The following is a 128,895-nucleotide window of genomic DNA, read 5'->3' as shown; positions in this document are numbered from 1 at the left end:
ATAGTTTTTTACATAGAGCTAATTGTAAGGTGTGTGGAATTCCACACCTTGCTTCACAAATGCCTCATTGAGTTTTCCATGTTGCCACACAGACTTTGAGAAGCCTACTTTCACATGAGTGTAAGTTAGTCCATTGAGTTTGCTTTCCATGATTTCCTTGACCATTTCTCCTATTGTTGGGCACGTAGGATTTTTCTAATGTTTGGTTTTTAGACTTAAAATGATTGAGTTAAAGGAAGTGGAATTTCTGTGGCTTTTGCTATGTGTTACTAAATTCCTCTTCAAAAGGTTATACCAATTTACATTGCTAATGGAGGGTTTCACAAGTGTTCTTTTTCAACTATGGGAGGATTGCTTTACAGTCTATTTCCACACCTTTGTATACCTCCCCTCCAGCCAGCAGAAAAGAGTGTTTCAAGGTAAGGGAGGACATACATACATACATACATACATGTATGTTTACTGTGAGTGAGTAAGCTTCACATACAGAATTCTACAGTAGTACCTCCCTGAGAAATACAGAAACAACCCACTTCGCTCCAGGCCTCAAATCAAGCCTTAGTTCCTTTTTGATAACCCCATTCTGCTAAGTTTTTGTCACAAACCCTGTGGAGTTAAGTGGAAACTTTGACTTTCTGTTTCTGACTGTGATTGCAGGTGTCTGTCTAGAACGAGGGAGTTGAGGGAAATTGTTCACACCAGTCTCATTACCCAACATGGAGTCAGCAAGGAGAGTGGGCCTGTGAGGCCATCGCATGTAGAAAAAACAGTTTCATTTCACATTGCTGATGAGGGCAAAAAAGTGCGCACACCATTTGCTTTTCATGAAACAAAATTCTGCCTGTAGCCCTGGGAGTTGTTCTGAAGGTTGCATATCATAAGCTTCCCAAGAGTTTCCTTGAACATTGTTTGTGTGACCACTACTCAACATGGTATAGAGCATAAACAGGTGTTTTTAATCCTCCATTTTATTTTAGATGGGAGAAATGACTCAGTCAGCATCACATAGGAGCAGAACCAGAACCAAGGATAAGTCTGCTTTCAAATCCAGTGTCATTTTAGTAGGTTTTATTTCCATTTTGGGCCACTGGACTCTTTAGCTAAATTAATTTATTTATATTATTTATTTGAGAGAGAGAGAAAGCAAGCGAGCAGGGGGAGAGGCAGAAGGAGAGGGAGAAGCAGGCTCCCCGCTGAGCAGGAAGCCCGATGCGCGGGCTTGATCCCAGGACTCTGAGATCATGACCTGAGCCGAAGTCAGACATCCAACTAACTGAGCCACCCAGGTGCCCCAAGCCACTTGACTATTTTAAAACATGCCATTTGAGGTTAGACATCTCTCAGCATCCACAGCATGGATGAAGGGAAGACTAGATCAGTTGCCTTGGCGATTTTGTCCAGTGTTGACATTCAAACCAGGATACTTAGGGATTTCTAGATTTAATTTATGCTTTCTTCTGACTATATTGTTTATATAATCTGGATAATCTTCTAATCTTGCTCTTGGATTCTGTTGGTGTATTCTCAACATCTGTGTGGGTGAGCACATGTTTTAGGTGGTAAGCTCCTACAGGTCTGTGGAGGCCTGGCACAAGGTGCATATGTCAGGGGAGTCATAGGTTAATCTGCACTGTGGTCCCAGTCTCTGGCAGAGTGTGATCTTAATTTCTCTTTGGCCAGTCATCTTACTTAGGGCAGTACCTCTTCATATGCCTTTTCATTTGGTGAAACTTTAACAGTGTTCTCAAATGAATTTTGCCAGGCCTCTTTTCATATTAAAGTGGCTATTTTCACATTGTGGATACCAAATAAGATTCCAAGAAAGAATCTTAAAAATTCTTCATATTGTCATGTGGAAATCATAGCATTTTAGATCTGGAAGGGAGCTTCTCTGTCACTCAGTGCAACCCCTTCATCTTACAGACTGGGAGACTGAGGCCTGGTGACATGCTCAAGATTGTTAGCAAGGTGATGACCTAGGAGGGACTCCAGTCCACTGCTTTTAAAGACTGCATAGCAAGCATCAGATGCTTGCTCTTCTACAAAAGGGGAGCAGACAAAAGGAAAAATGCTCTAGGTCAGAAATCAGAGGCAAATAATAACTACAGAGCCCCCTATAATTGTAAAGTCCTTTGTAGTTTATAAAGCTCTTGTAGATACAGAAGTAGGAATATATAAAATGAAATTTAGTTGATATTTTATGAAATAGATTCTTAATTTGCCAACAGTTTGCCCCTTTATCATACCTTAGTAACTTGTTGTGAGTTTCTGAAGTGACTTCTGAATTATTAAAGACAGAAAGTTGCTAAAGAAAGGAAACCAGATCTACTGGTTTTATTCTACTCTAGCCATAATCTTGTAAAATCTGTTCAATTTATTTTAATTAGAATAACCCATTCCCTAAGTGGGACAGTTAACAGGGAATTTTCTGAGGTCGCTTAACAAATTTTAGCTATTTCCCTAGCCGTGGGTACTTTTATTTTATCTTTTGCTAAAGAAATACAGTTTGTGGATTTTGATAACTGCACACAACAGATTTTAAATCATCAGGTAGTGATAGAGCAAGGTGGTCTGATGACATGATTTAAACTAAAACTCACAGAATCCTTTGCACTTGAATGGCAGGTTCTTGGGAAGAGGGGGGTACTAGAGAGTGGCCTGTGTATCATCAGTGGGGCCCCAAGGACAGGAATGATTGCTCATGTTCTGAAATGAAGAACTGGCAATGAAGGGTTTTGAAAAATTAGTTAAAGCAATGCTTGCATATAGGTTGATAAAAATAACAAGAGTAGTTACCTTTACTTAGGCACTTAGCTAGTGCTTTCATGTTGTCACGGTCCTTACAATAACCTCCAGAGAGGTGCACTGTTATCTGAAAATTACAGATGAAGACACTGAGGTTTTGATAGTGTTAGTCTCAAGGCCAGTCAACCAAATTAGTGGCAGAGGTGGATTCAAAGTCATGTCTGCTTAGCTCTGAAGTCCATAATCTTTCCTTTGTAGTTTTATTATATTCAAGAAACCATGATTAATTTTTTTCTGCTTTTCTTGTCAATTGATTTCAGATTGAATGATTTTCTTTTTTTGGACGTGCTGAGTAGGGAGTGTGGGCTTTTAACTCTTCTGCCTCTAACCTATGGCTGGATTGGACGTTCTCTTCTTTCCCATTCCTCCTGCTTAATCAGCACACGGGGGGAGGTGGGGGACTTCATGTGAGTCAGAGTATTAAACATTCCCTATCACCAACTTTGCCTTATTTTTCCCCTCGGTAGTATGGGGACAGCTCTGTAGTAATTGAACTGGGAATCTTAGGAGAGGCCCCCACCTCTATGGGGTACACATCAGCAACATTTGGATCCTCCACTGTGGCTGAAGCAACCTGTGACGTGGACCCTAATGCCAGCCCCGTAGTGAGAAAACCCTGTTTTCATTTCTTCTTTTGCCAAGCCCATCTGGATAGAGCAGGTGCAGGGGTGGGTTCTTAAAATAGAAGCCTTTGTTCCATGTGACGTGGCACTATGGAAGCCCCCTTGCTTCTTCACCTGTTGTTCAGATTAATGACAGGATGAAGATCTGTCCCCTCATCATGGCATCTTCCTGACTTCTGTGGGACCTTTCATTTGTCAGTTGACCCCTCTAGTTTCTTCACTTGTAAAATATAGGACTTGTTCTTGGTAACCTCAACTAGTGTCCTTCCTAGCTTTGATATTCTGTATTCATGTTTCTGATTAGGGCTCGGGTCTTTGAATGCACCACTTCTGTCTTGTTTTGTTCTCCCAACAATATTATTCTAGCGGAGTAGCTGGGCCTAAAAATGATTCTTGATGGTTAAAATACATCATCTCACCATCTTGACAATCCCTTTGCTTTCTATCAGCAACCCTTTCTAAAGCAGGTGCCACATACCACTTAACAGCTTGAATAAGTTTCCATATATGTGTTTGGGATCACAGGAAACAGTGGGTGATTTAATTTAACATCAGGGAAGTTTATTTCCATGGTAGCTGTTCTTCCTTAAGAATTAAATATTCCTCTCAAAATTCTAAATCTTAAGAGACTAGATTTTAAGAAATTGATATTTATAAAACTCCTCTGTTTTTTTTCTGAAGGTCAAACCAATCCTTGAGTCTCAGTCTTTTTTTTTTTTTTTTGTAAAGTAGGAATAATACCTCCTTCATGGGGTTGTGAGAATTAGCTGACCAAAGGATGCGGCACTGCTTGGCAAGCGTCTGACACATACTAGGCACTCAGAAAATGTTTGTTCACCCAGTATCATATAAGTTCATTTTTTTTTTCTGTTCATGAGTGCTAGCTATTGGTTAGCCTTGAAGCTGAAAAATCGGCCCTCTGATCTCAAGGAGCTAGCAGTGTTTTAATGAGACAAAACAAATACATAGGAAACAATTAAAGAACAGCTCGAGTCAGGACATGACCAATTGCTGCTGCCTGGGGACAAGGTACCAAGGGACTAGGTGTCCCTAGCAGTGCAGGCACATTCTCACAGTGATGGCCTGTGAGTCCAGTTTTCAAGGAGAGTGGTGTGCCAGCATAGCTGACCATCCTAAGAAAGAGTCGAGACCAAGGGTTATGGGGTCCAACAATGGGGAAAAGGCTAAGTAAAATTATGTACCAACAATAAGAGAGAATGATGCATATCATTCAAAATGATCAATATGACCAGTATTGCACTGTATGTTAACTAAAATTTGAATTAAAAAAAAAAGAAAGTCATAAGGAAGAGAAAACACATTTATAGTACTATACTGTATTTATATTAAAAAATTCACATATATGTGGACCTGCACAGTTCAAACCTGTATTGGTCAAGGGTCAACTGTACTTCTGGTGAGAATGTATATCAGAAGAACCATGTTAGAGAATGATTTGGCAATATCTAGTGAACAATACACATACTTTATGACTTAGCAATCCTACTCAGTCATATTCCATAAGAAACTCATAAGAATGTTCAAAATTATGAAATACTAGAAATATGGAGGGGTGCCTGGCTGTCTCAGTTGGCAGAGCATGTGACTCTTGATCTCAGAGTTGTTGAGTTCAAGCCCCACATTGGGAATAGAGCCTACTTTTAAAAATTATGGAAATAACCCAAATGTCTGTTGACAGGAGAATGGTGTGGCAGAGATTGCAAGTTGCCCTCCACTCCCAGGGTTCACTTCCTATCCTTTTTAAGACCTCTGATTTTTAATGGATGCATAGCCACTCTGAATAAAAACTGTATTTCTCAGCCTCCTTTTCAGCTACATGTGGCTGACTAAGTTTTGTCCTGTTAGTTATAAGCAGAAGTCATGTGTATAATATCTCCTTCCCCTTTGTCTCTTCTCTGGAAAATGGAGTTGATGGTGGAGACTGGAACAGCCATCTTGGCCTGTGAGATGACTTGAGGAGAGAAAATCATTCATAGCTGAACAGTAAGAAAAAGAGCCTGGATTCCTGTCACTGTGGAGTGCTGTCCCAGCTCTGGACCACTCATCTCTGGGCTTTTACGTGAGAGAGAAATAAACTATCATATTAAAAAAACAAAACAACAAAAAACAACCCCAAAGTAATCAATATGACATCTGAGTAGAAAAGAGAAGTGCTGTGAAATAGTGAGAGAGAGAAGTTGAACACAAAATTGTTATAACAACGTGGATTACTCAATAGCTTTGTATTAAGATACATAAATATTAGACAAGAATATAATGTGAGGAATCAAAATAATGGATGTGTTAGGATTATGGATTTATGGATGAATTTCAAAAACATTCTTTTTAGTAGGCTTTCACTTTTAACAGTGGACATAGACCAACTATTTTGAATAATTTCATTCTGAATAATGACGTGGATTGAATATTATACCAGTCCCTGGGTGAAGTTTCCATCCTTCTCTGGGGCAGGACTTCCTCTGTGATACTCATTGTGAATATGGCTTGAATGACTTGATTTTTTTTAAAGAGTAAAAAGTACAACAAATCCAGTAGATTATGGAGTCCTTTTCCATTTACATTTCTGTAGATCTTCCTTCTCAAATTTCCTACAACCAGATATTGAATCCAAAGGAAGGGAAAGGACTTGGGATCTCTGATTTTGAGCTTCAGGGATTTGGCCTGTTATTTCTCTACAAAATGCCTAGTTTCCCCAAGCATCAGTCAGCCTTATTAGAGGCACATGTCCCTTCAAGAAAAACGAGTATACCAACAGTCAACTTGGCAAATGGATCATCCAGGTGGGGATTTACATTTTACTTTGGCAGATGGACCCTTCATTTTCAAAAGAATTCTACATGAATGTCCCTCAAAAAGGTATTGACTTTTCAGGAACACATTGATTTCCTGCAGTGACTTACCCTGTGGATAGTATGTATACTTAGGCTGGCTCTTCCATAGCATGAGTGAGTGGGTTCTTCTTGTTAAGGGGAAGAATCTGAGGAGATACAACACAGCTCTGACCCTCAGTGGTCTTCCCACTTTCAATTTGACTGAAGTTACATCATCTCAACCCTGTGCAAGCCAACCAGTGCAAACTAGTCCAGTCTAACTGGTCCAGAAAGCATGTTGGTGTTTGTGTCAGTGAATCTAAGGATCAACGTCTCCCTCCCCCACCTCCCGGAATTAGAAGTTAACAAAGTGACATGGCTTGGGTGTCCTTGCCACCACAGGGAAGCCTGGGACCCTTTTCCACTCACTTTGTTTATCAACTTCTCAAGGCCCCCTTGCCTATGTTTGTTTGAGAATGTAGACTGGAGGAAGGACAACTGGACAGAGAGCCTCAACATCTGTCTTCTAGTTTGTCTCAACTTCAACTACTAATAGCATTGAGTAAGTCAGTCAACCTCTCATAGCCTTAATCTCCTAATTTATTAAAATAGAGAGGATAGTCTGATTTTTCTGGGCACTTCCCTCTAGTCCTGGTAGTCTATGGATTCACCTTCAGCTCTTTTATCCAAACTTCTTGATTAATCCAAACCAAATTACATCCACTCTGATATTTTTAGTTGGCTGTTCTCAGAACATCAGTGTCCAATGTGGTGCTATTCTAATTTTTCCTTATTTGTACCCATTTTGGGGGGCAAGGATTACGTTTTTTTCTACAGACTTCTTGAGGACAGGGCTTGTGATATATAAATCTCCTCATGGTGACTCAAACTCTTGGAACCATTGTCAAAACGTCTTGGTGATTCTATCCTTTTAGGGTCTTTCTCATGTCTGTAACACATTCCTACTCAAAAGTAAGAAGTTATCAAAATTTTAAATACATTCTGGAAGTTTTATAGATCCAACATTTCTTTTTAGAGTTAATGTTGGAAATAAATTCACACACACATTTCTTTAAAAGATTTATTCTTTTAACTAAAGAAGGTTGTTTTATAAATGTGTCTGGACAGAAACACAGAATAATCCTTTACTGTTATGGAAGAGCAATCATTGTGAGTCATTCAGTCCAAATAAGCAGTTCTTTTCTGTCAGCTCAATGTCTTCTTGCCTCTGGACAAAGCACTGTACCCAAAAGTGGACTTACCCTTTCCACTCTGAGTGGAAGTGCCCATTGTGATCAGCCATGACAGAAGTGTAAAGAGCTGTGGTGCTGGGTAGGGAGTGGTGTTGGTGGAATTGGATTGGATTATCTGGGGTCATAAGAAGTGAAACTTCATTTGTAGCTGGCTGTCTCCAGAAGGTGCAATATCCTATACTTACATGCAACATTCTTTGGGACTGAAGGCAGCATAGAGCAGGCATGCTGTACAAGGACAGCAAAGGAATAAGAAGACCATTCTTGAAAGCCATGGTTGGGAAGTGGACTATAAGTACAGCAGGACTTTCAGGAAGACCTGGGTCATCAGATCCAGTGGTGTGGTTCCAGGCAGATGGTTGTGTGGAGCAAAAAGAACAATGGGTTTGAAATCAGAGGGCAGATACCAAAGAGTTGGCTTTTCCACTTGGGCAAGTTTCTCAGTCTTTCTGGTCCTGTTTTTTCCTCTGTAATTGGGGTAGTAATGTCACACTCTGTGAGTTGGCGTATCCAAATAACAAACAAAAACAACCAGACACACAGGAAAACAACCCCTATAATAGTTCTATAGACATATATCAACCATCAACAATTCATTATTCATTCGCTCATTTGCTTTTTCAACAAATGCTTGAATAACCACGGCACGGTGCTTTGTGCTAAACACTGCAACAAGTAAGCAATTGGATAAAGATCAAGGTGTAAAAATTGTAGTTCAGGTCCTCAGTAAATAGTAGATGAATCATGAACTGAAGCATGGAAATAAAGAGTGACTTTCTGTAGGTCCTCCAGCTACTATTATGATTCTCAAATGTTGTTTTGATGCACAGTTTCCAAGTAAAACGTTGTGGGTTTCTTTATAATGGACAAAAGGCCCTGCCTCTTAGGAGCTTAACTTTTGATAGGAAATAAAGACAGAGATACTTGGGGCTTACACAAATCAAACACATAAGTGATAGATGGCACATAGTGAATTCAGTAACATGGGACATCAAGAGAGAGTAGACTCTGGGTGAAATCATCAGATTACCTCATTATTCACAGATGATCTTTTAGAGGAGGTGGAATTTCTTTAGATCAGCTGGAAATTGAACCAGTTTCATTAATTTTCAGACATACCTTCAGATAAGTAGCGAACAAGAGTTATGAAGTTAATAAATTTGATGGTCTTACATTTAACATGTGACTCATTATCTTGGAGTATGTCATGAATCTGACAACATGGGTGAAAAGGTTATTTGCAGCTGTCATATCAGGTAGGCTTGGTGAAAACATAAGCTTTAGGAACTCATTAAATTTTACTTATAAACTCTTACTACAGAATACAGTAATTGAGAAAAGTATGTTCCTCTTTCTTACATAATTATTAGGGGTTACTGTATTTCTGGGCAGTGATGCATATTAAAAACCAAGTTGAGGTTAAGGGTGGAGAGAACCAGTGGCAGGGGTGAGAGACACTATAGACTGAAGAATATATCTGGGGGTAGGTGTGTGTTGGGGCGAGGGCAATGAGGTTTGGGTTGTGTCATTTTCCACAAATGTCTATTTAGCTTCTCTTGTTCCGAGAAGTTTGTCTTTTTTTACCATCAGTTTAGGAGACACTGTCTGTATCTTCAGGCATTTACAGTCTTAGAAGGGCAGGGAGAGTGTAGGAAGGAGAAGACAAGCTAACCTGAGGGCAGGAGGCTTCAGACCCATCCAGTCCCATGGCTGATGAGGCTCTCTTCACTAGTGTTGCAATCCGAGGAAAGCATTCCATCTCTAGGTGGCTGCTCTAGTTAGTATACTCAGTGGGAACTCACTGGAATGATATCATCTAGCAATGGGAGCTTGTGTAGTGAGTACAGACCAACTGATCAATCTCTCAATACACAGCAGTTCTCAGGAGCCCATGGCCACAGCCCTAACGGGCAAGACCTCTGATTAGATCTCTACAGAGCCTACCCCATTTCTCTATTTCTGTCTTTTCTCTCTTCTTCGTTACTTCCATCTCTATTATCTTTTGTCTTTCTTCCAGCTCTCTTTATTATCTCTTTCCCTCTAATCCTTTTGTAAGTGTACTTTAATTAAACACACTATGGAATTAAATCATAAACATTGGTTTGCTAAATAAAGTGTTCTGCATGCACACGCACACACACATACACTATTTTCTATTTCTTGAAAAAGAAGAGAGAATTAAAAAAACTCTCCAAAATGTAGAAGTCCAGAACAGATTACAGTTGACCTTTGAACAACATGGGTTCGAACTGTGTGGGTCCACCTATATGCAGATTTTTAGAGATGAATACAGTACAGTACTGTAAATGTATTTTAGCTTATGCTTTTCTTAATATTTTCTTTTCATTAGCTTTATTATAAGAATACAGCATATAATACATGTAGCATACAAAATATGTGTTAATAAGCTGTTTATGTTATCAGTAAGTCTTCTGGTCAACCATAGGCTATTAGTAGTTCAATTTTCCAGGAGTTAAAAGTTAGGCTTTTTTGAGTAGATTTTTGACTGTATGGGGGTTGGCACCCTTTGTTTGGATCAGTGATCCTCAATCCAGAATTTCCTCATGTCTGGATTATTGTCTTTGGTGGACAATGAAAGAAAATATATATTGGAAATCCATATGTGAAGTTTTAAGTCCGTGGAGAGCACAGTGAAAATTGAATGGAGGTAGATAGGAGGTTCTTCTCATATTATCCAGGCTCAGGGAACAGATCTGAGCATCTGTTGGGGGAATTGAGGATCTTGAAGTTCTCAAGGTGAGTGTTTGTAGGTCATGCTGCTGCCAGGGGACAGGGACTTCTGTGTTCTTCTCTTCCCTGTGCACCTTCCACCATCTACCTCCAGCCCCCAGCACACAGACCAGGTGCTCACAGATGTCTACAGAATGAAAGAATCCAGGAATACCTGTGGGATCAGAAGTTGTAAGAGACTGGGTTGAATATATTCTGATTCCCAGGTTATTTATCTATGTATGTTCGTATTCTCCTCTATCTTTAGTTTTTTCTTTGATATTTGTCTTTTTGCACAGTAAAGGGCAACAAACCAGTTACAGGGAGTAGAGGATTTCAATAAATGAGCTGTCACCCACCTGCTCTTGAACCAAGTGGGTAGGAAGGCAGGTCTCAGTTGGCATGTAGTCTGAGAAGAGTTTATGATGTCTCAGATTCCAGAGCCTTCTTTTCCACAAGGATATGAGACACTCAGCTCACTCTCCTTCCAGCTGGGAAGACTACTGAATGGTTGGACTCCTTGAAATCACATGCTGATGACTGGGGAGCACATTTCCTTTCTTTCAGTATGGAATATTGGTCTTTGGGAAATGCGCCTCCCACCTTAATCCTGCAAAACTTTAGCATTCCATTGTGGTGTCAGGCAAGCTTAGGGGAAATACACTGAACTTAACCTTATCCTTAGGCCTGTGGGTGAGATAGTGTATCAACAAATAGTTCCTTCACTTTGTGCCTTAGTTCCTCCATTTTCAGATTGAGAGAGTTTCTTGCCTTGAAATGTCAAATAGGTAAAGAGGAACAGAATTGTGATATATTATTGCAAAATTGGAGGAAATGAAGGTTTCAGGCCAAATTGAAAAAGGCTCCTTGTGGAATGACTGCAGGGAGAATATCCATTGAGCTCAGCCATGTACTCCAAGAATCTGTTAATAATTGAGAATAAGAAGAGGTCAGACTGAGCACATACTCTGTGGCATGCTTTGTACTAAGTGGATTATGGACAGTGTTTCATTTAATGTTCACAGTGATGCTGAGACAGAGGTTTTACTACTATTACTTTATTATAGACAAAGAACCAGAGACCAAGAGGGTCTTACTTCCAACATAAGTTATAAGTGATGAGTCCCCATGTCAGAGCTCATAAATGCAAGCTATGACTTCCCGGGTAGAGAGTGGGAACACTGGAGTGCTCACTGGAGTGATTTATGACACCCTTGGTGTCAGAAAGTCCCAGGTTGGCTAATGTTTGGGCACGGGTTGAAGGTATGTACCTTCCCTGACCTCCAGCATGTGTTATGTGTGCTTGCTGTGTGGTTCCATAGAGCTCCGAGACACCCCACAGTCCATCCATTGCTCTGTGTTGCAATTTCTGCTAACTTGTTTCCACATTAGGCTGGGAGCTCCTTGATGCTGAGGGCTCTCTCTTGTTCACTGTATTGTCTGCAGAACATAGTACAGAGCCAGGTACATGAAGATGCTAATCAGTGTCTGTGAATGAATGAAGGTGGGCATCCATATATCTAATCAGATGAACAAGTTTTGTTTGTAGTAGTTAGGGTTGCATGGTGTAGAAGGGCAAACAACTAACACTGTCACTTGGGTAAGGCCCAGTGGATGGGTAAATAGACATGTGGATGGGTACATGCATGGGTGGAAGGGGGATATGGTAGAAGAGAATGCTTCTGTCATGGGTGCCAGGAAATTTACTAAAATGTGTTCTGAAATGTTGCTATGACTCATCCCTATTTTTCCCAGCCCCCTATCTCTGAGATGCCCAAACTATTCAACATGAATTGTTTCTTGCTGCCCTCAAATACTTCCAGGACCTTTGTGGGCCTCATAACGAACCTGTTTGCTCACAATGTCTTTCTTACATGCAACTTGTATGGGTCCTGTCACCATATCAGACCTCTGAGAGGGTGCTGCCTATTCTGGGCTGAGGTTTTCCAGGGGGAGAACCCTAGGACTGGAGATGGGGCAGTGAGTTTAGGTGGAAAGGTATCAAGCACAGTTAGGGTCATTGTTACTTCCAGCCCAGTGCTGGACACAGGCTTGGCCAGGTGCTGTGAGGACCTGGGTGCAGGGGGCCGTAGGAACTACTGGAAGGGTGTGGTGGGCACCACCCAGCCTGTTGGAGGAGGATGGGAGTGAAACCAACAGATGTGCTCAAGGTTCTATTTTCACTTCCCCAAAAGGTCTTCTCCTTGACCAAAGCAGTGTGACCGTTGCCATGACAGTTGCTATCTTGGTCCCTGGGACTCTCCCTCAAAAGGTGGCATTACTTTTTTAATCTTGGGCCGGTCACCGTGAAACTCGATACTAACCCACCTGGGGTGGGGATGGGCAGGGCATGGCTGGGGCCTGAGCACTGTGATGGTGGAAGATGTTGGGGTACTAAGAGGGACCTTTGGTTAATGAGTTATTTTTCCAAACTAGACCAATACTCCTAGTTGTCTTAGGCTTAGCTGATGCTCCATTTTTGCTGAGCGTCATGGATTTCTCTCCTGAAATGTCCATAATTAGCTCGTTGTTGCAAATGATAACAGATGGGAAGAACTCTGGCCCTGAATCTCAGTCTGTCTCCAGGTGACCAGGCCACGCCAACCAGTCTCTGCTCTTCAGTCTCCTGACTGGACTTCCAAGTTCTTTCCTCACTTGGAGACTCTATGCCCCTGAGAACGGCAGTTTTGAAGGGACCACACTGTGTTGTACAGGGTTCTTGATCAGGCTGCTTGAGTTTGAGGCCTGATTTTTGGTATATACTGATTGTGTGACCTTGGACACAGTATTTACACTTAGTCTTAGTTTCCTTATAATACAGACTACCTGCGGGGTTGTTGGAGGATTCAGTGACATGATCTCTGTCAGCGTAGAGACATTATATGCATTGCTATTATTATAGAGTAAAAACCGGATACAAACTGGCATGTGTTGAGCCAAAAGGAGTATTCCAGAAGGTCTTCTCTATGTAGTTACTGTTTCCTGTCTTGACCATCCTCATTTTATTATGGTGTCATAGGTTGGAGGCTGTTCCTTATTTGTTCTTTGAGCCCATAGTGAAATAAAAGCTTGTAGATTTTCTTGAGAAAGACTCACAGAGAGGGAAGACCTTCATTCACCATCCAGTCCAATCTTTTTGTTAGTTTTAGAGTTGATTGAGGCTTAACTATTACTATGACAAACCAATATTATTGGCTACACAGAATCTGCCATGTGTAAACTATGAGAAAGACTTGGTGGCTTGGGCTTGATAGCCCTGGTTGAAGTTACAGTTCTACCTCTTACGAGCTCTGTAATTTTAAGCACACTGCATAACCTTTCTTAGCCTGTTTTCTCATCTATGTGGCAAGGTTAATAAATACTTCAGTGTGTGGGGTGAGAATCAAGGTCGTCATACAGGTGATGGTACTAGCAAATGGCAGTACCCTCCTCTCCTCTGCTTCCCCTGCTCCATTGCCCCTGTCCTCACCATCATCCCTTTTCTTCCTCTATGCAGTGAATCTTGCTGACTTCAGGGATACAGAAGGTTCCAAAGTTAGGAGGTAGAATCTTCTCTTAAGAGATAAGTAACCACACAGTAGGGATAGTAAGAGCTATTCAAATCCTGAGAAGAGATTGGTAGGTAAATGGAGGGGTAAAAAGGCTGAGAAGAGCTAAGGGGAGAGACAGGAGGTTTCTTTGGGGGTCTTTCCCATGCCAATGGTCTCTACGAATTTGGGGAATGAGTTGGCATGTGGAGCCTAGGGGAGCGGAAGTGGCAGATGGTAAGGGGACTGACTCCCTTGTGAACTTCACTCTTCTCCTTCTTCTCTTAGCTTCCCCTGCCCAGAGACTTTACTTGTGTACTCCAGTCTACAAAGTCTTCCTGAATTGCTAAACCTCCACGATCTAAATTCTACACATTTATTGGAGAAGTCATGAACACTTCCCAGCATGTTTGAGGACCTCTCTGTGTTAGTGCGCATGGGCACTCCCTTCTCCTCTGTCCCTGGGTGAACCATCCATGTTCCCAGCAAGAGGTGCACCTCCCCTGTGCTCCACCCACCCTGTCTCACCTACACAAGGACATCACTCCAGCATTTTTCTCTTGTCTCTCCTGTAGCACCATATTTTCCTCTGTACTGGATTATTCACATTAGCATTCAGAAAGGCTGTCATTTCTCTTCTCCTTCCAGATGCTGCCTTTTCCCAGTTCTTCCCTCCAAAGAATTAGCCATGCACACTTCTCCAATTTCTTTCCTCCCATTTTCTCTTGAACCCATCCTGATCAGAATTTTGCCTCTCCCGTTCTATAGACGCTGCTTTTATCAAGTTCACTAGCAACCCCCATATCTCTAAATCCAGAGGTCCATTTTTGTTCCAATTGACACAGTTGACAACTGATCAATTTCTCCTCCTTGTAACATTTCCTCTCTTGGATTCCAGGACAACACCACTCTGCTGATTTTCCTCCTTCTCTGGCCAGTCCTTTTCAGTCTTCTTTTCTGGTTCTTCCTCATCTCACCAAGTTCTTAATGTTGGAGTGCCTCCCAGCTCAGTGCTTGAATTTCTCTATCCCTGCTTGCTTGCTAGGTATTGTCTCACAGTCTGTGAGAGACTTTTAACATCATCTGTGTGGTGATGACACTACACTTATGTCTCTAGTACTGACCTCTCTCTTCCACATTACAGGGTCTTATATCCAGTTGTCTACCTATCATCTCTGCTTGGTTGTCTGATATGCATCTCAGACTTAGCACATCCAAAAAGGGAGCTCCTAAAGCTTCTGTAATCAAGGCAGTGTCTACTGGTATAAGGATGGATGGACAGTAAATCATGGAATGGAATCGAGATCTTAGAAATAGACCCAACTTTGTGGTCGGTTGATTTTCAACAAAGGTATTAAAGCATTCCAGTTGGGGAAAGGGAAGTCTTTGGGGTTAAAAGAATTATGACTGGGGAATAAGTTGAAGGAGCCCCTTGAAAGAAATCAAATGGTAGCCAAATGGAGCTACTCTTATGATGGTGACTAATGCTTGCACCTCCCTTGGTATACACCAGCCTGGGTGTTTAGCACTTCCTTTGAATTATTTCATTTAATTTTTACAACAGTCTTACAACTAAGACCTTCAGATGAGAAAACTGAGGCACAAAAGTCAAGAAACTTTCTGTTATGACTTGTGAGCATGTTTTCCCAGGCAATTATAGATGAACAATGCTGTGGGAAAAGAGTATAATAATTTGTCCACTGCATCTGGCCAGACTCATGGTGACGGCTGATTTGAACCGTAGTGCTAAAGAGCACAGAGCCCCTGGCTTCTGTCTCTGAGATTCAGCTTCAGGTCCTCCAGTGGCCACTCTGACCACCCATTTAGTTTACTAAAACATTAGGTCCCACCTTGTTCACTTTTATAACAACCCTCCTCCTCCTACCCCCCAGCACAGGTTCCCTGGCTGAATGGCACCTTCTGGGAAAATGAAAAGAGAAGAGACCTCAGGAAGATGGTGTGTTTGGCCCTTTGTTCTGTGCAGCGCCATGAGCACTGGAAGGCAGAATTGTATAGGTTTCCAGAGAGCAGAGTTGGGCAGGTGGGGATTTGATCCCAGGCCCCACCACTGACCAGCTGTGGGAGCCTGCCTTTAGCCTCTCTTCTCTATAAATTGAGTGTAAGATATTTCTTGATGTGAACTTATTTTGAAGTAATATATATATATATACACATATATATATATACATATACATACACACACACACACACACACACACACATATATATACACACATAGAACAGAGCACAGATTATAATTGTACAGCTTGACAAATTTCCGCAAAGTGGCACACTTTGGTACTTACTTACCAAAACTCCAGAAGCCCCTTCCAATCCAGTCTCCTGGGCACTACCTCACCCCACACTCAAAAGTAATCTCCATCCCAATTTCTAATTGTATTTTTAACTGGTTTTGAACTTTATATAAATGAAAAAATATATAGAATATATCTTTTTAAGACATACAAATGGCTAACAGACACAAAAAATGTTCATCATCATTAGCCATCAGGGAAATTCAAATCAAAACCACATTGAGATACCACCTTACACCAGTTAGAATGGCAAGAATTGACAAGTCAAAAAACAACAAATGTTGGAGAGGTTGTGGAGAAAGGGGAACACTCTTACACTGTTGGGGAATGCAAGTTGGTACAGCCACTCTGGAAAACAGTATGGAGGTCCCTCAAAAAGTTAAAAATAGAGGTACCCTATGACCCAGCAATTGCACTCCTGGGTATTTACCCCAAAGGCACAGATGTAGTGAAAGAAGGGCCACATGTACCCCAATGTTCATAGCAGCAATGTCCGCAATAGCCGAACTGTGGAAAGAGCCGAGATGCCCTTCAACAGATGAATGGATAAAGCAGATGTGGTCCATAGATACAATGGACTATCACTCAGCCATCAGAAAGGATGAATACCCAACTTTTACATCAACATGGGTGGGACTGGAGGAGATTATGCTAAGTGAAATAAGTCAAGCAGAGAAAGTTAATTATCATATGGTTTCACTTATTTGTGGAACATAAGGAACAGCGTGGAGGACATTAGGAGAAGGAAGGGGAAAATGGGGGGGGGAATCGGAGCGGGAGATGAACCATAGTCCCAGAGACTTTGGACTCTGAGAAACAAACAGGGTTTTAGAGGGGAGGGGGGGATGGGTTAGCCCGGTGATGGGTATGAAGGAGGGCACGTACTGCATGGAGCACTGGGTGTTATATGCCAATAATGAATCATGGAACACTACATCAAAAACTAATGATGTACTGTATGGTGACTAACATAACATAATAAAAAAAAAAACCTGAAATTAAAAAAAATATCTTTTTTTTTTAAGATTTAATTTGATAGATTGAGAGAGAGAAAGAGCACAAGCATGGGGAGCGGCAGGCAGAGGGAGAAGCAGGCTCCCTGCTGAGCAGGGAGCCTGATGCAGGACTCCATCCCAGGACCCTGGGATCATGACCTGAGCCGAAGGCAGATGCTTAACTGACTTGAGCCACCCAGACACCCCTAGAATATATCTTTTGTGTTTGGTTTCTTTTGCTTATTGATTGATTGATTGATTTTTTATTGTGTTCAGTTAGCCAGCGTATAGTACATCATAAGTTTTTGTTGTAGTGTTGATTACTTGCGTATAACACCCAGTGCTCATCCCAACATGTGCCCTCCTTAATACCCATCACCTGGTTACCACATCCCCCTCTCCCCCTCCCTTCTGCAACCCTCAGTTTGTTTCCCAGAGTCCAGAGTCTCTCATGGTTTTTCTCCCTCTCTGATTTCTTCCTATTCAGTTTTCCCTCCCTTCCCCTGTGGTCCTCTGCTCTATTCTTTTGCTTATTGTCATGTTTTTGGGATTCATCTATGCCAGTGGGCATGGTAATAATTTTAAAATTCTCCTTCTGTAATAGTATTTCAGTGTGTAAACATACTACAACTTAGTGGCCCATTCTATTATTGGTGGGCATGTGGATTATTTCTTGTATTTGGCTTTTATAAATGAGGCAGCTCTGAAAATTTTTACACAGGTTTTTTGGTGGACAGAGACACAGTCATCTAGGAGTGAGATTGCTAGGTTATACTGTATGAATCTCTCTCAGCTTTCTAGAACTTGCCCAACATTTTAATTAACATTTTTAACTTTGCAGTGTAATGAGACTTAAATTAAGTTTGTGTAAAGTGCTCAGTGTGGTCTTTGGCAGATAGATACATCATACTCCATTAAGTTGAAGGGCCATAATGGACTTTAACATTTCCTTATCCTTTGTTCATTTAGATCATTTTCATGGTCTTGTGATTTTATGTAATGTTACAGTGAATGACTCTTGATAGATGTTTCTTTCTTTTGAAAAATTTGCTTTCGGTAAATTCTCCTGGTAAGTTCAACTGGATCAAAAGATATGTGACTATAAAGACTGTCACCCTTAGAAGGCCACAGAGGGCCAATGGAGGTGGGTAAAATGAGGAAGCAGGCCTTTTATGCCATGGCCCAGGGGTGTGGGATATGAAGACAGGTGGTTTATGGCTTTCACAGAGGAGTGTCTTGTAGAGAGAGGACTGTAGGGTAGGGTAGAATGGGGGATGAGGATTTTTATAAATGATGGTGCATTTCATAGCAGCTCAATATGTAGTTCCTTAGAAGATAAGCTGGGTAATTGGAGAAAAACAATGTATAACAACCATTAATAATCAGGAAGAAGAGGGAAATCATAGGTGCAAAGAGTCACTTTATTTATTCATTTCCCCCCAAATATTATTAGCATGATTAAAGCCAAAGAGGGGGAGGCAGTAAGGTGGGGAGAAGGGCCTGCAAAATGGGTGGGTCTCTGATGGGGAAAGGGCCGGAGGCCTGACGGGGGGAGTCAGGGAGCCTGGGACTGAGGGGCAGGTGGGGGGCCTGCTAGGCCACACTCTGACACTCGCTTCTTTGGAAGCTCTTGACAAGGGTGGAGGACAGGCTCTTGTGAGTGACCTCGCAGGAGTACTTGTCATGACTTTGGTACTCTGTACTGGGCATCGTCAGGGTGCTGCTGAGGCTGTAGGTGCTGTCCTTGCTGTCCTGCTCTGTGACACTTTCCTGGATGCCTGTGTTTTGGATAGCCCCATCCACTTTCCACTGGACTTTGACGTCTTTGGGATAGAAGCTATTCAGCATGCACACGACAGAGGCACTGCCTGTGTGTAACTGGTCCGGAGATGGTTGGAACAAAAAGACGGATGGCTGGGCATCATTCCCTGAGGAAGGAAGCACAGAGAATGGTCTCTAAGTAACAGGGAAGTTCTCCACTTAGGTATATTGTTTGTGGGCAGTCCCAGAGCCCGGAAGGGACAGACAGAGCAGCTTATCCTGTGTAGCAATGAGGGAGATATATCATCTCCACCATCTTGAGTTTTTCTCTAGCTCCTACCTCTTAAGAAAGTTTTAAATTGTTTCGTTTGAATCTTTGCAGCCATTTTAAGAACTTTTTGCTTTTCTGACCTCACCTTACTGCCTCCTGCAGTAAACACGAGTGGTTCACACAAAGATACAAAGGCCATTTCATCTGAGCCCCTCAGAGTTGAGAAGCAAGACCAGGTCTTGGCTCCCCGCCCCTCTTACACAAATCATTTCCCCCATGCCTCTCCTAGAACTGTGTGCAATGATAGCAGGCTGCCTCATCCTTCCTGGGTTTTCTTTGAGTGTCTTAGGGCCAGACCCACCCTATAGAGTGGCTCCAAGCCCTGAGTCTGTGCCTGGGTTGGGGTGCAGCCCTGTCACCCTCTGTGATCAGGCCGGCAACTCTCCCACCTCTCACAAAGGCCTTGAAGGAAGACAGAGCCCTGGGCTGAAGGTTGTCATCATGTGGGATGATAACAGACCAGACCAGGAGGGCCAACTGTAACTTTGGCCACCTGCCTATGAGGAACTGGCTAGCTTCGGTTCTGACCCTGAGCACCTGCCAGATGGCCTCCTGGAAATCCCCGCTGTGGGTATTCAGGCCCGCTGGTCAGAGGGCAAGAGCTACAGTAACACATCAAGAAGCCTTTGCTGGAAGAATGCTGCAGATAAGTGAACAGGTTTTCATAAAGTTAACCTCCATTAACCAAGCAGTTCAACATAAGATACTGAACTTATTATATTTTGATATTTTTTTTCTCTTTGAACCTTCATTACTAATTTTTTTCAAAGAATTTTATAAAATAGCTTTGGCAGCAAAATAATAAGGATTCTAGAAAAAAAGGAGGGACATATTCTATAAAGATACTCCTATCTGGGTAAATCCTTGACACCTTTAAAATATCCATCCTGCATTAAAATATTAAACAGTTAGTACATTTGATATGGAAATTCTTATAAGACATTTTATTAACTTTTAATGGAGTTTAAAATTTGTAAAAGAGTTTTTAAAAGGCTTTAAGATAGTTTTAAAATAGTTTAAAACACTTACATAGTTTAAATAGCTCTAAAAGAGTTTTCAGAGTTTTAAAACAGCCCTAAAATAGTCCTATTTAATTGTTGCAGACCAAAAATAATCGTTCTTACACATCACTTTTGAAATCAGCTGAAGCAAACAACAAAAAATTACTAAACTATTTTAGAAGGTATGGGATTAAAATACCCAGATTAAAAATTTTCTATCACAGAAGGAAGGTATTGGTAAATACGCTGTTATTAAGTTTTTATTAATGGCATTTGTCTATGATGAGATATTTTGTACAACTGAACTATAATCCTCCCCAAGCCATTACATTTTTAAAAATCAAAAACATGTCACAAATTTATCTTTTCTCTAACGGTGTTTAATGTGAACTCAGTAGAAAGTTGATTGATCAAAACCAGAGTGGCCAGATGGCCTTAAATTAGATTTTCACTGGTTGGGACTTTACCCTGAAGGAGTTACATATATTTCTTTCTTTTAGATTGCGCTTTTGTTATTTAAATACATTTGATAAGAGGAGATTGAAATGGTTTCATGTCATTGAAAAAAAAGTAGCTTTAAGTTTTTTATAAAAAAATTTTCAATAAGGGGATATACTAATGAATGTGAATTTTAGTTCTGAAATCTCTGATAAATCAGACTTCTCCCTGTTTTTTTCACATTAGCTCAGCGCCTGCCACATTTCTGTTCTTTTCTGTTAGCGCCGTGACTTGTACCACTGTGTTGGAAAAGCCGCCACAGCAGAGTGGAACAGGCTGTGGCCTCTAGCTGTTAGGCGCACTGCCACATGGACTCTGTGGCCAGGTCACGAAAGTCATTCAGTCATAACGAAAGACTGCCATGAGGCCTACAGACCACGCAAGCCGTGCCGTGGCCTCTTTGGCGGTATAAAAAAATGGCCGAGTAATAACCAGGGAAATACAAGAACACACTCACTAAACTATTTAGTATTTTCCTACAAGTCCGTGGGCATTTAAAACATGCAATTATTTTATTTTGCTTCATTTAAACGAATTTCTTAAAAATGGAGGTTTTGGTGACAACCATCATCTTTTCACCATATATGGTAAGAAATCATTTCACAGTTAGTCTAATGTAGAAATTGGATTTTTAAAAAGGCGGTATCTCTCACGATATAGAATCTCTGTAGAATTTCTGAATATTGACAGTTTATCACTCATTTTAGACTCTAAAGATGACATTGCTGCTGGTTCTCAATTAAACTGTATCTTTTACACAGCAAACAAGTATACTTTTCTAACTTCTTACTTTTCATGCATTCTATTGATTTAAATTGTTATCTTATAAAATAACTTATCAGAGGAGAGAAAGTAGACCAAGAAATTTCTCTTCCGTATCATACATAATGAGCAAAAATCAATATAACATTTGGCAAAACTCAATAAAAATTAGTTTGCTTTTTCTCTTGAGCTCCAAAGTTTCTTTTTCATACTATACTAATTTTTTTCCTTTTGAATCTTGCAATTTAGATTAAATTAATCTTTTTGTCTACAAATCCATTTTTGCAGCTGAGTTTAACTTCGGAAATTGGTGATAAATGTGAAATAGTCTTATGTACTCATCTGCACAAAATTCAACCTTAAGCCTCTAAAAGTCAGTACTGGCATTTAGACCCAGATTTCAACAAGCAATAGAGAAAAATTACTTACGTTTGCTCTCCAGACGTGTCCCTGGGCCAAAGGTGGCCCACTGTATTAGTTTAATTGCTTTCCCCTCAGCAAAAACCTCTATTTGCTGCTAAGCTCATTAGATTGACGGATACAGAGAAAATCTGGCAATTTAGATGCCATGTCAACTAACTAGCTCTTCACTCTTCCTTGAGACAAACTGATTTTCAGTACCTTACTCATTTGATTTTCAGAAGAATCCCATTCTCTTCGGAATTGACCTCAACTCACATCCCACACATGAAAACCCCCAAATTTCACAACTCGACAAGAAGAAGGACTAGAAAAGTGTACTTACGTTTGAGCTCCACCTTGGTCCCCTGGCCGAACGTGAGCCACAGTGAGGGCTCTGACACTTACTCCTTAACAAAAACCTTCTTCTAATGCCAATCATAGAAGAAAGGCCAATTCAGAGAAAAATCCAGCTATTCCTCTCCCATTCCCCCCCACAAAGCCTATTCTCATCACAAACTCAACAACTTGTTTGCTTAGCTGTAAAGTTGGCTGTTTTCTGCTATTTACTTTCGGGTCACCAGGAACGGCTCATTTTACCAAAATGTCACAAACTTGAACAAATGATACAACAGGACAAAAACTTCACAAAGAATTGAGCAAAAATGTACTTACGTTTGATCTCCAGTCTGGTCCCTTGGCCGAAAGTGAACCACAGTGATTTCCCTTAACCTCCATCTCTACAAAAACCCTCCCTGAAAAGGTAGCAAGCCTCTCTCTCCTGTTACCCTGTTTTGATTTGGAAATCTTAAAAATTAGCCCTCAGCTAGCCTCCAGTGGAACAATTTTCCCTTCTCTGTACCTAATCTGGGAATGAAATTTGTTTTATCCCTGGCATGTAACTAATTAGAACACATGAAAAGGCAGGGGGGAGAAAAGCAGCAAACCACTTAGAAACAGTGAAGAATTGGTTGAAAAAAATACTTAAGTTTTATCTCCAGCTTCGTCCCCTGGCCGAACGTGTACACACAGTAATTCCTCCTAACTTCCCTCCTATACAAAAACTGAGTTTCCTTTTCTGACAATCAAGCAAGACTCTCCTTTATGCTTGCCAGTACATTTCTGAAACTATAATTCAGATGAGTTTATCTCACTCATTGACTGAATTTTGTTCTTCATGGAAAATGTGCACCCAATTTTCCAGTTTGCTTACAGATTTTATCTTTGTCCCAGAGGATGTCAGAGCCTGGTTTCAAAACATCTGCTTCTATAGATCCCGTCACAGGCATGGGGACCATAAGACACAGACAACTGAGGAAGGAAGGTTTGGATTTTACTCACGTTTGATTTCCACCTTGGTTCCTGCGCCGAACGTATACCACAGTGGCAGCTCCCCATTGTGTCACTGTACAAAAACCCTTCTCAGTGAAGGGGAACCAAGCCCTGGGTCGGCTGCTGAAGCTTCACTCTTTCCCCAGCAGGTATGCAAAGCCTAGGGCTTCCCTGACAGAGAATGTTTCCTTAGGTGAGATCTAAAATCCTGGAAGAGGATATATTTATTTATGTCTATGGCCTGATGGTCCCTTTCTTCAGCAATCTACCATATCTGGACTGTTTCTTATTGATTGATTGATTGATTGATTGGAAAGTGGGCTGAATGGAAATTACAAAGAAAACAAACAAGTTTTAAAAATTGCACTCTTGGGCGCCTGGGTGGCTCAGTCCTTAAGCGTCTGCCTTTGGCCCAGGTCATGATCCCAGGATCCTGGGATTGAGCCCTGCATCGGGCTCCCTGCTCAGTGGGAATCCTGCTTCTCCGAACTCTTCCACTCCCCCTGCTTGTGTTCCCTCTCTTGCTGTGTCTCTCTCTGTCAAATAAATAAATAAAATCTTTAAAAAAATAAAAATAAAAATTGCACTTTTTTATACTTTCTCCTGGGGGTGGGGGAGCTGTTGCAGATGATAAACCTCATTCAGTGTAATTATGGGATTCTAGTTTCTCTCAGTTAAGAATAATTAAAGAACATTTTCCTATTTGAACCTCTCCTCTGCCATGATGTTTCAAAAAAGGTAGACTAAATGTATATCAGATCAAGGCCCATGTTTTACTTTGAAAGGTATTTTGGCATGAAGCTATAGATGACACAAGAAACTAAAAGATCAATAGAGATTTTATTTATTTAGAAAGACAGCATGAGCCAGGTTGGGGCTGGGGAGAGGGGCAGAAGTGGAGGGGGATGGAGGACTTTGTGCCGAGCTAGGAGTGCAGAGCCTAGCATGGGGCTTGATCCCACAACCTCAAGACTCTGAGACCATGACCTGAGGTGAAATCAAGAGCCAGACACCCAACTGACTGAGCCACCCAGGTGCCCCTAAAACAAAGATCAATAGAGTAGAAAGTAGACTTTACTTAGTTGGTCATCTGTTGCCCACCATGTTCAATGAGCTGAACCAAGTGCATGCTGTCTTTGGAGCTGTCAGGGAATCATGGCATGCCATGGTGTTTCCACAGTAACCCCATCAAGGACACTGAAGATCTCATTTTAAGTGCAGCTCCACTTACTGAAGTCTTGTTTCCCTCTTAACCTTCCATCCCCCTGCTCAGCATACATTCCTCTCACCATCCTCAATTCCTTACAGCTCTTCTGTGGCTTCCAGCTCTTATAAAACTCTCTCTGGGGGCGCCTGGGTGGCTCAGTCGTTAAGCGTCTGCCTTCGGCTCAGGTCATGGTCCCAGGGTCCTGGAATCGAGTCCCACATCGGGCTCCCTACTCAGTAGAAGCCTGCTTCTCCCTCTCCCACTCCCCCTGCTTGTGTTCCCTCTCTCGCTCTGTCTCTCTCTGTCAAATAAATAAATAAAATCTTAAAAAAAAAAAAACCCAAAACTCTCTCGCTGCTCGGAAACACCTTTGCTCACCTGTGTTAGCTTGTGAACAATGAATTCTTTCAAAACTCAACTCCAGAGACCTTTTCTTGGATTATCCCCTAGCCAGTGACTCCACTTTGCAGAGCACAGACGCAGATCTAGAACGCCTAATTGTTCTTACCTGCTCTCAGATTCTTCCTACCCTACTGGATTGTAAATTGATGTTTCATTGTCTTAAGAGTATTTGGAGGATCAGTCCTTATCTTTACTTGGCAAATGTTCAACAAACATTTACAGAATGAAGAAATAAAAAAACACCTAACAATGAATAATTGAAAATCAAAAATGGACCAGAGCTAATAAGTTATAAAAATCAAGGACTAATACTGACCACTGCAATAGTAAGTTTTACAAGAGAAATCGTAGTAGGTGTCCTTGATTCTGTCACTGAGAGCTTTGCTATTGTCTTTAATAGCAAAATCAGCAGTGGATCTCCCCAGATATGAGGAAAGAGAGGAATCTTGGAGGTAGAAAGAAGAGAGAAACTGGCAAGTGGACATTTAGTGTGCAAAATAGTTGACTGAAGACATAGTCAACATAGATCCTGAAGAGGATATAGTGATTTTCTCTGCAGAGATACAAGCAATACCAGTCATTGTACTTGACATTAATTGAGCACTTACAAAGTGTCAGACATTGTACATGAATCATCACATTTAATTATCCCCCTAAATCTAGGAACTAGAAACTGATATTTTCCCTATACTGTAGATGAGGAAAGTTGAATGCTGAGACTTAAGTAACTTCACCACAGCAGTGAGTGACAGAGCTGGGGTTGGAACTCAGAGCTCATGCGCTTCGTTGGCCCTGGGAGTAGAATCACCCAATGGAAGCAGCATGCATGGCAGAAAACTCTGGGGTGGGGGAAGGAAAAAGAAACTCCGTAGATTGTCCTAGGCTTGGAAATGAGTAGATGAGTGTGCTCAAATGTGTATACAAGACTGCTCACTGAAATGTTGTTTAAAAGTTGAAGAAATGGAAAATAACTGAAATCTTCATCAATGGGAATTTGGTTAAACTAATTATGTTAGAGCTTTGCAGTGGAACACTAAGCAACCAATAAGAGGATGAAGTAGGTTTCTATATGGTCACATGGAATGTGATCATGAAAATATAGGCCATGGAATGGTATATTTTGTATGATATTCTGATTCTATTGCAATGGATATATATGGATTGAAATACAGGGTAATTCCTGAAGGAAATACAATGAACTGTACACACTAGTTATCTCCTGGGCTTACAGAGGTGTGTTATTTGGGAAGAGGAGAGCAGTGACACTTTCTCCCCTTTTGTATATTGTAGATTATCTGATTTTTAAAAATTAGGTGAATACATTAATTTTGTGGTTTTCAAGATCAATAAGACTACATCAGTTTTGTTAAAGAGTAAACTCTGGCTTTGCCTGCTAGAATTCTCAGTATTTATGTACCATGTACAAATACAGTTTTAAATGATATACACACATGCATGAGTTTTCTTTGTCAATTAAACATTTTTCTATAATCTTTAGATTGAGAATGCAAAAAAGGTTGTTTTCCTGGTTCTGCGTAGGAGATACTCTTACAATCATAGGAGATATAGAGGTGATGTAGGGGCTGGAAAATGGGAATGATAATGATGACATGGCATTATGTTCTTCATTGAATAATGTGAAATTGGGGTCCAATATGAGGAGTACAGCTGAATGATTGTACTAAGAGAGTATTTGCTACCAATAAAAAGTGCTTATAAGAACCATTGTGGCAATGGGGCGCCTTAAGTGTCTGCTTTTGGCTCAGGTCATGATCCCAGGGTCCTGAGATGGAGCCCTGCATCGGGCTCCCTGCTCAGCGGGAAGCCTGCTTCTCCCTCTTCCACTCCCCCTGCTTGTGGTCCCTCTCTTGCTGTCTCTCTCTCTCTCTCAAATAAATAAATAAAATCTTAAAAAAAAAGAACCATTGTGGCAAAAACTATTTTATTGATCACATACAGTAGTGATCAATAAGAATGTCTGTGTTGATGTAACATAACATGGATCACTGAGAAATGGTTGAGATCCTTAATATGTGTATGGTTTATTATTCGAAGGCAAAGGTTGTCTTTGAAGCATCTGTGAAGTTCTGTTAGGATCTACTATTTACAAAATGTCCATGATGGGCCTTGATAATACTGATTTTACTGAGGAAAGGCAAAGTGCCAATAAACTAGTCTGAGAGGTTCTTGGGTTTGTATATAAGAGTGAAGGAAATAGAAATTTGTGTGAGCATTCCAACAAACTCATAATGAAGCTGTTTCCCATTTGGCCCCCAGCAAAGTTAGAATCTTAGAATAAATTCTAAACTGTGGAAGAGAGAGAGAGAGAGGAGGGAAGGAGAGAGGAGGAAGGAAACTTACCTGGCTCTGGAATATTTGTGTCTGATAATCCATCTTGAAGTCTGTGGTTCACTATTTTTTCTAGCTCATCAATCACAGTAGAGTCCAAGGTAGGTGATTCTCTTTACTTCGGCTTGACTCCTCCATAGGATTGTAATGGCTGTCATTTGTACTTGATTTAAGCTGATATCCCACAAGGTGAAGACAAAATTCTGGAGTCCACATTTAGTGGTGCCTAGAACTTGATCAATTGCCAGTGTTTCAGCTGGAGTGCCACAAACTGATATCTGTCCTGAATTCCTAAGGGGTAAAGCTGGCTGCATAGCTGAGAGGAAGGGAGACAGAGGACGTCACTTGAGAAATTGCTGCTTCCTTGCGGCTTTGGAGCTGTGTCTGTTTCCACTCATCTCCGAAGAAAGAGGTGCTGAGAGAAGCAAAGTCCTTTGCCCAAACATATGCACATGTTTGTGCCATAAACATGACCCAAGATTTTGGACCAGCTCTGGAAAATATAGATGCTTATCATGTTTCCAAGAAGACATTCAGGCTGCAGGTATTCTCTGACTATCTAGAGTGAAAGAGAAAACAGTACTAGTGCTGGGGTTTATTACCCTTGGAGAGGCTTAGCCACCCAGATTTACATATCAAGTGTTACGGTTTCTGGTTGGTTATACACAAGTGATGAGTCCCTTGAATTCTGCTCTGGAGTTCCCTGCCCCCCTTTGTTTGTCCCCTTGGCATCTAACCCTAGCCTCGTGTCCTCTCTCAACCTACCACCGAGAAACGCATCATGGACAACTACTGTGAATGGGCTAGCTCTGGATGCAGTTAGGAAATTAATGAATTCAGGCTTGATGCTTCATACCTTTTTTTATTCTCTGTTGTCAAATCTTCAGGTCCCTCACGGGCACTCTTCTCTTCTCCCTCCTGGCTCAGGACCTAGCCCTGAGTGCCCCTATCCCCCACCTCCCACCCACTCTTGTTCATCCTGGGTAAGGACCTGGGCTCAGATCTCTCCTGCCCACTGTCCAACACTGCCTCATGCCTTCAACATGTATAATCCTGATCCCATCCAGAAGGATTCTGATCTCTGCTTTCTGTTCCCATTAGCTCCTCTGTTCAGCTCCATAGGTCACTTGGTTACCACTTGACCTAATATTGTGCTGCTCCTGCCTCCTGCCCTATTCTTCCTGTGTGTGTTGCTTTCTTTAAAATATTCTTAAAAATCTTATTTGTATTTTAGATTTTTTTTTAACAAGCAGGTATTGTGATGGAATGTATGTGTTTGATCCATCATCTTAACTTGGATCCTCCTTTAATTGGCTCCTTTGAGATCTATAAAGAACTTATCAAACTCAATACCCAAAAAACAAAAAATCTAGTCAAGAAATGGACAGAAGACATGAACAGACATTTCTACAAAGAAGACATACAAATGGCCAACAGACACATGAAAAAATTCTCAACATCACGGCATCAGGGAAATTACAGATCAAAACCACAGTGAGATACCATCTCACACCAGTCAGAATGGCTAAAATTAACAACTCAGGAAACAAAAGATGTTGACCAGGACGCAGAGAAAGGAGAACTCCCTTACACTGTTGGTGGGAATGCAAACGGGTGCAGCCACTCTGGAAAACAGTATGGAGGTTGCGCAAAAGGTTAAAAATAGAGCTACCCTGTGACCCAGCAATTGCACTACTACATATTTATCCAAAGAATACAAACATAGTGATCTGAAGGGGCACCCCAATGTTTATAGCAGCAATGTCTACAATAGCCAAACTATGGAAAGAGCCCAGATGTCCATCAATAGATGAATGGATAAAGATGTGAGACACACACACACACACACACACACACACGCACACGCACGCACACACACAGGAATATTACTGAGCCATCTAAAAGAATGAAATCTTGCCATTTGCAATGACATGGATGGAACTAGAGAGTATTATGCTAAGCGAAATAAGTCAGAGAAAGACAAATACCATATGATTTCACTCATATGTGGAATTTAAGAAACAAAACAGATGAACATAGGGGAAGGGAAGGAAAAATAAAATAAGATGAAAACAGAGAGGGCGGCAACCCAAAAGAGACTCTTAACTACAGGGAACAACTGAGGGTTGCTGGAGGGGAGGGGGTTGGGGGATGGGAGAACTGGGTGATGGACATTAAGGAGGGCACTTGAAGTAATGAGCACTGGGTGTTCTATGCAACTGATGAATCACTCAATTCTGCCTCTGAAACTAATAATACAGTATATGTTAATTAAATTGAATTTAAATAAAAAATTAAAAAATAAATGGGATTAAACTAAGCTGGCTCTTGGCTCTCCCTCCCATCCTAATCAGCATATACATTTAAGGGTTATTAGTCTGGTGCCGGTGAAAGAGGAAGCACAGGGGCGCCTGGGTGGATCAGTTGTTAAGCGTCTGCTTTCGGCTCAGGTCACGGATCGAGCCCCGCATCGGGGTCCCCGCTCAGCAAGGAGCCTGCTTCTCCCTCTGTCTCCTGCTCTCCCTGCTGGTGCTCACTCTCTCTCTGTCAAATAAACAAATAATCTTAAAAAAAAAAGGGGGAAGCACAGATCACTCCCTTCTCCATCGTGCTCCCCTCCCCCTCCTGCCCCCAGCGTCCTGATTATCCTGGCTGATACCTAGAGTTCCAAACAAGACAGAGGGATGGGAAGAGGTCAGGCCTATAGGAAAACAAACACACACAAATATCAATACGGAAACCCAACTGGATGAAATAAAGAATAATGGAACTTTTAAGTTAAATATAATGGATATGTCCATCACTCGCTCGAAATCCCCCTTGCAATGACAGAAGAAATATAAAAATGAGAATAAATTAATTTTGTGGTTGGAGAATCATGAAGGGGCCTATTAGAAAAAAAAAACATTTGCGGAAAACCACAAAGATTTTTTTTTTTTTTAAGATTTAAATTTTGAGACACTGAAATCTAGAATCTTCCATTCCATTGCAAAAATAGGAGGGGTCCTTGACACAGCCAGTACTAGTCTTCCTCACAAAGCCCTGGAAAACACATACTTCCGAGCTATCAGGGACTGGGTCTGGGGGTGGGAAGGGTACGCTGCCCAAGGGGGACTAACCCCCTGGGCGGCCTCCACTGAGCTTGCACCCACCCTTCAGGCCATGGGAATAGTGATGGAAATAAAAAGGGATAAAGTTACAGGCATTCCAAAGCAATGGGATAAAAAATTCTCCCAGGCCGGGCGCCTGGGTGGCTCAGTTGGTTAAGCGACTGCCTTCGGCTCAGGTCATGATCCTGGAGTCCTGGGATCGAGTCCCACATCGGGCTCCCTGCTCAGCAGGGAGTCTGCTTCTCCCTTTGACCCTCTTCCCTCTCGTGCTTTCTATCTCTCATTCTCTCTCTCTCAAATAAATAAATAAAATCTTAAAAAAAAAAAATTCTCCCAGGCCACTAGAAGGAAAAGAAAAATGGACTAAGAAAATTAAACCAATCTAGCAAAATTCAGGAAAAGGAAATAAAAAAATCACAAAGTATTAGATAAATAGAAATATAAAATAAGATGGAAAGACTGAATCCAAATAGAATAGTCACAAACTATAATAAATGCTGTTAAGTTATTCAGAATTTGTAAATGAGGCAAAAAGACGACTATTGATAAAGATTCTCTCCTTGACCGAACTCCACTCGGGCTCCTCTGAACTCTCTTCTCAAGTGGGCTCGGAATTTTGTGTTCATCTTTGCATTGTCCAATTTTAGCAAGAATCCTGCTAAATCAGTTTTACCAGAATCCCCTTTCTTGATATCTGATCGCAGTCAACATCTGATGGGCTTCCTCAGCCTTCACTGTCCCCAGGTGATGTCTGATCACCCTGGCTTGCCTTCAGCAAGAATCCTGTTATGTCAGTTTAACCAGATCCTCCCTTGAACAGGGTGTTTTCTCTTAGTCATTTTCCATCCACTGACCCCCACCTTGCTACCTGGCTATAAATTCCCACTTCTCCTTGTCTTGGAGTGGGGCCCAATCTCTCCCTTCCACTGCAGAACCTCCTTGCAGGGGTCCCTCCACATTATCTTGATGGTCCTAAGTCGGCCTTACTTTTCTTCAATCAGTGTCTTGAGTAATTATTTCTTTAACACTACATATCCTTTTAGGGTTATTTGACTTGCTAGAGAAAGTTTTTTACTTTTCTAAATACAGCTGACTAATTACAACTGATTAAAAACTAGATTTCAAAAGGTTGGATGTTAACCTAGAGAAAACTGATGTCATGAAAATGATATAAATTATGTTTGTCTGAGGAGACAGCTCTAATGCTTATAGGTCTTAAAGACATTAACCAGTTAGATCTTAGTGATCTTATTCTGGCAGTGGCAGTGAAAGGGGTGTGTGTGTGTGTGTGTGTATGTGTGTGTGTGTGTGTGTGTGTAGACATGTAGACATATGTCTTCCTTTGGACCAGCTTTATCATCTGGTTTTGTCATTAATAAGTTAAGTGAATCTTTGACACGTGTTCATAATATATATGCATGATAACTGTGTCTTAACTTTTTAAAAAACTTATACCTTAAAAATATAAATGGAAAAATTTCACAATGGAAGGACAAAGAAGAGTGAATAAAAACACACAAATCCAGCCATACGTATGCCGCTTACATGAGATGCAGCTCAAACAAATACATAAAATGACTGGAAGAACAAATGCAAAGGAGGAAGACGTGTCAGGCAAGTGCTGACAGGAGGAGGAACGATATGTAATGTCAGAAACACTGAATTAGAGGAAAGAGCACTTCCAGGGACAAAATCCAACATGGTAAGTGACACATAACAACAACCAATTGTAAGACTGAAGATCCTAGACTGTGGAAATATACTCATATGAGATTCATTTGTTTTTGTGAATATCTTCTGGGAGCCATGGGATCAAGGCAGTGGGTACGGTGACTGCCAGTTTGCCTCAGCACAGGAGATGGGTAGGTCTTGGGACTCAAGGAGGGGCCTTTCCCTTGGGACTCAGGGATCAGTAGGGGCTGAGAGAGAGGCTGAGAGTGGTGGTGGTAGTCCGAGAGGCGGGGAGGGTCAAATCATATCTGACATCATGAATGTCACTGGCAGGGCAGTGCCTCCAAGCCTCTAATTTATGTTCACACTCATGAGTGTTCGTATAGTAGAAACAGTCTGGTCAGGTTGCTGTTATTAAATGGAATGAAATGCTTTCAGTCTACTGTGTCCATTTCCTCAAGATTCAGCGAGCAGCGAAGCTTGTTAGGCCTCGCTGGAGTCAGGTGCTCACCCCTGGGCTAGGAAAGAGGGCGCCCCACGACATTCTCACCTGACTGTATCCAATCAGAAAGGAGAAATTCCTCAAGAGGTGAGGTCAGTGTGCTCTTAGAAAAGGCAGGGATGCAGTTAAAAGGGAATATCCATTGTTCTCTGTTCCTTCGATGTATTTTGAACCCAAAGCTGGTGAATTATGATATTTTGACTATAGATCAGTTCTTACTCACCGTTGTGCTTTCAGTGACTAACAAATGTCTGGCATCCAGACACGTTTACATATTTATTGAATAAATGGATGAAATGAACAAGGATTGTTCAGGAGTCAGGGGAATCGGTTTTCTCTTTGCTCTGATGCCCTCTAGTCTTTGGTAGTTTCTGAAACCCTGGAAACTGACGGTGGTGCCTTAAACTGGGATTGTCTTCATGACAGCTGACCCTGAAACCCTGTTAGAATGAATAGAAAATAGACTCGGTGCTTCCTTGGAGGGGTTTTGTAGGTCATGGACTGTTGGAACTGGAAGCGACAATCTGTGTCCAGCTCCATTCATAACAAACAGGAGAAAACTGGGTCTCTAAGACAGGAAATGATTCACTCGAGGCTACATAGGTAGGGAAGGACTGGGTTGGCGGAAGCACCAGACGTCTTGCCTCCCAATTAAAGCACCTCCATCACATTTCCTGAGATGCTTGACAAAATACTTGCAGACCAGGAAAATTCTTTGCAGAGTTGCTGTCTGGTCCAAGTCGGAGGGGACTTTTTAATGCATTTTCTGAAATCCAGTGAAAAGACTGCAACACGGACATGTTTCTTTTTTCAGCATGACAACAGCTGTAGGACTCAGTCAGAATACCACACACCATTTTTTAAAGCTGGAAAGAGCTGTTAACTATTTGACTTTTATAACTGAGGAAACCAAGGCACCCTTTTAATGATATTAAGGTTGCAGGCACACAGTCAGGGTCTAAACCTTTGCCTTCCAGGAACCAGTCCAGTGATTTTCACTAAATGGGGCTGATGCAGCCAATCTGCAGAACGCTTCCAGTTGGTGCAAGAATAATCTTTAGGCTGGTGAGTGTATTAATTAAGGGCAATAATAGCTACTCTAATGGATATGCTCCCAAGCTTGAACAATTTAATGTATTAGAAATTTATTTTTCACTTGTATAAACTTCTGACAGCAGAGGGTAGGTTCTCTTTCATGCTGTCCCTGAGACACCCAGGCTGACAGAGACCATCTTCAGCATAAGGCTTCTGTCGTGAATTACAAGACTACTGATTATGAAAGAAAAATCAATCTCAGAATCCCCCACTGCCACTGAATTGGGCTGGACCCAGACTAATGTGGAAGCTTTGGGGATGAGGAGCTTTATACATAATAAAGTTCTCCATTGCTGCCAAGGAGTCCATGGCCATTTAAGGAGAGAGTGAAAATTGCGTGAACACAAACTCTCCAAGTGGGTCACGCAATTCCTTTGGTAATGTGATTTACCATACTTCCCACATCCTGCCTTGTTTCATGGGATTTTGTAATCAGATTCTAATCTTTCTGCTAGAGACTGAACAACTTCAGGCAAGTGACCTCATCCAGGTAGTTCGGTATTCTCCATTGTGTCTTGATACTGAGTATTCAATGATTGCTCTTTTGAATTGAATTTGATAAATATGTGTGCTTGAGAATATATCACATTGAAGCTACTTGGATATATAATTTAATTAGGAAAAAATTAGAATTTTTATGGATTCATCAACAAATGTCTTTCCCTCCCTCCCTTCTTCCCTCCCTTTTTTTTAAAAAAACAAAAACAAAAACAAAAAAAACTCCAGGCTGGTATTGCAGCGGTCCAGTATTATGCAGATGGCAGTAACATAATGTGAGCCCATGAGATATGACAAAAGATATGATGGTATGTATCGATCCCTGAAGAAGATGGAGAACTAGATATCTTATGAAATATTTTCTAGATGGGTTTGGAGTCTCTCCTGCTCCGTGTCACGTGAGCTTCATTCCAAAAGGTGCCACGGCCTATTTATATCTCCCAGAGCAGTAAGACAGTGACTAAGGTGGGAAACAAATTGTAGCATTGAGACTCACATGGAATAATCACACAGAAAGAAGATGATAAATACAGAAAGTCCTTCCTTCTAGACAGGTCTCTTCTGTTCTAGCCTGAGAGATTACTGCTGACTATTATGTCTTCTCACGGGACTTGGGACTTGACTCCTTCTCATAGTGTTGGCATCAGGACAGATGATTGGAGTAAAGGGGGTTGTCCAGCTGGTTTGCAGGTGCTGCTCTGTATGAGCCCATGTGCTCCAGTTAGGTTATCCCTGCTCAAGCAGAGGGAAGAAAGTGCTGGAGATCAACAGGAAGGATAATCTATAGGGAAATAGCAATAGGCACTGGATGCATAGACCAAGAAGAAAAGTGCATATACTCTTGAGTCAGAAACCATATGGAACTGAGAAAGAAATGTTCAGGATCAGATGGATTCACTGGTGAATTCCGCCACATAATTAAAGAAGAATTGATACCCAGTCTTTCCAAACTCTTCCAAAAAATAGAAGAGGAGGGAATATTTTCATACTCATTTTATGAGGCCAGCATTACCCTCATGCCAAAACCAGACAAGGACGTTGCAAGAAGAGAAAATTACAGACCAATATCCCTGATGAACACAGATACAGAAATCCTCAACAACATATTAGTAAACTGAATTCCACAGTGCATTAAAATCATCATGCACCATGGTCAAATGGGATTTATTCCAATTTCCTAATTGGAAAAGAAAAAGTAAAATTGTCTCTATTTGCAAATGACATGGTCTTAGACATAGAAAATCCTAAAGACTCCACCAAAAAACTCTTAGAACTAATAAGCGAACTTGGTAAAGTTGCAGGAAACAAAATCAATATACAAAAATCAGTTGTGTTGCTATACACTCATAATGATCTGTCAGAAAGAGAAATTAAAAAAAACAGTCTCATTTACAGCTGCATCAAAACGAGTAAGTCCAGAACTATGAGAGGAGACATTTCTGTTGTTCCAGTCACCCGTATGTGACGCTTGTTGTGGCGGCCCTGGGACACTCATACAGGTGGAGAGACCATGAAGGGACTGTGGGACCCGAAGAATGACAGGAAACTGCCTGGCTTTTCTTTTTGTCTTGTAAATCACAGACCGGGTGCTGGAGCAGTTTGTAACCCAGCAACACAAAATGGACATAGATGGATGCTGGCTCTCTGGACAGAAGGACTAGAAGGGGAGCCTAGAAGAACAAAACATTTAGATGATGACCACAGAGACAGCCAAATATCACAGAAAGGATTGTGGTCCCACCTTCGCCTATGCCAGTAAAGGCCAAGTGGGGAGCCCAGCTGGCTACCCTTACCAGGCTGTAAGGAGGCGCCCAACCGCCTGTGGGGATGGTGTCTGAGAGGCCTTAGTGGGGAGCCAGGACTCTCATCCCTGCTGCGTGGTGAGGTGACAAGGATGTCCATCCCCCAGTGCTAGTGGAGAGCACACAGGGAGCCTGGAACAGCAGCAAGGCATTCTTCCCCCTTTGTCTTAGTCCGTTCTTCCTTGGGCTGCTCTAACACAACACAGGGCGGGCAGTTTACTTTATTTTTTTTTAAAGATTTTATTTATTTATTTGTCAGAGAGAGAGAGAAAGCGCAAGCAGGGGGGAGCTTCAGGCAGAGGGAGCAGCAGGCTACCTCCTGAGCAGGGAGCCCGACGCGGGGCTCAATCCCAGGACCCTGGAATCATGACCTGAGCCGAAGGCAGACGCTTCACCGACTGGCCAACCAGGCGTCCTGGGGCGGGCAGTTTATCTACAACAGAAATGTAGTTCTCACAGTTCTGGAGGCTTGGAAGTCTAAGGTCAAGGTGCCGGCGGATTCAGTGTCTGATGAGGTCCTACTTCTTCCATGGATGTTGTTTCGCTGTGTCCTCATGTGGTGGAAAAGGGATGGGAGTTCTCTGATTCTTCTCTTATAAGGGCATGAATACCATTCTTGAGGGCTCTGCCCTTATGACCTAAACACACCCAAAGTCCTCACCTCCAGATAGGGTCACCTTGGGCATTAGGTTTTCAACTTCAGAATTTGGAGGGGGTTGGGGAACGGGATGGAGAGGAACCTGAGTCCTGGGGTGGCAGTTCTATCCCTGAACCCCTGCCTCAGGTTCTGTGCGGAAAAAAACACTCCCTCATGTCATCGGGCTTCTCTGGTTAGATTCCTACCATGGGTGGTCAGATGAAATTACAACTGGTACGACTTTCTAACATTTTTCTTGCATTGAGGATTGTAAGTGAGTTTGGTCTCTACCTTTCTTTATGTTGAGTCTTTGATTTTGGTATCAGGATTATCCTAGTCGCATGACATGATTTATATTTCTAAATAATGGTGGTTTGCCCTCCTTTACTATTTCCTGGATAAATTTTTTAAAACAGATTTTTTTTTTGAGGTTTTGCTAAAACTTAATTAACCATACATTTATGTGGACCTTGATTTAAGCAGAGTTACTGTAATGGCAGTGTTTAGAGACAACCAAGGAAGTTTGAATAAAAACTGGGAATCAGATGATATTAGAGACTTACTTTTAATTCTGTACCATAGTATCATAGTTATTTTTAAAAAGTCCTTATCAATTAGCAGTGTACTAAAATTCTTGAGGGATTGGCTTCAAAATACTCCTCTGTGTGTGTGTGTGTGTGTGTGCACGTGCGCGTGGGGGGGTATGCGATCTATCTTTGTATACGGTTGGCCATTTCTATAAACATTAAAAATGAAAATAATATTAGAAAAGAACAGTGTCCCTGCTGACTCACCCCAGTGAAGTCAGGGTGCAGTGGTGAAGTTCTGCCAGTAGACAGAAGTGTTGTATAAGCCAACAAGCCTACATTCATCTATCTAATGGGTCTTGCAGGGATCACTGAGGTTTCTAGGTAACACATTTTTCTAGTGTTACAAGCCAGGTGAGATTGTATTGCTTTTAGACCAAAAGCCATGGTAATATTAGAAGAGCAAAAAAAGCAGGTATAGAGCAATCATAAATGATTTTTAAAATAAGTGATTTATAAGTCCTATAGAGAATTTAGGTAGAACGGTAAAATCAACCCCTGTAAACTTATTACCCCTGTATAAACATTTGATCTCTTTGTCTCTCTCTCTCTTTCCTTTTCTCTACTTCCACCTCTATTTCTCCATCTCATCTGCCTACCTGTATTTTTAACATACATATTTTTTTCTTAGCATACATGTATTATATGTATTTTATATATATATATAATATATAAACATTTTATATATGCGCTTTTACCAATGATTTTGGACTTTGATTTTTTTTAAAGACTTATTTATTTATTTTAACGAGAGAGGGAGAGAGAGAGAGAGCACGAGCAGGAGGGGCAGAGGGAGAGGGAGAGAGAATCTCAAGCAGACTCTGTGCTGAGCATGGAGCTCGACGCGGGGCTCAGTCTCACAACCCTGAGATCATGACCTGAGTCAAAACCAAGAGTCAGATGCTTAACCAACTGCGCCACCCAGATGCCCCTTTTGGACATTGATTAAAGAAATTATATCATAAAGACCATCATTATAGTTGATGTAGTTCCATCTATAGAAAGATTAAGAGATTTTTTTTGTCTATAACAATTAAGCAACATTCTTCAACCAACACCATTGTATTTTAACTTAAATTGACTTAGGTTATCTAAAATCATTTTAGGGAGAGGCTGTGGAATATGATCTATAGAAATAATACCCTGTCACTGGGCCAACTTGGGTTAGAATCATTTCTTGTGTGATTGTGAACAAATTACTTAATTTTGGGGGGGCTCCAATTTTGTTATTTTAAAAAGGCCTGTAATATGAGCATTTTTATGAAGTAACAAAACCTAAAATTAGATGGTCAATGTTAAAGAGCTAGTTTCCTTTCTCAGCAGGTCAAGATGACTCTAGAATTTGTGCACAAGTTAGTCTATTTATCCTTTGCTCCTTCCCCCCAAAGTATTTGGGTTTAGTTAAAAATCTGTAATGACGTTAGAAAAATAAGAATAAAAAGGCAGAAACCACACTGAGATAAAACAACAATGCTAACCATAAAGATTAAAACAGGTGTTTAATGATCCAAAAAGAAAAGAAAAAAACAAGATCACACTTCAGTAAAAGTCCACTTCTGCTCTTCTAAAGACACAGGTACAAAAATGAAAAAGATAAGCTGCCCACTGAGAAACTAGTCATAAACCATGAGTGTGAGAGAAGAACTGAATGCAGAATGTACAAAGAACTCTCACAGTCAATAGTAAGAAAACAAACACGCCAATAAAAACTTGGCCAAAAATTCGAACAGATTCCTCACCAGGGAAGATCGACAGTAAAGTCACAAGACCAGGCTGGAGCAACGGGAATGCTCATACACTGCTGATGGGGACACACTTTGGGAAACTGTTGGGCGGTTCCCTATAAAGTTAGGTATACACCTACCTTATGACTATAGTCCGTTACTGCCTATCTATCTCGTCAAGCAAAACTAGAGCCGTAGTGGAATCTTACTCAGCAGTAAGAGGAATAGACTACTGATGACACACAAGAAGCTGGGGGAATCGCAGTGCTTTCTACTAAGTGAAAGAAGCCAGACTCGAAAGCCTGCACACAAGTACGGTTCTGCTTATATGACATTCTGGAAGAGGTAAACTGGAGGATCAGAAAACAGATCAGTGGTTGACCAGGGCTGGAGAGAGGGGAGGTTGCCTGCAAAGGGACTCAAAGGCACTTTTAAGGGCGATGGATCTGTTCTCTGTCTTGAACATGGTTGTGGTTACATAGCTATGCACTTGCCAAAATTCATAGAACTATACACTAAAAAAAGGTATATGGTTTTACTGTAGTAAACTATATCTCAGTAAACGTCATTAAAAAAATGCTGTGATTGCGCATAAAAGCTGATGCTGAGCTTCTTGGAAGCCAATAAAAAAGAAGTAAATGTGCTAACTTACATACTTCTATCTACAAGAAAAAGTTCCATTTCTCTGTGTGACTAAATGTTTTCCTAGTATCAAAGTTGACAATTTCTCTCTTGGTGACATTGCATAGGAGTTGTGCATGGGATAATATTCTAAATAACAATTTCATAGAAATTACAAAAGTGGAATTCATATGACTATTTCCTATACAAATGTTGACTGTGGATAGAGGACATCAGGTGGTAAGGCTGGTGTGTGGCCTGGGAATCCGGTGGATTATCCACCCAGTGACCTTAGAGGGATTTTTCCTTGGTGAATGCACCAGAGCCGAGGGGCCACCTCTTAGCCTGGCTTGCTTATAACCCCCTGCTGCTGTTTCAGAGCTGGATGCATTCATCCTAATGCCAACCCAAAGGCCAATTTATTCATTTGCAACCAAAAGCCTAACCATCTAGCAAACTGGAGGGTGGCATCCTCTGGCCAATACACTCGTTCCCAGCTTGAGGAGGCATGGTGAATAGTTGCTCGAATATCAACTCAGAGATTTGATTAGAACACCGACTCTGTGTTTTATGAGTTGAATGTGACACTGGGTAAATGACCTAACTTTCCCTAAGCCTCAGATTTCTGAAATGTGGGAACAATAACACCTCTCTTATAAAAGGTGCTGTGAGGAGTAAATAAAATAGTATATATGAATTACTTAGCATAGTGCCTGGGCATGTAATAAGTTCTTAGTACATATTGATTCTAACTGGGTAGCCTCACTCACAGCAAATTTGCAGATAGGTGGTTGATGAGCAATAGGTCTTTTGGATTATTATCCTTTGAAACCAGAGTGATCTTTTTTTTTTTTTAAAAGAAACTAGATGTAATTATTCCCCTGCTTAAAAGTCTTCAAGGATTTTGCATTGCAGTTAGAAACTCCTTATCATATTCTCCTAGGTGGTTCTCATTTTTGGCCACCGTGGTTGGAATCTCCTAGGGAACTTTAAAAACTACTGATGCCTGTTTTTAAACCCCTAGAGATTGTGATGAAACTGGTCTGGGTGGTGACTGGGCATTGGGATTTTCATGAACTCTCCAGGTGATTCCAGTGCGATATGACCTGACCCCTCCCTACTGTCTAACCGCCTGTCTCACCACGGCTTCTCTACCTTCAGCTCCAGCCACCAGGCCTCCTTTCTGATCTGTGTGTTGAGTTCTATCTCCCCTCGGGAGGACCTAGTTCTTCCTCACTACTGAGCCAGATGCTACCAACCCTTCCGTGCCAACCCCACATTCTACCTGTTAGCACCCCGGCCCCTGATCAGAACATGGCGTCCTCCTTCATATTGGGAATCTGGAAGTTTGGAGGGCTGGGAGTTTAACAATTAGAATCTTCTGTCACTGGTTGTACTTGGAAACGTGTGCATCTTTAGATATCAATTACAATATTCACAGGGCTAATCTGGTCTTCACAGTGAAGATGTGTAAGTCTGAGGTATTCAGAAGTCATCCAGGCTCTTTGGAGCCCTTTATGCAGGGTCAGGACCAGAGTGAGGCAGGTGACAAACTGGCTTCAGGCACAAAATTTAAGGAGGTACAAAAAAAAAAAAACCTTCAGTAATTCAGATAAATAATATTTTAATGCAATATTTAAAAATCAAAATTTATGCAAAAATGCACGATGAAAAAGTATCGGAATTGGAAGGAAAGACTGGCTCTATCTTGTGGATAAAGAAATATCAATGGGGACTGTTTTATCTCGTAGCTGTAGTGTACTTGGGAGAAGTTGATTCTGCTTGCTTTCTTGGGTTGTATTTCTCAAACTAGGGTGATAGGGATTTCCAGAAGTATACAATTTGTGACGAAAGTACTTTACAGTAAAACACAAATAGACCAATCATGGGAAAGAATGCAAAATTTCCATGAAGGATTAAAAGAAATCAAACAGAAAACTGAGGAAATGTTTCCTCAGAAAGCTTTAGGGTGAGTCCTCAGAATCCTGGAAGAGACAGGATTTTGTTTATTTGGCCACTGGTGGGATCAGTGAGTGCGAGAGGCAGGGTCATAAAGCTTGTAATTAAAAAACATCAGAGTACAAGACAGTAGAGTTGGAATAATATGCAGATTAGCTTGTGGCTCTACTGGGCTGCAAACTGGGGGGATGGACTTGAAATAATGGGAAGAGCCTCAAGTCTGATGAACTTCATAAATGACCTTACACAAAGCTTTCCTGGCTGAGCACCTGCTCCCTAGTGCAAAATGAAAATGTTGGGACAGAGGAGGTGTAAGGTTCTTTCTAGTTTTAATATTCTGAGATATTTTAGGGGCACCTGGGTGGCTCAGTCAGTTAAGCGCCTGACTCTTGATTTCGGCTCAGGTCGTGATCTCAGGGTCGTGAGATCAAGCCCTGGGTTGGGCTCCCCGTTCAGCCACAGAGCCTGCTTAAGATTCTCTGCCCCTCCCTCGCTGCTCATGCTCTCTCTCTCTTTCTCTCTCAAAAAAAAAAAAAAAAAAAAAATTCTGAGGTATTTTGAAAGACAAAGGCTCCTTAGACATCTTCCTTTAACATGTAAGGCATGAATGTGACCAGCAGAGGGCAGCAAGCGCCCCCAACCCCTCACCCCCACCCCTGCCCTGCCTTGTTTTTAAAGTAATTTTCTAAAATTTCCACCCGCCCAGGGAGGAGTTGTGGTCCTATAAAGGAAACTGTGTTTGAACCATTTGACAAGAGCCAGTGATGAAAGAGATTCTCCTTTTCTGTTTTTAAATTTTGTTTTGTTTTTACATCTGTAAACTAAAAAGACATTCTTAAGACATTTTCTTGGCTCTGGGACTTTACTCTCTCTTGGTTTGGCTCCTGCCTCACTGGCCACTCCTTCTCTGTCTCTTGCTGGTTCCTGCTCATCTCTCTGACCCTTACATATTACCTGACAGGGCCTGGTCCCTGTTCCTGTATTTACGCTCACGGCCTCGTGACCTCATTCTGTATCCGAATTCACATCCATATCCCAGACTGCTTTCCCTGAGCTCCAGACTCACATATCCATCTGCCCAAGGGACATCGCCAATTGGAGTTCTAACAGGACAAAGTCCAGTATGTCCAAATCGAAGTCCTGATTTCTGTCTCCTCCCTCAAAGTTGCTTTCCCTCACTTTTCCCAATCTCAGTAAATGACATTTCAAATTTTCTAGTTGCTCACGTCTTTCATTTTTCTGTCCTAACTCACATCCCATATGTCATCAAAATGTATTTGTTCTACGGTAAAATATGAGCAGAATCTAACCACTCTTCATTGCAGTCACCACAGGGTCTCCTGACTAGACTACCGAGAAGGTGGACATGTTCTGGGCTGGATGGAAGTATAAAAGGATGTTAAAATGGGACTTTTGGGGTATTTGCTTTGTAAGATGCCCCAGAGGTCTATAATAATACAATAAGGATCAAGTGAACAAGCTTCTTACATTACCTGACCCTGAGATGCTTCATACTCCTGCAGGATCTGACTGCTACTGCTGTTCTCACCTCATTTCCCTGACCGTGCTACCTTAGGTACTCAGGTCACAGCTGAAAGGCCCCGTTTATGTGGAGTCTCACGCTTCTCCTCTTGGCAAGCTTGGTCTATGTGCTCATATGTCCCGGATGTGACTGTGGAATTTTGTGGGCTGATGGTACAATTTTCACACTTTTTGTTTTTACCAAATCAACAACGATAATAATGAGTTTCCTAGACTCTAAGATATGTCTTCGATGTAGAATGTTAGTATTACAAGTATGGAAATTTTGATTTAAAATCTGCACTAAAATACATTTATTCATTCTAAAAAAGCCACTTTGCTAGTGCCAGTCATAGTTTGAGTCTATGCCTTCTTTTGTAATCCATGCCAGACTCATTACTTCTGAGGATTAATAAATTATTTGGAAGATTATCAAAGAAATACTCCTAGCTTAATGTATGGAATTGATTGGTGACTGATTTATATCCTGGGACATTGTACAGTATGTGAGCTTCTTCCGCAACCACCCCTCCACTCCCCTCCCGCGATGCCGAAGGGAGACATGAAGTCTCTGCTGAGTGGGAGAGTCATCAGGGACCCAAATCTGCCAGATTATTGACTTGAGATTAAAAGCCTAGTGGATAGGCAATAGGTGGAGAGGATTTCAAGTAATTTTAAAAAGAGACAATTCGATGGGTTGGCCTGATTCCCTGTCCACTAGGGTTAACCATTCCAGTTTTCCTAAGAATGAGGGTTTCTCAGGGGCTGGGATTTCAGTGCTAAAATCGAGAAAGTCCTGTGAAAACTGGGTCGCGTGGTCCCCTATCTATCTGTGCACTACTCTCTGCTCTTGTGAGGAGACCAAGGTTCAGGGAAGGGGAAAGAGATAGAAGTGAAGACAATAAGTGTTTCTGTGAGCCATAGAGAGCTTTGAGAAAGGAAGAGAAGTAATCGGAGTGGGCCATTGAGAGGACAGTGGGGAGACAGAAACGAGTGTAATGCTTGGAATTCTTAGAGGCTTAAGTGGTGGGGCATGAGGTATGTGAAGAGTGTTACCAGTCAGGGTTCTCCAGAGAAACAGAACTAGTAAGATATGCATGGAGAGGGAGATTTTGAGAATTGGGAGTGTGGGGACTGGCAAATCCAAAATCTGTAGAGTCGGCTGGCAGGCTGGAAATTCAGGTTAGTGTTGATATTGTAGCCTTGAGGTCGAAATTTGTAAGCTGGCAACTCGGGCCCAGTTTCTATGTTGCCTCTTACGGAAGAATTGCTTCTCCTTTGGGAAACCTCAGTCTTGGTTCTTAAAGCCTTCAACTGACTGGATGAGCGCCCCGCCCCCCCCCCCTTATGGAGGTGTTCTGTACAGATAAATGTTTCTGTGATTTGTCCCACATAACCAACCACCTGGGCCCGCATGCACATAGGCGGGCTAAAGAATGTTATTTGTGAGACTCGTGCTGTGTGAATAACCTTGGGAGCCTCATTGTTTAAAATATATTGGGTGGCCTCCAGGTCTGGCCCTTCTGTTCTGGATGCCCCTGCTCCAGGCGGGGCTGGCCCCTCAGAAGGGAATCTGGGACGGGAGGCGGACACACATAGCGCAGGCGCCTTGAATATATAGAAACATGATAACGTGGAAATGTAGCTTGCTCCAAACTGCACGTAGGCGAACAAATGTTTAATTTCAAACCCCGTGTTTTCCCCTATAAATATGGCCCTTGTGGGGATGGTCAGCTGGAAGTGTCTCCTAAGGGGAGGACGCTCCGCCCAGGCCTCTCAATCCAGACTCCAGCCTGGCTGTCTCCACGGGGCTTCCCCAGCTGGTGAGGTGGGTTGTTGTTAAGTACCCGATTCGATGTCACTTGGCCTTATTCTCATTTTTTGCCTGCTATTCCCTTCGTCTGTGTGTAGATTCCTTTCCTCTTCTGTTTCTATTAGGTTTCTAATAATAATTCTAATAATAATAATAATAATAATAAAATTTTCTTTCCTTTTCGAAACCGAAACAGGGCTATGGTAAATCTTTTGGGCAGAACGGGTGGGGACTCTGTGTTATGTAAGGGCTACTAATGTAAATGTTAATCACACCCAAAAAATACCTTCGCAGCAACATCTAAACTGGCATTTGACCACACCACTGGGTGCCCTAGCCTCCTTGAGTTGACACATAAAATTAACCGTCATCAGGGGCAAACTGAGGGGTGGGGTGATGGGAGAATTGACCCTTTGTGAGGATGAGGTATGGATCCCCAAGTAGGGTCTACTTGATAACAGGGGCTAGCTGGGTCTTAGGAAATGGCTCATGCCACGAAGCAGTGCAGCGGCCATGCGGACCCCCATAGAACACCCAGTGTGCCACCTGACAGAGGAAGCCTCAGGCACCTGCCCCAGTCAGAGAAAAGATGGCGGAAGTGTCCGTAGCTGGACTTGTGTACCCAAGGCCACAATAACCTCTCCGCTCCTTACTGGGACTGCATGCTCGGTGTCTTAAGGGAATTCCACCCCTGCCCCCTTTCCTCTGCTTGAGAATGAACAGCAGGACGAGGAACGGGAAAAGGAAAGTTTATACGGTACCCAAGCAACCCTGAGCTGACTTCTCAAACCACTGGGTGGAACTGAATTTTCTTGAAGGCACCTAGATTTCATAAATTGGTTAATTTAACACAGAACGGAAATATTGAACTGAAAAGATAGAGTAACTAAAATTCAGGACTCAGACTTCCCCTAGCTCAAATGAGGGTCCCGCATGTCTCCCTGAAGTGAGTAAATTCTGGGCCTGTCTTCCATCTCTCTGGCCCTTCCTTGCACAGCCCGGGAACCCGAGCTCAAGTGTTTGCCACGTCCTTACCCATCTGCGGGAGAAAAATGGCCTTAGAGCTCAACATTTTCTGGTCAGAGGTTTTATAAAAAGTTGGGCCCAAAATTCTCCACTTTCTTTTTGTGCCTTCCTATCCCTTCCCCCCTCCCTCCCATTGTTTGTTTGTTTCCCAGCATATTTTATTATTTTCCCAGGGTTATTGATATGAAGAACCAAGCTCATCATTTCTGGAAACTGAACCCATTTAAAAACATTTTTGAATTTAAAATAGAACCTCTTCATTAGATCTTGTAGCAGTTTGTCATTTTAGAACTTCTAAGTTGTTCTAAGAGATTCTAAGTTGACCTTTGTGTTTTCTTTTCATGCAACTCTCTTTTGGGGATATTTTTAGCTCTTTAGATTTCCACTGGGTACTTTCATAACCCACCGCTCATGTAATTTGCTTCTTTACTCACTGATTACTTTGCATAGGCCCCTCCAGGCCCAGGCCAGCTGCTCAGGTTTTATAAGAGGGGCCTTTGCTACGTGAGCTGAGCTGCATTGGGCAGGCAGGGACAGCAAGATGGTGTCACCGAGGCAGGTCCTCATATCCTTGTTGCTGTGGGTCTCAGGTGAGAAATTGAAAAGTGCCATAATCTTTTTGGAGTAGTGTCATTTTAGAGTTAAAAAAATTTAAGGTATATAATGAGAAATCCTGGCTATTTCCAAAATAGACCCAATTATGTACTGACATGTAGTACCATTAGAAAGCACATTTACAATGACATATTTCGGCGTGTCGGTGATAAAGTGTGTCTGTCTCATCATTATCTATTCTAATTGCAGGTGCCTGTGGGGAGATCACAATGACTCAGTCTCCAGGCTCCCTGGCTGTGTCTCTAGGTCAACGGGTCACCATCAACTGCAGGGCCAGTCAGAGTGTTAGCAGCTACGTAGCCTGGTACCAGCAAAAACCTGGGCAGGTGCCCAGGCTCCTCATCTATCGTGCATCCAACAGGGCCACTGGCATCCCAGACCGGTTCAGCGGCAGTGGGTCTGGGACAGACTTCACCCTCACCATCAGCAGCCTCCAGGCCGAAGATGTGGCGGATTATTACTGCCAGCAGCATTATAGTGGTCTCCCACAGTGCTTCAGCCTCGAACACAAACCTCCTCCCCAGGGCCACGGGTCAGGGAGGCTTTGCTACACCACCTGCTTCCTCCCCACTCAGCCCTGAACATGCGCATTCCCATATCTGCCTGAGAAGTCACGTCTCCTGACTCACTCCTTGGAGGGCTTCTAAGGCCCAGCAGAAAATAAAGGGAGTTGGCTTTTCCTGCATTCCTTTTTGTGGGAGATGAGTGAAGACAAATGCTGGGAAGATGTCTTAGGGATGCCGTCAGGAGTCTTTGTGCCCCAGGAACCTGCACGTTTCCCAGGGACCGACGGCAGGAGTGAGCCAGGAAGGTCTGTCTCTAGCCTCTGACGAAGCTTACCTCCCTTCTCTCTTCTCTCCTCTCCATTTCTCCCAGGCGTGCTCATTCTCACAAAGGCAATTCTCTCATTCTTTTTTTTTTTTTTTAAGATTTTATTTATCTGTTTTTGGGGGGGGGACCGAGGGAGATGGAGAGAATCTCAAGCAGACACCCTGCTGAGTGCAGAGCTGACACCCACTCCATCTCACGACCCCAAGATCAGCACTTGTGCTGAAACCAAGAGGAGATGCTCAACCAACGGAGCCACCCAGGCGCTCTGATTCTCTCAATCTTTAACCCTGTCACTTTAGGAACAAGGGATACTGTTCTTCAGCAACCTTTCTCACCATCTGTCACCTTTTTTCTTTAAAGTCATCCCTTGGGCATTCAGGTCTAATCTTGTGACCGAAGGAAATCAAGGCTCTAAGTGTGCCATAACTTGAGTCGCTTGGAAAACATTTCATTAACATGTCCAATTCCATGTGAAAACAGAACAATTTCAAGCATCTTCGTATTACTTCTTCACCTCCTTCTGAAATACATGGGTTGATGAATTAGCTTTGGGAATGACCGCAGCAAACCTGGTCACTCTTACCTACAAAACAGCTTCTCAAATAATTAGAAATATATTTCAAGGATCGATATTAAGGGACTCATATCATTCATTCAAGGTATGTTTTCTGAGCCCTTCCTCTGTGTCAAGAGCAAAGACATCGGCTTTCGCCCCAGCTGGGAGAGCCAGACACTAAACAACAGCATCAGTAAATATTTACTATGTTATGCTGGAGGAGCTACAAAGGAAAATAAAGGAAGGAAGGGAATAAAAATCTTGCTGGGAATTCAGCTGAATAGGGATCAAACCATTCTGAACACCTACGAACTCAACAGGAGATCGAAGAGGAGAGTAGCAACAACTCTCTGAACAGAGAAGCGACCACTTACTGGAAGGTAGGACGTGCGGAGAAGTGAATCCGAGGCGATATTCGGGAGGAGAGACGGCAGGGGAGGGGCCACCGCCGGCTGCTTCTGGCAAGTGATAGAGCCGCAGAGCACAAAATCGGACCTTTTAGAAGTTGGCTCGGCTGAGGGACGTCGCTGCAGTGGCTAAGCAGGGGGTGGAATCCTCCCGGGACAGTGTGGTCTCAGGACTCTTGGGGTCACAGAAAGACCGGGGGTGCCTGAGTGCGCCAGAGCTCCCAGGTATCAGAGCGGGGAAGCCGGCTGCAGAGACAGAGCCGAGGCGCGGACTCTCAGCTCCGGGTAGCCATAAACTGTGATCCGCGGCCCAGTTGGGCCACTGCTCCTCCAGCAGGGACCCAACAAGCGACAGAGCGGGGGAGACTCCCCTTCCTTCCCGGGGAGGAGCGGCGCGGGAGTGCACCGCAGGGATCTGCTGGGTTTGGAGACTCCACACGGGGTCGGGTGCCAGAGATAGCAACGCTCGGTCACAGGCCGGGTGAGCACGGAGAGCGGCCGGAGACCGGGGACACGGGAGTGACTGCTTTTCTCTGGGGGCGCACTGAGGAGCGGGGCCCCGAGTTCTCAGCTCCTCCGGGTGGAGATTGGGAGGCCACCATTTTCGCCCTTGTCCTCCAAAGCTGTACCGAGAGCTTACAGGGAACAAAACCTCCTGAGAGCAAACCGGAGAAGCTTCCTTACCCCGGACCGACAAGGGCGGGGCAATTCAGCCTCTGGCAAAGACTTTTGGAAACCACAGCAACAGGCCCCTCCCCCAGAAGATCAGCACGAACAGCCAGCAAGCCAAGACCAAGTTTACCGATCAAGGAGAACGGGAGAACTCCAGCGCTAGGGGAAAACTCCAGCGCTAGGGGAATACTGCACATAGAATTCATGGCTTTTTTTTTTTACCATGATTCATTAGTTCATCAAAGTTAATTTTTGTTGACTGTTTTTTTTTTATTTTATTTTTCTTTTTCGCTTTTTCAACCAACATCTTATCAATCCCTTTTTTAAAAAAAAAACATTTTTTATTTTTCATTTTTAGAGTCATATTTAACCCTTCATAGTAGTTACCCTTATTTTTGGCATATATATATAAGTTGTTCTCTCTTTAAAATTTTGAGATACGGTTTCTTCTAACAGATCAAAATATACCCTAAATCACTAGTGTATGGCTTTGTTCTAGTCTCCTGCCTGATCACATTCTCTCCCTTTTTTCTTTTTTTTCTTAAATCTTCTTTCTCTTTTTAAACAACTTCTTATCTTATCAAGTCCTTTTATAAAATCTTTTCTAATTTTCATCTTTACAGTCATCTTCCATCCCTTCATTGTATCAACCCTTATTTTGTACATATATGTCTTTCTTCCTTTAAAATTTTAGGAGGCACTTTTTTCTAACAGACCAAAATACGCCCAAAATCTAGCGTGTGGCACTGATCTATGCACTAGCCTGGTCATATTTGATCATATTCTGCTTTTTCTGTATTGTTCTGTTTTTCTTTTTATCTTTTTTTTTTTTTCTCTTTCTTTTTTCTTTCCTTCCCTTTCTTTTCCCCTGGTTTCAGGTCTTTTCTGATTTGTATACAGTATATTTGCTGGGGACGTTGTAAACCTGTTAGCATTTTGTTCTCTCATTCATCTATTCTCCTCTGGACAAAATGACAAGACGAAAAAAATCACCTCAGCAAAAAGAACAAGAGGTAGTACCGTCAGCCAGGGACCTACTCAATACGGACATTAGTACGAGGTCGGACCTAGAGTTAAGAATCATGACTTTAAAGATACTAGCTGGGCTTGAAAAAAGCATGGAAGTTATTAGAGAAACCCTTTCTGGAGAAATAAAAGAACTAAAATCTAACCAAGTCGAAATCAAAAAGGCTATTGATGAGGTGCAATAAAAAATGGGGGCACTAACTGCTAGGATAAATGAGGCAGAAGAGAGAATCAGTGATATAGAAGACCAAATGATGGAAAATAAAGAGGCTGAGAAAAAGAGAGATAAACAACTACAGGATCACGAGGGCAGAATTCGAGAGATAAGTGATACGATAAGATGAAACAACATTAGAATAATTGGGATCCCAGAAGAAGAAGAGAGAGAGAGGGGGGCAGAAGGTATATTGGAGCAAATAATAGCAGAGAACTTCCCTAATGTGGGGAAGGAAACAGTCATCAAAATCCAGGGGGAACAGAGATCCCCTCTCAAAATCAATAATAATAGGTCACCACCCCAACATCTAATAGTAAAACTTACGAGTCTCAGAGACAAAGAGAAAATCCTGAAAGCAGCTCGGGAGAAGAGATATGTAACCTACAATGGTAGAAACATTAGATTGGCAACAGACCTATCCACAGAGACCTGGCAGGCCAGAAAGGACTGGCAAGATATCTTCAGAGCACTAAACGAGAAAAATATGCAGCCAAGAATACTATATCCAGCTAGGCTGTCATTGAAAATAGAAGGCGAGATAAAAAGCTTCCAGAACAAACAAAAACTAAAGGAATTTGCAAACACGAAACCAGCCCTCCAAGAAATATTGAAAGGGGTCCTCTAAGCAAAGAGAGAGCCTAAAAGCAGCAAAGATCAGAAAGGAACACAGACAACATAGAGTTAACAGTCACCTTACAGGCAATACAATGGCACTAAATTCATACCTTTCAATAGTTACCCTGAATGTAAATGGGCTCAATGCCACAGTCAAAAGACACAGGCTATCAGATTGGATTAAAAAACAAGGCCCATCGATATGCTGTCTGCAAGAGACTCATTTTAGACCCAAAGACACCCCCACATTGAAAGTGAGGGGGTGGAAAACCATTTACCATGCTAATGGACACCAAAAGAAAGCTGGGGTGGCAATCCTTATATCAGACAAACTAGATTTTAAAACAAAGACTGTAATGAGAGATGAGGAAGGACACTATATCCTACTTAAAGGGTCTATCCATCAAGAAGATCTAACAATTGTAAATATCTATGCCCCTAACGTGGGAGCAGCCAATTATATAAGGCAATTAATAACAAAAGCAAAGAAACACATTGACAACAATACAATAATAGTGGGGGACTTTAACATCCCCCTGACTGAAATGGACAGATCATCTAAGCAAAAGATCAACAAGGAAATAAAGACTTCAAATGACACACTGGACCAAACGGACTTCACAGACATATTCAGAACATTCCATCCCAAAGCAACGGAATACACATTCTTCTCTAGTGCCCATGGAACATTCTCCAGAATCGATCACATCCTAGGTCACAAATCAGGTCTCAACCGGTACCAAAAGATTGGGATCATTCCCTGCATATTTTCAGACCACAATGCTTTGAAACTAGAACTCAATCACAAAAGGAAAGTGGGAAAGAACTCAAATACATGGAGGCTAAAGAGCATCCTACTAAAGAATGAATGGGTCAACTGGGAAATTAAAGACGAATTAAAAAAATTCATGGAAACCAATGAAAATGAAAACACAACTGTCCAAAATATTTGGGATACAGCAAAGGCAGTCCTGAGAGGAAAGTATATAGCAATACAAGCCTTTCTCAAGAAACAAGAAAGGTCTCAAATACACAACCTAACCCTCCACCTAAAGGAGCTGGAAAAAGAACTGCAAATAAAGCCTAAACCCAGCAGGAGAAGAGAAATCATAAAGATCAGAGCAGAAATCAATGAACTAGAAACCAAAAGAACAGTAGAACAGATCAACGAAACTAGGAGCTGGTTCTTTGAAAGAATTAACAAGATTGATAAACCCCTGGTCAGACTGATCAAAAAGAAAAGAGAAATGACCCAAATCAACAAAATCATGAATGAAAGAGGAGAGATCACAACAAACACCAAAGAAATACAAACAATTATAAGAACATATTATGAGCAACTCTATGCCAGCAAATTAGATAACCTGGAAGAAATGGGTGCATTCCTAGAGATGTATCAACTACCAAAATTGAACCAGGAAGACAGAAAACCTGAACAGACCTATAACCACTAAGGAAATTGAAGCAGTCATCAAAAATCTCCCAACAAACAAAAGCCCAGGGCCAGATGGCTTCCCAGGGGAATTCTATCAGACATTTAAAGAAGAATTAATACCTATTCTCCTGAAACTGTTCCAAAAACCAGAAATGGAAGGAAAACTTCCAAACTCATTTTATGAGGCCAGCATTACCTTGATCCCAAAACCAGACAAAGACCCCATCAAAAAGGAGAATTACAGACCAATATCCTTGAGGAACATGGATGCAAAAATTCTCACCAAAATACTAGCCGATAGGATCCAACAGTACATTAAAAGGATTATTCACCACGACCAAGTGGGATTTATCCCCGGGCTGCAAGTTTGGTTCAACATCCGCAAATCAATCAACGTGATACAATACATTGACAAAAGAAAGAACAAGAATCATATGATCCTCTCAATAGATGCAGAAAAAGCATTTGACAAAGTACAGCATCCTTTCTTGATCAAAACTCTTCAGAGTTTAGGGTTAGAGGGTACCTACCTCAATATCATAAAAGCCATCTATGAAAAACCTACAGCGAATATCATTCTCAATGGGGAAAGGCTGAGAGCTTTTCCCCTAAGGTCAGGAACGCGGCAGGGATGTCCACTCTCACCACTGCTATTCAACATAGTATTAGAAGTCCTAGCCACAGCAATCAGACAACAAAAAGAAATCAAAGGCATCCAAATCGGCAAAGAGGAAGTCAAACTCTCACTCTTTGCAGATGATATGATACTGTACGTGGAAAACCCAAAAGACTCCACCCCAAAACTGCTAGAACTCCTACAGGAATTCAGTAAAGTAGCAGGATATAAAATCAATGCACAGAAATCAGTGGCATTCCTACACACCAACAACAAGACAGAAGAGAGACAAATCAAGGAGTCGATCCCATTTACAATTGCACCCAAAACCATTAGATATCTAGGAATAAATTGAACCAAAGAGGCAAAGGATCTGTACTCAGAAAACTATAAAATACTCATGAAAGAAACTGAAGAAGACACAAAGAAATGGAAAAACGTTCCATGCTCATGGATTGGGAGAACCAACATTGTGAAGATGTCAATGCTACCTAGGGCAATCTACACATTCAATGCAATCCCCATCAAAATACCATCCACTTTTTTCAAAGAAATGGAACAAATAATCCTAAAATTTGTATGGAACCAGAAGAGAAACCGAATAGCCAGAGGAATATTGAAAAAGAAAAGCAAAGCTGGCGACATCACAATTCCGGACTTCCAGCTCTATTACAAAGCTGCCATCATCAAGACAGTATGGTACTGGCAAAAAAAACAGACACATAGATCAATGGAACAGAATAGAGAGCCCAGAAATTGACCCTCAACTCTATGGTCAACTTATCTTTGACAAAGCGGGAAAAAATGTCCAATGGAAAAAAGACAGTCTCTTCAACAAATGGTGTTGGGAAAATTGGACAGCCACATGCAGAAGAATGAAACTGGACCATTTCCTTACACCACACACAAAAATAGACTCCAAATGGTTGAAAGACCTAAACGTGAGACAGGAGTCCATCAAAATCCTAAAGGAGAACACAGGTAGCAACCTCTTCGACCTCAGCCACAGCAACTTCTTCCTAGAAACATCGCCAAAGGCACGGGAAGCCAGGGCAAAAATGAACTATTGGGATTTCATCAAGATAAAAAGCTTTTGCACAGCAAAAGGAACAGTCCACAAAACCAAAAGACAACCGACAGAATGGGAGAAAATATTTGCAAATGACATATCAGATAAAGGGCTAGTATCCAAAATCTATAAAGAACTTATCAAACTCAACAGCCAAAGAACAAAGAATCCAATCAAGAAATGGGCAGAAGACATGAACAGATATTTTTCCAAAGAAGACGTCCAAATGGCCAACAGGCACATGAAAAAGTGCTCAACATCGCTCGGCGTCAGGGAAATCCAAATCAAAACCTCAATGAGATACCACCTCACACCCGTCAGAATGGCTAAAATTAACAAGTCAGGGAACGACAGATGTTGGCGGGGATGTGGAGAAAGGGGAACCCTCCTACACTGTTGGTGGGAATGCAAGCTGGTGCAGCCACTCTGGAAAACAGTATGGAGGTTCCTCAAACAGTTGAAATTAGAGCTACCATTCAATCCAGCAATTGCACTACTGGGTATTTACCCCAAAGATACAAATGTAGGGACCCGAAGGGGTACGTGCACCCCAATGTTTATAGCAGCAATGTCCACAATAACCAAACTGTGGAAAGAGCCAGGATGTCCATCGACAGATGAATGGATAAAGAAGAGGTGGTATATATACACACTGGAATATTATGCAGCCATCAAAAGGAATGAGATCTTGCCATTTGCAACGACGTGGATGGAACTGGAGGGTGTTATACTGAGTGAAATAAGTCAATCAGAGAAAGACATGTATCATATGACCTCACTGATATGAGGAATTCTTAATCTCAGGAAACAAACTGAGTGTTACTGGAATGGTTGGGGGTGGGAGGGATGGGGTGGCTGGGTGATAGACATTGGGGAAGGTATGTGCTACGGTGAGCGCTGTGAATTGTGCAAGACTGTTGAATCACAGATCTGTACTTCTGAAACAAATAACGCAACATATTTTAAGAAAAAAAAAAAGAAGAAGATAACAGGAGAGGAAGAATGAAGGGGAGTAAGTCAGAGGGGGAGACGAACCATGAGAGATGATGGACTCTGAAAAACAAACTGAGGGTTCTAGAGGGGAGGAGGGTAGGGGGATGGGTTAGCCTGGTGATGGGTATTGAGGAGGGCACGTTCTGCATGGAGCACTGGGTGTTATGAACAAACAATGAATCGTGGAACACTGCATCAAAAACTAATGATGTAATGTATGGTGATTAACATAACAATATAAAAATTAAAAAAAATCTTGCTGGGGTGAGAGTGAGTAGAAATTTAAAATCAGATGATGTATTAGTTAGCTATTGTCATGTCATAAATCACCCACAAAATGCAGTGGCTTAAAATGGTAGCATGTTGGGCGCCTGGGTGGCTCAGATGGTTAAGCGTCTGCCTTCGGCTCAGGTCACGATCCCAGGGTCCTGGAATCGAGTCCCGCATTGGGCTCCCTGCTCCTTGGGAGCCTGCTTCTCCCTCTGCTTCTCTCTCTCTCTCTCCCTCTGTCTCTCATGAATAAATAAATAAAATATTTTAAAAAAAGAATTAAAAAATGGTAGCATGTTTACTGCTGTCATGTTTATTGGTTGGCTGAGTAGTTCTCTTAATATGGGCCAAGTTTGATTGATCTTGATTGATCTTGGCTGGCTTGCTTGTGTGTTTAAGGTTAGCTGACAGGTCAACTGGGTGCTCGTGATATAGAAAGGCTCACATTTCTTCCATATTTTTCACATTTCTGTGGTCGGCTGACCATCAGCTGGTGCCGTCTGGGTGACTGGTCCTCCTGTCTCTCATCATCTGGCAGACTAATCCCAACTTTCTATGACAGTTAGTAGGGTCTCAAGTGAGAAAGTAAAAGCACATAAGGCATCTTGAAGCCTAACCTTAGTACTGACACAATGTCCTCTTTGATGTGTTAATGTATTCTTTTTTTTTAAATTTTATTATGTTATGTTAGTCACCATACAATACATCATTAGTTTTTGATGTGGTGATCCATGATCCATTGTTTTCCTATAACACCCAGTGCTCCATGCAGTACGTGCCCTCCTTAATACCCATCACTGGGCTAACCCATCCTTCCTCCCCTCTTCCCCCTCCCCTCTTAAATCCTGTTTGTTTCTCAGAGTCCATAGTCTCTCATGGTTAATGTATTCTAATGATTGATGCGGTTGATCCCACTGAAGGAGAGGGTAAGTAGGCCCTAGCTCTTGATAGGAGGAACTGCAAAGTTACATTGCAAAAAGCGTTGGTAAAGGGAAGGATCAAGAATAGGGGAGCCGTTTTTGCAATCAGTCTGCTATAGATGGTCATGGAAGGCTGCATTGAGAAGGCTTCACTTAATGTTTTAATGTGGTGAGCAAAGGAACCATAGGAATATTTCCGGACAATAGTGGTGTAGTTGGTTCCAGTTCGAGGAAACAGCGCATTTCTGAGGCTGGAATGTGATCAGCATGTTGGGGAAGTAGAAGGAAGCCAGTGTTGTTACAGTGGAGTGTACTAGGGGGAGGGTAGTGCAAATGAGATTAAAGAAATAACAAGGAGGCCACCTTCTATAGGACTTGGTGGGCTTCTCTAAGGACTTGGCTTTTATTTGGAATGATGTGGTAAGTGGGAGAGTTTTGAATAGAGAAGGACATGATTTGATACGTAGTTTAACAGGATCCCTCTGGGAGGCAAGACTGGAAAGATAGCAGTTGGGAGGCCGTTGCTGTCATCCAGGCTAGAGAGGATGACAGCTTGGGTCTGTGGCGGTGGTGGTGAAGGAGGCGAGGAGTGGTATATTTTGAAGATAGAGATGACCATATGCTGATGGTTTTGACAAGGAGTGTGAGAAAAAGAGAGATCTCAAAGTGACTCCAGAGTTTTTCTCTGAGTATTAGAAGGGTGGAGTTGCCATCTGCTTGGATAGAGAAGACTGTGGGAAGAGTGGATTTGGGGAGGAAGATCAGGAATTTGGTTTTGGGCATTTTAAGTTTGAGATGCGTATTAAACTTCCACGTGCACCTGTCAAGTAGACCATTGGATATATGAGTCTAGAGTTCACGGAAAGAATTGGACTGGGGAGCTTGGAATATGATAACCAATGGAATGAGCATTGACTAGATCAGAGGCCCAAGGGCAGAGTTCTGAGGCAGCGGAGATGAAGAGGAACCAGTGAAGGAGTCTGTGAAGGAGCAGTCGGATGGAAGACCAGCAAGATAGTGGGATGCCCTCGAGTTCAGAGCAAAAGGTATATATTAAGGGGGAGTGTGTTGTCAACATGTCAAATGGTGCTGCTGGGTCTATGAGATGAGGACTGGCATTTGGCCATCAGACTTGGCAATGTGGGGGTCACTAATGACCTTGAGAAGAGCAGTTTCAATGAGATGGCAGAGGTAAACGCTTGAATGTAGAAAGCTCAAGAAAGAATGGGGATAGAAGATCTGGGAATGGTGACTGTAGACAGCTGTTTCAGTGAGCTTTATGGTGAAGGAGAAAAGTGAAACAGACTATAACTGGAGGGAGATGTGATGTCAGGGAGTTTTTTAAAAAGATGTTTGCGTACTGATGGGAATGATGCTTAAGAGAGGAGAACATTGGTAACTCAGGGAAGAGGGAGAAGTGCCAAGCAATACCATTGAGGAGGTAAGAGGTGTGGGATCAGAGGGAGTGGCCTCAGATGGGAGGGCTGGCTACCTCTCTACAGTGCCAGGAAGGAAGGCGGAGTGTGGCGATGATACCCATATCAGTGGATCAGAAGATGGATGGGCAACCCGGGGACGTTCTCTTCTGAGCCCCTCTCTTGACCTAGGAAATAGGAAATGGGGTACTTGGCTTTAAGTTAGGATGGAGGAAGAGCTGTTAGAACTTGAAGAAAGATGGAAAGAGAAAGAGTGAAGACTGACTAGAACAGGGAAATGAAGTATGATTGTGGGGCAGGAAGAAGGGCCCTCAGGAAGTGAGTGGTCATGAATCAAAGTTGGAGAAGTCAGGACTGCTGTGTGTTTTCCACCAGCAGGCATGTGGAGGGTTGGGACTTTGCTACGTGAAATTAATGAAATAATGGAAGGCTGAGGAAGTTCTTGTGTATAAGGGAGTCGTTATAAAGAAGGATCGTGGAATTTAAGCTGAGGAAGAAGGGAAATGAGACCGTGAAGGGCTTAGGGACAGAGAAAATGTAGAAAGGTCAATAGATTTGTTAAAAGCTAATATTCAGAAAACAGTAAAATTATGACTTTCACGGAGATATGGTAATGATGAACACATGTTAAATTATTTTACTCACATGGTATGAAGGAACTAGGAAGATGTAGTAACTGGTTCAAAGGAAAAGTCAAAACACACAGATATATATGGAGTAAAGGAATGAACTGCAGATAGAGGCAAGCTGGTTTTCCAAGGTGAGGTAAGAAGTCAATTTAATCACTACTAGACAGGACAGAATCATCCATCTATCAGTTACCAACAATTTGTAAAGAGTTGCAAGATAGCTCAAAGACAATGACCAGGGGTGGACTCTGATAACCTGGAAAGGTACGCTACAGATATGCCGAATTTTCCACGGAAACACAACATATGTTTTCCTATAGATTTCAGGTCTTACTCTAATGAAAGCTAGAAATTATTGGCTGTGGCATACCCAGTGGAGTGAGCTGCAGAGCTCTTAGAAGTGGACAAGGCTGAGATACTCAACATTTTTTTTTAAAGATCTTTTATTTATTTATTTGAGAGAGAGAGAGAGCGCACTCCCCATGAACAGGGGGGAGCGGCAGAGGGAGAGGGAGAAGCAGACTCTCTGCTGAGCAGGGAGCCCAGTGCCGGACTCCACCCCTGTTAGAGGTGGCATTTGGCCATCAGACTTGGCAATGTGGAGGTCACTAATGACCTTGAGAAGAGCAGTTTCTCTTGGATCGCAGGATCATGACCTGAGCTGAAGGCAGAGGCTCAACCAACTGAGCCACCCAGGCGCCCCTGAGATGCTCAACATTTTAATGATGGAGAACTTGTCCTTATTTTGCGATGACGCATCTAAGGCATGGCCACCAGAGTGAGTGATCAAGATTGGGTGAGGAAGAGACAGTTTGGAGGAGGATCAACCCAACAACTGAGAGAGCAGGATAATGGAAGGATCATATATTGAATATACCGAAACCACCAGGAATTGTGACAGGCATGTGAGAGACTCTAGGAGGTGGGAACTAAAATAGTCCAGAAACAGGGAGACGCTTTGGGGCTGGTGTTTGTCTGCAATAAGGAGTGACACTAGAGGGGCATGGGCTACCTATCTTGATCTCAAACATTGTTCTTCCACTTTCTAGGTAGGTCTAAGAGTCTAGAAGTGGCTGAACGGGGCAACAGAATCTCCATAAGAAGGCTGCATGCAGGGGAAGCACAAAAGCTCAGGGAGCTTTTAGAAGAGACGCAGGCTACTGCACATGTCCATGGTTCAGAGGTTTGTGCTTTGGGGAGAAGGTTTTCAGGTACTGATTCCTTTTTCTCTCGCGTTTTCCATATTTTTGTTTGCCACTCTCTTATAATCTGCTTTGCTGTTCTTTTCAAATTTAAAATATTTTCTATTGACAAAAGGAACCTGCTCTTTGCTCCTGGTTTTGCACTAGAGAACTTTTTTTCCCTTAACGTTAAAAAATGTGTTGGGAAAAGAATAATGTGCATTGATTCCAGCACAAGGATAGACCGAGATCTGGTATTTCTTCTTGGTGAGAGGTTTTCTCTGGAATAAAATTTGAATGGCAAAGTCGGGAAATAGGGATGCTCAGCAGACGGTGACCACAAACTTCCACCTAGGGAGGAGGTCCTGTGTGGGGACAGCAGCTGGAGGGGATGGGAGGGGTGGTTGGGACCTGAGTGGAGAGTGCCAGACTGGGGCTGTCATGACTAGCACAAGGCCCAGAGAGAGGGCTGAAGTCAGATTTAAAGGAAGTGAATGGGAAAACAGAGAAGGAGACTAGAGCTCTTTTGAAGAGGAGTCCCAGCTGCAGATTTTAAAATGACACCATGCCGATCTTCTCCCCCACACCCCGAGCTGAACAAAACAAACAAATGAACTGCATCTGTAGTAGTGGCTAGTAAGTGAGAAGCAGCTGGGACACCTGCCCCCTTGCCCAGTTGTGATGGTTTATATTTGGGGTCATGTCATTGTGACAGTACATCCTGTTGTTGCAAGGCCGTAGTTGGTCATATTGTCTTTAGCTTGCAGGCTGCTGATGGCAAGAGTGAAGTCTGCCCTAGAGCCCCTGCTACTGAACCGGGTGGGCACCCCATTAACTCAGGTGGAAAGGAGGTAAATGAGGGCCTTCAGCCCCTCCAGGTCCGTGCTGGCACAGGTTAAGCAGTGCTTCCTGGCCATGCAGAGGAGGCTCTCACTGGCCCTGTAGCCAATGGAGACTCTCTCCTGGGAAACAGACAGGGACCCAGCAGCTTGGGGGAGTGCCATGTGCCCACTGGAACCTGCCATCAGAGGCACCCTGGACTGATGTGGAGATGCTGTGATTCCATTAGAGCCAGAATGGGCCTCCCAAGTTGAGGCCAGGCCCTAAGCAAGCCTGTGCGGTTAGTGGCATTCACTTCCTGTCCCCTCCCAAGACCACTCTTCTCAGGGAGCATGAGGATCGCCCCTGAGGGAACTTCGCTCAACTTGGGGACATTCTTTCTCCTGGAACACAGACAGGAGCAGGAGCCCGAGGATCTGGGATGGTGGCACCACCTGGCTGCCTCTCACCCTCCCGAGGCTGCTCGGACCCTGTCCCTAGAAAAGACCACGTGATCAGCATGGGGCTATAGGGCTGGGCCTGTGGTGGAGGCAGTAGGGGTGGGAGGATGGTGCAAATCTCTGTGGAGGATGAAGGCAGAGCTGGCAAAGTCCAAGGTTGTGGTGATGCCTGGTGAGGCAGCCTGCCAGCCACTCTCCTGGGCCGCCTGCCCTTGCCTGGCCCTACCCCTGCAAATGACCAACAACTAGAATTACTGGTTAGGAGATGACAAATCCCATGTGCCTTAGCCTGCTCCTGTTTGGGAAGAGTCACTGGGAGCCACTTGGGAGGGCATTTTGCAGAAGACAAAGAATTAGCTCATGAGAGAGGAAGGGTTGAAGTGATAGGTAGAGGGTATGCTCTTGACCTGTGGGCTGGGAGTCACACAGGTTTGTCCTCTGTGCTTTGTCATGGTGCCTGTACATGACACGTCAACGTTAGAGGCAGGGTGAACCCGAAGACGGGCACTGACTATTCTCCACTTTGAGCAGGAGTGACCGCTCCACCTGGGAGGGTGTCCGGGGGGACACGTCCTTGGTTTCCAGGATGGAGCAGATGGAGAGTCCCGGGCTTATCCACACCAAGGCAAGTGCCTTGATTAGTGTCAGTTCCCAGCCTTCGCCAAGGTTCCACCCTCAGCCGTCTCACCCTTTCCAGGTCCTGAGGGCATTTCAGGACTTGGTTTAAAGGCCATCTACTCAGTGGGGCCGACTTCCCCTCCCCATCTGAACCAGGCCACCCTGTTTCACTCTTTATAATCCCATGGCTTTCTCTTCCTGACAATAATCACAACTTGAAATGCATTATTGTGGTAATGTATGAGATTTTAATTCTGAGGATTAAGAGTGTTCCTGAAATAACCTAAATCCTAATGGTAGGACAGCCCCAGGGCACTCCCCGGCATGGCTTCTCAGACTGGCTAGAAGGCAGAGATTCAAGAAACTGGTCCCTTGGGACATGCTTGAGCTACACTTGGAAATTTCTGGTGACCCCAAGTCCCACAGGGTGTTCTGAGAGCAGGTGTCCCCATTGAGCACAACCTCAAGCTCTTCTGAGCTGATTTGCATGTCGTATCATTAGACAGAGCTCCAGGCTGCTCTCAGCATCCTTAAAGGCAGCTGGTCAGGCCCCCTGAGGAGCAGCCTCTAGTCCAGCTCTCAGAGATGGGGTTCAGGGCTCCCCTGCTGTGGATCCTGCTGCTCTGGGCTCTAGGTGAGAGAGGGGGGCATATGGAGAAATGGTGGGCAAACCTCACTGTGGCCACGATGCTTTTGGTGTCTCTGGGTTCCTGGTGGCTGGAATTCAAGCATTTGGTATAGGTTTCCAGTTGCCCAGTTACCTTTTGTCTTCTGGTTCCTCAGAGTGCAGTGCATGACTTTGACTACAAGGGTCCTCAGTGCTGCGGGCCTCCACTGGGATGCTCTCAGCACATCTGTTAAATTTGTTGTGTTTATCATTCCAGGCTCCACTGGGGACATTGTGCTGACCCAGTCTCCAGCCTCTTTGACCATGTCTCCAGGGCAGAGGGCCACCATCTCTTGCAAGGCCTGTCAGAAAGTCAGTGACATTTGGGGCATTACCCACTACATGACCTGGTATCAACAGAAATCAGGACAGCGTCCTAAAGTCCTGATTTATAAAGCATCCAGTCGAGAGTCTGGGGTCCCAGCCAGGTTCACTGGTGGTGGGTCTGGGACTGATTTCAGCCTCACAAGTGATCCCGTGGAGGCCGGCGACGCTGCCAACCATTACTGCCTGCAGAGTAAGGAGGCTTTTCCCATAGTGCTCTGGGTCTAAACAGAAACCTCCCCAGGCGACTGCTCAGTCATTTCTATGAAAAAACAGCCTTCAGCTGCTCGAACTGTTAGCTATAGATCTTTCAGATACAGGCTGATCCTCTCACATTAATTTGGATTTTCAACCTCACCTATTTGCTTGAGCTCACACAAAGATCTCTGTAGTTGTTCAGCAATCTAAGAATTGTGATGTAGTTATTTTTCATTTTTTGATGAAGATTTTTCTATCTTTGTGTCTTTTCCCCCCCAGATAGAGGTCCTCAGTTCTAGGTCTATTTACTTGTCCTTTTCTTCTTGTCCAGTTTTCATGTCCTTTCTCTAAGATACATTCCATAGGCATGGCCAGGGTTTTTCTTGTCTTCTTTTTCTTTTTCTATTGCTTGGTCACTGTACGGAGTGGTCTCCAGAAGCTTGAGTGTGCACGGTGATGAGGATGGAACGGTCAGTTTTCACACCCCTCTCCGCCCCTACCTTGGCCTCCGTTGGGCTTCTCTATCCTCCCCAGGGGGAGCTGGGGAAACTGACAAATAGTGCTCCGTAACATTTCCGTCTGCTCAGAGTCCCCTTAGTTTCTAAGTTTGTAACACTATCTCAGCACATAGGAAACTTTCTTGTTGTATTCATTTCTTACTGTTCCATAACAAATTACTACTAACTTGGTGGCTAAAACAATACACAATGATCATCACACAGTTTTTAGGAGTCAGACGTCTGGGCAGAGTTTAGCTGGGTTCTCTTCTTGGGGTCTCCCAGGATGGAACCAAGGTGTTGGCCAGACTCCATTCTCATCTGGAGGCTTGAAGAATCTGTTTTCAAGGCCATTCAGGTTATGGAAAGAATTCTTTTCTTTGTGACTATCTGACTAACGGTCCTGGCCTTTGGTGGCTACAGGCTTGAGGCCACCCTAAGGTCCCACAGGCCATCCAAAATTCGTGTCGTGTTGGCTGCCTCTTAATCAAACCAGCAAGGGGAATTCATCAACAACAGGGAGGACCCAGTTCCTCTTTAAGGGTTTTGTCCTTATTTAGTGAGGTCCACCCAGGATAATCTTCATTTTGATTAACTCCGAATCAACTGATCTGGGACCTTAACCACATTTGCAAAATCCTTTCACCTCTGGGAGATAGTTTGGGCTAGAAGCAAGGCACAGGCCCTGCCCTCTGTCAAGGGGCATGAACCGTAGGTGTAGGCGTCATGGGGCCACTAGAAGTTGTCTGCTACAACTGTCATGCTACTTAAATTTTTTATTTCCTTTCAATTTCTCCCTCCCAAATTCTCCCAGTGCTAAGGAAAAAGTTATTTTAAACTTCATATGGAAATGTAAATTACCTAGAGTAACCAAAATCACTTTGCACAAGAAATCTGAAGTTTGAAGGCTTCCAAACCCATTTCGAAACATGCTGTATATAAACTATGGGACAATTGCAAATTATAGTTGTCAGGACTGTGTGGTGTGGCATCAGATCAGTGGCATAAGGGGCATATAGTTAATGGGTAGACAGCCTAGAAATAGATCCTTACATTTATGATCAGTTGTATTTTGACAATGATACCTAGGTAATTAGGTGGGGAAAGGACAGACTTTTCTATTTGCACCCACATGCAAGAAGATGAATTTAGTCCCTGACCAAAAAAAAGACACATAAAAAAATAACTCGAATTGGATCAGAGAACTATCTGAGCTGAAATTATAAAAACTTTTAGGAGAAAATAGAGGGGAAAAACATTGTATCCTTGGATTCACTGAAGATTTCTTAGTTATAAAACCAAAAGCTCAACTTATTAAAAAAACAAATTGGACTTCACCAAAATTCAGAGCTTTGGTATTTCAAAACACACCGTATAATAAAAAGACAAACGACAGACTTGGAGGTAATATTTGTGAATAACTTACCTGATAAATATTTAGAATGTATAAAGAACTCCTCTACCTTAGTAAGAACTCTTCTAACTCAGTAAGACAGAACACCTACCAGGACGACAACCCAGCAAAAAAAATGAACAAATAATCTCAGTAGACATTTCACCAAAGAGGATATGTGAAAGGTCATTAATGGCACATGAATAGATGCTCAAGTTTTTCAATCATTAGGGAGATGCAGGTTAAATCCAAAATGTGATACCATTTCATGCCCACCATGATGGCTGTATTAAAAAATAAAAGACAATAACAAGTGTTGGTGAGGTTATGGAGAAGCAGGATCCCTCATCCACTGCTACAATGGATGTCAAATGGTGCAGCCAAGTAGAAAAAAGTTTCTTGAAAATCTGAACATTGATTTATCACAGGGCTTGGCAATTGTACCTTCAAGAATCTGTCCTAGAGAAACCAAAACAAATGGCCACATGAAGGCTTGTAGGCAAATGTACCCAGCAGCCTAATTCATAATCGACCCAAAGCAGGAACAGTACAAATATCCATCAACCTTTAAATGGATAAATGAAACCTGATCTGTCCATTCAGTGAAATACTAACTAGCAGTAAAAGGAATACACTACCATCTTGACTCTCTCTAATCACTTCCTTAGTCTTCTTCACAGCTTTGCCACTGAAGGATGTATCAAAAATATATTTCAGAGGGGGCAGAGCAAGATGGCGGAGGAGTAGGAGACCTGGATTTCGTCTGGTCTCAGGAATTCAGCTGGATAGGGATCAGACCATTCTGAACACCTACGAACTCAGCAGGAGATCGAAGAGGAGAGTAGCAACAACTCTCTGAACAAAGAAGCGACCGCTTACTGGAAGGTAGGACATGCAGAGAAGTGAATCCGAGGTGATATTCGGGAGGAGAGACGGCGGGGGAGGGGGCCTCCGTCGGCCGCTTCTGGCAAGTGATAGAGCCGCGGAGCACAAAATCGGACCTTTTAGAAGTTGGCTCCGCTGAGGGAAGTCGCTCCAGTGGCTAAACGGGGGTGGAACCCTCGTGGGACAGTGTGGTCTCAGGCCCCTTGGGATCACAGAAAAACCAGGGGTGCCCGAGTGTGGAGGAGCTCTCAGGTATTGGAGCAGGGAAGCCGGCTGCAGAGACAGAGCCGAGGCGCGGGCTCTCAGCTCGGGGTGGCCATAAACTGTGATCCGCGGCCCAGTCGGGCTACTGCTCCTCCAGCAGGGACCCAACAAGTGGCAGAGACGGGGAGACTCCCCTTCCTCCCCCGGGAGGAGCGGCGCGGGTGCGCACTGCAGGGATCTGCTGGATTTGGGGACTCCACACGGGGTCGGGTGCCAGAGATAGAAACGCTCGGTGACAGGCTGGGTGAGCACGGAGTGTGGCCGGAGACCGGGGACACGGGAGTGACTGCTTTTCTCTGGGGGCGCACTGAGGAGTGGGGCCCTGAGTCCTCAGCTCCTCTGGGTAGAGATTGGGAGGCTACCATTTTCACCCTGGTCCTCCCAAGCTGTACCGAGAGCTTGCAGGGAACAAAAGCTCCTGAGAGCAAACCCGAGCAGCTTGCTTAGCCCGGACCGACAAAGGCGGGGCAATTCCACCTCTGGCAAAGACATTTGGGAACCACGGCAACAGGCCCCCTCCCCCAGAAGATCAGCACGAACAGCCAGCAAGCCAAGACCAAGTTTACCGATCAAGGAGAATGGGAGAACTCCAGCGCTAGGGGAATACTGCACATAGAATTCATGGCTTTTTTTTACCATGATTCATTTGTTTTTCAAAGTTAATTTTTTTAACTGGTTTTTTTTGAATTTTTCTTTTTCCCTTTTTCAACCAACATCTTATCAATCCCTTTTTTAAAAAAACATTTTTTATTTTTCATTTTTAGAGTCATATTTTATCCCTTCATAGTAGTTACCCTTATTTTTGGCATATATATATAAGTTGTTCTGTCTTTAAAATTTTGAGATACGGTTTCTTCTAACAGATCAAAATATACCCTAAATCACTAGTGTATGGCTTTGTTCTAGTCTCCTGCCTGATCACATTCTCTCCCTTTTTATTTTTAAATCTTCTTCTTTCTTTTTTCAAACAACTTCTAATCTTATCAATTCCTTTTATAAAATCTTTTATAATTTTCATCTTTACATTCATCTTCCATCCCTTCATTGTATCAATCCTTATTTTGTACATATATGTCTTTCTTCCTTTAAAATTTTAGGAGGCACTTTTTCTAACACACCAAAATATACCCCAAATCTAGTGTGTGGCACTGATCTATGCACTACCCTGATCATATTTGATCATATTATGGTTTTTTTTTGTATTGTTCTGCTTTTGTTTTTATCTTTTTCTTTTTGTTTTGTTTTCTTTTTTCCTCTTTCTTTTTTCTTTCTTTCCCTTTCTTTTCCCCTGGTTTCAGGTCTTTTCTGATTTCTATAGAGTATATTTGCTGGGGACATTGTTAACCTGTTAGCATTTTGTTCTCTCATTCATCTATTCTCCTCTGGACAAAATTACAAGACGAAAAAAATCTCCTCAGCAAAAAGAACAAGAGGTAGTAACATCAGCCAGCGACCTACTCAATACTGACATTAGTACAATGTCGGACCTAGAGTTCAGAATCATGACTTTAAAGATACTAGCTGGGCTTGAAAAAAGCATGGAAGTTATTAGAGAAACCATTTCTGGAGAAATAAAAGAACTAAAATCTAACCAAGTCAAAATCAAAAAGGATATTAATGAGGTGCAATCAAAAATGGGGGCACTAACTGCTAGGATAAATGAGGCAGAAGAGAGAATCAGCGATATAGAAGACCAAATGATGGAAAATAAAGAGGCTGAGAAAAAGAGAGAGAAACAACTACTGGATCTTGAGGGGCAGAATTCGAGAGATAAGCGATACGATAAGACGAAACAACATTAGAATAATTGGGATCCCAGAAGAAGAAGAAAGAGAGAGAGGGGCAGAAGGTATATTGGAGCAAATAATAGCAGAGAACTTCCCTAATGTGAGCAAGGAGACAGGCATCAAAATCCAGGAGGCATGGAGAACCCCTCTCAAAAATCAATAAAAATAGGTCACCACCCCAACATCTAATAGTAAAACTTACGAGTCTCAGAGACAAAGAGAAAATCCTGAAAGCAGCTCGGGAGAAGAGATATGTAACCTACAATGGTAGAAATATTAGATTGGCAACAGACTTATCCACAGAGACCTGGCAGGCCAGAAAGGACTGGCATGATATCTTCAGAGCACTAAACAAGAAAAATATACAGCCAAGAATACTATTTCCAGCTAGGCTGTCATTGAAAATAGAAGGCGAGATAAAAAGCTTCCAGGACAAACAAAAACTAAAGGAATTTGTAAACACGAAACTAGCCCTCCAAGAAATATTGAAAGGGGTCCTCTAAGGAAAAAGAGAGCCTAAAAGCAGCATAGATCAGAAAGGAACACAGACAAGATACAGTAACAGTCACCTTACAGACAATACAATGGCACTAAATTCATACCTTTCAATAGTTACCCTGAATGTAAATGGGCTCAAAGCCCCAATCAAAAGACACAGGCTATCAGATTGGATTAAAAAACAAGACCCATCGATATGCTGTCTGCAAGAGATTCATTTTTAGATGCAAAGTCACCCCCAGATTGAAGGTGAGGGGGTGGAAAACCATTTACCATGCTAATGGACACCAAAAGAAAGCTGGGATGGCAATCCTTATCTCAGACAAATTAGATTTTAAACCAAAGACTGTAATAAGAGATGAGGAAGGACACTATATCCTACTTAAAGGGTCTATCCAACAAGAAGATCTAACAATTGTAAATATCTATGACCCTAACGTGGGAGCAGCCAATTATATAAGGCAATTAATAACAAAAGCGAAGACACCATTGACAACAATACAATAATAGCGGGGGACTTTAACACCCCCCTGACTGATATGGACAGATCATCTAAGCAAAAGATCAACAAGGAAATAAAGACTTCAAATGACACACTGGACCAAATGGACTTCACAGATATATTCAGAACATTCCATCCCAAAGCAACGGAATACACATTCTTCTCTAGTGCCCATGGAACGTTCTCCAGAATCGATCACATCCTAGGTCACAAATCAGGTCTCAGCCGGTACCAAAAGATTGGGATTATTCCCTGCATATTTTCAGACCACAATGCTTTGAAACTAGAACTCAATCACAAGAGGAAAGTCGGAAAGAACTCAAATACACGGAGGCTGAAGAGCATCCTACTAAAGAATGAATGGGTCAACCAGGAAGTTAAAGAAGAATTAAAAACATTCATGGAAACCAATGAAAATGAAAACACAACTCTTCAAAATCTTTGGGATACAGCAAAGGCAGTCCTGAAAGGAAAGTATATAGTATTTGAGACCTTTCTCAAGAAACAAGAAAGGTCTCAAACACACAACCTAACCCTACACCTAAAGGAGCTGGGGAAAGAACAGCAAATAAAGCCTAAACCCAGCAGGAGAAGAGAAATCATAAAGATCAGAGCAGAAATCAATGAACTAGAAACCAAAAGAACAGTAGAACAGATCAACGAAACTAGGAGCTGGTTCTTTGAAAGAATTCACAAGATTGATAAACCCCTGGCCAGGCTTATCAAAAAGAAAAGAGAAAGGACCCAAATCAACAAAATCATGAATGAAAGAGGAGAGATCACAACCAACACCAAAGTAATACAAACAATTTTAAGAACATATTATGAGCAACTCTATGCCAGCGAATTAGATAACCTGGAAGAAATGGGTGCATTCCTAGAGATGTATCAACTACCAAAATTGAACCAGGAAGAAACAGAAAACCTGAACAGACCTATAACCACGAAGGAAATTGAAGCAGTCATCAAAAATCTCCCAACAAACAAAAGCCCAGGCCCAGATGGCTTCCCAGGGGAATTCTACCAGACATTTAAAGAAGAATTAATACTTATTCTCCTGGAACTGTTCCAAAAACTAGAAATGGAAGGAAAACTTCCAAACTCATTTTATGAGGCCAGCATTACCTTGATCCCAAAACCAGACAAAGACCCCATCAAAAAGGAGAATTACAGACCAATATCCTTGACGAACATGGATGCAAAAATTCTCACCAAAATACTAGCCGATAGGATCCAACAGTACATTAAAAGGATTATTCACCATGACCAAGTGGGATTTATCCCCGGGCTGCAAGTTTGGTTCAACATCCGCAAATCAATCAACGTGATACAATACATTGACAAAAGAAAGAACAAGAATCATATGATCCTCTCAATAGATGCAGAAAAAGCATTTGACAAAGTACAGCATCCTTTCTTGATCAAAACTCTTCAGGGTATAGGGATAGAGGGTACCTACCTCAATATCATAAAAGCTATCTATGAAAAACCTACAGCGAATATCATTCTCAATGGGGAAAAGCTGAGAGCTTTTCCTCTAAGGTCAGGAACGCGGCAGGGATGTCCACTCTAACCACTGCTATTCAACGTAGTATTAGAAGTCCCAGCCACAGCAATCAGACAACAAAAAGAAATCAAAGGCATCCAGATCGTTAAGGAGGAAGTCAAACTCTCACTCTTTGCAGATGATATGATACTGTATGTGGAAAACCCAAAAACTCCACCCCAAAACTGCTAGAACTCATAGAGGAATTCAGTAAAGTAGCAGGATATAAAATCAATGCACAGAAATCAGTGGCATTCCTATACACCAACAACCAGACAGAAGAGAGACAAATCGAGGATTCGATCCCATTTACAATTGCACCCCAAACCATAAGATACCTAGGAATAAATTGAACCAAAGAGGCAAAGGATCTGTACTCAGAAAACTATAAAATACTCATGAAAGAAATTGAAGAAGACAGAAGGAAATGGAAAAACGTTCCATGCTCATGGATTGGAAGAACAAACATTGTGAAGATGTCAATGCTACCTAGAGCAATCCACACATTCAATGCAATCCCCATCAAAATACCATCCACTTTTTTTAAAGAAATGGAACAAATAATACTAAAATTTGTATGGAACCAGAAGAGAAACCGAATAGCCAGAGGAATCTTGAAAAAGAAAAGCAAAGCTGGCGGCATCACAATTCCGGACTTCCAGCTCTATTACAAAGCTGTCATCATCACGACAGTATGGTACTGGCAAAAAAATAGACACATAGATCAATGGAACAGAATCGAGAGCCCAGAAATGGACCCTCAACTCTATGGTCAACTTATCTTTGACAAAGCAGGAAAGAATGTCCAATGGAAAAAAAACAGTCTCTTCAACAAATGGTGTTGGGAAAATTGGACAGCCACATGCAGAAGACTGAAACTGGACCATTTCCTTACACCACACACAAAAATAGACTCCAAATGGTTGAAAGACCTAAACGTGAGACAGGAGTCCATCAAAATCCTAAAGGAGAACACAGGTAGCAACCTCTTCGACCTCAGCCACAGCCACTTCTTCCTAGAAACATCGCCAAAGGCACGGGAAGCCAGGGCAAAAATGAACTATTGGGATTTCATCAAGATAAAAAGCTTTTGCACGGCAAAAGGAACAGTCCACAAAACCAAAAGACAACCGACAGAATGGGAGAAAATATTTGCAAATGACATATCAGATAAAGGGCTAGTATCCAAAATGTATAAAGAACTTATCAAACTCAACAGCCAAAGAACAAATAATCCAATCAAGAAGTGGGCAGAAGACATGAACAGACATTTTTCCAAAGAAGACATCCAAATGGCCAACAGGCACATGAAAAAGTGCTCAACATCGCTCGGCATCAGGGAAATCCAAATCAAAACCTCGATGAGATACCACCTCACACCCGTCAGAATGGCTAAAATTAACAAGTCAGGAAACGACAGATGTTGGGCGGGATGCGGAGAAAGGGGAACCCTCCTACACTGTTGGTGGGAATGCAAGCTGGTGAAGCCACTCTGGAAAACAGTATGAAGGTTCCTCAAGCATTTGAAAATAGAGCTACCATATGATCCAGCAATTGCAGTACTGGGTATTTACCCCAAAGATACAAATGTAGGGACTCGAAGGGGTACGTGCACCCCAATGTTTATAGCAGCAATGTCCACAATAGCCAAACTCTGGAAAGAGCCAAGACGTCCATCGACAGATGAATGGATAAAGAAGAGGTGGTATATATACACAATGGAATATTATGCAGCCATCAAAAGGAATGAGATCTTGCCATTTGCAACGACGTGGATAGAACTGGAGGGTGTTATGCTGAGTGAAATAAGTCAAGCAGAGAAAGACATGTATCATATGACCTCACTGATTTATGGAATTCTTAATCTCAGGAAACAAACTGAGGGTTGCTGGAGTGGTGGGGGGTGGGAGGGATGGGGTGGCTGGGTGATAGAAATTGGGGAGGGTATGTACTATGGTGAGCGCTGTGAATTGTGCAAGACTGTTGAATCACAGATCTGTACTTCTGAAACAAATAATGCAACGTATGTTAAGAAAAATGAAAAAGAAGAAGATAGGAGGAGGGGAAGAATGAAGGGGAGTAAGTCAGAGGGGGAGAGGAACCATGAGAAACGATGGACTCTGAAAAACAAACTGAAGGTTCTAGAGGGGAGGAGGATGGGGGGATGGGTTAGCCTGGTGATGGGTTTAAAGAGGGCACATTCTGCATGGAGCACTGGGTGTTATGAACAAACAATGAATTATGGAACACTACATCAAAAACTAATGATGTAATGTATGGTGATCAACATAACAATAAAAAATAAAAAAAATATATTTCAATTTTTCCATCACCTGAACCTTAAGTGTATGAAGCTTCCTTCATTCAATTGCATGTTAGATTCATCTATGCTGTTGGGCCTTGTTGCAGTTCATTAATTTTCATTGCTGTGCAGTACTTTGTTGTATGAATAATATCACTAGTCTCTTTTCTGATGAAATAGAAAAAATCTTAACAAACATTAAAGAAAATTCTCCCCTTTTGAATGAACAAGAATAAGAATGGTTAATGTCTCAACATAAACAACGGGGATCAGAGACAATGAGACATCTTCAAAATGATAAGAAAAAGAAGCCACATACCTAGAGTTCACTTCTCAGCAAAGCATCCTTCCAGAATTAATGTAAACTCAAGACCATTTGGGAATTCCGTATCTCTGGACATGGGGATTTTATTCACCAATACCCTAAGAAATTTTTATTACTAATCTTTAGGAATCAATGAACAACAATGGGAGAATGGTCTCAGGAGAGAAGCAATGAGGAAATTACTCATCTTTGGGGAGCAGGGAAGATATTTCCCTCTGTGTCTCCTCATGGTCCCTTCATGATATCTCTTCACTGTACACAGGGATAGATCCAATTTTCTTATGAGACTAAAGAATATCTTTCAACACCTTGCCTTGAACAAATCCTTGCATAAAATCTCTTGCTTCTAGTATTCTCATTACTTTTTTTAAGTTAAATTCAATTAATTAACATATAGTGTATTATTAGTTTCAGAGGTAGAGTTCAGTGACTCATCACTTGTGTATAACACCTAGTGCTCATTACATCTCGTGCCCATCACCTTGTTACCCCGTCTCCCCACCCCCACCCCCAGCAACACTCAGTTTGTTTCCTATGGTTAAGAGTCTCTTATGGTTTGTCTCCCTCTCTGATTACGTCTTGTTTTATTTATCCCTCCCTTCCTCTATGCTCCTCTGTTTTGTTTCTTAAATTCTACACCATGAGTGAAATCATATGATAATTGTCTTTCTCTGCTTGACTTATTTCACTTAGCATAATCCCCTCCAATTCCATCCATGTTGATGTAAAAGTTGGGTATTCATCCTTTCTGATGGATGAGTAATAGTCCATTGTATATATGAACCTCATCTTCTTTATCCATTCGTCTGTTGAAGGGCATCTCAGCTCCTTCCACAGTTTGGCTATTGCGGACATGGCTGCTATAAACGTTGGGGTGCATGTGCCCCTTCTTTTCACTACATCTGTATCTTTGGGGTAAATACCTAGTAGGGCAATTGCTGGGTCATTGGGTAGCTCTATTTTTAACATCTTGAGGAACCTCCACACTGTTTTCCAGAGTGGCTGTACCAACTTGCATTCCCACCAACAGTGTAGGAGGGTTCTCCTTTCTCCACATCCTCACCAACACTTGTTGTTTCCTGTCCTGTCAATTTTTGCCATTCTAACTGGTATAAAGTGGTATCTCATTGTGGTTTTGATTTGTATTTCCCTGATGGCTTGGGATGTTGAACATTTTTTCATGTGTCTGTTAGGCCCAGGATCCTTTTAAAACCAGAATGAGTTCGAGGGCTGGATAAATTGTCGTGCTAATGACCCAATAGCTGAGTGTCCTTCAGTGCCAGACAGAAAGGTCTATTTTGTTGTGCCTTGCTAGTGGGTTCTCTTCTCTGGGTGGAACCAGTGCCTGTCTTTTGTGGAAACCCACACTGAGGATATTTGGATCCCAGGTCACACACTGGGAGGCTAGTTGTCCCAGTGCCTTGAGGGTTCAGAGGTGTTTGAAGAGAATTCAGTGGATGGGCAAGGTCTCAGCTGAGCAACTGCCAAGGAAAGAGGAGGCAGATCTGTGGGGTTGGGATTTTCGGATAGAAATTAGGTGACTCATTCCTTAACAGATTCTTACTGCTAAGGAAATTCACTTCACATAACTGGTCCATGGAGCTTTCCTTGCTAACAAGTTCAAATTAAGCCTGTCTGGACAGGGACACATAGGTGATACTCTGAACCAGGTGCATGCACACTTTGTAAAAGCTCCGAGAACATTCTCTTTCCTATATCCACTTAATTTAGACAAAAAAGTGGGTGGACCATGTGGACTTACAAGCCAGGACCTCCTCACCTACACTCAGATGATTTGCATCTCTCTTGCTCTGAAACCACAAAATTCTCAGAATTGCTTTTAAGGTGTTCTCAGGAGAAATGTGTGTTTATCCTATGAAAGAACTCAGCCAACAATAGATTTTCAGGTTCCAGACCTTATTCCTGTGATTGAGAGAAAATGTCTTCTGAGGGGACCTGGCAAAAAATTCTGGAACTTTCTTGTTAGGAATTGTGCATTCACAGATGAGGCCATCACTTGTTCAGGTCAAACTGGAAGTACCTGGAGAATCTGGGAGAGGAGGTTCCTCTTAATATAGTCACCATTAACTCTCTGCATGAGCTTGGGATATTTATGACACTTCCTGAGCCTCAGCTTCCTCCTGGTAGAATTGTACAAATGAACATGGTGTTCTCCCCTCCTCTTTAATATCTGATACTTCATGAGGGGAGGAAAAAGAGAGTCTAAGAGCCCATGCAATTCTATAGGACCTGAATGAAGTATGGTTTTAAACCTCACAAACTCCTTCTTCAGGTGGCAAAAGGAACAGAGAAAGCTGTTGAAGATGTATCTCCTTGTCTCTGGAGGAAGCAGCTGTTCCCCAACCTTGAATGAGGAAGGACTCACGCTGGTTGGTTTTATTGTAGATTTGCCTCAGTTGTCAGAGGATGTTAGTTTGGGTTCAATAAATAGAAAGCTAGTGTGTAATTTGTCTGGGATTCAGACAGTCTTGGTGAAACTATTTGATATGTTCTCCTGGAATCAGAGTTTGTGAATAGAGAATGTGATACTCTTTTTTTTTTTAAGATTTATTTATTTATTTGAAAGAGAGGGAGAGACAGAGAGAGTGAGGTGGAGGGACAGAGAGCCCCTATGTGGGACTGGATCTCATGACCCTGAGATCACAACCCTGAGATCATGACCTGAGCCGAACCAAGAGTCGATGCTTAACAGACTGGGCCACTGAGGCACCCTGACAATGTGATACTCTTATACTACCTATAGACTTTATCAGTGCAAATAGTCCAAATCCACACTGTTTCGGTCCACACTGGAGACACACAGAGGCCTGTTCCCTGACCAGCCCAAATGTAGCTTCTCTCTGATTAAAAAGGGAGACTTCCTCCATGCATGAGTCTGAGATCAAGCCATCCAGCAGAATGAGCTTCCCCAACTGCAGGTCACTGTGGTGGATTCCTGAGCTCTGAGAGGCACCTGTGATCAAAGTTAGTCATCCTTCCTAAATTAATTGTATTCACTAGAGGATACACCCAGTAAGTGAAACTTGGGTCAAACAAGACATGAAAAGGGAAATTAGATGTTTTTTAAACCAAAAGAAAACATGGCATATCAAAATTTGTGGGTTGCCAAGAAGCAGTGAGTCCTCAGCCTCATCCATTCCCTGGAGTTCCCCCAACATCTTCCTCTTAACACTGACTGAGAGGATCTTTTGTGCTTGCACCCTAGACAAACAGCACTTATGGGCACCTGGGCCATGACATGCAGGGAGGTTTCTGCTCGGGGCTGAACCACTGTGGGAGGAAGATGTATACTTTGCTGGCAATAATAAACTCCAAAATCCTCAGCCTCCAACCTGCTGATTCTCAGGGTGAAATCTGTCCCTGATCCGCTACCACTGAACCTGTCTGGAACACCAGAGAAACGTTTGGAAGCCACATAGATCAGGGGCCGTGGAGACTGGCCTGGCTTCTGCAGGTACCAATTCAAATAAGATTTTCCATCACTATGTAGGAGGCTCTGACTGGCCCTGCAGGAGATGGAGACGGGCTCTCCAGTGGTGACAGGCAGCGAGAGTGGGGTCTGTGTCATCACAACCTCCCCACCGGATCCTAAAGTAATGAGAGAAATGTAAGATTACATGCAAACATTATGAGCCATTTTCAAAATTTTACTTGGTAATTATTTCAGTCTAAATCACTTTTTTGTGACTTTTTTTAAAAAAAGGTTTTATTTATTTGAAAGAGAGCATGAACGAGGGTCAGGGGCAGAGGATGAGGGAGAAGCAGACTCTCCTCTGAGTAGGGAGCCTGACATGGGGCTCAATCCCAGGACCCTGAGATCATGACCTGAGCCGAAGGCAGAAGCCTAACCAACTGAGCCACGCAGGTGCACCACTTTTTGTGTTTTTTATTAATATCCCCAAATACCCAATTTCAAAAAAGAACCTAAGATTTGCAACATACAAAGGGGTGTCTAAAAGTCACCTACCTCAACCCCTTTTCTCTATGTCATAGTCTTTACCACAACATGGATCTTTGTTCCTTCTGAAATGTTCCTTACTCTCCGAGATCTAAACATCACATGCCCCTTCCCAGAGGGTAAGACATAGGTCTATAGCACTTGGACAAAATAGACATGGGGAGCAGGGGTGTCTGCAATGTTGACCCTCCCTGACCCACTCTGCTTTCTCATCTCCCCTCTGTCCTTACCTGGGATCCAGAGCATCAGCAGCCCCAGAAGCTGACAAGGGAATTTCATTTTGAGAAATTTATCTGATGATTCCTGACTTAGATTAGAGCTGATCTTTTATCTCAGATGCAAAGGTTTTATCTGAGACTCTGTATCTTAGTCCTCCCTTAGGGAACAATATGCAAATCTCCTGGTGGCTACAGCCACTGGGTAAGAGCCAATGGGAGAGTCGGGGGCTCCCATGTAAGCAAAGTAATAGAAATTGTCTGTGTTTGAAGGAAAACTGAGAGAACTAAAACCTATGCTGCCTAAAGAGTAAAGGCACACAGTTAAATGTTTCCTTCTTGTCCTCAACCAGTTTTCTAGTTCTCTAGAACTTTCCCAGACACATTTATATTTCTTTATAAGGCTGAGTTCCATAAATATTTGGTGAATCTTAATCTTTTTTCATTTTTTAAAAAGATTTTATTTTATTTATTGACAGAGAGAGAGAACACGAGAGAGGGAACACAAGCAGCGGCAGAGGGAGAGGGAGAAGCAGGCTTCCCGCTGAGCAGGGAGCCCGATGCGGGGCTCGATCCCAGGACCCCAGGATCACGACCTGAGCTGAAGGCAGACGCCCAATGACTGAGCCACCCAGGCGCCCCTTTTCATGTTTATTTAAAAGAATCTAGGTTTGTCCTTTTTTTAAAAATTGTGGCAAAACAAATACAGAGTAAAGGGCAGAAATCTTAATTGTGCGTCTGAGTAAATTTTATATTAACTCACTCTCCAGGTCAAAGTATAGAATATTTCAAATTCTCCAGATGCCTCTCATCCCAGTCCATATTGACTCCCCCTAACCCAACCATGGTAACTATTATTTTGACATCTTTCAACTTCATAAAATTGCAGCAAGCATCCTTTTCCTTCTTTCTTTCATCTTATTTATTTATTTATTTATTTATTTATTATGTTCGGTTAGCCACTGTATAGTAAGTACATCATTAGTTTTTGATGTAGTGTTCAATGGTTTATTAGTTGCATATAACATCCTTTCGTTTCTATCTTCTTTCTTGTTTCTTTACTATTTTTGAGTGTTTCTTTCCTTCTTGTAGGTTTGAGTTAGCTCCTTATGTCACTTCCTTGAGTCTGAAAGATTTCCTCTTGTGATTCTTGTAGGCATATCTGCCAGTAATGACTTCTCGTTTTTGCTTCTCAGGGGATATTTTTACTTTTCCTTTATTTCTGAAGGATAGTTTTGTGGTTATAAAACTCTTTGTTGACTTCTTTTTTCTCTTTTAGCAGTTTAAATCTGTCCCTGTTTGTAGTCTCCACCAACCCTGATGAAAAATTAGCCAATGTATTATTGTTTCCCTTAAAAAATGAGTTGTTGTTTTTCTTGGTGCTTTCAAGATTTTCTCTTTGTCTTTGGTCATTTTTACTCTACTGTGCATAATTGTGAATCTCATTGTGTTTCTCTTGAACAGATTTCATTGAGTTTCTTTGATCTACAGATTAATATGTTCCATTATGTGTGAAGTTTTTTCCCATTATTCTGCCAATATGTTTTTTTAAAGATTTTATTTATTTATTTGAGAGAGAGAGACAGAGACAGAGCACAAGCGGGGGGTGGGGGGCAGAGGGATAGAGAGAAGCAGACTCCCTGATAAGCAGGGAGCTGGATGCAGATGAGGGGCTGGATCCCAGGACCCTGGGATCATGACCTGAGCTGAAGGTAGCTGCTTAACCGACTGAGCCACCCAGGCATTCTTATTCCGCCAATATTTTAATATTTTATGTTTAAAAGCTGGATTTGCTGAAGGATCTTGCTCCAAACCACAATCCAACTGAAGACCATTTTTTCCTGGCAGTAACCTGCTAGTTTTTGTCATCATCCTTATATTGGTAAGGGACAGATCTTGGTGACTGATTCGGGACATAGTGAGCTTTTCCAGGTAAAAAGACATAGACTCTCCTGTTCTTACTTGAAGCTCTAGTTCTTTTTCAAGAATAAGCACTTCTCCATTTATTTTGTTCCTTTGGCAATTTCCTAAAATAAAGTACTGAAATAGTTTTTGATCATTTTTCCAGCCATGTACAGTGCTTGTTTCTTGTTTGTTTTTGCAGAAATGAGTCACTAAACTGTTCATTATTATGTAATTGGAAGTGACTTCTGATGGATTTAAATGAGCATCATAGCCACCCTGAAAGGGAATGAGGGTGTGGACCAACTACGGTTGCCCCTTGAACAATATGGGGGTTAATGGTGCCAACCACCACCCCATGCAGTTGAAAATCCATGTCTAACTTTAGACTGCCCCCAGACTTTACTGCTAATAGCCTACTGTTGAGCAGGAGCCTTACCAATAACATAGACAGTAGATTAACACTGATTTTGTATGTTACATGTATTATATATGGTATTATAACAATAAAGAAAGCTAGAGAAAAGAAAATGTGATGAAGAAAATCATAAGAGGAAATACACTATAATACTGGACTGTGTTTATAAAAAAAAAATCCATGTGTAAGTGGACTCACTTAGGCAAACCCATGCTATTCAAGGGTTAACTGTAACTAATGAAGTAATTTTTAAATGGAGAACTTGGACCCCAAGCCCTCAAATTAAAGAGAAATGGGATTCTTAACAGACATCGAACTCCAGTCACTTGGAGTTCTTATTCTCAGAAGTAGGCTTTAGCCATTTTCGGACACCTTGTGTATATTCCAGGATGGAGCAAATAAGTCAACACACTGGAGACATTGGGAGCCCGGGTTGGTGCCCCCAGACACTGGAATTACAACTAGCGAATGAAGCAAAAATAGAGTGACGCTTGTGGAAGTCTTCAGAACACCCTTATGCTCTTTTCATATTTTTACTTATTTTTATTTCTATGCCATAATTTATTTTGAAGTAATTTTAGACTTACTTAAAGTTTCAAATATAATAGTTCCCACCTACTCTTGCCCTACCTTTCTCTAATGGTACCACTGTACATAACCATAGCATAATTCTCAAAACCCAAAATTAATGATAATACTATGCTATTAACAAATCTAAAAGTTATATTTGGATTTTACTGATTTTTCCACTGATGCAGGGGAGGGCTGTTCTTGGTGCCATGGGGAACAGGTGGCCAATCATTCCTCAGGGGTCAGCCCTGCTGAGAGCTGAGGGGCAGAGAGTCAGCATGGTGCCATCTGTGAGCCGCCTCAACCACATTGTTCTGGACATGGCTTATCCGTTGAAAGGGACCCTGGGGCTTGGGACCAGACCCTGAAGGTCTTCCTGACCTCCTTCAGGGGCTCTGCACCCTTTTCACCTCACCCCAGCTTGGTTCTTCTCTGAGAGAAGCAGCTGCTCTGACTGAGCAGAAGGGCTGACCCCACAGGGGAAGGTTGTGTTTAGGGCCGTTACACTGCGCAGGGTCCCAGGGAGTGTGCTGTTCACCCAAGTGTGTGCGGGGTCTCCCATCTCCATGCTGGTGACTGTGAGTGTGGCATCTGTCCCTGACCCACTGCCACTGAACAGGCCCCTAGGAGCCCTGTGGGACACCCTGCAGGTCAGTGGTTGAGGAGATTGGTGCGGCTTCTGCGGGGACCAGCGCAGGGAGGTGTGTCCAAGGAACAAGGATGAGACTGAGACTGGCTTGCAGGCGATGGAGACACCCCCTCCCTCTGCCGCAGACAAGACAGCTGGAGCCTGAGTAACACAGCTGCCTGTGGGAAATTGGAAGAAGAAAGAGACTTATCATGGAAATGCAAATATGAAGTAATAATTTTGAAGTAAAGAAATGATGTACCAAAATCATATTTTTCTCACATATATTAGATATTTTATGGATTGTATTAAAAAATTTGAACATCTGTCCCCAGAATCAATGACCGAAATATCATAGTTAGTCTTTATTCTTAATTATCTCATGCACTGGATGAGAATAGCCATCACTGTTTCTTCCTGAATATCACTTATTTGTAAAACTATCCCCTACCATGATGCAGAGCACCAGGGGCCGGAAGGTCTGTCCCGGAAACACCTAGACGGGGGAACCATATGAAAGCATGTCTTCAGCCTGGATGAGTGGGAGCAGAATAAAGATTCATATTTGTATCTTAGAGGCTATCAAGGATCACATGTGTGTCTCTCTGTAAAGGACTCCACAGTGCAGGCAGCAGTGTAAACTTCACCTGAAGGCTCCTGCAACAGAAGCCTGGAGACAGTCCAATCATGGGCTCAGGTTGGGAAGAGTCAAGGACTGGGGATAAATACATGAGACTAAGCTGACTTTGTGAAATTTCCAATATCATCTTAAGGATCAGTACGAGAAAGGAAAAGAGTGACCAGGTTGTGATTTTTTAATTGGGTACGGAGAGGTGTCTCCTCTGCCCATTTTTCTTTCCTGAATGTAGTTATCATTATAAATCTAACCAAATATACTGTTCCTCATTGTTCTAGTCATTGGCATTCTGGGTCCACAGTTCTGAGAAGCTGAGATGCCAGACCAAGCCAATTCTGTCTCTGCATTCAGGAGGTGACTGCCGACGTGAGCAAATGTGAGTCTGACCTAATGGTCTCCAACGCCATGACCACCAGCCTGGGGAGCTGCTGCAGGTTTTGCCCTTGTCATGCTTGCCAAGGGGAGTGCCTTGATCTGTGTCCTCCTGATGCTCATCACTGACAAGACCACACTCCAGAGATCTAGTGTTCCTTCCCTTTATTGGACAAAATTTCCCACTCACTATTCCCCCTCATGCATATTTTCTTTGTGAGTCAATTCTCCAGACTTACATTGTGCTTGAAACACTTTGTCAAAGAAGGAACTATTTTTAGTTCCAATTACCCTTTGATTAGATCATTCTGAGTCTTTCTAAATATGAATTGTCATGGGACCATAGAATCAGCTGGATAATGGGCAGTAGGAGGAACTATAAAATTGTTGCTACATTTAAACGGTAAACTCTGAAATGGAATGAAAAAGTGATGATGATACTGATGATAATGATGACGATGATGACGATGACGATGACGATGATGATGACGATGACGATGACGATGATGACAATGCGATGATGACGATGATAATGATGACGATGATGATGACAATGATGATGACGACGATAACGACAATGATGACGATGATGATGACCAAAATTAGTCTGGACTCTGGGCCATTAGTACCAGGTAAACCCAGATTCCTCTCTGGGATCACTGTTGTGCAGGTGCCCCCTCTTGTGGCCATGTGTGGGGAGACACCCTGAGGTTTTTACTATTTAATTGAGCGTCTTTTCCAGGGTACAGTGTACTTTCTCTTGCACATTTTCAAACATGCTTTATTTTTGATGCCCATGACAAATCATAATTAGTTTCCAGGTACCATGCAAGAGTGTGGGCACATTAGATAGTGAGATGTAGTTTTCAGTTGACGTCAATGCTCTATGAACTGGTCTTTCCTCCCCATGGCTGGGACCCAAGCCCTGTGGAGGTCATTCAATATTTTGGTGCTCAAGACTCTCTAATTAGCAATGGGGTCACTATCGTGTGGTCAGGATTGGGGTTCCCAGTGACTCACCTAGTCTGTGCTTATACCACACTTTTGTTGTCCTCTATGGTTGTAACCTGTGGTGTGGTTTCATTCTTGTCTGTCCCGCTGGCCTCCCTTCCTTCACACACCCGGGATGTTTTCGGAGCACAGAATGATGGCTGCCCACGAAACTCATCTTCAAGTTCTCAGTTTGGATTAGATCTTAGCTTCACTCTGTTAAGTCATCTCATGGGAGGTGGTGCCCACAGATGACTATGGGGGCGGGGGACAACTTCTTCTATCTTTCTCTAAATGAAGTACATCATGGTATTGGTAGAGGATTAAGTCAAAAATTATGGGAAGATTCAAATGATTTATTCAAACTGTATTGAATGCAATACATTTGGAAGGCTAGGAGCAGTGCTTCTGTGCCTTACTTTGCTCCCTGATTCCACAAAAAGAAAGAAGTCTGCATTATTCAGGGATTTGTGAGTGTCCTTTGCTTATGTCCCTTTATCACTGGGCTTTTTCACTTCCTTCCCAACGTTCTCTGAATCCTTTATCTAGTCCACAATTTTTCAGAGTGTTTGGCCTGAAAAATGAATGAGTGTTCTTACTTTCCATCTGAAGATCGTGTGCCCTGCAATTTGCAAAATAGCAATCCTGTATTTTTAAATCAGTTCACATTAAACTTTTTTCTTAGAAAGATTTTCTTTCTATTGTTTATAACAGGTTTCTGTAATGTATGGTGATTAACATAACATAATAAAAAAAGGCAGAAAAAAAAGAAAAAGAAAAAAAATGTTATGCTCAGAGCTATGTCACAACTCTGTCCCTTCTATTACATTTCCATCCCACCCTGTAGGCAACAATCTCACTCTGGTTTATCCTCACAGAATTTTTCTTTGTTGTTTGTTTTGTTTCATTTTTATCCCCTTCATCCTTACAAGGAACGTAAGATAGTACAGAGAATTGTTTTCACCTTGCTTTTCTCATTTCACAATAAATCCTGGAAGTCACTCCATATCAGTTCATAGAAATCCTCCCTTTCACAGATGAGACATACTCCATTGTGTGGATGGACCATCGGTTTTTCAACCATACTTTCATATAAGGGAGTGTAGTTTGTTGACAGTACTTTGCAAACAATTACAAACAGTGCTGCAATGAATAACCTCCTAGGTGTATCTCCAGGAATTCCTAGAAATGAAATTATAGGTCAGATGGTTAACACACATGTAATTTTGTCATATTCTTCTCTGAATATATAAGTTTCCAATGCCAGAAGCTATAAATGAGAGTGTTTGTTTCCCCACAACTTTGTCTAAATACGTGCTTCTTACGTTCTCAGATTTTCTCAAATCTGATAGATTTGAAATACCATCCCAAAGTAGTTATGATTTGCATTTTCCAAATAATTAGTGAGATGGAACAGTCTGTATATCCTTAAAAGCTATTTGTATGTCTTTTCTTGGAATCATTTGTTCTTTTTTTCATGTTTCTACATAGATTTTGATGCTTTGCCCTAATCATTTTGAAAGTTCTTATAGTTTAGAATATTGATGCTTTATTTATAAAGAATACATTAAAAATAGTTTATTGTAGTCTTCAACTGTCTTTTAATTTGGTTTAATGTGTAATATTTTGCCAGGCAATTTTATATAACTTTATGTCATCTTTTCCATACCAATTTATGTGGTATTGATTTGGTGTGTGGTCGCAGTACTGGTTCTTTTATTCCTAAATATGTTTTTGAATTTCGTATTATTGTCTTACACTGTTGTGTATCCTAGACAGTTATGACATGTATCTTTGGCTTATCCTGTCTTTATATGCCTTAGTATCTGGCCACATTCCAGAAAATGCATGCATCTTCAAAACTCTAACCTAAATTATAACCTTGTGCCTTCTGAGCATTTGTGTCCATGTTTTCTTTATTTTATTTTTTTAATTTTTATTGTTATGTTAGTCACCATACATCATTAGTTCTTGATGTAGTGTTCCATGATTCATTGTCTGTGCATAACACATAACATTGTCTGTGCTCCACGCAGAACGTGCCCTCTTTAATACCCATCACCAGGCTAACCCATCCCCCCACCCTCCTCCCCTCTAGAACCCTCAGTTTGTTTTTCAGAGTCCATCGTCTCTCATGGTTCGTCTCCCCCTCTGACTTACTCCCTTTCATTCTTCCCCTCCTGCTATCTTCTTCTTCTCTTTTTTTTCTTAAAATATATTGCATTATTTGTTTCAGAAGGACAGATCTGTGATTCAACAGTCTTGCACAATTCACGGAGCTCACATACCCTCCCCAGGTCTATCACCTAGCCAGACTATCTATCACCCAGCCACCCACCCCTCCCACCCCACACCACTCCAGAAACCCTCAGTTTGTTTCCTGAGCTTAAGAATTCCTCATATCAGTGAGGTCATATGGTACATGTCTTTCTCTGATTGACTTATTTCACTCAGCATAACACCCTCCAGTTCCATCCACGTCATTGCAAATGGCAAGATCTCATTCCTTTTGATGGCTGCATAATATTCCATTGTGTATATATACCACCTCTTCTTTATCCATTCATCTGTCGATGCACATCTTGGCTCTTTCCACAGTTTGGCTATTGTGGACATTGCTGCTATAAACATTGGGGTGCACGTACCCCTTCAGAACCCTACATTTGTATCTTTGGGGTAAATACCCAGTAGTGCAATTGCTAGATTGTATGGTAGCTCTATTTTCAACTGTTTGAGGAACCTCCATACTGTTTTCCAGAGTGGTTGCACCAGCTTGCATTCCCACCAACAGTGTAGGAGGGTTCCCCTTTCTCCACATCCCCGCCAATGTCTGTCGTTTCCTGACTTGTTAATTTTAGCCATTCTGACGGGTGTGAGGTGGTATCTCATTGAGGTTTTGATTTGGATTTCCCTGATGCCGAGCGATGTTGAGCACTTTTTCATGTGTCTGTTGGCCATTTGGATGTCTTCTTTGGAAAAATGTCTGTTCATGTCTTCTGCCCATTTCTTGATTGGATTATTTGTTCTTGGGTATTGAGTTTGATAAGTTCTTTATAGATTTTGGATACTAGCCCTTTATCTGATATGTCATTTGCAAATATTTTCTCCCATTCTGTTGGTTGTCTTTTGGTTTTGTGGACTGTTTCTTTTGCCGGGCAAAAGCTTTTAATCTTGATGAAATCCCAATAGTTCATTTTTGCCCTGGCTTCCCTTGCCTTTGGCGATATTTCTAGGAAGAAGTTGCTGCGGCTGAGGTCGAAGAGGTTGCTACCTGTGTTCTCCTTTAGGATTTTGATGGACTCCTGTCTCACGTTTAGGTCTTTCAACCATTTGAAGTCTAATTTTGTGTGTGGTGTAAGGAAATGGTCCAGTTTCATTCTTCTGCATGTGGCTGTCCAATTTTCCCAACACCATTTGTTGAAGAGACTGTCTTTTTTCTATTGGACATTCGTTCCTGCTTTGTCAAAGATGAGTTGACCATAGAATTGAGGGTCCGTTTCTGGACTCTCTATTCTGTTCCATTGATCTGTGTGTCTGTTGTTGTGCCAGTACCATACTGTCTTGATGATGACAGCTTTGTAATAGAGCTGGAAGTCCGGAATTGTGATGCCGCCAGTTTTGCTTTTCTTTTTCAAGATTCCTCTGGCTATTCGGGGTCTCTTCTCGTTCCATACAAATTTTAGGATTATTTGTTCCATTTCTTTGAAAAAGGTGGATGGTATTTTGATGGGGATTGCATTGAATGTGTAGATTGCTGTAGGTAGCATTGACATCTTCACAATGTTTGTTCTTCCAGTCCATGAGCATGGAATGTTTTTCCATTTCTTGGTGTCTTCTTCAATTTCTTTCATGAGTATTTTATAGTTTTCTGAGTACAGATCCTTTGCCTCTTTGGTTAAATTTATTCCTAGGTATCTTATGGTTTGGGGTGCAATTGTAAATGGGATTGACTCCTTGATTTGTCTCTCTTCTGTCTTGTTGTTGGTGTATGGGAACGCCACTGATTTCTGTGCATTGATTTTATATCCTGCTACTTTACTGAATTCCTGTATGAGTTCTAGCAGTTTTGGGGTGGAGTCTTTTGGGTTTTCCACATACACTATTGTATCATCTGCAAAGAGTGAGAGTTTGACTTCCTCCTTAACGATTTGGATGCCTTTGATTTCTTTTTGTTTTCCAATTGCTGTGGCTGGGACTTCTAATACTATGTTGAATAGCAGTGGTGAGAGTGGACATCCCTGCCGCGTTCCTGACCTTAGGGGAAAAGCTCTCAGCTTTGAGAATGATATTCGCTGTAGGTTTTTCATAGATGACTTTTATGATATTGAGCTAGGTACCCTCTATCCCTATACCCTGAAGAGTTTTGATCAAGAAAGGATGCTGTACTTTGTCAAATGCTCTTTCTGCATCTATTGAGAGGATCATATGATTCTTGTTCTTTCTTTTCTCAATGTATTGTATCACGTTGATTGATTTGCAGATGTTGAACCAAACTTGCAGCCCGGGGATAAATCCCACTTGGTCATGGTGAATAATCCTTTTAATGTACTGTTGGATCCTATTGGCTAGTATTTTGGTGAGAATTTTTGCATCCATGTTCATCAAGGATATTGGTCTGTAATTCTCCTTTTTGATGGGGTCTTTGTCTGGTTTTGGGATCAAGGTAATGCTGGCCTCATAAAATGAGTTTGGAAGTTTTCCTTCCATTTCTAGTTTTTGGAACAGTTTCAGGAGAATAGGTATTAATTCTTCTGTAAATGTCTGGTAGAATTCCCCTGGGAAGCCATCTGGCCCTGGGCTTTTGTTTGTTGGGAGATTTTTGATGACTGCTTCAATTTCCTTCGTGGTTATAGGTCTGTTCAGGTTTTCTGTTTCTTCCTGGTTCAATTTTGGTAGTTGATACATCTCTAGGAATGCACCCATTTCTTCCAGGTTATCTAATTTGCTGGCATAGAGTTGCTCATAATATGTTCTTGTAATTGTTTGTATTACTTCGGTGTTGGTTGTGATCTCTCCTCTTTCCTTCATGATTTTGTTGATTTGGGTCCTTTCTCTTTTCTTTTTGATAAGTCTGGCCAGGGGTTTATCAATCTTGTGAATTCTTTCAAAGAACCAGCTCCTAGTTTCGTTGATCTGTTCTACTGTTCTTTTGGTTTCTAGTTCATTGATTTCTGCTCTGATCTTTATGATTTCTCTTCTCCTGCTGGGTTTAGGCTTTATTTGCTGTTCTTTCTCCAGCTCCTTTAGGTGTAGGGTTAGGTTGTGTATTTGAGACCTTTCTTGTTTCTTGAGAAAGGCTTGTATTGCTATATACTTTCCTCTCAGGACTGCCTTTGCTGTATCCCAAAGATTTTGACAGTTGTGTTTCATTTTCATTGGTTTCCATGAATTTTTTTAATTCTTCTTTAACTTCCCGGTTGACCCATTCATTCTTTAGTAGGATGCTCTTCAGCCTCCATGTATTTGAGTTCTTTCCGACTTTCCTCTTGTGATTGAGTTCTAGTTTCAAAGCATTGTGGTCTGAAAATATGCAGGGAATAATCCCAATCTTTTGGTACCGGTTGAGACCTGATTTGTGACCTAGGATGTGATCGATTCTGGAGAACGTTCCATGGGCACTAGAGAAGAATGTGTATTCCGTTGCTTTGGGATGGAATGTTCTGAATATGTCTGTGAAGTCCATTTGGTCCAGTGTGTCATTTGAAGTCTTTATTTCCTTGTTGATCTTTTGCTTAGAAGATCTGCCCATTTCAGTCAGGGGGGTGTCAAAGTCCCCCACTATTATTGTATTGTTGTCTATGTGTTTTTTTCCTTTTGTTATTAATTGCCTTATATAATTGGCTGCTCCCATGTTAGGGGCATAGATATTTACAATTGTTAGATCTTCTTGTTGGATAGACTCTTTAAGTAGGATATAGTGTCCTTCTTCATCTCTTATTACAGTGTTTGTTTTAAAATCTAATTAGTCTGATATAAGGATTGCCACCCCAGTTTTCTTTTGGTGTCCATTAGTATGGCAAATGGTTTTCCACCCCCTCACCTTCAATCTGGGGTATCTTTGGATCTAAAATGAGTCTCTTGCAGACAGCATATCGATGTGTCTTATTTTTTAATCCAATCTGATAGCCTGTGGGTTTTGATTGTGGCACTGAGCCCATTTACATTCAGGGTAACTATTGAAAGGTATGAATTTAGTGCCATTGTATTGCCTGTAAGGTGACTGTTACTGTATCTTGCCTGTGTTCCTTTCTGGTCTATGCTGCTTTTAGGCTCTCTCTTTGCTTAGAGGACCCCTTTCAGTATTTCTTGTAATGCTGGTTTCGTGTCTGGAAATTCCTTTAGTTTTGGTTTGTCCTGGAAGCTTTTTATCTCTCCTTCTATTTTCAATGACAGCCTAGCTGGAAATAGTATTCTTGGCTGCATATTTTTCTCGTTTAGTGCTCTGAAGATATCATGCCAGTCCTTTCTGGCCTGCCAGGTGTCTGTGGATAGGTCTGTTGCCAATCTAATGTTTCTACCATTGTAGGTTACACATCCCTTCTCCCGAGCTGCTTTCAGGATTTTCTCTTTGTCTCTGAGACTTGTAAGTTTTACTATAAGATGTCGGGGTGGTGACCTATTTTTATTGATTTTGAGAGGGGTTCTCTGTGCCTCCTGGATTTTGATGCCTGTTTCCTTCCCCACATTAGGGAAATTCTCTGCTATAATTTGCTCCAATATACCTTCTGCCCCTCTCTCTCTTTCTTCTTCTTCTGGGATCCCAATTATTCTAATGTTGTTTCGTCTTATCGTATCACTTATCTCTCGAATTCTGCCCTCGTGATCCTGTAGTTGTTTATCTCTCTTTTTCTCAGCCTCTTTATTTTCCATCATTTGGTCTTCTATATCGCTGATTCTCTCTTCTGCCTCATTATCCTAGCAGTTAGTGTCCCCATTTTTGGTTGCACCTCCTTAATAGCCTTTTTGATTTCGACTTGGTTAGATTTTAGTTCTTTTATTTCTCCAGAAAGCGTTTCTCTAATAACATCCACGCTTTTTTCAAGCCCAGCTAGTATCTTTAAAGTCATGATTCTGAACTCTAGGTCCGACATTGTACTAATGTCCATATTGAGTAGGTCCCTGGCTGACCGTACTACCTTTTGTTCTTTTTGCTGAAGTGATTTTTTTTCGTCTTGTCATTTTGTCCAGAGGAGAATAGATGAATGAGAGAACAAAATGCTAACAGGTTAACAACGTCCCCAGCAAATATACTCCATACAAATCAGAAAAGACCTGAAACCGGGGGAAAAGAAAGGGAAAGAAAGGAAAAAGAAAGAGAGAGAGAAAAAAGAAAAAGATAAAGATAAAAACAAACAAAAACAGAACAAAACAAAAAAAACAGATTATGATCAAATATGATCGGGGTAGTGCATAGATCAGTGCCACACGCTAGATTTTGGGCGTATTTTGGTTTGTTAGGAGAAAGTGCCTCCTAAAATTTTAAAGGAAGAAAGACTTATATATGTACAAAATAAGGGTTAATACAATGAAGGGATGGACGATGACTGTAAAGATGAAAATTATAAAATATTTTATAAAAGGAATTGGTAAGATAAAAAGTTGTTTGAAAAAAGAAAGAAGATTTTAAAAAAAAGAAAAAAGAAAAAAGAAGGGAGAGAATGTGATCAGGCAGGAGACTAGAACAAAGCCATAGACTAGTGATTTAGGGTATATTTTGATCTGTTAGAAGAAAGTGTATCTCAAAATTTTAAAGAGAGAGCAACTTATATATATGCCAATAATAGGGGTAACTACTATGAAGGGATAAAATATGACTCTAAAAATGAAAAATAAAAAATGTTTTTTTAAAAAAGGGATTGATAAGATGTTGGTTGAAAAAGGGAAAAAGAAAAATTAAAGAAAAAACATTAAAAAATTAACTTTGAAAAACCAATGAATCATGGTAAAAAAAGCCATGAATTCTATATGCAGTATTCCCCTAGCGCTGGAGTTCTCCCGTTCTCCTTGATTGGTAAACTTGGTCTTGGCTTGCTGGCTGTTCGTGCTGATCTTCTGGGGGAGGGGCCTGTTGCCGTAGTTCCCAAATGTCTTTGCCGGAGGCGGAATTGCCCCGCCCTTGTTGGTCTGGGCTAAGGAAGCTGCTCTGGTTTGCTCTCAAGAGCTTTAGTTCCCTGCAAGCTCTCGGCACAGCTTTGGAGGACTAGGGTGAAAATGGTGGCCTCCCAATCTCCGCCTGGAGGAGCTGAGAACTCGGGGCCCTGCTCCCCAGTGCGTCCCCAGAGAAAAGCATTCATTCCCATGTCCCTGGTCTCCAGCCGCACTCCGTGCTCACCTGGCCTGTGAGTGTTTCTATCTCGGGCACCCGGCTCCGTGTGGAGTCTCCAAACCCAGCAATTCCCTGCGGTGCACTCCTGCGCCGCTCCTTCTGGGGGAGGAAGGGGAGTCTCCCTGGCCCTGCCGCTTGTTGGGTCCCTGCTGGAGGAGCAGTGGCCCAACTGGGCCGCGGATCACGGCAAGCTTTTGTTTATGGCAACCCCGAGCTGAGAGCCGCCCCTCCGCTCCGTCTCTGCAGCCGGCTTCCCTGCTCCAATACCTGGGAGCTCTGCCGCACTCAGGCACCCCCAGTCTTTCTGTGACCCCGAGGGTCCTGAGACCACACTGTCCCACGTGGGTTCCATCCCCCGCTTAGCCACTGGAGCAATGTTCCTCAGCGGAGCCAACTTCTAAAAGTTCCGATTTTGTGCTCCGCGGCTCTAGCACTTGCCAGAAGCGGCCGACGGAGGCCCCCTCCCCCGCCGTCTATCCTCCCGAATATCGCCTCGGATTCACTTCTCCATGCGTCCTACCTTCTAGTAAGTGGTCGCTTTTCTGTTCAGAGCGTTGTTGCTATTCTTTTCTTCGATCTCCTGCTGAGTTCGTAGGTGTTCAGAATGGTTTGATCCCTATTCAGCTGAATTCCTGAGACCAGACGAAATCCAGGTCTCCTACTCCTCCGTCATCTTGCTCCGCCCCCCCCGGGTCCATGTTTTAATTGGACATATATTTTAATTCTGCATCTGTGTAAATACCACAAGATATTATTATTTTAGACAGTCAAAATTTATGTAGAATTTCCCACATATTTATCTTTTGTACTGTTCTTCACTCCTTTTTAAGTCTCTGAACTTATGTATGGACTTACTTTTCTTCTCCCTGAAAAAGTCCTTGTAGGATTTCTATTCATATTGGTCTTCTGATGATTCAATTTCTATGTGTTTGTTTTTGTAAAATGTATTTATTTTGTCTTCTGTTATAAAGGATATTCCTATATAGAATCCTAAATTGGCACATACTTTCTTCCTATACCTTCAAAATATATTTTATTTTATTGTCTCCTTGCATCCAGTGTTAAGAGTTATGTGATTTTTCTCATTGTTGCTCTTTTAAAGACAATTTACCTTATAACAATTACCTTTATCCTCTCTGTTTTCCTCCTCTTCCCCCATTTTGTGTGTGTTTTCTCAGCACTGGTAGTAAGGTGAGCCTCGGTATAATTTTGGAGGGACATTTATCTTATTGAGGGTTCATAGAATTCCTTCAATCTGTGATCAGTTTTGGAATTTCCTCAGTCACTACCTCTTCAAATCTTGTCTCTGCCTGTACTCTCCCCTCTGCTTTGTGAACTGCAGTTATAGATACATTGGACTTGTTTTTCCTGGAGTATCCCTTTTGCCTTTTATGACCTTTTATATGTTTTCCATTGATTTGATATTCCAACCTTATAATGTATCTTCTTGTTTACTATTTCTCTTTTCAGCTCTGATAAATCTACTGTTAAATTCATCTGTTGAGTTCTCGATTTCAATTATTATTTTTGAATTTCTGTTTGGTTACTTTTAATCATTTCAGGCTGTCAGAATTCTCAATCTTTCCGTGAATGCATTAAGCCTCTAACATCCTATTACCCAATAGCTGCAACTTTGGCGGGGGGGTCTGTTTCTGTTGCCTGTTTATTTTCCTCCTGGAGTTATTGATGGAAAACCAGACTGTGCTCTATACACTTACTATGTATGTAGATTTATACACATATTTGTTGAGAAACATTTTAGTGGTGATTTTAGGCTCTAGGATGATTTTTATCATGCAGAAAGAAATGACATGTGATTCTGGCAGACTGAAGTGCTATTGGATGCTATGTGACCTCCATCCAGTCAAGGATTGTCCTGTCCCTGAGTCTGGGGTTAGCGTGGATGATGCACCACTGGCTCTTCCCAGTTCTTCCAGCCCTCCGGCGAGATAGCCCTGCTGGGATTCCAACTGAAGTCTTTGGAGTTTGTCAGAGTCTTTCCTTCTCTTTCATCCTTGACTAATTTTCATCTCTGACTGTGTGAGATTGCTGGAAGCTTTGCTCAACACTGAGACCTCTCAGGCTTTCCTTTATCCCAGACTCTGCTTCTAAGTGTCTGTTCCTATTTCTGATTCTGCTCATGAGCCAAGGAAGAGTGAAGAAAGAAGAATGGGGTTCACAACTATGGGCTTTCCTTCTTTTCTTGTTTCCTTCAACACTTATGTTTCATGGTTTTTTTTCTATGGAGGTGAGATGGACCCTTTTTCCAGTTAAGAGGCATTAATTTGAGGCTGACAGACTCCACATACCAAAAGAAATTGAGAGGGTGTTTATATTCATACAAGGGACTCCTGGAGAGAGCAGGCTGTGCACCAGCAGCTCCAGGCTCCCTTCCACGAGACAGAATGTTGAGTGTTTATCATGGCTAGGGACTGGGATGGGGGAAAGCTCCCTTGCTTGGACTGGAGATTTATGAGGCATGAATTTTCCAGCAAATACACAGATTTGGACTGAAGGGAAGATAAAATTGACATCTTCCCAATACTGAGACTTTCAATCCTTGGATATAATATGGCTTTCCATTTACCCAGGTTTTATTTTCTTTGAATAATATTCTGTTAATAATTATTATTAATAATTTTGTTATTTTTCCTAAATATTGGATGTTTTTGAGGCACTTGTAAACAATGGGTTTTCTAATTTTAATTTTTAAGCATTTATTTCCTTTATATATAAACCACACTGACCTTTGCATGTTGACTTTGAATCCAGTGATGACTTATTTCTCCTGTTGTTTCCAGTAGTTTCTTTGTAAGTTATTTTGAATTTTATCTGCATAGAATCCTTTCATCTGTGAATTACAATAGTTTTCATTCTTCCCTTCCAATCCTTCTTTGTTGTCCATGTGGTTGTCTTATTACACCGATCAGGACCTTTAGAGGTGTCCATTCATATGAATCTGATCTGAAGCCATTGGTGGTGAAATTGTTCATGAACTGGTGGTGCAGCTAAGTTTGAGGAAAAATCCAGTAATCAGAGTCCAAGTCTTGTCATGGAGTTAGTTTTCAGAACCTCAGTATTTCCAAACAGAACAGAGATGCTGAGACAGGAACCACCACAGCAGCTGCTTATAAAGGAAACACCTGGTAAAATGAAATAATCATCAAGGCTTTACAGAAGTTTTGTCTCATGTTGAATCACTGTGCATACCTGCCACTATACCACTGACAGTAATAAACTGCAACATCTTCAGGCTCCAGGCTGTTGATGGAGAGGGTGAAGTCTGTCCCAAACCCACTGCCGCTGAACCGGTCTGGGATGCCAACAACCCTGTTGGATGTACAATACATGAGGAGTCTGGGAACCTGCCCAGGTCTTTGTTGGTACCAGGATAAGGAGCTGTCAACACTTTGACTGGCTCTGCAGCTGAGAGTGGCTTTTTCTCCTGAAGACAAAGACAACGAGGCTGGAGATGGTGTCATCTCAATTTCTCCAGTGGTATATGAGATTGGAAATAAAACAGAAAAGTCAGCCACGTAATCGACATCTTAACCACTGTCTTCAGGTGTGTTCATCTACCTTGAGCTTTAATTCTTTTGCTTGCTAAGCAAAGGTGCCAAGTGATAAGACCAAACAACACAAAGATTTCACTGACATGCAGAATCATCCCATGTTCCTCTCACCTGGGAGCCAGAGTTAACAGGAGGCAGAGGAGCTGAGCTGGGACTACCATGGTTTACTCTGTGCCCTAACTGAGGCAGATCTCCCCCAGAGCACTGACCCAGGTATTGATATGGGCTCTGGACAGCAGGGTGGGCTGGGAGGAACATGCAAAGCAGCTGGGGAGAGGCATCTGGGCTTCCAGCGATAGAGACCATTCGCCTCCTCTTCTCAGCACTTCAGTAACCCATCCCCAGGTGGTCATGGCAGAAGATGCCTGGAGCTCAGCCTGAGGGAAGAGTTTCTCTCCTGTGCTCACAACATTTGCTTCCTGTGTCCTCCCACCCCATTATTCACCTAGATTCAGTGAGATGGTGTTTGGCACAAGAATGTTGGAAGCAAAAGAGAGGCTGGTGGTCCTATTACTTTCTTTCCATTCCCAATGTGCATGGACATCTTCCTTAATGCATCATTGGATTAGGTTGGATTGAGGAGGTGATCAGAAATTTATTTTCCAGGAGCGCCTGAGTGGCTCAATTGGTTAAGCATCTGCCTTCCGCTCAGGTCATGATCCCAGGGTCCTAGGATGGAGCCCTACGCTGGGCTCAATGCTCAGTAGGGAGTCTGCTTCTTCCTCTCCCTCTGCCTCTCCCTGCTGCTGTGCTCTCTTTCTCTCTCTAAAATAAACAAATATTATCTTTAAAAAAAAAAGATTTTATTTATTTATTTGACAGAGAGAAATATAACAAGAGAGGGACCACAAGCAGGGAGAGTGGGAGAGGGAGAAGCAAGCGTCCCCCTCAGTGGGGAGCCAGATGCGGGGCTCAATCCCAGGACCCTAGGATCATGACCTGAGCCGAAGGCAGATGCTTAATGATTGAGCCACCCAGATGCCCAAAAAGGAATTTATCTTGAAGACAGATCTTTTCTTTGTTGCTTAAGTGATCTCATTAGTAGCTGAAAAATCATTTCAAAAAACTCAGCTGTTTATGATAAAATTCTCAGCAAGCCACAAATAATGGAAAAACACCTTATTCTCATAAAGTGTCTATCACTATCCTAGAGCAAACATCATACTGGGTGGTAAATTATTGAATATTTTACTCCTTACATTGTGAAAAAGACTGAAATGTCCACTATCACCACTTCTATCCAAAATTATGCTATAGGTCCTAGACAGTGCAATAAGGGGGAAAAAAGAAACACAGGAAGAAAAAAGAGAAACTTACAAAATAAAGAAAAGAAGAAGCAAAATATCTTTATTTGTTGATAACAAAATGCGTACATAAATTCTTAGAGAATCTGCAAATAAACCCCTAGAAATAACTTAACAAGGTGTCTGCATACAATGTCAATACATAAACATCTATTATGGATTAAGGGAGATTGAATTAAATAGCGTTTTTCCATGCTCAAAGAGTGGGAAACTTGATATTTTGAAGATTTCAGTTTTCCCAAATTTGACATATAGACTCAATGCAATCCAATTAAAATCTCCTAGAAAATGAAAAAGCCAATTCCAGAATTTACATGGAAATTCAAAGGACCCAGAATGGTCAAGAAGATCTTAAAGGAGAAAAATAAAGTCCGAAGACTTACAATACGCAGATTTCCAGACTTCTTATAAAGCTACAGAGATTAAGATAGTTACTGTAGATACAAAGATAGACAAGTAGAGAAATGGAGGGGAACAAGGAGTCCAGAGAAAGACTCACATATACATAATCACTTGATTTCTAGCAAAGGCATTGGAGTGGGGTATAGTCTGCTTTTTGTGTTTTGTTTATTGTTGTTATTTGCAATGAATGGTAAGGTGCTATTGGATATTGAAATAAGAATAAACTGAGAAATCGAAAAAAGTCTTGACCCATCTAACACCAGGGAAATTATGAATTTCAGGTAGAGCACTATCTACGTGTGAGAGGTAAAATAATGATGCCTCTAGATGAATGCATAGAAGAATATTTTTTAGGCTCTAAGGAGAGGCAGTAACTTATTGAATGAGACACACACAAACATTTAAAACAAACACATGACAAAAAAGATGAATCAGACTACTCTATAATTAAGAATTCCTTTTTTCAGAGAAACAGAACAAATAATCCTAAAATTTGTATGGAACCAGAAAAGACCCCGAATAGCCAGAGGAATGTTGAAAAAGAAAAGCAAAGCTGGTGGCATCACAATTCCGGACTTCAAGCTCTATTACAAAGCTGTCATCATCAAGACAGTATGGTACTGGCATAAAAACAGACACATAGATCAATGGAACAGAATAGAAAACCCAGAAATGGATCCTCAACTCTGTGGTCAACTAATCTCGACAAAGCAGGAAAGAATGTCTAATGGAAACAAGACAGTCTCTTCAACAAATGGTGTTGGGAAAATTGGACAGCCACATGCAGAAGACTGAAACTGGACCATTTCCTTACACCATACAAAAAATAGACTCAAACTAGATGAAAGACCTAAATGTGAGACAGGAATCCATCAGAATCCTTGAGGAGAACACAGGCAACAACCTCTTCGACCTCAGCCACGGCAACTTCTTCCTAGAAACATCGCCAAAGCAAGGGAAGCAAGGGCAAAACTGAACTATGGGGACTTCATCAAGATAAAAAGCTTTTGCCCAGCAAAGGAAACAGTCAACAAAACCAAAAGACAACCGACAGAATAGGAGAAGATACTTGCAAATGACATATCAGATAAAGGGCTAATATCCAAAATCTATAAAGAACTTATCAAACTCAACACCCAAAGAACAAATAATCCAATCAAGAAATGGGCAGAAGACATGAACAGACATTTCTGCAAAGAAGACATCCAAATGGCCAACAGACACATGAAAAAGTGCTCAACATCGCTCGGCATCAGGGAAATCCAAATCAAAACCTCAATGAGATTCCACCTCACACCAGTCAGAATAGCTAAAATTAACAAGTCAGGAAATGACAGATGTTGGTGAGGATGCAGAGAAAAGGGAACCCTCCTACACTGTTGGTGGGAATGCAAGCTGGTGCAACCACTCTGGAAAACAGTATGAAGGTTCCTCAAAAAGCTGAAAATAGAGCTACCCTTCAACCCAGCAATTGCACTACTGGGTATTTACCCCAAAGATACAAATAAAGTGATCCGAAGGGGCATGTGCACTTCAACGTTTAAAGCAGCAATGTCCACAATAGTCAAACTATGGAAAGAGCTTAGATGTCCATCAACAGATGAGTGGATAAAAAAAGATGTGGTATATATATATAATGGAATATAATGCAGCCATCAAAAAAATGAAATCTTGCCATTTGCAACAACATGGATGGAACTAGAGGGTATTATGCTAAAAGAAATAAGTCAATCAGAGAAAGACAATTATATGATCTCACTGATATGAGGAATTTGAGAAACAAGACAGAGGATCATAAGGGAAGGGAGGGAAAAATGAAACAAGGTGAAACCAGAGAAGGAGACAAACCATAAGAGACTCTTAATCTCAGGAAACAAACTGAGGGTTGCTGGAGTGGTGGGGGGTGGGAGGGATGGGGGGCTGGGTGATGGACACGGGGGAGGGTATGTGCTATGGTGAGTGCTGCGAATTGTGTAAGACTGATGAATCACAGACCTGTACCCCTGAAACAAATAATACATTATATGTTAATAAAAAAAGAATTCCAAATCATATATATATGTTATCATATATATATGATTTATATTATATATATGTGGACATGTATATATAAACATAGGAAAGGTTACTCCACAGCATTTGCCAATAGGGAAATATAAATTTGAAACATGACACCACTTCAGACGGTGAAAGCACTGGAAGCTTGCACCTCGTGCCCATCATACTCACAGATCACTCTCAAGATGTACAGACCTGCTGAGTTCCCTAGGGAAATCCTGTTCCCTTTACTCGGTATGTCTTTCATGACGAAGTGCTGTTTGAGCCAGATGCTAGGTGGGACTGGGATGTAGAGGAAGGCCTAGGGTAACAGGTAGAAGTGTTCAGTCCTCAGGGAGTGGCTGGGGCACAGGGAACTGGTGGATCAATAGATTTAGTCAGGTCCCATCTGTTTATCATGGTGAAGAGAGACACAGGGCACCACACATGGTCCATGGGATATAATATCTGGGAGCAGGTAATCGTCACAAATATAGTTTGCTTCCTTAAGCAAGCGCAGCATTTTTCATTTTGTGAATTCAAACCTTCATTTACTTCTCCCATAACCCCATAACTAATATGCCCTTTCATTTAATCAAAATGTTATTAGAGTACCCATTGTCAATGGGGCATCTGTAAAGCATATATATCTAGGCAATGTGCCTGGAATTTGGAAATACATTAGTTGTCAATTGTCATTTTGATGATGGCAAGACCACCATTTCTTCAGTGATTTCTTTTCTCTTCCTTGAAGCATTTTCATGATCATGCCACATGCATTAATAGATTGATCTAGACCACTGGGTTTTGCAATATACCACCAATGTCTTATCCACATAATATACTTTATTTGAAAATAAAAGGCATTTCCACTTTCCGTTAGGATGCGGTAGATCTTACAAGACCTACACTACCATTGCAACAATTGCAGAGGAGAACAAAAAAATAAAGGTAAAACTCATGTTTATGATGACAACAGAGAGCCATACAAGGAACGAAGACCAGATGACCTACATTTCCAGAGACAGAAAGTTCTTTGTAGGTGATGGGATGTTCTCCTGTCATTTTATACCCTAGTGGAAATTGCAAAATTTGAATGTGGGCAAATATTCTGGCTTGGCCTAGACAGGTGGGCTCTGCTGGGGAGGAGAATGCAGCTGAGCTTTGGCAGTTGCAGGGAGCTACCTTAATACATAAGCCCGGAGCTGAGCCTTTAACCCCAGGATGGATTTCTCCTGCAAACATTTGCTGAAGTCTGGGATGGGAAATGTGGCTGGGCCTCTGAGTCAGAAAGACAGAGTTAAAGCTCCCACGTTTTCCCTTTATAATGCTGCACTGATTGTGCTTGTGTCTCAGGCAGGAGCCTTAGCCCCACCACTGCATCCCCTGCCAATCTTCCCAGCCCTGGCTCTGCCTCTGGTCACCATCTTCTTTGTCTACATGTTCTCTCAATGATCATTTTTCTCAAATCTCTCCAGGCATACTATGGGGGTAGAATCAAATTTTGGAAGCTCAGCTATGCTCTCCTGGCTTGAATAAGAATGTATGATAGGATCCAGGTTAGGAATGAGATAGGAACTTCACTAAACTTGGAATTGCTAAGGACCTAGAGTGCCACCACTAGAGCCAACACTTTCCATGAAACTGGCAGTGTCAGCGGGGCATGGCTGGGGAGGCCACGCAGTGGTCCCTTTACTCTGTCATCTCCCAGGAACTACATCTGACTTTCCATGTGGATCCAAATCTGAGCCTCAACCCCACCAGCATCTCCTCCCCAATACACATGAGCCCCGGAGCTTGATGTTGTTCCAATAGCTGACCTCTACCACGTGTCTTCACATTCTCATTACTGTCCCTGCATGAAGACTTAAGATTCTGATTGCAACAGGCACAACTTGGGCTTTTATATTCTCTTGTATTCATCCAAATTCTGTTGACTATGGCATACATTTTATGCTCCCTCATTCTTCTGACTTGGTTCTTTATGTATAAAATCCAACTTTGGAATTCAAAAACCTCAGTTGACTTCAATTTGCTGTGATTGAGATTTTTCAAAGACTTCTCAGGCTAGGCCTTTGTTTATGAAGAGTTTATTAAGTCTATCTCATAGATAAAAAATCAAGGGTCTGAATAGTTTTTCTCAGTTCCTTCACTGAAGACAGTACTACACATCTTGTGCTTGCCCCCGCAGGACAGAGACAGGTGCTAGGACAGGGTGTGGGTGGGAAGGTGAGGGAGAAGAAGACAGCAGTGTCTTAATATCACCACATATCCTCCTGATAAGAACAGATACTACACTTGATCTTAGCCAAAAGGCCGAGAAGCAATCACCAAATATCCTCCTGCTGCTGGACGCTAGCAACTATCAAAATGAACAAAACCAAAAATGGATTTTTTTGTGTGTGTAGCTACGAATCAGTCACAGTGATGGGGCCGAATGAAATTAATTGATGAATGTATGCAGTGCAGGGAGGACTAGCATGAGCTTTTACTCAGCTCTCCCTTCTGATACCTCCAGTTGCGCAGAGGGAACCCAGACCCCATCCACTCTGCTGTAGGGTCTGCCATGCTAAAGCTGTTGCACTGGAGGAACTGTAACCTGTGGTGCCTGAGGTATACCCTAGCCATGCATGGTCCAGGGCCCTCAGCTGCACACAATTCCCCAGAGCTCTCCAACACCTTCCTCTTAGACTCAGAATCTATTTTGCTTACTCCCCAGGGAAGTAATACATGTGAGCAGCTGGACCTTCTTCTAGGCAAGGAGATTTGTGTGGAGGGCTGACCCAGGGTGGAAGATATTGTATACCTTGCTGGCAGTAATAAACTCCAACATCCTCAGCCTCCACCGTGCTGATTTTCAGGGTGAAATCCGTCCCTGATCACTGCCACTACACCTGCCTGGGACACCAGAGTAATGCTTAGAAACCAGATAGATTAGGTCCTATGGAGAATGGCCCTGATTCTGCAGGAACCAGTGCAAATATGCATTTCCATCACTGTTGGAGGCTCTAACTGGCCCCGCAGGAGAGGGAGGCTGGCTCTCCAGGGATGACTGACAGGGAGAGAAGGGTCTGGGTCATCACAACATCCCCATTAGATCCTTAAACAATGAGAACAATCCAAGATTACATACAAATATTATGAGCTATTTTCATTATTTACTTCAGATATTTTTCATGCTAATTTGCTTTTTGTGTGATTTTGACTCACATATTAAAAATATCCCATTCCAAGAAATTACAGAAATTTTCAAACACATAGGGGTCTCTAGAATTCTCCTGCATCATCCCCTTCTTTCTGTGGCACAGTCTTCACTACAGCACAGGTCATTCTTCTTTTAGGTCCTTCTCATTCTTAGATTCAAACATCTCTTGTCATTACCCAGAGGCCAAGAAATATGTATTTAAAAGTGTACAGAATCCACATGGAGAGCTGCAGTCCCCCCAGAGCTCACCCTCTGCAGCCTATTCTCCTTTCACATGCCCCACTCCGTCCTTACCTGGGAACTGGAACATTAGCGACCGATGAGCAGAGGAGGGAAACTCATTTTGAGAAGTTGAACTGATGAGTTCTGATAAATCAAAACAAGGTCAAGCTGACCTTTTATCTCAGACTTGCAAGAGGGTCCTGCCCAGGGAACAATTATGCAAACCCTCCTCTGTTTGCTGTCTTGCTGCTTGTGGAGAGAGCCACCAGGAAGGTGGGGAGAACACTGATGTGAGCCAAGTGAAATAAACTATCTTCCCTTTGGAAGAAATCCCACGGAGACACACTCTGCTGCCAGCAGTAGTGGGAAAAGGATCTGGCTGTCAAAGTCTAATTCTGTGTCACAGACACAATGCATATTTCCCTGTTTTCTAAGAAAGCATCAGAAACAATGACAATGTAGATAGGTGTGTGCATGTCAATCTCCTCAAGGTCAATGAACATCTTCCTGGGCCCCCTCCAAGCTAATGTTGAACAAAAGCAGCTCCCATGTCCACTGTAAAGAACTGACAGTTGGCTTTTTTATTATCGTAATGCTACTGCCTGACTTGCTCTCCCTCTCTCTGTCTTTCTTTCTCTGTCTACCTCTGTGCTTGCTATGTGGCCCCGGGTATGACATGTTCCTTCTAGGAACTCTGAGTAATAAACCTTGTCTTTCCAAGCTCCCTGAAAGAAATCAGATTACCAGAGATAGCTGCACTCCCATGTTTATTGAAACATTATTCACAATAGCAAAGATAGACAAACGACCTAAGTGTCCATCAGTGGATGAATGGATAAGGAAGGTGTGGTATATGTACACAATGGAATATTATTCAGTCATGACAAAGAATGACATTCTGCCATTTGCAACCAACTGGATGGAACTTGAAGTCATTATACTAAGTGAGAGAAGTCTGACACAGAAAGACAACTCTTCAATGAGATCACTTATATGTAGGATCTAAAAGAGTCGAACTCAAAAAGCAGAGTGGAATGGTGTGTCCAGGCACTAGAGGGATAGGGTGGGAAACTTTGGGAGTTGTTAGTTACAGGTATGATGAACTTTAAAGTACATGGCCAGTCTTTTTTTTTTTTTATCAGTAAAATGAGTTTACTCAGGAATAGGAGAGGACAAGAAACCTATGACAGGGGCACCTGGGTGGCTCAGATGGTTAAGCATCTGCCTTCGGCTCGGGTCATGATCCCAGGGTCCTGGGATCGAGCCCCACATCGGGCTCCTGGCTCAGCGAGGAGCCTGCGTCTCCCTCTGCCTCTCTCCCTGCTCATGCTTTCTCTCTTTCTCTATCTCTGTGTCTCAAATGAATAAATAAAATCTTAAAAAAAAAAAGAAAGAAACCCCAACCTTTAAAAAAAAAAAAAAAAGAAACCTATGACAAATCCTAGGCAAGTCCAAAGAGACAAAGGGTAGGTTATTTTTAATTAGAGTTTAGGAGGAAATTGAGGGGGTTATTTTGATCGAAAGTTCAATGGGGAAAAACAAGAGTCCCATTGGCTACAAACAGTGGTTCCTGTGTTGTTGCCTGCCCTGGGGAAGGGAGGGATCTTCCTTCGTTTTTTAAAAATCCGTGGATAAAATCCCTGTGTAAAAATGTCCTTTCTTGTCAAAATAATTCTTTTTATTTCCTTTCAGCAGTATTAGAATTATTGGCTTTTTAAAAGGTTTTATTTAAATTCCAGTTAATGTGCAATGTAATATTAGTTTCAGATGTACAATATAGTGTACAGTACAACATGTCCATACAACAGCAGGTGCTCATCACAGCAGTGCACTCCCCAATCCCCATCACCTATTTCACCCACCCCCGCTCCCCTCCCCTTTGGTGACCATGGCAAACATTATAGTTTGTTCTCTATAATTAAGAGTCTGTTTCATCGTTTGCCTCTCTCTCTCTCTTTTCCCTTTTGGCTCATTTGTTTTGTTTCTTCAATTCCACATATGAATGAAATCATATGGTATTTGTCTTTCTCTGACTGACTCATTTTGCTTAGCATAATAGCCTCTAGCTAAATCCATGTTGTTGCAAAAGGCAAGATTTCATTCTTTTTTATAGCTGAGTAATATTCCATTATACATATATGCACATATATATACCATTATATATATATATTCCATTATATATGTACACATATACATTGCACAGCATGGTGACATTTTCTCTTGAAGATGCAGAGATGAAAGCTGCAGACAGAGTCAGCAGAATGTGGACACTTGTTTCTAAGTGAAGTAAGGAAGCAGAAAGGTTGAGAGCCATTTTCTAACTGAAAATATCTTATGAAAACGCTAAAGGGAGTTGACTATTACCTAGTAAATGTATAATGAATTCAATTTTTGAAATTTCTTTATAGTATAAAATCTACCACGCAGTTGTTTATCTTAGAACTAGAAAAAGAAGAGCAAAATAAACCCAATGCTAGCAGAAGGGAGGAAATTACAGATATTGGAAAAGATATTAATAAAATAAAATTAAAATATAGAGAAAATAAAACATACTAGAGTTTGGTTCTTTAAAAATCAGTAAGATCGGCAAATCTTCAGCTTGCCTAAGAAAAAAGAGGCAACACTCAAATTACTAAAATCAGATTTGAAAATGCAGACATTACTACATTTTACAGAAATAAATGGACAAGAAGGGAGTATTACGAACAACTGTACATCCACACATTGAAATTTCCAGATGAAATGAACAAATTCCTAGAAATGTACAAGCTGACAAGAACCAGCAATGAAGAAATAGAAAAACTGCAAAGACATATAACTGGCATGGAGAATGACTCAGTGATCAACAATGAAAACTGTCAAACACCAACCGAATTCCACTTGCATTTCCAGGAATGGCTTCACTTGTCTGGCTTTTGCGCTGAGTTTGACTTCCAACCGTACACAAGGCGGGGAGGATCAGAGAGGAACGTTGAAGAATGAAGGGGAGTAAGTCGGAGGGGGAGAGGAACCATGAGAGACGATGGACTCTGAAAAACAAACTGAGGGTTCTAGAGGGGAGGGGGGTGGGGGGATGGGTTAGCCTGGTGATGGGTATTAAAGAGGGCACGTTCTGCGTGGAGCACTGGGTGTTATGCACAATGAATCATGGAACACTACATCAAAAGCTAATGATGTGATGTATGGTGATTAACATAACAATAAAAAATTTAAAAAAACAAAAAAACATTCTCCTTATTTGGTTGTGCTGAATTTATTAATATTTATTTTTATTAATTCTATTTGTCATTTTATTAATTCTATTTATTAATAGACGATTTATTAATAGTCTATTTCTGTCTGAGATTACCTGTGCTTGAGGTTGTTTTTCAAATGTAGTTATATTTGTAGCTTGCAACCCAATAGAGAATATTGAAAAAATAAATTACGTTCAGCCTTAGATGACAAATGTTTCTGTGATGGTTAGTTACAACGTGGGTGTTAACAGCCTGGAGAAAGGAAAAGAGGAAAAAGATTGATGAAAATATGGGACTTACGGAAAATGTGATTTATTAAAACACCCACCAATGCATGGCTGTTATTGTGTCAATTATTCGGATAAATTAATAGGATTTTGTACCACTTGACATGCTGGAGAAATAAAAGATAAAAAATTCAGTTACATAAATCACTGAGCTACTCCCAACTAGGGAGATTGAGACAGCAATCTCATGTCAGGATTGATGCCATATTAGCATTCACGGGGTTAGGACACTATTCTGACAATCTCACTTGAAGACTATGTAACCATACCTCTATTGCACTTATTTGAGTAACAAGATGATTTTCCAAGTTTTTTATTTCTGATATAATCATTTGGATTGTGTCTTTTGATGATTGTGCAAGGTACAAACGAGGAGAGGGTGCAGACGTTGTGTGTATAAAGAAGGATGGCAGAGAAGGGCCGATCAGAACTTACTGGATACAGTGAGTCTGACTTGGGTTTTGGGGAAAAAATACTCTCCCAGGGCCCCCACCACTGTCCATGACGCAGTGGATGTGCACTGAGGCTCTGAGGGTGGCAGTGAGGTCAGGGCAGAGCAGGCCTGTGCTCTTGGTGCCAAGGAGAACAGGCTGCCATTCGTTCAGGGATTAGCATTGCCTGAGCTGGGGGGGGAAGAGAGTCAGCATGGAACCATCCGTGAGCCGCCTCTGCCAGGCTGTCCCAGACACTGGTTATCTAAAGAGGATATACAGACGCCTGGGATGGACCATCCAATTGGGATGGTCAGTTGGCCAGGCCACGTTTGGGGGTGAATAACCTCGGGTCCCCTTCACACTCAGGTTTCCCTTATGTCACGGAAGATCAGTTTTGGAAGAGAAAAAAGTCACAAGGTGGTGATTTTTCATTCGGTCTTGAGAGATGTCTCTTCTGCCCGATTTTCCATCCTGACTGCAGCTACGGGTATAAATCTAACCAAAGCCAGTTTCATCAGTCACCCTGGTGGTCACTGCGAGACTGCATGCACAGTTCTGAAGTGTTGGGAACTTGGACTACGCCAATTCTCTCTCTGACACCAACGGTGATGCAGATGTGAGCAAGTGTGAGTCTGGTCTGGTTGACAGGTCCCCAAGACCGTGGCCACGGGCCTGCGAGAGCCTGCAGGCTTCCCTCGTTCTCATAGCTGCTCCTTGTCAGGAGGTCAGCTGTGTGGTAATCTCCGATAAATAATAAAATGGAAAATCTTCCCTCAAAAAAGGTGAAAGTGATTTCACTACACATGGTGTAGTCACACCCGTCAATGACTACTCCATGTTCCTTTCCTTTGCCAGAGGGACCTCTCACCACAAGTCTTTCTCACATGTGTTCTCTGCATGGTCATTTCCCCAGAGTTACACTCTGCCTGGGACAGTATCTGATGGAGAGAACTTGTTTCCAGCCAAATCAAGTATGTCATTTTGCGGGTCCTCCCTACGTGCTATTTTCCCTGTGGCCATGGAGTCTGAGGGAAAGATTGGGCAGCAGGAGGAGGTGTGAAATTATCCCTAGATGAAAAGGGGAAGCTCTGAGATGTAATCCTAAGTGGTAACAAGAAGTAATAATAACATCTAAAATCAGTCTGGGCTCTGGACCATTCTGGCCAGACACACCCACTCATCCTGGGATTCCCGTGGTACCTTTGCGCCCTCTTGTGGCCACGTGGAGGGAGACACCCTGAGGTTTTTCCCTGTTCTTTGACAATATTGTTTGTAGGATAAAGTGAACTTCTTTCTTGTACATTTTCAAACATGTCTTATTTCTGATGCCTGTAACAAATGAAAATTGCTTTCCAAGTTCTGTGGCAGAGTGTGGCAACATGAGGTAGTGATGCATAGTTTTAAGTTAGGGGTCAACTCTTCCCGAATTGTGATTTCCCCATCATGTCTGGTATCCAAAGACTACAGAGGTCATCCAAGATTTTGCTGCTCAACACGTTAGCAAAGGAGTGACTGTACAGTCATCAGAATCAGGATCCAGAGCGATTCAGTTTGTCTGTGCGTAGGCCGCATTTTTTTCTCTCTCTCAGGGTGCTGTCTGGGGCTGACTCCAGAGGCTCCCACTGGCTCCCCCACTCCCCTGGGAAGTATTGGGAGCACAGGGTGATGGCTGCACAGGAAAACTGGCCTTCACGTTCTCAGTTCTGAGCGGATCTCAGCTTCACTCCTTTCAGTGATCTTACCGGGGCAGGGTGGTGACCGTCAGATGATCCTGGAGGGAGGGGACACCCTCTTCTATGTCTACACTGATCACATCTGGCAATTTTAAGTAGGCGTTAGTCAATATATGCAGAAATTGCAACCTGTTGTCCCAAATCTGCACTGAATAGAGTCTGAAGGCTGAGAGTAGCCCCTTTCTTTGCTGCTTTGCTCCCAAGTTCCACAAAGGTGATGAACCTGCCATGTTTAGAGTTTTGTGGGTGTCTGGACTAGCTAGTACTCCAGCTAGTCCAGAAGGCTTTCCAGTGTTTGGTCTAAAACTGAATGAGTGCTCCTTTCAACCTGCAATGGTGGACCCTACAGTTCATGAAATATAACTCAGATAATTTTCAATGAAACCACTTTCAGCTTTTTTGCAGGAAGATTTTCCATTTTATTGTTTATAGGAGATTACCACACACCTGACCAAAGGCCTTTGGGAGAGTGGCTAATTGCCTATCTAGAGTCTCTCTGTTCCCTGAGTTTCACTCTGAAAGAAGGAAAACAATTTCATTTTTGAACATTTGTTGTAGATGCATTCTGTGCCAAATGCACTTGTAGGTATTGTAGTAACTAATTTACTCTTCAGAGCAATCCTATGATATAGGATGATTAATGTCCTCCTTTATGGATGAGAAAATTGACAAAGTTGTTTGAGGTCATAAGCTAGCTCACACTAGAGGTCGGAGGCAGAGTTTACACTCAGGCATTCCAGCTCCAGAGCCCACACTGTTATCCACTGGATGCTGCTCTCATTTACCCTTAGAGCATCATTTGAAAGAGGCAAAAATGTAACCTGCTAGCAGGGCTCATTTCCAGGTTCACAGATTGGATACTGGAGAAGATACATCTCCTTGTGGCACCGGGGTGTCTGATGAGCTGGTTTGGGTGCAGAACTTTGCCTACAGCCAAAATCTTCTAACAGTCTCGGTCACAGCATGTTGAAACAAAAGCAGAGTTTTTTGAATTCCAAACATGGATTTTAAAAATAAAGAACGGAGTCTGGAAGAATTAGAAAACTTAAAACTATATGCCTTTTGGGGGGCGGAGCAAGATGGCGGAGGAGTAGGAGACCTGGATTTCATCTGGTCTCAGGAATTCAGCTGAATAGGGATCAAACCATTCTGAACACCTACGAACTCAACAGGAGACCGAAGAAGAGAGTAGCAACAACTCTCTGAACAGAGAAGCACCCACTTTCTGGAAGGTAGGACGTGCGGAGAAGTGAATCTGAGGCGATAATCGGGAGGAGAGACGGCGGGGGAGGGGGCCTCCATCGGCCGCTTCTGGCAAGTGCTAGAGCCGCGGAGCACAAAATCGGAACTTTTAGAAGTTGGCTCTGCTGAGGGACATCGCTCCAGTGGCTAAGTGGGGGGTGGAACCCTTGCGGGACAGTGTGGTCTCAGGACTCTCGGGGTCACAGAAAGACCAGGGGTGCCTGAGTGCAGCAGAGCTCCCAGGTATCGGAGCGGGGAAGCCGGCTACAGAGACGGAGCCGAGGCGTGGGCTCTCAGCTCGGGGTTGCCATAAACTGTGATCTGCGGCCCAGTCGGGCCACTGCTCCTCCAGCAGGGACCCAACAAGCGGCAGATCCGGGGAGACTCCCCTCCCTCCCCCAGGAGGAGCGGCGCGGGAGCACACTGCAGGGATCTGCTGGGTTTGGAGACTCCACACGGGGTCGAGTGCCAGAGACAGAAACGCTCGGTCAAAGGCCAGGTGAGCACGGAGTGCGGCCAGAGACCAGGGAGGCGGGAGTGACTGCTTTTCTCTGGGGGTGCACTAAGGAGCGGGGCCCCGAGTTCTCAGCTCCTCCGAGTGGAGATTGGGAGGCCACCATTTTCACCCTGGTCCTCCAAAGCTGTACCAAAAGCTTGCAGGGAACAAAAACTCCTGAGAGCAAACCCAAGCAGCTTGCTTAGCCCAAACGACAAGGGCGGGGCAATTCCGCCACCGGCAAAGACATTTAGGAACCACGGCAACAGGCCCCTCCCCCAGAAGATCAGCACGAACAGCCAGCAAGCCAAGACCAAGTTTACCGATCAAGGAGAACGGGAGAACTCCAGCGCTAGGAGAATACTGCACATAGAATTCATGGCTTTTTTACCATGATTCATTAGTTTTTCAAAGTTAATTTTTTAAACTGTTTTTTTAATTTTTCTTTTTCCCTTTTTCAACCAACATCTTATCAATCCCTTTTTTTAAAAAAACATTTTTTATTTTTCATTTTTAGAGTCATATTTTATCCCTTCATAGTAGTTACCCTTATTTTTGGCATGTGTATATAAGTTGTTCTCTCTTTAAAATTTTGAGATACAGTTTCTTCTAACAGATCAAAATATACCCTAAATCACTAGTGTATGGCTTTGTTCTAATCTCCTGCCTGATCACATTCTCTCCCTTTTTTTTCTTTTTTCTTTTCTTTTTAAAATCTTTCTTTTTTCTTTTTTTTTTAAAGATTTTATTTATTTGAGAGAGAGAGAATGAGAGACAGAGAACACAAGAGGGAAGAGGGTCAGAGGGAGAAGCAGACTCCCTGCTGAGCAGGGAGCCCGATGCAGGACTTGATCCCGGGACTCCAGGGTCATGACCCGAGCCGAAGGCAGCCACTCAACCAACTGAGCCACCCAGGCACCCTAAAATCTTTCTTTTTTCAAACAACTTATCTTATCAATTCCTTTTATAAAATATTTTATAATTTTCAACTTTACATCATCTTCCATCCCTTCATTGTATCAACCCTTATTTTGTACATATATAAGTCTTTCTTCCTTTAAAATTTTAGGAGGCACTTTTTTCTAACAGACCAAAATACGCCCAAAATCTAGTGGGTGGCACTGATCTATGCACTACCCCGATCATATTTGATCATATTCTGTTTTTTTTGTATTGTTCGGTTTTTGTTCTTATCTTTTACATTTTTTTCTTTTTCTTTCTTTTCTCTTTCTTTTTTCTTTCTTTCCCTTTCTTTTCCCCTGGTTTCAGGTCTTTTCTGATTCGTATGGAGCATATTTGCTGGGGACGTTGGTAACCTGTTAGCATTTTGTTCTCTCATTCATCTATTCTCCTCTGGACAAAATGACAAGACAAAAAAATCACTTCAGCAAAAAGAACAAGAGATAGTACCGTCTGCCAGGGACCTACTCAATACGGACATTAGTATGATGTCAGACCTAGAGTTCAGAATCATGACTTTAAAGATACTAGCTGGGCTTGAAAAAAGCATGGACGTTATTAGAGAAACCCTTTCTGGAGAAATAAAAGAACTAAAATCTAACCAAGTCGAAATCAAAAGCCTATTCAGGAGGTGCAATAAAAAATGGGGGCACTAACTGCTAGGATAAATGAGGCAGAAGAGAGAATCAGCGATATAGAAGACCAAATGATGGAAAATAAAGAGGCTGAGAAAAAGAGAGATAAACAACTACAGGATCACGAGGGCAGATTTCGAGAGATAAGCGATACGATAAGACGAAACAACATTAGAATAATTGGGATCCCAGAAGAAGAAGAAAGAGAGAGAGGGGCAGAAGGTATATTGGAGCAAATTATAGCAGAGAACTTCCCTAATGTGGGGAAGGAAACAAGCATCAAAATCTAGGAGGCACAGAGAACCCCTCTCAAAATCAATAAAATAGGTCACCACCCCAACATCTAATAGTAAAACTTACGAGTCTCAGAGACAAAGAGAAGATCCTGAAAGCAGCTCGGGAGAAGAGATGTGTAACCTACAATGGTAGAAACATTAGATTGGCAACAGACCTATCCACAGACACCTGGCAGGCCAGAAAAGACTGGCATGATATCTTCAGAGCACTAAACGAGAAAAATATGCAGCCAAGAATACTATATCCAGCTAGGATGTCATCGAAAATAGAAGGCGAGATAAAAAGCTTCCAGGACAAACAAAAACTAAAGGAATTTGCAGACACAAAACTAGCCCTCCAAGAAATATTGAAAGGGGTCCTCTAAGCAAAGAGAGAGCCTAAAAGCAGCATAGACCAGAAAGGAACACAGACAAGATACAGTAACAGTCACCTTACAGGCAATACAATGGCACTAAATTCATACCTTTCAATAGTTACCCTGAATGTAAATGGCCTCAATGCCACAATCAAAACCCACAGGCAATCAGATTGGATTAAAAAACAAGACCCCTCGATATGCTGTCTGCAAGAGACTCATTTTAGACCCAAAGACACCCCCAGATTGAAAGTGAGGGGGTGGAAAACCATTTACCATGCTAATGGACACCAAAAGAAAGTTGGGTGGCAATCCTTATATCAGACAAATTAGATTTTAAAACAAACACTGTAATAAGAGTTGAGGAAGGACACTATAACCTACTTAAAGGGTCTATCCAACAAGAAGATCTAACAATTGTAAATATCTATGCCCCTAAAGTGGGAGCAGCCAATTATATAAGGCAATTAATAACAAAAGCGAAGAAACACCTTGACAACAATACAATAATAGCGGGGGACTTTAACACCCCCCTGACTGAAATGGACAGATCATCTAAGCAAAAGATCAACAAGGAAATAAAGACTTCAAATGACACACTGGACCAAATGGACTTCACAGACATATTCAGAACATTCCATCCCAAAGCAACGGAATACACATTCTTCTCTAGTGCCCATGGAACGTTCTCCAGAATCGATCACATCCTAGGTCACAAATCAGGTCTCAACTGGTACCAAAAGATTGGGATTATTCCCTGCATATTTTCAGACCACAATGCTTTGAAACTAGAACTCAATCACAAGAGGAAAGTCGGAAAGAACTCAAATACATGGAGGCTGAAGAGCATCCTACTAAAGAATGAATGGGTCAACCGGGAAGTTAAAGAAGAATTAAAAAAATTCATGGAAACCAATGAAAATGAAAACACAACTGTCCAAAATATTTGGGATACAGCAAAGGCAGTCCTGAAAGGAAAGTATATAGCAATACAAGCCTTTCTCAAGAAACAAGAAAGGTCTCAAATACACAACCTAACCCTACACCTAAAGGAGCTGGGGAAAGAACAGCAAATAAAGCCTAAACCCAGCAGGAGAAGAGAAATCATAAAGATCAGAGCAGAAATCAATGAACTAGAAACCAAAAGAACAGTAGAACAGATCAATGAAACTAGGAGCTGGTTCTTTGAAAGAATTCACAAGATTGATAAACCCCTGGCCAGACTTATCAAAAAGAAAAGAGAAAGGACCCAAATCAACAAAATCATGAAGGAAAGAGGAGAGATCACAACCAACACCAAAGAAATACAAACAATTTTAAGAACATATTATGAGCAACTCTATGCCAGCAAATTAGATAACCTGGAAGAAATGGGTGCATTCCTAGAGATGTATCAACTACCAAAATTGAACCAGGAAGAAACAGAAAACCTGAACAGACCTATAACCACGAAGGAAATTGAAGCAGTCATCAAAAATCTCCCAACAAACAAAAGCCCAGGGCCAGATGGCTTCCCAGGGGAATTCTATCAGACATTTCAAGAAGAATTAATACCTATTCTCCTGAAACTGTTCCAAAAACTAAAAATGGAAGGAAAACTTCCAAACTCATTTTATGAGGCCAGCATTACCTTGATCCCAAAACCAGACAAAGACCTCATCAAAAAGGAGAATTACAAACCAATATCCTTGACAAACATGGATGCAAAAATTCTCACCAAAATACTAGCCAATAGGATCCAACAGTACATTAAAAGGATTATTCACCATGACCAAGTGGGATTTATCCCCGGGCTGCAAGTTTGGTTCAACATCCGCAAATCAATCAACGTGATACAATACATTGACAAAAGAAAGAACAAGAATCATATGATCCTCTCAATAGATGCAGAAAGAGCATTTGACAAAGTACAGCATCCTTTCTTGATCAAAACTCTTCAGGGTATAGGGATAGAGGGTACCTACCTCAATATCATAAAAGTCATCTATGAAAAACCTACAGCGAATATCATTCTCAATGGGGAAAAGCTGAGAGCTTTTCCCCTAAGGTCAGGAATGCGGCAGGGATGTCCACTCTCACCACTGCTATTCAACATAGTATTAGAAGTCCCAGCCACAGCAATCAGACAACAAAAAGAAATCAAAGGCATCCAAATCGGCAAGGAGGAAGTCAAACTCTCACTCTTTGCAGATGGTATGATACTGTATGTGGAAAACCCAAAAGACTCCACCCCAAAACTGCTAGAGCTCATACAGGAATTCAGTAAAGTAGCAGGATATAAAATCAATGCACAGAAATCAGTGGCATTCCTATACACCAACAACAAGACAGAAGAGAGACAAATCAAGGAGTCGATCCCATTTACAATTGCACCGAAAACCATAAGATACCTAGGAATAAATTTAACCGGAGGCAAAGGATCTGTACTCAGAAAACTATAAAATACTCATGAAAGAAATTGAAGAAGACACAAAAGAAATGGAAAAACGTTCCATGCTCATGGATTGGAAGAACAAACATTGTGAAGATGTCAGTGCTTCCTAGAGCAATCTACACATTCAATGCAATCCCCATCAAAGTACCATCCACTTTTTTCAAAGAAATGGAACAAATAATCCTAACATTTGTATGGAACCAGAAAAGACCCCGAATAGCCAGAGGAATTTTGAAAAAGAAAAGCAAAACTGGCGGCATCACAATTCCAGACTTCCAGCTCTGTTACGAAGCTGTCATCATCAAGACAGTATGGTACTGGCACAACAACAGACACATCGATCAATGGAACAGAATTGAGAGCCCAGAAATGGACCCTCAACTCTATGGTCAACTAATCTCGACAAAGCAGGAAAGAATGTCCAATGGAAAAAAGACAGTCTCTTCAACAAATGGTGTTGGGAAAATTGGACAGCCACATGCAGAAGAATGAAACTGGACCATTTCCTTACACCACACACAAAAATAGACTCCAAATGGTTGAAAGACCTAAACGTGAGACAGGAGTCCATCAAAATCCTAAAGGAGAACACAGGTAGCAACCTCTTCGACCTCAGCCACAGCAACTTCTTCCTAGAAACATCGCCAAAGGCAAGGGAAGCAAGGGCAAAATGAACTATTGGGATTTCATCAAGATAAAAAGCTTTTGCACGGCAAAAGAAACAGTCCACAAAACCAAAAGACAACCAACAGAATGGGAGAAAATATTTGCAAATGACATATCAGATAAAGGGCTAGTATCCAAAATTTATAAAGAACTTATCAAACTCAACAGCCAAAGAACAAAGAATCCAATCAAGAAATGGGCAGAAGACATGAACAGACATTTCTGCAAAGAAGACATCCAAATGGCCAACAGACACATGAAAAAGTGCTCAACATTGCTTGGCATCAGGGAAATCCAAATCAAAACCTCAATGAGATACCACCTCACACCCGTCAGAATGGCTAAAATTAACAAGTCAGGAAACGACAGATGTTGGGCGGGATGCGGAGAAAGGGGAACCCTCCTACACTGTTGGTGGGAATGCAAGCTGGTGCAGCCACTCTGGAAAACAGTATAGAGGTTCCTCAAACAGTTGAAAATAGAGCTACCATACAATCTAGCAATTGCACTACTGGGTGTTTACCACAAAGTTACAAATGTAGGGATCTGAAAGGGTACGTGCACCCCAATGTTTATAGCAGCAATGTCCACAATAGCCAAACTGTGGAAAGAGCCAAGATGTCCATCGACAGATGAATGGATGAAGAAGAGGTGGTATATATACACAATGGAATATTATGCAGCCATCAAAAGGAATGAGATCTTGCCATTTGCAATGACGTGGATGGAACTGGAGGGTGTTATGCTTAGTGAAATAAGTCAATCAGAGAAAGACATATATCATATGACCTCACTGATATGAGGAATTCTTCATCTCAGGAAACAAACTGAGGGTTGCTGGAGTGGTGGGGGGTGGGAGGGATGGGGTGGCTGGGTGATAGACATTGGGGAGGGTATGTGCTATGGTGAGCGCTGTGAATTGTGCAAGAGTGTTGAATCACAGATCTGTACTTCTGAAACAAATAATGCCATATATGTTAAGAAAAAAAAAGAAGATAGCAGGAAGGGAAGAATGAAGGGGAGTAAGTCAGAGGGGGAGACGAACCATGAGAGAGGATGGACTCTGAAAAACGAACTGAGGGTTCTAGAGGGGAGGAGGGTGGGGGTATGGGTTAGCCTGGTGATGGGTATTAAAGAGGGCACATTCTGCGTGGAGCACTGGGGGTTATGCACAGACAATGAATCATGGAACACTACATCAAGAACTAATGATGTAATGTATGGTGATTAACATAGCAATAAAAAATTTAAAAAAAACTATATGCCTTTTTTTTTTTTTTTGGAAGACATGGACAGACATTTCTCCATAGAGATCCCAACAGCCACAGGAAAGATGCTCCACATCACTCATCATCAGGGAAATACAAATCAAAACGACGATGAGATACCATCTCACACGTGTCGGGATGGCTAGTATCAAAAAGACAAGAAATACCAAATGTTGGTGAGGATGTGGAGAAAAGTGACCCATGTGCACTGTTGGTAGACATGAACATTGGTGCAGCCACTGTGGAAACAGCGTGGAGGTTCTTCAACAACCTAAACATAGAAGGACCATAGGATCCAGTAATTCCACTACTGGGTATTTACACAAAGAACACAAAAACACTAATTCAAAAGATACATGCGGCCCTGTGTATATTGCAGCAGTATTTACAATAGCCAAGATATGCAAGCAACCCAAGGGTTCAACCATAGAGGAATGGATGCAGAAGATGTGGTATATATATATATAAAATGGAATCGTCCTCAGTCATAAAAAAAGAATGAGATCTTGCCATTTGTAGTAACATAGATGGAGCTAGAGAGTATTATGCTAAGTGAAATAAGTCAGGCAGAGAGAGCCAAATGCTACAGAATTCACTTCATGTGGAATCTAGAAAACAAAACAAATGAGCAAACAAAGAAGCAGAAACACACTCATACCTACAGAGAACACACTGATGGTTGCCGGAGGGGAGAGGGGTGAGGGATGGGTGAAATAGGTGAAGGGGGTCACGAGGTACAAGGTTTCACTTATGAGATGAAAAGTCACAGAAATGAAAAGTACAGCGTAGGGAATATAGTCAGTAATAACGTAATAACGTTGGCACACGGGGGCTACACTTATGGCGGTGAGCATTGAATAATGTGTAGAATTGTTGAGTGACTATGTTGTACACTTGAAACGTGTGTCACATTGTATGTCAACTATGCAAAAAAGGAGAAAATGAATAGTTTTCCTTGACGATCCCACTGAGGACAGCAGTATAACAACTTGTGTCTGCCCCAGAAGGAAAGCGATATGTCCTGACATCACAGAACTGTGGGGGGGCGGGGAAGAGGATTCAGTGCATAATTAGATCACACACTCCGAGGATCTCTTCCTAACAAAGCTCCTGACTTTAGGAGACCTGCTCTGGGGGTGCTGGAGATGAGATGGGGGAGGACAGCATGAGAGCAAGAGGCTCCCAGGGAGGGATTCCTATATTCCCACGGGGCTGTGGGGCTTCTGACCTCAGAAGGGGACTGGCACCCTAGGTAAAAATCAGAACTGTTAAGGAGGGACCTTTCTATCCCTGACAAGGACCAGATGCACAATGGCCTTCCTACTGGAGGGTAAGGAAGGAACCAACTGTCTGTGATATGTTACCTGTTGGCCTATCTTGACTCACTCCAGATGTAGGACTTCCACATCTGCAGAGAACGTCTGTCAGTAAGTGGGGGGCCTCAAGTTTACAGACCAGCAGTACAATGAGGAGAAGCTTCTTTCCTATTTCCAGTGCCCATCTGCCTTCTAATGGGGACTAGGGTGTCTCACCAGCCGGCTCCATCCCACACAACCCAAGATGAAATCTGCTTCTTCCAGTGTCAGGTGCAGTGAGGGACCTGACAGCCCTTGATTTGCAGGGGCTTTGAGGAGGCATCACTGAAGATGGGTCCCCACCTATATGCCAGGCAGAGGTGGCCATGATAAAATCAGGCATCCTGATGAGAACCAACTCAGGTGCCTGTGGCTCTTCGTTAAGAGGTCCCAACCCTCAGGCTCCAAGGCTGTGACCCTAGGTGTGAGGGTCAAGTTCTTGCTTTCTAAGTGCACTGCCTCTCAGGACCCCTCTGGCGTCCTCCATGTTAGGTATCCAGAACCACCATCCTGCTTCCCCTTGAAGAAATTCAGCACTAACTGCCTGAAAGGTGTTCTTTTTTTTTTTAATTTTAGTATTTATTTAAACCTGCACATACCAAATATAATCATTAATGAGATAGTTTTTTTTATTTCTGATGTTTCCAGCATTCTTTTTAAAAATTTTATTTTATTATGTTATGTTAATCACCATATAGTACATCATTAGTTTTTGATGTAGTGTTCCATGATTCGTTGTTTGCATATAACACCCAGTGCTCCATGCAGAATGTGCCCTCTTTAATACCCATCACCAGACTAACCCATCCTCCCATCCCCCTCCCCTCTAGAACCCTCAGTTTGTGTCTCAGAGTCCATAGTCTCTCATGGTTCTTCCCCCGCTCCGATTCCCCCCCCTTTTTTTCCTTCATTTTTCATTTTTCCCTTACCACTATCTTTTTTTTTAACATATAATGTATTATTTGTTTCAGAAGTACAGATCCGTGATTCATCAGTCTTGCACAATTCACAGCGCTCACCATAGCACATACCCTTCCCCATGTCTATCACCCAGCCACCCCATCCCTCCCAACCCCCACCACTCCAGCAACCCTCAGTTTGTTTCCTGAGATGAAGAATTCCTCATATCAGTGAGGTCATATGATACATGTCTTTCTCTGATTGACTTATTTCGCTTAGCATAATACCCTCTAGTTCCATCCACGTCATTGCAAATGGCAAGATTTCGTTTGTGTTTTTTTATGGCTGCATAATATTCCATTGTATATATATATACCACATCTTCTTTATGCATTCATCTGTTGATGGACATCTTGGCTCTTTCCATAGTTTAGCTATTGTGGATATTGCTCCTATAAACACTGGGGTGCAGGTGCCCCTTTGGATCACTACATTTGTATCTTTGGGGTAAATACCTGGTAGTGCAATTGCTGGGTCATACGGTAGCTCTATTTTCAACTGTTTGAGGAACATCCATACTGTTTTGCAGAGTGGCTACACCAGCTTGCATTCCCACCAACAGTGTAGGAGGGTTCCTCTTTCTCCACATCCCTGCCAACATCTGTCGTTTCCTGACTTGTTAATTTTAGCCATTCTGACGGGTGTGAGGTGGTATCTCATGGAGGTTTTGATTTGGATTTCCCTGATGCCGAGCGGTGTTGAGCACTTTTTCATGTGTCTGTTGGCCATTTGGATGTCTTCTTTGGAAAAATGTCTGTTCATGTCTTCCACCCATTTCTTGATTGGATTATTTGTTCTTTGGGTGTTGAGTTTGATAAGTTCTTTATAGATTTTGGATTCTATGAAAGGTGTTCTTTTTAAATCCTCAAATGCACACTCTGATGATAACTCAGCGGGGTGAGTCAGAACCTCCCCTCAAAAGCACCTGAGAAGGACGGAAACCTGCAAATACACATTGGGGCTAAGGAGACCCATGGGATCTCCACTCTCTACGTTGTACCTGACTTTTCCTGACCACACTTCTGTATTAAGGATCCCTGGAGATGAGTAAAGTCAAGGAGGACATGAGGCTCCTTTGGTATTTGGGATTTAAAAAGAGAGAGAGAGAAGTATAGATATGAAGAGAGTAGAATTCTTGAACTCTTCCAAGTGTTTGGGTTTCTCTGTCCATGGGCACAGCATGACTAACATACCTGGGGCATCACTTACTACGGTTCCGGTCTTTATGACTCTGACTCCTACAAATAAACTGGCCTGAGATAAGGATTGACAAGGATTCCTGGATGTCTGATTAATCAAGGGCCTGGGAGGAGAAAATCGGAAGGTCACTGATTATGAAATCTGGACAAAGGACTGTGGATGTACAGAAGGAAGTGGACATTATGTCAGTGGAACTCAGTGTTTTGTCAAACTTGAACAGAGCATCCACCACAGGTAAGACACCAAACCAACAAGCTTATACCTCTGAGCAGATGAGCTGTCCTCAGTCCTTATCTCAGGTTCCATGTTATTGGCTCACAATGTTCATGAGTGATGCAGCCATGGTGACATGTATGGAGTTTATGCATATGCCCAATGGCGTGAGTCCACCACCACCATCTTCAATAGGGAAGAGCTAATTATTGTCACCTCTGGGTATCTGAGCTGCCACCAGCAGGGACTAATACCACCAACCACTTTTTCCTACTTTTGTACATCTCATCAGTTCCCCTGGAGAGGGTGTGATGCATCAGTCCTGGGATTAGTTGTGTTCCAGCTGCAGTAAGCCTTCCTGACCCAGTGAGGCTCAGCTGCTGTCACCATCCAAGAGTTCACAGAATTTTTGGTTTACCCATGAGAGTATTGGTTGTGACAAGAAATCTAGTTTGTCATGAAGATCGTGTAACAATGAACTCATGACTATGGCATCCATTAATCCTACCATATATGACATCACACAAAAGAGTCTGCTTGGGTATGAAATCCTGTAGACTTCAGAGACTCTCCTTCAGATGTGCTATGTATTTTGATATAGTGACCGTGAGTGCAAGAATGAATAGGTTTGGGGGCACTTTCAGGCTCAGTCAGTAGACTATATGACTCTTGATCTCAGAGTTGTAGTTTAAGTCCCACAATGGGTGTGGACATTACTTAAAAACAAAAGAAATCTGTAAAAAAATAAATAAATAAATAGGATTTGAAACCAACTGCTGAAACTAGGAGCGAGGTCTCTACACAAAAGTGACCAGCTGGGGAAAAACAGAGTGACCTAATGCAACAGAACCACTTCCCTTACCAAGGGAGCCTGCCCACCTCTGGACTGTTACCTTAGAGACAGAGAAATCTTGTCATACTCAATCAACTGTATTTTGAGATTTCTGTGTAACAGCCAATTAGATTGTCCTCTGACTCTCCGTGGTGTCTCCTTTCAGTTTTATGAAATCATTTATTTTTTACTATTTTGTTTTGAGCACAGCCATTTGGGATTCGAGCATCATGTAAGATTCCTCTACCTAGTTCAACACACTGAGGGACTTTGGCTTTCTCTCCTGACATCAAAGCAGAAATTCCAGATCACAAGGTGTGTCAATCGTGTGGGCTGACTATGGCCCTGCTGGTCTTCCAGCTCTCATTGCATTTCCTCCCAGTGCCTCCATAATCTCTTTCCATCATGATCATGCATTTATCAATATTCTAAAATAATTAAGTGTTATAAGTTCTATGATTTGTGGGCTCCAGTCTACTGGATTTCTATATACGTTTTTCCACACACTATCAAAGCTACTGGAATTGACGTATTAGATTTAACTGTACTTGTGTTCATTACCTTGAGATAGGCAATCATCTGTAATACACTTTATTTTGTTATCTACAAACAAGTTTGGGTGTTTTGCGAATTCAATCACTCTTACTTGTATCATATGTGTAATGACAATGCATGACCAATTTCTAGGTCAAGTGTCACTCTGAAACATTCTTTTGAATGGAATCTAGTCAATATATAAATTTTCTATACATTTCCAAAAGAACATCCTATTCAGGGTCATTTTCAGTTAATGACCACATCCTGTGAAAATAATGCATTTACTTATCGTTCAAAATCTATTTTTACAATAATAAAGCACCAAATTCATCACAACTCAAGCAGTGTTTGGGTTCTATATACTTAACATCCTTACCATTTTGGAGAAAAAGAAAAACCTCATATATTTAGGATTTTCCTGTGATATACAAAGGTAACTTTTGTCTCTATCATTACTTAGCTGTTTACTTTCAAAACCACTTTTGAAATTTCAGGAACCCCTTGTCACTCAGGAAAATGTATTTGAGGGAAATCAAAGACACTTGGCATTGGAATCTTATAATAACCAAAAATTTGTAAATGTTTCTTTTGATTTATCAGATTTAAAAAAATTTTTTTAAAGATTTTTTTTATTTATTCATGAGAGACGGAGAAAGAGAGAGAGAAGCAGAGGGAGAAGGAGGCTCCCTGCTCAGCAGGGAGCCTGATGCGGGACTCGATCCCAGGACCCTGGAGTCATGACCTGAGCTGAAGGCAGACGCTTAACCATCTGAGCCACCCAGGCGCCCTATCAGATTTAAAAAAATTTTTACGGATTTTTCTCACCCATACTCTCCCTGAGGAAAGTTGTGTAGATCACTCTCTTGAACATGTTAATGGAAAGGATAGTGAAGTAGTAGGAAGTAGAAAAAGGAAAAGTGAGAAAATACCACTACTACTAATCTTGGCAAATTTGATCTTGTGGAAGATATAGCCCACACTGTTCATTCCAATAAGTATTCAATTTCTACCACAGATCTATGTCACTTGTCTGGTTACTAGAGTGACTACAGTTACTTGAGAAACAAAGGCACAGCCAGAAGATTAGGTGGAGGAACACTCGTTTGCTCTTCCTTTCACCTGACATGACAGGAGCCCCTAAATTCCCCTGCTGCTTCTGCCATGCCAGGCCGGGCAGCTGTCGGGGCCTTAACATGTGGAGCCTGACGCCCAGCTGCAAGCTGCGCCCCCGGGTCCTCCAACTCCTTCCTCTGACACAGACTCAGAGGCTCTCCTGTGATTCCCCAGAGAAGCCACTCCCTCGGGCAGCTGGACGCCCCAGGCAGGGAGGTTTGTGTGCGGGCATGAACCACTGTGCAAGGAGACTGTAGATACTGCCCGCAGTAATACACTCCCACATCGTCAGCCTCCACCCTGCTGATTCTCAGGGTGAAATCCGTCCCTGACCCGCTGCCACTGAACCTGTCTGGGACCCCAGCGTAACGGTTGGAAACCAGGTAGATCAGGCTCTGTGGAGACTGGCCTGGCTTCTGCCGGAACCAATGCAAACAAGTGTTTCCATTACTGTGTAGGAGGCTCTGACTGGCCCTGCAGGAGATGGAGACCGGCTCTCCAGGGGTGATGGGCCGGGAGAGTGGGGTCTGTGTCATCACGATTTCCCCACTGGATCCTAGGTAAGGAGAGAGAAGTGCCATGATCGTTACAAATATATTTAGCTATTTTCATTGTTTCCATTTGGTTATTTAACCAAAATACTGCTTTTTACTCTCATTATTTGAGATTTCAATCATGCTGCAAAAATGCACATTCAATAATGAGCCTGAGATCCGTGAAGTAGAGAGAGGCCTCTGAACATTGCCCACCCCATCCCCACCTTCTCTGTCACAGTCCTCACTAGAGCACAGGTCCTTGTTCCTTCTGGAATCTTCCTCACCTCCCACATCTACACATCACCTGCCCCACCCTGGAGGTCAAGTCACACACCTCCTACAGGCACACACAATACATGTGCAGAGCAGAGGAGTCCCCACAGCTCAGCCCCCACCCCCACTAATTCTCTTTCTTCTCCGCCCTCTGGCCTTACCAGGGAACCAAAGCATTAGCAGCCCAAGGAGCTGAGCAGGGAACCTCATTTTGAGAAGCTGAACTGAGGAGTCCTGGTAAGTCAAAGCAAGATTCAAGCTGGCCTTTTATCTCAGACTTGCAAGGGCAGGACCTCCCTAGGGGACACTATGCAAATCCCCTGCTGGGTGCAGCAGTGTGGAAGGGGCAGGGGGGAGGTGGGAGGGGCCTACCTTTGAGCAGATTGAAATAAAAGGTCTTTGGGACCTTTGTGTTTGAGAGAAAACCAATAAAGTCAAGTCCATACTACCTGCAGCAGTGGGAAGAGCAATCCCACTGTGAAAGTGTGGATCACAGCAAGCACCCAGTGCTTATGGTTCCTTCACTCTGAGCAAGCATCAGGGAGCGGATCACACATGTGAGTCCGGGGTCCATCTCTGGAAGGTGAATGCCATGTTCCTCACATTCTTCCACCTAGTCTGGGTAAGGAAGCAGCTCCCACCCCACTAGTCCTTGTCATCAGCATTTCCCCCAGTAACAGTTTGGAGTGGAGCTAGTTCAAGAGTTGTCTGGTCCCTGCTCTCATCAGGTCAAGTGTTAAGAACGGTAAAATCGGGTGTTAGAAATGGCCTTTTCCTGAAACCAAGTGAATGAAATTTCCAAAATGCACTCAAATGAAAGGAATTTGACAGGGAGGAAAGGATGTGTCTGTTCCAGAGAGACATACTAGCCCAGCGTGAGACAATAGAAAAGGTAAAAGAATATTATATCCCAGGCTGTGAATATGAAAACATGATATTCTGGAAAACCGGTTGTTACAATATGGTGCAGGATCAGTCATGCTTATCTCACTCCATATACACATCTAGATAGAGAGACAGAATTAATCCAAGGTTTCTCAGAGAAATAATTCCCTTGAGATGATGGGAAAGAAATAAAAAGAATTTATTATATATATAATAAAATAGTGCTTAGTACTCTGCCCATACTGACTCCTTGTCATCAGGGAGAACCTGGTCCTGTAAGGACATCTCCAGTTCTTGTTAGCTCTGTGTGAGATCCTGAGGCTCTCACCTGACCTATAGGCTGGGGATGCACCTCCACGAGTCTCCAATAGCAATGGGAGATTGCACTGTGAGAAGAGCAATGACTGCATCCATCATTTTAATACCTCAGGGAACATGGACCCATCGCTGTCCAATTCCTGGACTTTCATTTCAATAAGGTCACTATGGACTAGGGTGCTGGGTCAGAGCTGCCTGGGACCGTCCCCCAACCAGCCTTTATAAATAAGGAAAGAACCTGACTTTACTTCTTGTGTCTCCTTGATGCAGGTCATGTTGAATTGAACAGCTCCTGAACAGTACTAATCATGTCAGATAATTGCTTTTACCCTGCAGATAAAATTCAGGAGCAATTGAAAAAACACATTTTGCCAGCCCCTGTACAAATACGTGTTTCTATTAGCAGGTAGCAGACTGTGTCCCAACAATTCCAGCCCTCCTAATTAAATACACCAATGAAAGATGTCAGAAAATAAAGCAGAGAAAGAAAGAAAGAAGGAAAAAGAAAGAAGAAAGAAGAAGGAAGAAAAGAAAGAAAGAAAGAAAGAAAGAAAGAAAGAAAGAAAGAAAGAAAGAAAGAAGAAAGAAAGAAAGAAAGAAAGAAAGAAAGAAAGAAAGAAAGAAAGAAAGAAAGAAAGAAGAAAGAAAGAAAGAAAGAAAGAAAGAAAGAAGAAAGAAAGAAAGAAAGAAAGAAAGAAAGAAAGAAAGAAAGAAGAAAGAAAGAAAGAAAGAAAGAAGAAAGAAAGAAGAAGAAAGAAAAAGAAAAGAAAGAAAGAAGAAAGAAAGAAAGAAAGAAAGAAAGAAAAAGAAAAAGAAGAAAGAAAGAAAGAGAAAGAAAGAAAGAAAGAAAGAAAAGAAAGAAAGAAAGAAAGAAAGAAAGAAAGAAAGAAAGAAAGAAAGGAAAGGAAGGGAGAGGAGAGGAGAGGAGAGGAGAGGAAAAGGAAGGAAGGAAGGAAGGGAAGACTTTATAAATTGTAAAGCTAGTTTTGTAGGACTATTTTCAAGTGTACTAAGGATGGTTTCTATACAGTACTATTGGTTGAATTGTGTCCCACCAAAATCATGTTAACTTTTAGTCCCCAGTACTTCAGAATGTGACATGATTTTAGAAAGAATCACTGGAGATACATATAGTTAATTTTGATGTGGTCATATTGCGGTGGACCCTTCATAAGTATGATAACAGAAAGGGAGAAAGGACACACATTCCTATTTCTAAGGAAGCATTTCTATCTCCTGCAGATAAACAAAGTGTACTGGGGCCTGGAGAACAAAACTGACCAGCAAGCTACCTGAGTCACTTCACAGCACCGAGAAATAAGACTTTGTATGGGTTGAAAGAACAAGGAACCCCAGTTGAGCATCAGTCTTTGGGAATCTCCAACCTTGACCATCAACCACTGAATGAAGAGGGACTTAGGCAGGTGGGTCTCATTGTACTTTGTGTCTGTTGTCAGATGCTGTTGGTTTGAGCTCCATAAAGCTGGAAGCCAGTGTGTGACTGTGTGACTGGGAAGACTGTCTCCTTGGGGTCAGTCTGTTATCCTGCAGTCCCTTTATGGGGCATGGAGACTCTGCTACTCTTGCCCATTCTGTGCACTGTGTTCTCTAGACTTTGTCAACCCAAACAGCCAGGCCCACACTGCTTCGGATGAGATTAGAGACACGGAGACCTGGGCACCTCCTGCATCCAAAGGGAGGCTCTTCTCTCTGATTAAAGGGGAGTTTGTTTGTCCTTGAGTGAGATCACCCCGCCCGGCAGGGGAGCTCCCCCCACTGCAGGTGGGCTGGAGTGGATTGCTGAGCCCTGAGTCACCTGTGACTGAAACTGGTTGCCTTGCACCAATAACTGCAAATTGTCACCCACAAAAGCTAAAATACATGGACAAGCTTTCTGGTTACAGGGAGCTCAGGAAAGACTCCGCGAACGTGTTTATCCTCTGAGTGTGCATGGTCTCTGAAAACACTGGGAGAAACAAGTGTGCTTACATGCCTGACTGCTCTGGACCCTCAAGGCCACATTCCCCTTCTGCTTCACATGAATCGGCATCCAAATGTCTGACTTATTTGTGTTTCCTTTCTTGGCATAAATATAAAAAATATCAGATAGAGATCATACCTGATCCACAAAGATACGTGGGGGAATCATGTACTGAATGAAGTCACTTTGTCTGTAAACATGAAACTTTCTGCTGATCCAAAGTCACCCACAGACTAACTAGACAAAGTCACGCAACAACTCCATTGTCTGCCTGAGCTTTCTCTGCCTAAGTCCTTCATCTCTAGCATCTCCGCTTAAGGATTAATTCCGAAGGAATGGGCATCTGTCTTCAAAAGAAGTTTTTCCTTCAAAGCCACAGTTTGTCTGGAAGTTAATAATACTTTCGTTCTGTTTGCAGGTGAGGTTTGTCTTTTGAACTTGTATGAAGTTCTGGCTGACTTGAGAGATGGGGATGGGAAAAGGCCGGAAAATTCTCAAGCCAAATCAGGGATTCTAGCTATTTAAGTTTTATGTGAAGCTGCCTACGATAGGAGAATCTGCACTAATACACCACAAAGACCACGGAAAAGAATTACTTTTTATTTTTCGTTGTAAGAGATAGTCTACCTGAATAAAAATGGAGATTATAAATTGAGAATTCTCAAGTTCAATGCTTCTTTTTCCCTATTCAACAATTTCAGGGATCTACAAATTCTATAAATTTCCAATAGGGAAATGTTAAGACCCTCTGCAAAAACCATATCAAATTCGATCACTTCAATTGGTTTCTGAAATCCACCAAAGGGCTCCTTAACCACTTCTTTTCGTCTTCTGTTGACACCCATGGAATGTTCAGAACAGCAGAGAGGCAAGGGTCAAACGATGGCTTTAGTGGCCATTCCTTGTCTCCTTAATAAAGACACAGTCTCCACATTTGTAAAGGAAACGGTGATTTTCTGCCTTGGGAGCAGCAGCCTCATGGTGGTAAACTTCACATCTCCTCAGTCTCTATTGGCCTGGAGCCGAGGGTAACCCAAAGTTCAACTGCTGTCGGAAGTATCCCCTGCCGAGACCTTCAGCGCTTCCAGAAGTGTGTATGTTGACCTTTACAGAGCACGACTTAGGCCAAGTAGAGACCAAGGATCATTAATAAATTAAAATAATATGGAGTAACTGGATTCGAAGCTCCGTGGAGCAGACACAGGAGGAAATCAGCAAATTGAACAAGAAGCTCTAGGTAACGACAACTTATCAGAAACTCCCTTGGGCACAGCTCCCTGGTATCTCCCATGCTTAGCCTAGGAAATTGGGAACATCCTCAACCCAAAGAGTGGCTCTCTCATATCCTGGAGATTCAGCAGCCCTGAGTGAAATTTGAAGCCAATTAGGAGAACATATATTAATCTATTATAATGGGAACTCTGCTCCAAAATGATTTATTTAAGGCAAAATAAACAGGAGAAGCCTACTGATTTTATGCAAAAAGTTAAAGCAAATATTTGCTAGTCGCTGACTAGTGACTGGTGAGAAATGGCGGATGAGAGAGGCAACTTCTGTTTTCGGTTTCATGCTAAGGTTTCAAGACTTCCATCATTTGCCGTGGCTTCAAACTACATTGCAGTGTTGGTCACGACAGCAGTTCATCTATACTCAGAACGTGGACGAGGAGAGAAAGATCAGAACAACCTGCTACCAAATTGTCTCCGTGTTAACATTTACAGAAAGAGAGATGGAGACCCAGGGAAAGAGAGCGTGAGAGACAATGAGAGAGACGAGAGGCATAATTTGAGTAAACATCCTCATAGCAATAGAACCTTCCAGGTGATTGGCAAATGAGGAAAAACTTGGGACCAGGACCTGCCTGTCTCAGGAGAGCAGGAGGACTTCAACCCTTGACTTGGCCGCCCCCTAGTGTTCCATTGGTGTAAGCACCAGGTGAAAGCAGGTAGATTTTAAGGACAGATAACTAATTTCAACATTTACACCCTCCTAACCAGAGCCACAATACAGAAATTGTGTCAAGACAAACAGAATCACCTACAAGTGGCCTGGGAGCTCTTTCTGGGGTGCTGGTGACGTTATGGATGTGGTCTGGTTGCCGATTTCCCTTATTAGGTGCTGCTGTCCCGATGACATTTCTGGGCGCTCTGCTCTACAGGTGGCACGGAATCACGGGAAATAGTCTCCGCCGGTGATAGAAGAGTTACCACGTGACTAGGATTGGCCGGTATAGTCCCTTCCATTGTGCTAATGTCTGCCTTTTCTTTAAAGAAGGAATCACGGGACAGGCTTCACTGACTTCCGGGACCAGACAGCCCACCTCTAGGAGTGCCTGGGCTGGCCCTGGGACCAGGTGACGGCAGTCAGGCAGCTCGGAGTGGGGCCCAGAGCAGCAGAGGACCCTGCAGCAGGTCCAGCCTCAGTGCAGGTAGCCCGGTCCCTCTGTCAGTGGGCACACGGAGGACTTGAATGAGGACGTCAACCCTCGGGACATAATTGGTACTTGTAGGCCACTCTGTTGGAGACTCATAAAGTACATATTCCTCTTGAAACATTTGCTAAGATAGGCCACAAGGTGTGGGTGACAAGTTATGCCAATAAAATTAAATGGATACAAATCACAAAACGTGTATTCTATGAAAACAGGGTAATTCTATTCCAGAGCAATGACAGAAGGTTATCAGAAAGCGCCCCAGATATTTGGAAACCAAGTAAGAAAACACTAAATAAAAGTAGGGTCCAGAAGGAACAAAAGGGGAAAGTGGAAAGTTTTTTGAGGTGAAAGAAAACACCGCATAGCAAAGTTTCTGGGAGACAAGAAAGCGGTGAACTTATAGCTCTGAATTGATAACGGTAAACATGCATATTGGCAAAGAAGTTTCAAATCAATCCCCTGAGCGGCCACCGTGGCATCCCGATGAAAGACGAGCATATGAGACTAAAACACGAGGGTCTTTCCTGAAGATAAGGGGGACAACGCCAGGAGCGCATGCTCAGGCGGCAGCACTGCACCGGGATCGCTGTGGGGAAATGCCCGGCTTACTAGACGGGCTGCATTTATTTGGCAAACACGGGCACGGCACGGAGGATTAGGGGGAGCCCTCAGGAGCTCTTGCATTCGCCATAACGGGTTCCTCACGGGACAGGAGCCCCTAAATTCCCCTGCTGCTTCTGCCATGCCAGGCCGGGCAGCTGTCGGGGCCTTAACATGTGGAGCCTGACGCCCAGCTGCAAGCTGCGCCCCCGGGTCCTCCAACTCCTTCCTCTGACACAGACTCAGAGGCTCTCCTGTGATTCCCCAGAGAAGCCACTCCCTCGGGCAGCTGGACGCCCCAGGCAGGGAGGTTTGTGTGCGGGCATGAACCACTGTGCAAGGAGACTGTAGATACTGCCCGCAGTAATACACTCCCACATCGTCAGCCTCCACCCTGCTGATTCTCAGGGTGAAATCCGTCCCTGACCCGCTGCCACTGAACCTGTCTGGGACCCCAGCGTAACGGTTGGAAACCAGGTAGATCAGGCTCTGTGGAGACTGGCCTGGCTTCTGCCGGAACCAATGCAAACAAGTGTTTCCATTACTGTGTAGGAGGCTCTGACTGGCCCTGCAGG

At 42.3% G+C, this 128,895-nt stretch overlaps 1 protein-coding gene, 1 pseudogene and 2 gene segments (V, D, J or C); 1 reads left to right on the top strand and 3 right to left on the bottom strand.

Moving 5' to 3' along the window:
• Nucleotides 1-18,479: 18,479 nt before the first annotated feature.
• On the bottom strand, nucleotides 18,480-122,360 carry LOC113937261 (immunoglobulin kappa light chain-like). Of its 3 annotated transcripts, none has more exons than XM_027621286.1 (4): nucleotides 122,264-122,360; nucleotides 121,540-121,849; nucleotides 22,507-22,544; nucleotides 18,480-19,007 (listed from the first exon to the last, which is right to left on the bottom strand). In XM_027621286.1, exons 1-4 carry the CDS (start codon nucleotides 122,310-122,312, stop codon nucleotides 18,673-18,675), a joined length of 732 nt encoding a protein of 243 aa, XP_027477087.1. In that variant the 5' UTR covers nucleotides 122,313-122,360; the 3' UTR covers nucleotides 18,480-18,672. The 3 variants fall into 3 exon arrangements, with proteins under 3 accessions (XP_027477087.1, XP_027477088.1, XP_027477089.2); XM_027621287.1 differs by lacking the exon at nucleotides 22,507-22,544 and adding an exon at nucleotides 22,178-22,215; XM_027621288.2 differs by lacking the exons at nucleotides 121,540-121,849; nucleotides 122,264-122,360 and adding exons at nucleotides 75,561-75,870; nucleotides 76,471-76,534.
• Nucleotides 46,133-46,898, top strand: LOC113937262. The segment is given in 2 exon segments: nucleotides 46,133-46,277; nucleotides 46,492-46,898. Coding segments are annotated over 2 exon segments (441 nt in total).
• Nucleotides 99,838-99,941, bottom strand: LOC113938847 (annotated as a pseudogene).
• Nucleotides 122,361-128,224: 5,864 nt separating the features above from the next.
• Nucleotides 128,225-128,895, bottom strand: part of LOC118357292 — a 1,258-nt gene continuing 587 nt past the window's right edge. Inside the window, 2 exon segments of the V gene segment in view lie at nucleotides 128,225-128,244; nucleotides 128,509-128,895. The exon segment at nucleotides 128,509-128,895 is cut by the window's right edge and continues 75 nt beyond it. Of these exon segments, the coding sequence occupies nucleotides 128,225-128,244; nucleotides 128,509-128,895 (407 nt within the window).

Source organism: Zalophus californianus, chromosome 8, assembly GCF_009762305.2.
Source record: "Zalophus californianus isolate mZalCal1 chromosome 8, mZalCal1.pri.v2, whole genome shotgun sequence".
NCBI classification, from domain to species: Eukaryota; Metazoa; Chordata; class Mammalia; order Carnivora; family Otariidae; genus Zalophus; species Zalophus californianus.
The sequence above is the reverse complement of the archived record's forward strand: the minus strand, read 5'-3'. Positions and strand labels throughout refer to the sequence as shown.

What these genes read in the sequence shown, in the direction of transcription:
- LOC113937261 (XM_027621286.1), bottom strand. Translation starts at nt 122,312, where the DNA reads ATGAGGTTCCCTGCTCAGCTCCTTGGGCTGCTAATGCTTTGGTTCCCT. An exon ending in GCTAATGCTTTGGTTCCCTG is followed by an intron (nt 121,850 to 122,263) that starts GTAAGGCCAGAG and finishes CTCCTTACCTAG; the next exon opens with GATCCAGTGGGGAAATCGTG. An exon ending in GACCAGACTGGAGATCAAAC is followed by an intron (nt 19,008 to 22,506) that starts GTAAGTACATTT and finishes TTCCTTCCTCAG; the next exon opens with GGAATGATGCCCAGCCATCC.